Source organism: Coloeus monedula (assembly GCF_965178545.1).
Source record: "Coloeus monedula genome assembly, chromosome: 14".
NCBI lineage: Eukaryota > Metazoa > Chordata > Aves > Passeriformes > Corvidae > Coloeus > Coloeus monedula.
Genome location: NC_138794.1, coordinates 18,829,897 through 18,951,792, shown reverse-complemented (window position 1 = coordinate 18,951,792; position 121,896 = coordinate 18,829,897). Strand labels below are relative to the sequence as shown.

The window sequence follows — 121,896 nt, the reverse complement described above, 5'->3', positions numbered from 1 at the left end:
CTGGCTACGCCAGCCTATAGTGCTGCCTTCCCTCCTGACACTATCCTGCCTGCCCAGGAAAGCTTCTTGCAGCCTGGTTATCTGTCTCAGCCTCACCCAGGCCAGAAGAAGCCCTAAACACAGCCCTGTGCTCCTCAAAGTCCATGTGTAGCCAGGGATGGGGCCAACTCGTTTTCAGAGATCACAGCCTGTACAAAGCCCTAAATTCCCTCCTTCTTCTGTCCTACCCAATGCCCCCACGACAGCAAAGAGGACTGGTCACTGGTGGTATATTTATATATCGATACAAATAAAACCAAAACAACTCCCAAAAAAGTAACGACAACAAAAAGGTTTCTCTGAGAGCAAAATAGGAACATTTACAAATACTTCTGGCTCTGGCTTGGATCAAGTTAATGTTAAATACAAAAAAAAAAAAACAACAAAACAACACAAAAAAAACCCAAAAGAAAACAAAACAAAAACTCCCAAACCCATGCCCCCCTCCCCCAAGATTATAAAAAAATAAGAATATACACATTCAAAGAGCTTATTACAGTATAAAGTTGGGGAGGCCCAGGCAGTGGTGGGGGCTGGGGCCGGGGCAGAGGCTCGTTGCCTCTCCAGGGTTTGGAGTTTATTCTTGCTCAGCGCTTTCCCAGCCCATGACTCAACTCAGGGCTGGGCCTGCGGGTTCCCAGTGGCAGCCTGGGAAAGCCGGGCAACCTGGAGAGCCGGTCGGTCCCCATGTCCCCATCACCTCGTACCTAGTGACTCCCACAGCGGCACCCAAGGGGCAGGGGATGCCTGTGAGCTCAGCACCCCTCGGACAACACAATCCTCCAGATCCTCCCATGAGCAGAGCTGCTATCTCCATGGGGAAGATGAGACAAAGAAACAGGGAGGACACCATCAAGTATCCTTGTGCCTCCAGTGGGACGGGCACAGGAGGGGATACCGGGTCCCAGTGCTGCCCATGAGGAGAAATAAGGGGAAGGGGAAAGACAAGACAGAGCCAGGACCAAACTCACCGCTCCAGAGATCACAGCAGTGAGGTGGCAGGACAGCAGGGACCCTTGGGAGCTGCTAAAGGGGAGGTTGTATATATGTATCTATATAATAGCTGGGGGGTCACAGCGGGGGTATATTATATACACACATACATACAGACACACAGATGGAGCGTCAGGCGAGACCGAAGCATGTGCCTCCTCCTCAGCCCCAGAACTGGGAATATATTCCCTAGGACTTCGCAAAGCCCCTCTCTAGGTACATCTTAGGTGGTCCCAACAACAACAAAAAAAAAACCAAAAAACAAACAAAATCCCCCCCCCCCCCCCCAAAAATTCCAACAACTTGAAGAGAAGACAAACCACCTCCCCAACCAACCAAACCCAACCGAAACACGACGGGGAGGAGTGAGAGCCCCTTCCCGTGCCAGTGAGTGGCAGCCACCATTTGGGTTGAATAAGGCACAGTTCCATAGCAGTGCTGACAGCTGAGGTGCTCCGGCACCGCTGCTCCCATGGCTCTGCTGAGTCCTGGCAGGCACCAAGGCGGCTCAGGCAGCCCCCGAGAATGGGCAGGGGGGTCTGCAGGGAGGCAGCAGGTTTCAGTGCCCTGGCGAGCTCTTCTCCTGGGCGGCCCGGCTGTGGTTGGTGAGCAGCAGGCCCTCACGCTGGGCGTGCTCGAGGACGGCAGTGTAGCAGAAATAATACTGCTCGGGGGTCTGGATGCTGAAGGCGCGCTGGGTCCGCATGCGCAGCACCGTCTGGTAGATGTTCAGAGTGCCCACGTCCTGCAGCTGCGACAGGCAGATGTCCAGCGCGCAGAAGGTACCTAGGGACAACGATGGGGATGGCATTAGACAGCAAATGGCACCATCGCTGCTCCTTGTGAGAGCCGGAGTGGTGGTGCTCAGCCCCCCACCAATCTCCCACAGGCATCTGGGGACTTTTCCCAGGTCTGATAGTTGTGGGAAGTCCTGAGGACATGTGTCTCAGGTCAACCAGCTTGCAAACACACAGTGGGTCCCCGGGATGGAAATGCCCCAGAGAAGCTGGGCTTGTCACCCCACCACCCTAAAACCTCCCCCCTGCCCATTACCTGTCCTGCCAATGCCAGCGCTACAGTGCACCACGACTGGGGGTCCCCCAGGGTGACCCTTGAAGCGAGGTCCCAGGGCACTGACAGCCACCCTCTGCTGCTGCTTCACGGCCCCCAAAAAGTCAATAAGAGTGGCGGCAGAAGAGGGGACGCCATAATCTGGCCAGCTCAGGTACTGGAAGTGGGACACCAGCCGCCGCTCCCTGGTCTGGGAAAAGCAGAGGGGTTAGACCCTCTTTCGTCCTCTGACCCCTGGTGCCCCCATATCATTCCCCTACCAGGCAGCTGTGGCCACGCACCTCTGAGCTGTGGATCTCCAGGATGGTTTTCTTGTAATGGTTGAGGTTTTCTACACCCAGGTTGGTGATGGTGAGGGCCCCAAAGCACACCTGCAAATCCTTCTCCAGGGGCCAGTACTGGCCACACTTCCTCCTGCCTCCTTCCTCCAGCCTGGGAGCAGGACAAGGACAGGCAGGTAATGTCCTCCTTGCCCTGCCTGGGACATCTCCCATGCCACCCAGCCTTGGTCCTTTGGGGACCCCGCAGGGACCAAACAGTCTGTCCTTGACCCAATGTTCCCCCTCTGTGGGGCTCTGGCTGGCACCACTGCTGCAGGATCACTGCACCAAGCCCAAAAATGCTCACTTTGCACAGAAAAAGAGGGCTGTGTCCCTCCATGAGCGCTCACCGGGTTGTCATCACGATCACCAGGACGTTCTGCTCCCACACCATGCGCCAGAAGTCACCGTAGGTGTTTTCCAGAGGCCCTGTAGGGACAACCCAGACATCAGTCCAAAACCTCATGGATTTGGGCAACCCCTTTCCCAGCTGCATTCACCAGGCCCCCATCACCCCCACAGGGAACCTCAGCCCCTTCCTGTAGCGGCTGACCCTGGTGTGGATCCACGAACACCACCCAGAGTTGTCACTGCCTGCTGCCCCCAGCACCAAGTCCCTATGGCTCAGCGCTGATCCCGCCTCTCTGCTCATCCCTGGGCAGATGGGGAAAATCCAGAGCTGGGATAGGGGCAGGGAGAGGGCTGCTATCGTGGATGAAGATAGATTCCCTTGCTCTCTCCCAGGAAAAACTTCAGTCCACTAGCTGGAGACTGGGAAGGGAATAAATACACCCAGGGAGGAGTAAATACACCCTGAGAGAAGGGGGACCTGCTGGGCAGTGCCCTGCTCCCTATGCCAGTGGCTGACACTGGGCAGAGAGGTGGAACCCATGGGTGCATCAGGAGCAGAACAACCCCTTGTTGGCTCAGCCATACCCTGAGTGCCAATGTAAGCGTTCCTCTGCTTGTAGCCATCCATGAAGCTCGCGTTGATGTAGTCAGTCAGCTGCAGGGAGAAAAGCACGGATGAGGTAAGGCCTCCAGAACCCTGTGTCTGGGACAGCTGCGCCAGCTTTGCACAGGACTGTGAGTTTCCATCCTGGGCTGGCTCACCTCCGGGCGGCTGTACGGCTTCGCCAGCTTGACACGGGTTTGGTCCAGGCAGGGCACGTCCCCGTACCGGTTCTTGTCCTGGTTGTAGGGTGCCCTGGGAGGCAGAGCAGAGGGAAGCAGGGATGTATTCCAGGCAAGGCAAAGGCAGCACTCCTCCCTCTGTGCAAGCCTCTGGGGCCCGTAGCCTGGGCTCTGCTGCCATCACCTGGCCAAAGCCTCGGGAAGCAGAGCCCCGGCCAGGTCCCGCTCCCTGCTGTCCTCTGCAGCTCCTTTCTATCTCCAGAGGCTGCAGGACTCACTAAGGGGGCTCATGCCATCCCTAGGCCGGGGTTCTCTGTTGCTAACCCCAAGCACCACACCCTGAAGAGGCCGATGGACCACCATCCAGCAGCAGAAGCGTGGGGAGGGGGAGCACCCAGCTTTTTGGGGTGAGAGGGGCACCTGGCTCCCTCCCACTGACTCACAAAGAGCAGACGAAGGTGCCGGCCGGGCTCCTGCGCCGAATGTCTTCGTACTCCTCGTAGATGCCACGTTTCTGCTTGTGGCTGACGTGATCCAGCAGCTCCTGGAGGGTGACGGACTTGGGCCCGGGGACATGGACAGAGCCGTTATCTTTGGGGGCCGCCAGCGGCACCAGGATGAGCTCGTCCAGGGGGTCGGGGTGCCCGTTCTGCTGGGGCAGGAACCGGCAATTCCAGCTCAGGGGGTCCAGTTTGAGGGACCCTCCAAGGTACTCGGGGAGGCATTCCCGGGGCAGGTGTTCCTTCAGCTCTGACATCTTCACCATCTGCACCTGTGAGAGGAAGAGGAAAGGCAGGGGTGACTCCAAGAAGGCTGGAGAGGATTGGCTGGGGATGGGGACAGGGATGCCAAAGGTCTGGTGCTCAGCAGCTTCCAGCAGATGGGGCTGAACGGCACAAACTGCTTCCACCACCCTGTCCCAAAGGGAAAGCAGCCTCAGCCCTGCCCACCGAGGGTCCCGTGCCAGGAGGGTCCCCACTCACCCGCTCCCGCAGCTTCTCCTTCAGCAGCAGGCTGATGATGGAGTAGGGCACGCGGAACCACATGGGTGCTCCCACAATGAAAACCTTCTTGAGCCGAGCTGGGAAGGCACCCTGTGGGCATGAGGAGGGGGTCAGATCCACTCTGCTGTGGCAGGGGACATATCCCAGCAGAGGTGACAAGCAGCAAAGGGACCCCATGATGGCAATGCTCCATCTGAAGTGTGCCTTGCACGCTCACAGCTGTGCTTGTTTTTATGAGTCGATAATGAAACAAATTACTTCCTTGGAATTAGGTAGGCAGAGGGTTTGGCTCCGTGGGGGAGAGGTGAAGATGGGAACTGGGATTATGCAAAGAACACACCCAGGCCAGTATTTACTGTTACTGCTTTTTTTTCCGGAGAAGGGAGGAGGCACCAAATGCCAGCACGATTAAAAAATAATTTGCATCTGTTTTCCCAAAAGCACTGCCAGCAGCTGTGAGAGGAATCCAGCCTGGGGACAGCTGATCCCTCCCGCCCGCGCGACACCGCAGCCACAGCCAGGTCCAGCCTGGCAAGCTGCCAGCATCTTCCCGAGGTCCTGCAGGGCTGGAGCTGGTGCTCCTCGGCTGAGACGTGGTCAGTGTGGTCTGGGGTGAAAATTGATGCCAAAACCACAGAACTTTGGGTTCTTGGTGAGCAAGTGGCTCACACACTGTCCCCAGACACCAGTTAACCCCCAGGCACCACCTTGAGCAGATTGAGGATCTTCTTGCTGAGGTCCAGCTCGAAGTTGGTGTACTGTGACCCTGCCATGTCATAGATGAACACCAGCCCATTCCTTTGCGTCTCAAAGCTGAGAGGGAGAAAAGAACAATGTCAACCCCACAACATGCAACCACTTGGCTCATGCATCAGCAGCTCTGCCCCACACTGACTCCCAAAAATCCCTTCCCATGCTTCCAGAAGGACTCACAGACCCAAACCTTGCTTCTGCACTTCCCAGCTGCTCCACCACCTCTTCCTACAACCCTCATTTAAGCCTGACTTGAGCCTTAAGCCTGCCTCAGCAGCATCACCCGTGATGGGTAAGGTCAAAACCAGAAAGAACCCAGCAGGATAAATGGCAGGGGAATGTCCCGGGTTTATATTTTTGGCAGGGCTCACGTTACGTCTGGCTGATGGTGGGGCTGCCTCCTCCCCAGCCAAAGCCTGCAGGAATCTGGGGCTTTGCTAAACTGAACCCAGGGCGTGGACAGGGCAAAGCTGCAAAATGCCTGGTTCAGGGCTTGGGGATTTTGTTCCCCTGCTGAACAACCCCATAAGGAGGACAGGTTGATATTCAAAGCAGGGAATTTCAAGCCATGGGGACCAGTGACCTCCCTGGGAGGGAAGGGGCTCCCTGGGAGCCCTACAGTGTGAGACAGGGTACCTCTGCAGAGGCAGGCTCACCTCTCCACAGCTCGGTCCAGCAAGTAGAAGAGTGCCTGGAGCACCACATGCTGCACACTCTTGCTGGGGTGGTGCAGCTTGGCTGTGAACAGGGCGATGGAGGCTCCTGAGGGGTCCCGCACACTCTGCCGAGGGAACAGGGTCAGGCTCCCGCAGCACCCATGCGGAGCAGAGCTGGGATAAGCCACCCAGCTGGGATAAGCCACCCAGCTGGGATAACTCAGCGGGGAACACTCCACCTACCAGAATGGTGAACTTCCCGCTGAGTAGCTCTGAGCGCAGCGGCTCCTCATGCGGCTTCAGCTTCACAATTCCCTCCTTCAGCCGTGTCTCCTGCGGGCAGGGAGGGGAGTGACAGGGGGCACAGGCATGGCCCACCTCTGCTCCATGGGGCACCCAGCCATCCGAGGGCATCTCCCTCCATGGGATCATTTTCCAGCACCCCCCCCAGGTAACAGGTAGAGCAGCTTTGCAACACCAGGTTGGAAAAGGCATGCATGGATCTATATCCTTAATATATAGGGAAATGCTCTGTGGGCAGCACACACCAGCCAGGAGGGCACCCCATGAGCTGCTCCAGAGGACGGAAAAGGATTGGGATCAACGAGATCTCCATGGCAACCCGCCTTGGCTGAAAAAGGATTTTCCAGCTGGATAAAACTTGTAAGGGAGAGAGAAAAAGAAAAAAGAGCAGGGGGAGGGTGGTCCTAGGGAGCAGGGATCTCCCGCAGAGCAGGAAGCCCTTTGGCTGGGGGGTTCCGGCCCCCTCACTTACCCGGTAGGAGTGGAAGAGCTCAATGGCCCGCAGGACATCGAACTTGCGGGCCATGAGGAACTTGACAGCCACATTCCAGGAGAGCGGGGACACATTGTACTGGCCTGTCCACTTGTTGATCTCCTCCAGGAACTGCTTGGTTGCCTGTGGGAGAGATCAGGGGTGCGTGGTGAGACAGGGTGAGAGGAAGAGGAGGAGGAGGAGGACTGCCCGAGGAACATCCCTGGTCATTGTTGAAGCTACAGTCCTCAACAGACAAGGCAGCCTCTCGGGGTGAAGCAGGAAGCTCCACTACAAAAGGGGTAAGGGCAGCGGCAATGGAGACGGCAGAAATGCCACATGGGGAAGGGAGCAAGGGGTGGGAAAAACGGAAGCTGGGGGACACCTATGGAAGGGAATAGGGGAACAAAAGGAGAATTTTACAGGCAACAAACTACTATTCAGACACAGCATCCCCAGCACAGCCCCATCAGCTGGCAGCGGCCTCTGGGGGCTGCAGCTCCACCATGGAGCAGCGAACTTGGCTGTGGGAACACAGGCAATGAACATGGAGGCCTGATGCTTCGACCTGCTACAGCACACGGATCAGCTCGCCCAGTAACACCAGTTTCACACATACATGGAAGACCAGGAGGGTCTTCTGCTGCGGATTGATCCCCTGTCCCACACAGGAACCCCAAGAGAGACGGGGCAGCACAGCCCAGCCTTCCACCACATCCTGCTCAAAGGATGCAGGCAGGATGGAGGGAGACACCAGAATGCCTTGCTCCCACCCAGGCACACGGCAAAACGAAACAGCTTCCATCCTCCCTAGAGTGGAGGATGGCAATGCTGTCCGAGGAGGAGGAGGGACAGGGAATGCTGAAGGCTGGCTCTGGGAGCAGGGAGCACAGGCAGGCGGCGGTGTAGGATGTCAGGCAGCGGCACGAAGTTACTGGGAGCTATTCAGAGTTACTGGGAGCTACTGAGCCAGAAAAGCTTGTCGGTGTTAATGACTTCCGACAGGAGGAAGCGAAGGGCCGGGGTTTATCGGCAGTGCGAGGCTCGGCAGGGACATTGAGCCCCTCTCACGGGATGAGCCAAAGGAGCCCGGCTCATCCCAGGGGTCTCTTTCCCAGTGCACTGCAGCCAGGAGTTCTCTAACTTGGTCCCAGAGTCGCAGAAAGCAGCCAGATAAGCACCACAGGAAAATAAATGGAGCAATACAGGAACCGTCTTCAGCCTTAACACAGCACACATCCACACATATAGGAATATATCCTATCCATAAACATATCCTATCCAATATATCCTGGGCACACCTCCACTATGCCAGGGCATAACCCCGAGGTGCCCAAAATCCAGGGCTGCAGATGCAAACCCAAAATAACAGTGAAGATAATCCTTCCCCAGCACGTGCAGGATGGTCCACATATGGGAGTGAGCACCAGGCACAACTCCCACTGCCCTCAGACAGTGACCAGAGCCGACACCACAGCCTGAGATGGCAACGATACCCTAAGATGGGAAGGGCGTTCCCAGATGATGGGAAGAGGAGCCTAAAGGGCACGATGGCAATGAGGAGAGGATGAAACCTGTGGCTCAGGTCTCCTTCCTCAACATCTAACCCGTCACACTTCACACAATCCTATTTCCAGCATCCATCACGAGGGATGACTGGCTTTTTGCAAGGGGAAGGTGCACAAGAACAAGCACTGGCTTTGCAGGCAGCTCAGCCATGAATTCCAGCTTTCCCTGGGAACAAAACCAAATTCCAAACTTACCAGTGCCACCATTCAACAGCAGGGAGCCAGGTGTTACGGGGCTGAGCATCAATGCCAGCCATAGCTCTGCCCACTTCGTGCACTCCACCGGGTCTCATCATCATTATTCCTAGCCCCAATTCCACATGGATTTATACAGGTGTCAACCCCAGCGGAGCAGGGATTGCTCCACGTGCCGAAAACAAAGCCCATGACCCAGAGCTGCAGCAAGAAGCCCTGTTTCGGCAGCACTGTGAGTGAAATTGTCCGTGGCCAGGCATTTGGAACAATGCTGGTCTTTGGAGTGCTGGCGTCATCCACGTCCCCGCTCTGCTGGAGCAGGGTGGTGACAAATCCACCGCTGTCGGAATCCAGGGGTTCTTCCAGCCCTCCTCCCCCAGGCAGCAAACCTACCCTCCTTCTTCAGTGTGGGGAAGTGGGGGATAAATCTGAGAAAATTGCAGCTGGGCTGAAAACCCTCAAGGAAAATTGGTTTGGCTCCTCGGGGATAGGCGAGGGAGGGAACTGCAGAGAGCCAGCAGAAGAGATGTCCCAAGGCTGGCCTAAGAGGAGAAGGGTGAATTTTCTCCTGGCTTGCTGTCGGTAACGGGAGAGTGGAGGAAATCTTGATGGTCCCGACAAGCATGAAGGGGTGGCAGGAAGGGCATGTTCCAGCCCAAACCACCACTTACCCACAAAAAGAAGGAAACTTCCATTATTTTGGCTTCCAAACCACCAAGAGCAGCACCAAAGGCAGCCTTCTCCACACCAGGCTGATGACCCAAACCTGGAGCCATTACTGCAAACATCTCTTCACCTTCTCCGTCCAATATTCCCACACAAACCAAACATCTCAGATCTCCCTCCTGGGACGCTGCTCCCCCTGCAAACCAGCCTTCCCTGTCACTGCAGGCTCTCCAAAAACCCTCCTTCTGGAAGCTTTGCCTCCTCCATGACACAGGAAAAACGCAAATCTCAGGCACCTGTGGGGACAGAGGGCAAGAACACTCCCCATTCCTTGAGATTTTATCACCCCGGAGAGAGCAGTACTGCTCCCAGAAGGAAAAAAGCCCGGTAGCTCTGCATTTGCTGAGCAGCAGCACAGGCTGCAGGAGGGACTTTTCCATGGAGGTTTTGAGAACACGGCATCTCCGTCCCAATCCTCCCAAACCTCCCTGTAGAAACGAAGCATTTTCAAAGGAGAAAACCAACCAGCCAACCAACGGGAAAACCGACCATTTTGGAACGAAAACAGGACCTTTTGCCTTCGCACTGCCGTCCTCAGCGCCACCAAGGTGGCCAATGTGACAGCCCGAGGGGGCAGAGGGAGCCCGGCAGCTTGCCCAGTCCCGCTCCCAGCTCCACATCCCCATCCAGAGGGAAGCCCAGAGGCCGCGAGTGGGCAAGCCTGGGGAAGAGGACAAAGGAGGGGACAGGCAGGGATTGCTCCGGCCACCCGAGGCGCCCCGGCCGGCTCCTGGGCCCCGTTCCCCGAGCCCAGCGACATCCTCCCGCGGTGACGCAAGGCCGGCGGAGGAAGCCGGGACGTCACGGGAGGCCTGGGGCGTGGGAAGCGCGTGCACACGCATCCCCACGCATCATCCCCACGCCAGCCTGCCCACGGCAGGGAGGCCTGCCAGCAGGGACACGCTGCTCTGGGGACGGGGGACCCACGCCCCAGCACCCGCGGCACGGGCCTTGCGAGGGCTCCTGGGGAGCGGGAAGGCTGGGGCGGGTTCCGTGGATGGGGGTTGTAGGGTGGGTGCTGCGTGGGTTGGGAGGCTGCGGGTTTGGCGGCTGCAAGGATGGGGGGCTGCGTGGGTGGTTGGGGTGGGGGGGGCTTCCCATCGGGAGAACGGCCTCACTGGGAAGAGACAGCCTTGCAACTGGGGGTAGCCAAAAAACGTTGGGAAAGGAGCGGTGGGGGGAAGGAACCCCCGGGGTCCTGCCCAGCCCGAACCGGGGAAGGGGAGCCCGGCGGGACCTACCTGCTCCTCCTCGGCGCTGAGCTCCGCGGCCATGCTGCGCGCCGCGCCGCGCCGGGCCGGGCCGGGCCGAGCCGAGCCGAGCCGGGCCGGTCTAGGCGGAGAGCGTCCCGGCGGAGCCCATCCCCGGCGCTGCGGGCACCGGCCCCTCCCGGCGGCGAGGGCGGCTCCGCCCCGGGGGCCCCGCCGAAAGTGCCGAGAAAATTAAAATGTAAAAAAAAAAAATTACAAAAAATTAAATATCTATATATGTGTGTGCGCGTATGTCTGAGCCCCCCGGGAAGTTTGGCTCGGCCCGGGAGCGCCGCTCGGCTGGGCCGGGCCGAGCCGAGCTCCCGCCCCGCTCCGCTCTGCCCCGGCGGGGGCGGCGGCAGGAAGCGCCCGCAGCCCCCGGTCCCTCCTCCCGTCCCCTCCCCGCGGCTCGGCCGACCCCGCAGGGCGGGCGGGGGACAGGAAGCCCTCCCCGGCGGGGGGGCGAGCGGGGGGCAGCAGCCGGGATGGGGCCGGAGGGGCCCGGTCCCCCCCTCCCCGCTCCGCGCCGGCTCCCCCAGCTCCGGTTCCGGCCGCGGCAGGCGGGAGCACCGCCGCTAAAATGGTGGCAGCATCCTCCTCCCTTTGCTGGTGCTGGATAAAATTCCCGGCAGCAGCATCCTCCCTTGCTGTTACTGGATAAAATTCCCGGCACAGCATTCTCCCTTGCCGGTATTCCAGCCTCGCAGCCTTCCCCCCCACGAGCAGGAGTCCAGGATTTCCAGGCGTCTCTTTCCACTCCCGCCTCTACGATCCCTAAGTTGCATTTCCCAGCTGAGCGCAGGTGTCAGCGCCTCGATGGAGAGTCCCGAAGCTCCTCCGGGAAGGAGCGGGGATCCCGGGAAGCACAGCAGCGGTCGCTCTAAAAAGCCAGGCCCTGGGACAAGGGGACATTTTGTTCAGCCGAGGAGCACTGCGCTGGCAGCGTGCCGGGAGCCGGAGCCTGTGCACCTAACTGGGAGAAAATGGAAGTAGGGCAAAGGGAAGGGGCTGAGCCCCGGCTAGATGAGGGCTCCAGACTGGCTCTGTCCCCCGGCGCCCCAGGCCAAGTCTCCAGGTCGAGCTGCCCGCTCAGCTCTCCTGCCCCAGGCCAAATTTCAGCCCCCGGTGGGGTGACCCCTCCAGTGGAGCGGCTGCCTGTTCCAACTGGGAGTGGGATCACACCCAGCAAACAGAACAGTCACGGCATCAAACTGCGCTGGCCCCTGCGACTTCCGTTTGACACCCTCTCTCCAAACACAGCCTTTCGTTCCCAACAGGAATTGTAACGCAAATATTTATTTCTCCAGCCCAGCTCGTGCTTTTAAAAGGGAAACTATGAGGCATCATCTGGAGCCGGCGGGAAGCTGCCGTCGCTTCCTTCTTGCTCTCCTCTATCAGAGCACACAGCCCCTCTTTGCCTGTATTTCCTGTCCTTCTCTCGGCTGGAGGACCTTGGAAGGCTGCTGGAGGGCAGTAACCTGAGCTGCAGCTTTCTCTGCCCTCAGGGATGCACAAATCTTCCATCCAGATGCCCACCTCCGGGTTTAATTGCCTGATGGAAGGAAAACTCTGCTGACAGGAGGCTGGATGCAGTTTCCTGCTCAGCGCTCTCCCTGCAGTTGTTTGCCAACCAAGGAGGCTGAAGGTGGGAGCCTCTGAGGGATGGGGACGTTAAGGCAGTCCAGGTGCTCATCCTCTTTCCCTGGGCTAGCTGCTTCACATGTTAAAACAGTAAATTAAGCAGATGTTTCAAAGAGACAGCTCCGAACACTGCGGGGCCAGGGTGCCACTTCCCTCCCGGGGAAGGGGAGTGGAGGGCAGCTCCCTCCCACAGCCAGGCCAGTTCCTGCTGCCCGCTGGTATCATCCATAGCGGCTGCACAGCCAGATGGTCGCACACAGCCCACACGCCCGGCAGCCTTTTTCTGGGAAACCAGGGGGTGCAAGGCCTTTTTCTGGGAAAAACAGGGGGGTGCAAGGGCAGGATACAAGTGCACCCGCTATCTGCAGGTGGCCATCCCCACTCTCAGTATCTCCTCCAGGGGTATTTCCATAGAGAGCTGACAGGAGAGTCCCCAGTGCTGCCTTGAGCCTGATCTCCCTCCTCCTTTTCATCCCCCTCTGGAAACCAACCTGGGGACAGTGAGAACAATCATTTCATCCCCCTAAAACCAGGGAGGGGGAGCAGCCGGTGCTTAAAAAGTGGGATTGGGCTGGGATGAGAAAGGCAGGACAAGAGACTGAAGTACCTTGATGTGCAGAGAATTAAACCCACACAAGCGTTTCCTCTGCTCCAGTCAGCACTGGAACCAATTTTTCAATCCCTATTTGGGAGGCACAGCACGCATCCACCCTTAGGTAGCAGGAAGACGCTCAAGAATTTGTCTTTCTGAGAAACCTTTTATTTGGCACGATCAATGGTAGCGTTTTTCAGAGTGAAACCATTCCTTCCTCCCCCCACTGAGAAAAGCCTTGAGGAGAGAGAGGCTTCTGCTGCACTTGCGCCGCACAAAGCCCTGTTCCGAGGCAGGTCCTGCTGCAACGCAAGGAAATTTAGATTTTTCCAAAAACGTGTGGGTGTGGAAAGTCCAGCCTTTGGATTTACAGCAGCTCACTGCAAACTTTTTATTAGTAACAACTTTCATCGAAAAGGCCTCAGAGAACAGCTGGATCAAAGGCTGAGAAGCCCCGATTTCCAGGGCTGGGAAGGTGGGGCTGCTGCAAGGGTCACAAGCAGCAGCTGCACCTCAGAGGTCCAAGCACTGTTCCTATGCTGGAGTTTTGCCAAGACTCTAACAGAAGCAGGGTCAGGAGCTGAACTGTATCCCTGCACTATGGGGACAGATCATTTCCCAGCACATGACTGCTATAGCCAAGAACCAGACAATCCTGTTAAGGCTTCACAGAAGTCCTGGCAAAAAATATGTAATAGCAACAAATACAAAAAATCCAGCAGCACTTAGGGCAAGATATTCTACTGTCATGCCCTTTAAACAAAGCCATCCTATCATTATTACTCTGCCCCCTCTCAGGAGCACGATGCACAGAGGGAAGCAGGGAACCTTTTCCCTGCTCCCTGCCCAGCTGGCCTGTCCCAGCAGCTTAACTCTCCATCTGGCTCGCTGCTCCATCCCAGCCCTCCAGAGACTTTTCTGGCTGAGGGGTGGACAAGTGTTCCAGCTCATAGTGTCCGTTCCTCGTGGCCACTTCGCCGCTCGGGTGGCCCTTTTCCGCCGCCAGCTTTTTACTCCTCTTGCTCTCGATGATCTGCTGGAGCTGCCGCCCGGCGTAGTCCGGCTTGGCCGTGAGCACGGTGGTGGGCACAGTGAGCCCCAGGATTTCGGGGACCATGTAGGGCCGGAGCCAGCCCACCAGTGGGGTGCTGCCGGGGGTGTAGTGGGTTTGCTTGTGGTAGAAGAGCAGCCCATCAACCTGTGGGCAGGAGAGAGAATGAATGAAAGGGCAGAGCTGAAGCTCCTGTAGGTGAATGACCAGGCACCAGACAACGGCTCTGCTCTCTGTTTGCAGGCCAAAACCACCAGCTGGATCATTTTTCCTCAAGCAGTGCAATAAATAGCGGAAGGGAAAGAAGAAACCTGCAGAGCTCCTGAAAGATCAGCGACTCCCAGATGGCTTTAAATTGTCAAAGGCAAACAAGTCCAGCCCAGTGTCGGCACAGAACAGTGTCCTCTGGATGCTTTCATCCCATTCTGCAGAAAAGCCAGCGGGTTTCTGAATAAGGCAGCCCACTTTACTGGATTAGGGTTATTTTAAATAATACATTTGGAAAGTAATTAGTCCGAGTGTGTGACGCCAAGGAGCCCCGATTCCTAACAGCTCTTTCAGCTGGCTTATGCCAAAAAAATTCTTAATGTTTCTCAGGAGAGAACTTCTCCCAGCAATCAATGACAGTTAAGGGCACTCAGGACTTTAAAGGTTTAAGCCCTAACTCTTGTGCTACTATTTCCACACTCCACAGTGCTGCAGCTGGCTGACGTTTTCCCCACTTCCCCACTGTGCTCAGGGGTTCTCATCCCCCCCTTCTTCCCACGCCTCCCAGGGGTGTGCTCTGCGAGGTTGGATCCTGCTGTCAGGCTGACTAATGCTGGAGGTGGTGCTCCTCTTAGCTCAGCTTCACAAGCTCTTAAAAGGCCATTTGGCTACAAGGAAGAGTGGCTGAGTGGGCAGAAGAGAGGAGAACAAGAGCCCACCCCAGGATGAACTGCTCCCAGGCCCCTCCCTGATCCTACAGCCCCCAGGACAGACATCCTGGCTGAGCACAAAGCAGCATATATCCACTTCTGCTCCATGGATGCTAACCTCTGGCAGAGAGGGTAAAGCTTCTGGCACTATTCTGTCCATAATTTTCAGTCACTGCTAACATCTTGCAAAAGATCCCAGAAAAAGGGGGATTTCTGTGCTAGGAAAACATAAAACCAGAACAGTAAACATCATGATGAGCTTGTGCAACCCCTCTGGATATGTAAAGTTAAAAGCTTTTCCCTCACCCTGCCTCCTGGAAAGAACCAGATTCTGTAGTGCTCCAGTACATCCAGCCCATTCCTGTGGGTGCGTGGCACTTGATGAGCAACGGGGACTCTCCAGCACCCACAGGAATGTTTTGGTAAAGATCAGAGCCTGGAAAGGCCTTCCAGACCACTCCAAATATCTACCCCAAGCTAGAGAATTCAAAGGAGTTCAGCCTGGTGAAGTTAGGTCATGTTCTCCGTTCTCTGATTGAAGTGACTCCTATATTCCTTCCCGTTTATTTAATTTGTTGGCTGGGTCCCTACCCTGACTCACCACAGTGACAGTGGCCACATCAGAACAAGGACTGATGCTGTCCCTAAACGACTGAACCTGAGGAGAGACTGACCTGGCAGGATTTAACATTCCACAGCCACGCTTTCCAGATTTTAGGTGCTTAACAGTCCTCCCATTCCTTCCCATCGAGGTTTCTCAAAGGCTTTGGCTCCCCTGCCTTCGTGGAAAGCATGGTTTTACTCAGATCTGTGAGGACAGTAGCTCCCAAGATCCACTCCAAAACCCACCTGAAATTCAGAGCCAGTCAACTGATCCAAAGTCTACTGAACTCCAGGGAGTAAGATTCCACTGAATAGAGTGGATCAGGCCCTAGCTCTGAGGCTACAGATTAACTCTGAAGACCCAGATCTGAAAGCACTGACCCCCTCTGTGGCCACCACACACACACGAGATCCCTGTCAGGATCACCAGATGCTGGGTCCAGACCTAAAACCACCTGCTACCGTTCGTCCACAGTCAGGATGTATTTCACCTCCTGCAAAGTTTATTCTGTCCTGTGCCAGTGGTAGAAGGTGTTTTTGGGGATTTTTGGGCTCCCTCTTGTGACACACCACAGAGACGCACGGCTCCCTTCCTCCTGGTTCTTCCCGTGGTGTTTGGGCTGCCTTGAGCCAACTTGTATTTTGCTTCTTAGGGTCACACCCTGATATGACAGAGGGCCTGGGGGCAAATCACAGCTGGAGTCTGTTCAGCTCCATCTCCTGCTCCAGAGTTTCGAAACGGCCTCCTTTGTAACCCAGAAGTCTGCTGCTGTGACTGCAGAGGGCAAACACTCCTCAGCCTTTCCTCACGGGAGCAGATGCCTCGGGAAGGAATGAAAACTTTACTCAGGAAAGCCAGGAATGACTGTTTCTACGGAGGCACTCGGAGCACTTATTATTGAGCAAGCCAGCTGTAAAAAAGCTGGGAAGCCTCTTCAATCCGTGTTCAGAGAGGGTCTGGCAAGACCAGCGAGCGGTTGGGACTTTCCAACTTGTTCTGATGACTGTCCCGGCTTTTACGAGCAGAAGGCAAAGTCTGCCCTCACAGCCGAGTTAGTGCCCTTAACTTAAACCTACACCTATGTTAATGGCTAACTCGGGATGGGAGAGCACGAGAGACACCGTCACATCAACGTGGCTTTTGGCTTCGTGGGACAAGAAATCTCTGTGGAGGCTGTTCCTGACGTAGGGCTGAGACTGGGCGCTCCCAGGAACAGCTGCAGCCACTAGAGGAGCTTCTGGCTCACAGATGTTGTCACTGTCACTGGGTCGGAATGCCACTGCCTCCTCCATGCTCTTCCCTTGCTGTGACAAGCCAGCCAGGGCAGGCAAAAGCAGCCAGAGCTGATTCCATGAGGGCCTGCGACTCACTGCTCACAGCCACACGGAACTGAGCTTGGTGGCACATGGATTTGCCTGTCCTGCCCTTCCCCAAAGGTCAGAACAGCACAACAGCTGTGTCAGGGGAGGTTTAGAGTGGATATCAGGAAAAGGCTCTTCCCCCAGAGAGTGGCCAGGCACTGGAATAGGCTCCCCAGAGCAGTCGTCATAGCCCCAAGCTTGCCAGAGCTCAGGGAGCCTTTGGACAACACTCTCAGAATCCCAGGGTGGGATTCTTGAAGCTGTCCTGTGCAGGGCCAGGAGTTGGACTTTGATGCTACCAGCAGGTCCATCAGAATATTGTATGATTCTATGATTCTGCTTTTAAACCTGATGTAGCAAACGCAGGTGTCCTGTTCAGTCCTTTCTCTCACAGACAACTGCCCCCAGCTCCAGTACACCTCAGGCACCCATCATAAACACCCAACCCCCCCAGAAACCATTAGGATCTTACCACCACCCTTCTCCTTCCTCCCCACAAAACAGCCAGGTGCCTTGTCAGAAGCACCGACACCACGGAAACACACACAAGCCCACCCAGGGCAGTGGTCAGTACCAGTTTTGGCCCTGAAAAGGTCAGCTGTCCATCACACTGCTATGTGAGCCTGAGTTGTGCTGCTTCTGGAGGCAGCCTGAGTGTCCTCTCATCCCAAAAGGCTCTTTCAGACACTGCCAACTGCAGCAAGGGCAGCACAAACACAGGGAGTGCCATGGTTTAACTCTTGCTCGTTTGTGTGGTTGAATGAGGCTGTACCTGGTGACAAGGCAACGGATCAACCATGGGCAGAAAGGCATCCATCCCACACGCAGGAAACAGCAACTTGGCAAGCTTCCTGCAGCCTCAGGAGAGCAAATTCCCAAGGAGAGGGGATTCACTGGATCTCTCCCAGCACTGGCAGAGGTATGGCAGAGCTGTTGCTAAGGCTGGGGTCCAGGCCCCCACCTGTGTGTTCTCACCTCAAAGAGAAAGTCCGTAGCCAGCAGCTCACGCAGGCTGTCCGAGGAGCAGGGGAAGTTCTGCAGGCCCACAAATTTGTACTGAAAGAGTAAGAGAGGGTTAGAAGAGGCAACCATCTGGTCTACAGGAGAACAGGCTGCTGAATCCAGCACAGGTGTGTAGGCAGCTAAGAAGGAAGGATTCCTCCAGTGCAGGATCTGGCATAAGAGGGAAAGGGTGAGGAACAGCTCCCGCACACTCCTGACACCTTTTTTCCCAAGCACCTAAGACTGCAGGAAGGACTTTTCAGGAGACCTGACCCAGAGATGCTCTTCTAACCAAAATAGAAAATTATGACCTCCGGGCAGGATGCAAAGCAGACAGACGTCTGCTCCAGGCTGCTGGCTCAGCCAAGCCAATCTTTCCACCCAGGAAATGAAAGCTGAAACAACCCCCCCTTCATTAGGTAGTTATCTTCTGGATATTCCTGTTGGAGTCAGGACAGGATGTTCTCTGAACACAGACACCCTCATTGCAGTCAGCCCCATTTATCACTGAGATGCTCAGCTCACAGGAGCTGCTCTGCTTGGCCATGTCTGAGCAGACAAATCTCTCATGTCTGTGCCCAAAAATCACATTCCAAGCTGCTGTGGGTTCTAGGTCTGACCCCCATGCGCAAGTCTTCAAAGGAAGAGTTTTTATCCTGGCTCAGCAGGAACTCTGGGTGGCAATCCAGCATTCATGCCGACAACTTCAATGATCAGTTTAAACAGAGGGAAGGCTTAAAGCTTTACAAACCCACAAGACTGCAAGAATAAACCCCATTGTAGTCAGGCTGCCAACCAACGCTGCTCCTGAAGAAACCACACTGGTTTTCCATTCCATTACAAGGGAAAGCTAAAAACAGCATGGAAGTTAGCTGATACCCTGCAGTGTGATCTCCCTCAGCACTTTGGATGGGGGAAAAAACCCCCACTGAACTCATTTACAATATGCAGTGGTTCTATTTACATCCTGACCACGGCATCCCATTTCATCAGATGTACACTTTGAAGCCTGATCTGTGAGGGGAAAGAAAAAAAAAAGAAAAAAAGCTTCCGCTTGTGAAAGAAACTGCTGAAGCCTGCTGAACAGGAGTGCTTACCCCCCCAGCCTCCTCCTCAGTACAAAAGGACTTACCGGATTAATTCTGCTTTTCTCTCCCAGCCCTTCCTCCTCTTGGATTTTTGAGGAGAGCCAGAAGAATCTGAAGTCAGTCTGTGAAAGGAGGCAGAGTTAGTGAGCATTCACCACAAATCACCTGACAGCATCTGCTGAGTGTCTTTGTTCTGCTGCACTCACTGGGAGATTTACAGACTCGACTTCACCTGCAGCACCAGCACCCCAAACCCTGCTACTCCCCCCCAAAACACGTACACAGTTATCCAGCAGCCCTAAAGCTGTAAAGATGCTGGTGCTTAGGAGAAATATCCACCTTTTGCAGAGTGAGCTACATGCAGTGCTGGAGCAATGCAGCTCAGGGAACAACAGGGAAGGCAGGGACTCGGTACCTGGCAGTCATAAACAGGGTGTCCTCTCCAGCACATCACGTCCAGGATATAGTAGGTCTGCTTGGCCTCATTGTAGATGCAGTCCAGGATGCTGTACACTGCACACACAAACACAGGGAGGTCCACACCTGCTCCAAACACTGCCCAACCCAGCTGGCAAATGCCAGGTTACAGCTCTCTGACATCAATCCTGCCCTGATGTGAGACTGCAGCATGCAGAGGGATCCCCTTCTGCCAACAGAAACGGCAACCACAAAAAGCCTTGAGCTTGAGGAACCCCAAGAGGCTGCAAAGGGACCAGTCAGAGGCACAGCAAGCAAAGCCATGTTTCAGAAAATGGCATTTGCCAGACAATAAGCCTCTTTTTTCAGGGCAAAAAATATTAATTCCAAGAGGTATTAAGGAAGATGACACCATACAGAGGCCTCTGTTAGAGGACAGAGAGGATGTTGGGGTTTAAGAGTGTCAGTCAAGCAGGCAGCTTATTAAAAGATGTGGCAGGACAAGGAGCAATGGTTTTAAACTGGAAAAGGGCAATTTGAGATTATATGTTAGGAACTCTTTCCTGTGAGGGTGCTGAGGCCTGGCACAGGTTGCCCAGAGAAGCTGTGGCTGCCCCATCCCTGGAAGTGTCCAAGGCCAGGTTGGACAGGGTTTGGAGCAATCTGGTTTAGGGGAAGGTTCCCTAACAGTGGAACAAGATGAGCTTTAAGGTCTCTTCCAACCGAAACCATTTGGGGATTCTATGTGCTTGCCTAGCATAAAGGCATTTGATATTGTTTCCATCTAGTTATCTCCAGAGATACAGAAACAGGCCTGAAGCTGACCACCCCCAGCACAAAAAAGGGGCATAGCTGCAGGACTTGGGGGAGCTGGAGGAACAGCACTGGGCCTGCAGCACACATACTCCCAGGGAGAAGCAGGCAGCTCCCCTCTCTCTATCCCAAATGCCTCCTCACACCTTTGTCACTGGTTGAGTTGTGCCGGTTTCCCCCCGGCAGCAGGGACGGGAACCTGTTGACACAGAAGCCACTCTTGGTGTAAGCTGCTGTTGTGCCCTGTGAGGAGAAAAGGAGAGAAAAAAACACAGTCAAGCCAGTTTTATGTTGGCTGGGAATGAGCACAGGTCCTTTAGAACTTACCCTGGAGGCCACGACGAGAGCCCTTTTCCCGACGGGACACACCACCACAAGCCACTCCTGCTCCAGATCTGAGGGGACATCCACCAGCCACTCTGACAGCATCAGCTATGGAGCATCCAGGGACAAGAACCAGTCAGTAACAGCTCTCCTGAAGTTATGGACAACAAACAGCTCAAGGATAAAGCAAGGAGGTTTTGACTTTGCTTTGACAACTACACTGGGTGCTTTAGAGGCAGCTGGCACTGCTTGTCACCCCCAAAAGGGCTCCTTCCCTCCCTCTAATGAAGTCCAACCTGCCTAACACAGTCTTCCCCAAGTCCTTCTCTTGCTTCCCAGCTGCTGACTGAGCTTCATACCACAGCACAGGGCTCACAGCCCTTGATTGGGCACACCACACCTTGGCCCCCATTGCAGCACTTTATTTTTAAAAACATAGCAGGGCTTAGAGATCCCAAAATATTAGGAGTAAAGAGCCTGGACAAGTCGACCTCTTCAGAAGTTGCCTAAGTGGCTGTGTGTTATCTAGGACCGATACACACCGAGGCTGATAAAAGCCAGCCGAGTTTGCCCTTCCTTCCTTTCCAAACACAGGGAAAGACAGAAATCTTTAGCTGAATGCTGCCTATCAGGGTACTCATGCTGCTAGCTGAGCTGAAATCTCCCGAAGTGGGGAACACGGGGATGCCAGGTTGATGGCTGGAATCAGTGACCTTCGAGGTCCTTTCCAAAGTAAGTGATTCTACAGCACACAGGCATCCCATCTCCACCTGTTTTCCATTCGAACTCAGCATGCTTTGGAGGTGAACTAAACACAGTTTCTCTGTGAGCACTAAGCCGGGCAGGACACACTCCCCTCAGCCCCCAAATGGCCATCACCATGGCCTCAAACCACCCCACATCCCTGCCCCACACCTCGCCACGGGGACACAGATGGCTCCTCACCTGATTGGCGTAGCGCTTGGGCAGCTTTTTGCCAGCATCCACGTCCATCGCCTCTTCCTCCGCATCTTCCCCTTCTCTGTCCTCGTCCTCGCTCTCCACCCCTGCCCAGTCGTCCTCCGCCAGCCTCCTGGCATGGTTCACGTAGTCCAGCCGCCTCCTGGGGTCGAGGAAACAACCCGGTGGGGAAGCAGGTCACCCACGGCACCCCGCACACCCAGCCCGGGCCGCTCCCCACAGGCGCCCCGCGCTCCCTGGCCGGCGGCGCCCGCCCGCTGCCGCGCTCACTCTCTCTGGATGCGGAGGAGGCGCTGCCGGCGCTCGGCCTGCCCGGGGCCGCCGCGGGGCTTGTAGGCGGCCAGACGGGGATGCGGCGCGGCAGGGCTGCAAGGCCCCGCCAGCCCCACGCCCGCCGCCAGCGCCGCGCTCAGCTCCTCCATGGCAACCCCGCGGCCCGACGCGCTTCCGCCCGCGCCGCCGCGCAGCCCGCAGCGCCACCGCGCGGCGCGGAGGCCCCGCGCCCCCCCCGCAGCCCGCTCGTCCCGTGCCTCAGTTTCCCCCGCGCCCGGGCACCGGGACGGGGCGCTGCGCGCCGGGAGCGGGCACAGGCGAGGGGGGACATCCCGGCAGGGACGCGCGAGCAGCCGCAGCCCCCGCGGGCGGGGATTCGTGCCCCGGGGGCCGGCTGCCTGCAGAGGGCAGCGTGCGGCTGGCCGGGCCGGGCCGGGCCGCTCCCCGCCGCGAACCGGGCGGCGGAGCGGGGAGCGCGGCGCTGCCCTGCGTCACGGGAGGCTGGCGGCCGGCTCCGCCACCCCTTCGGCAACGGCACCGGCAGCGGCACCGGCACTGGCCCCGTCATATCCAGTGGCAACGGGACCAGCCCCGACACCGACACAGACACGGGCACCACCACCGGCACCGCCTCCGTCCTGCGTGAGATTTACGGATTTCAGGGAAAAACCAAACCCCACCAACCACCGGGAAAGTCGGCCCGGAAAGGAATTGCAAAATCCCGGGATCACCGGGAGGTTGGGCAGGGTTCGGGGTCGTTCTCGGCGCTCTCCCAGCGCCCACCGACGGGAAATTTAGAGTGTTTTATCCACAGGAGCCCCGAGAAAAATCGCTTTGGATTTATTTCCTCGTTGGCAGCCAGAGGTTTTCCTCCCGGAGAGTGAAACCTCAGGATCAGCTTCCCAGAGAGATAAACTCTGCGTGGACATGGCAGAGCCCGGCTCTTGGGCCGGCCGGGATTCGCATCCCGGAGGAGCCAGGGAAACGCCACTCGCTTGACTGGGAATCTTGTTTTTATCCAGGGAATGTCGTTTTTAAACGGGGAATGTTCTTTTTAACCGGGGCGCCGGGATTGGGGGGGGTCACTTGGACATAGGGACCTTGGCTTCACCTCGTAAGGGATTTCTTCTCCACCTTTTTTTTTTTTTTTATTTTGCTGGGAAACCGGCCAAGCCATTTCCCACAGCGCGTGGTGGTGATCCCGGAGCCGCGCGAGCCCGCGGTATTGCCGGGGGGGGTTGTTTTGGCTGGGGGGATTGCGTTCCGCTGGCTCCCCCCCTCTTCCCGAGCCGGGACCGGCCATGGCGTTGAAAGCCAGAGCGCTTTACAACTTCCAGAGCGAAAACAAAGAGGAGATCAGCATCCAGGAGAACGAGGAGCTCGTCATCTTCAGCGAGAACTCCCTGGACGGGTGGTTACAGGGCCAAAACAGCCGTGGGGAGACTGGCCTCTTCCCTGCTTCCTACGTCGAGATCCTCCGCTCCCGGTCGGGCTCCAACTACACGGACTATTCCAGCAGCCCGGTCGGCTCCCCTGGGCACGATTCCTCCTTGTACTCAGCATCCCCCAACCCCGGGATCTCCTACCAGGGCAGTTTTGAGGATGATGATGATGATGATTGGGATGACTGGGACGATGCGTGCACGGTGGTGGAGGAGCCCCGGGGCTCACCGGGCACCAACGGGCACCCTTCGCCCAGCCTGCAGTACCCGGCGGCCTATGGCCACCACCAGCACGCCGGTTACAGGCCCAAGCCAGTGCTGGAGAGGCAGGACAGCATGAGCTCCTCCAAGAGGGGCAGCGTGGTGGGGAGAAACCTCAACCGCTTCTCCTGCTTTGTCCGCTCCGGGGTGGAAGCCTTCATCCTGGGTGACGTGCCCCTGATGTCCAAGATTGCCGAGACCTACTGCATCGAGATGGGCTCCAGAGGCCCTCAGTGGAGGGCCAACCCCCACCCGTTCATCTGCTCCGTGGAGGACCCCACCAAGCAAACCAAGTTCAAGGGCATCAAGAGCTACATCTCCTACAAGCTGACCCCCAGCAACATCAACTCGCCCGTGTACCGGCGGTACAAGCACTTTGACTGGCTCTACAACCGCCTGCTGCACAAGTTCACGGTGATCTCGGTGCCCCACCTGCCCGAGAAGCAGGCCACTGGCCGCTTCGAGGAGGACTTCATCGAGAAGCGCAAGCGGCGGCTGATCCTCTGGATGGACCACATGACCAGCCACCCTGTCCTCTCCCAGTACGAGGGCTTCCAGCACTTCCTCTGCTGCCGCGACGAGAAGCAGTGGAAGCTGGGAAAACGCCGGGCGGAGAAGGACGAGATGGTGGGTGCCAGCTTCCTCCTCACCATCCAGATTCCCACAGAGCACCAGGACCTGCAGGATGTGGAGGACCGCGTGGATGCCTTCAAGGCCTTCAGCAAGAAGATGGATGACAGCGTCCTGCAGCTGACCAATGTGGCGTCGGAGCTGGTGCGCAAGCACGTGGGGGGCTTCCGGAAGGAGTTCCAGAAGCTGGGCAATGCCTTCCAAGCCATCAGCCACTCCTTCCACATGGACCCTCCCTACAGCTTGGATGCCCTCAACAACGCCATCTCCCACACAGGCAAGACATACGAGACTGTGGGGGAAATGTTCGCTGAGCAGCCCAAGAACGACCTGTTCCTCATGCTGGACACTCTCTCCTTGTACCAAGGGCTCCTCTCCAACTTCCCAGACATCATCCACCTGCAGAAAGGTAAGGAGGCATTCCTCACCCCAGGAATGGCCCCATGTGAGTGGGAGCGGTGTGGCAAGTGGGATGCGGATGCAGAGCAGAAATCCTCTGTTGGGCCATGAAGAGAATGGGGAATGAGGATGGGAATGAGGATGGGAGCCACTGCCTACGCCTCTTAGGGAGGCAGTGTGGTCCCCGCTGGCATAGCCCTCCAGTCACCCCAGCCTGGGAGAGTCTGCTAGGGCTGTTGAGTCCAGAGTCTGCCCCATAACTGCTGCTGATGCATCCCAAAGCACTGATGGGGGGGTCAGCACGGATGTCACTTCCCCCAGACCATGAGCAAGAGCCAGCACTGCTGCTGTTGGCTCTGGGGTGACCTGCCCGGCACCTCTTGTGCATCCCCACCCACTGCCACTTGTCCCTCCTCATCCTTCCTTCCTGCCAAGGCCGTGGGTGGGTGGCCAGCGGGGATGCCAGAGCTTGCTCCCCCAAGGCTGGGACATGGCTGGACATGGCCTTGGGTGGGTCAGAGGGGCTGAGGGGTCTGTGCAGGGCAGTGGATGGGGCGCACACTAAACCTTTGGGGACAATCAGGGTCACACTTTTCAGGAGTATGTCCTTGCACCTCCAAGCCCAGCAGAGGGGAGTTAGCAACCCCAGGGCATCAGAGCTCCCCATGTCCCATTCGTCCTGGTTCCCTGGGTTTGGTGGAATCAGAGGGGGTGAGAAGTGTCTGCTGTGCTCTCCCTAGGGCAGGCAGCAGGCAGCGAGGGCTCGGTGTCCCTTTGCACCCAGGCAGCCACCGGTATGGGAGTGGGGCCAAAGTCCACACACTCCTCCCAGCCCAGCTGCCTGCAGCAGGGAGGGGGCACCCACACCAGTGTCCCCAGAGTTTGGAGGACAGGTTTTACCCAGGGTGAAGCCAGGGCACTCTGTGTCCAAGCATCCAGAGATGTCTGTGCATCACTCCACATCCCTGGGGGAGGATGGGAAGGCAAAGGGGGCAGGGAGCATTCAATCCTGCCCGGGCAGCTTCCTTGCCTTTCCTCTGAGTGTTGTTTACCCATGGAGAGGGGCTGGATCCCGTCCGGAAGCAAGGCCGCGTGGGCAGAGCGGAAGGCAGGATTTGGCCTCCAAACTTTGCTTCTTCCTTCTCCTCCTGCTCCCCTCTGGGAGCAGGGATGGCACAGCAGGAGCTCTGTAACCCCGGGTCCGGTGCTCCCGGCAAGGGGCAGGGAGAAGGGACAAAAGCCCAGTGCGGGCCGGATTCTGTTTTTAGTTTTTTAGCCTCTGTGCTAATGAGGGGGAGGAATGCAGCGCTGGAGCCAGGCAGGATTCTTTCGAAACCGAGCTGTAAAAAAACATGGAAGGAGAGGGAAAAACTCGTGTCAGAGCATCAGCTGCCTCTGGGAGTGGGAGATGCTTTCCCAGCTGAGCTCCAGACAGCACCACATGCCCTTGTCACATCCTGGTTCACTGCTTCCTGGGCTGGGGTCTCCCAGGACTGCTCCTGACCCCCATTCATGGAATTGCATGGAATATTTCGAGGGCAGGCATGGCTGGAGTACTTGACTGTGCTAACACTGCCCCACATCAGTTTTGCCCCCCAAGCCTTGAGTCACAGCACTCCAGGAGCCCAGACCCCCAAAGCCAGCTATACATGAGGCCGACTGCCCTGGGATGGGATGGAAAAAGAGCTGAGTATGCCAGAGTCCAGAGGGAAAACACTCCTGGTCTTTGCCTGCCTGGAGGAGAGGAATGGGTTTGATGGACAGGGGGAGATGCAGGCAGATCCCTCCCTTACATGGGGCAGGTCTGTGCCTCTGCTTTGGGGCCCGGCCGGTGCCCTGGCATGGGGGGCAATGGGACCAAGCAGGGCTGCCCAGGGAAGGGGGTCCGAGGGTCGCACAGAACCTCTGACCCTGCTCCCTGCCTCGCCAGGCGCCTTCGCCAAGGTGAAGGAGAGCCAGCGGATGAGCGACGAGGGCAGGATGGACCAGGAAGAGGCGGACGGGATCCGCAAGCGCTGCCGCGTGGTGGGCTTCGCCCTGCAGGCCGAGATGAACCACTTCCACGAGCGGCGCGTGGCCGACTTCAAGAGGATGATGCAGTCCTACCTGAGGCAGCAGATCGTCTTCTACCAGCGCGTCAGCCAGCAGCTGGAGAAGACGCTGCGCATGTATGACAACCTCTAGCGCCTCCGCCCGCTCTGCCCGCAGCCCCCCAGGCCTCCTCTGGCTGGGACGGGCTGAGAATGGACGGGAACTCATCACGCTAGTGACCAAATGACTTTGGGCTTTCTTCCCCCTTCCCAGGCTGGCAGGGAAGGGCTCGCCCATGGGCTGGCCGTGCCACCTCTTTCTTTTCCCGGGGATTTCCCACCCTGCCACGGGTCTGGCGGGAGCGTGGGGGGTCACAAGAGGGACAGATGTGGAGGTAACGGCGCTGGGGTCACTGCCCAGTGATTTTTAGCTTTCTGAAAACCCACTCTCCTGGAGCAGGGGTGGGTGCATCCCAGCCCGCTGGGAGAAGAAGTCCAAGCAGTCGACATTTTGCACACTAAAAGCTTTTCTGATGGAGAAAAAAGAGAAGAAAAGAGATCTTTATTTGGAAGAGATTTTTTTGTTTGTTTGTCACGAGATATTTTCAATATTTTCCATTTTTCTGCAGCATTTTTACCAATCAGTTTTTAACTAGATGCACGGAGGCAAAGAGAAATCTCTTTCTCAAGTATGGCTGCTGACTGGGAAAGGGAGAAAAAAGGAAAAAAAGGGAAAAAAATAGCCCCACAGCCTTTTCAATAAAATCGTTGGTAGAAAAAACACCCACCTCCTTCCCAGAGATGTCTGTGGAAAACAGAGCTGCTCCAGGATCCCGGGAAAGGCTCTGCCTAAGCATCCCCTGGCTTCCAGCCAGCTTTGAACATCCCTGTGCCGTGGGGGGAATGACCCCAGGAGGGGTTCCCACAGCAACCACCCTCCTGCTCTCTAAACAGCCCTCCACGGGGCAAATCATGCCCCACTCTGCGCTGGCCGGGACAGTGTGCCGCTGCCTGGGAGACAGCAGGGCTGGCACGGGGACCTTGTTTTTGAAGGGAAATGGCTGGGATAAATCACAGCGAGGAAAGTTAGGGCCGCCTTGGCCTGGCTCCAAGGATAAAATTAGCCCCGGCATGCAGGCCAGCGGGGTATTGTTAAACTAACAGCGACGCTGGGAATGCTGTGGGCTGCGCTCCATCCTCCCGGAGCCCTCCCCAGCCCCAGCCTGCAGGGATGAGCACTCTGAGGTACAGCTTGGCATGCAGCCTCCATCCATGCAGGATGTGTTTCCTCCTGCATCCCACAGCCAGGGCAGGCCCCTTCACCATGGCCCCATCCCACCCTGGGTCCATCCCACACCAGTTCCATCCTAGCCCAGCCTCATCCCACCCTCACCGCATCCTGCCTTGGCTCCATCCTACCCCGTTCCCACCATGCTCTGGTAGCATCCCACCCCAATCCCATCCCACCCCAGTCCCATCCCAACCTCATTCTACCACAGCTCCATTCTAGCCTGGCCACATCCCACCCTGGCCCCTTTCCACTCTAGTCCCATCCTACCCAGGCTGCATCCTTACATGGCACCATCCCAATCCATTCCCATCCCACTCCCATCCCACTCTGGCCCCATCCTATCCCAACCCCACCCTACTGCAGCTCCATCCTACCTTGGCCACATTCTTCCTTGGCCCCGTCTCACCCTGGTCCCATCCTGCCCCAGCCCCAGCCCCATCCCACCCCAGCCTCATCCTAACCTGACCACATCCTTCCTTGGCACCATCTCACCCCATTCCCTCCTCAGGCCAGCCCCATCCCACCCTGACCCCATCCTTCCTTGGCACCATCTCACCCCATTCCCTCCTCAGGCCAGCCCCATCCCACCCTGACCCCATCCCAGATCAGCTGCCGTGGGATTGATGTCTAACCCTGTGCTAATCCTGCAGGAGTGACGGGTCTCTGGTCCCACTGGCCATGCTCTGGATGACCATGGTGGCCTTGGCCCCACATTGTCCCTTCCCCCAGCCCCGCTCCCTTGGGAGCACAATGGGCACCAGGATTGAGCCTGCCACCGCCGTCCCCGGGCAGGCAGCCAGCCTCTGGCACTGCAAGCAGCCGCCAGAGCTGAGCCAACATCCCAGCTCCCCTGGACCTGGCTGGGCAAGGGGATCCCCTGCCTGGGGTGCCCTGTGGCAGCTCGGTCCCTGGGATGTCCTGAAGACAGCGTGTGCAGCTGGAGCAGGGAGATGTCCCAGCGCCCCAGGAGTTCATCCTCTGCTCTGGTGTCCTGGCATGGGGACAGGGATGGGCTAGGGTCCTTCCCTGCTTCATGTGCCCCTTCAGAAGGCTGTGCCTCTGCTTCCCCAAATGTGGCCCTGTGCTCTCTGTGGTCCTTCAGCACTCACAAAGGTCTCCCTGCTCCACCATCCACACTTTCTGTACCCTCATGTCTGGACCACACTCCCAGGACACAGCAAATCCATTGGCTAGAACCTGTATCCCATTAGCATTCCTGCCTTTACCCTCTGCCACCTGGCAGCAGGCAGCTGGGCCTTCCCTGCCCACGGGTGGGCATTTCTGGTCTGCCTTGGCAAGATGGGGGGGCTGAGCATCCTGCTGCTGCCCCCCACACCTCTAACAGCATCCTGCAAATGTGCCAAGGTTTGGAGGCTAGAACCGGCTCTGAGCATTTCGGTGGCTGTCCCAGGGGGCAGGATGATGGTGGGGAGGAGTCAGGGGGGTACACATTCCTCCGCACGCCCCAGTAGTGTCTGTCACTGCCTTTGTTATCTGTGCAGGATGATGGTGGGGAGGGGTCTGGGGGTACACAGTCCTCCACATGCCCCAGTAGTGTCTGTCACTGCCTTTGCTATCTGTGACACAGGCTGTTCCCTGCTCCCACAAGAGAAAAAAATCAGGGCTGAGAGGAAACACCGGGAACATGGAGCAGATCTGTTTCCTCCTCCCACTTCCCAAGGCTGATCTGGCGTGGGAAAGCCAAGGTCGATGTGCTGTGTGAGTCCTGCCACTGACAGTAGGGTTGGGAGGTGGCAGTGGCAGTGGTGGCTGGAGCATCCTCCCTGGAGAGCACTGCAGCCAGCACCGGAGAGCCTGTGACTGCCTCCATTCCTGCGTCTGGCTTCCCGGAGCTCTTGTCTTGTTTCTTCTCTCTGGGCCTCCCTCCACCATGGGAAGAAAACCTGGCATCCTTGTTCTGAGCTCTGGGAGACCAGGGTTTGTGTGTGGGCCATCAGGCTGTAGGGACAAGCTGCATCCAACCCCTGTGCATGTATCCTGAGCCCAGCAAGATACTTCAGGGTGGGCAGGATCAGCTGGGGTTCTACGGGGAGCAGCCAAACAGCTGGAGGGTGAAGGATGGGAATGCTGGGACAAGCAGAGCTGCTGATCAGAGCCTTGTCAACCACATGGATACACCCCCCCAGTGCTCAATAATTCGGGATCAGCCACCAAAGGAGCGCAGTGACCCAACCCAGCTCCTCCCATGCAAGGGGGAGCGCAGGGTGCAGCTGCTGGCGGGGCGGCTGGGCAGGATGGGGCTTGCTGTGCACGCCACGCTGCCGGCACACGCTGGCAAGGCAGGGGGAGAGGCACAGCTGCCAACGGGGAGCAGGGAGCACTCCTGGGGGAGCGGGGAGAAGTCCTGCCTGCCCATTAGGGTCAGCAGCAACTCTGGGGATGGAGCCAAGTGGAGTTTCGCTGCCACCCCCACCATGTCAGGAGGTGGATGAGTGTGTACCCATGTAGAGGAGTGATTCCGGGCGGATGCAGGTGGGAGGACACAGGCATGGATCAGGGCAGAGGGAGACAGCTCAGCCTGCCAGCTCCAATCTTTTAATTGCTGTGCTTCTCAAATATTTCCGAAGCATGACCCTGAGTCGGCTCCTCCAGGCAAAGATACAAGCACCAGCTGGTTCCCTTGGCTGTGGCTATAAATGCTCCCTCCTGCTCCCAGCCCAGGGCAATAATGGGGGATCAGTGGTGTCTGTTTTAGGGCATAAGCTGGGAATCAGCTTTAATGGGGGTGCATCAGCCTTCCAGGTTCCCCCTGCTAGCCATAGCCAGTGTGATGCTCAGATCAGACCCTGTCTCGGCTCTCCATGCCAGCCCGGATTCCCTCTCTGCGGTCCCCGGGAAGGTGCTGAGCACGGGGAGATAGGTCCTGCACTGCCGGGGAGCTGTGTCTCTGGGTGTGTTGTTTGTGCAGGAGGGGTGGAGAGCCCAGGCCCTGGGATGTGGTTATCCCTCCGTCATTGTCTGTCTGCCTTGGAGTTGCTGGGTGTGGAAACAGAGGTCAGGCTCAATTTGTCTGAAATTTAAATCGCAGCTGGGCTGAGGAGCCATGGCAGGCATGGGGGATGCTTTCTGTGTCCAGGTCCTCACCACTCCATACTTTCCCTAGGACCCGGGAACCTCCTCTGGCCCTGCAGCGTAAATCCATGTGCTTTATCTCACGTGGGCAAGGTGGTGGGAGAGATGCCAGGTTCCCGAGGCCAGCACTATCCCTGGGTGGGTTTGTTTGAGGTGCTCCCAGGGTGACGCTCCAGCTCTTCCCCCGGGCTCCGTCCCTTCCTGCCGGGCTTGCTGCCAGCTGAGCCTGTTCTGCAGGCTGTGGGCATGACTGGCCTGAATCAGACAGGCACGTAGCAGGGTGGGAGGGCTCCCGGCATCCCGGGGCACTGGGCTTGGCTTGGAGCCGAGTGGGGGTACTGAGCCTCGTCACACTCTGCAGCTGTCAGCCTCGGGTCTAGCCCTGAGTTTTCCACACAGGACAGCTCATAGGGGGACCTGACCCCAGCTGCCTTGGTGCCCTCCTGCCCTCCCAGGAGACTGCTCCGCATCACCTGCCATCAGGCAGCATGACCCGTGCCCCCTGAGGGGACCCCGGGATGCTGCTCCTGGTGAAGTCCAGAGCATCTCCTGGGGCTGGTGAGAGCTGCCAGAGAGGTTTTGGGATTGGGACAGAGAAGCAGGAGCCTGGGACCATGCCTCCCCAAAACAGAGTGGGGCTGCCCGCCTGAGCTCAGGGGGTTCCTGTGCTCACTCCCAGAAGTGGGGACAGTGCTGTTCCAAGGTCCTGCAGCTGTTACGGTCCAGAGCAGTGGGGGATTCTGGAGGAATGTGATGCTTACGTGGGTCCCAGTCTCCTGTGCTGGCCTGAAGCCGGGCTGGGAATAAAGTCCCACGTTTGTTGAACGCCTGCTAAAGCTTGCCGGGGGAGTTTCAAAGCCAAAGGATCCAACCTGCCCTGGGTGGATTCTTTGTTTGCATTTGAATGGGTGCCTGGAAACTGGTTCATGTCACCGGAGCTGTGACAGCCTCCCCTCCTGCTCTGTGTCCATCCCTACCTGTGAGCCCCAGTGCCTCCAGCTCCTGATGAAACCTGATCTGAGACCACGCCGCTGGTGTTATTAACCCAGGAGAGGTGTTGGATCCAGCCCGTCACAGGTGGGATGGCTGTGGGGTTATGGTCCCCTTCCTTCTTCCCAAGACGCTCTCCGAGGACTCTGGGGACAGGCTGGGAGAGCTGGGGGTGTTCACCTGGAGAAGAGAAGGTTCTGGGGAAATCTTAGAACTCCTTCCAATGCCCAAAGGGGCTCCAGGAGAGCTGGAGAGGGACTTTGGACAAGGGCCTGGAGTGACAGGCCAGGGGGGGAATGGCTTCCCACTGCCAGAGGGCAGGATAGATGGGATATTGGGAAAAAACTCTTCCCTGTGAGGCTGGGGAGGCCCTGGCACAGGTTGCCCAGAGAAGCTGTGGCTGCCCCATCCCTGGCAGTGTCCAAGGCCAGGTTGAATGAGGCTTGGAGCAACCTGGGCTAGTGGAAGGTGTCCCTGCCCTTGGCAGGAGGGTGGAACAAGATGACCTTTAAGGTCCCTTCCAACCCAAACCATTCCATGACCTTCCCTGAACCTCTGCTAGCTTTATAGTCAGCTTGGCAGGGAGGGGTGCCAGGGAAGCCAAAGGGCCTGGCCAGGAAGCTTCTGAGCTTGCTTGGGCTGTGGTTTGTATTCCATGTCCAGGCAGGAGCCCACCTGGACCCTCAGCCCTTCCTCAGGTGGGTGGGTGGCAGTGGCAGCATTGAAGCTGCATCTGATCCTGCAAACCCTGAATAACCCAATCCTTCAGTTTTGAGGATTTAAACCCTGCCAGCAGAGCTTGGCCCCAGAGAGCCGCCGTCCGCGCTGCCGTTTTCCAGGTTACTGCCTGTCCTCCCCTGACCTCAGGAAGTGGATGTTTCCCAGCAGCGGGAATACAACCACAAGCCTTAAAAATAACCTGGTTCGCTTTCAGTGTTCCTTACAAAATAGGCCATGTTCCTTCTATTTAATCCCTGGGCACAAGGCGAGAATTACTGGGAAGGAAAACACAGCGATGCTTCCAAGGCGGCCTTCAGTGGATGGTGGTGGATGCAGTCCCCATCCCTCACTGGGGATATGTAATTAGTGAAGATAATAAATGTGTGTGCTTGAATGAGATGGGGGAGGTGCAGAGCTGTGATCTGGAGAGGGAGTCAATGGCAGAAGTTGTCCCAACCTTTTGGGAGCAGCACGGCCCTGGCAATCTCCCAGCTATGGCGTGGGCAGCACGGTCACCCTGACCCCATTTCACAGAGCAGAGAGGGTGTGATTTGCCTCTGAGCAGAAGGAAACCCTATTTTTCCCTCTAGATGAGGCAGGAGGAGGGTTTTGGAGGTGGGGAGCAGACATCCATCAGCCGCCCCTTTGGGCCAAGCAGGCTCAGAGGTGCCAGGTTTCCACTGTGCCCTGTCCTGTGGGGCTGGGGGACATGGGGTGCCTGCCTTCACCCTGATGGCTCTGGGTGCCCATAGGATGTGCCAGCACCAGCTGAAGCAGGGCAGGTGTGATTTGCTGCTCAGCAAAGTTTGGCACTGTAAACCCAGCCAGGAAATCTGCTGGCATGATCCAGGCAAACATCCCAGCTCTGCTGCAGCCTTGGAGTGGGACCACACAGGGTCCTTGTTTGGTGGATTTTATCTGGGGTGAGAGGGGTGCAAGTGGTCCCCCGTGGTGGCTGGAGGCTCATGTGAGCTTCCCATCAGATGTGTGTGAGCAGGATGTGCCCTGTGATGAGATTCCCAGCTGGAGCAGCGCAGGGTATTATTGTTGGGTCTCATCCTGAGCTCAGCGCTCAGTTTTTCCTCTGCCCTCCCTCAGACCGTTTCTATTTAAGTTTTTAGGACTCCAGGCTGGGGAAAATTTGAGCAAGAGCCCAGAATATGGTCCATTACCTCCAAATGTCGCTCAGCAGCTTAAAACAGGCCTGGCAAGGGAGACAGCATAGGAAAACAGTGATGCACCTCGGAAAAGGCACTTTATTCTGTTTACTTCTGCCATACTGGAGTATACAGTGGAAAACCACGCTGGCTCCGCTTCTCTGCTCTCCTCACCGGTTTCACACTGCCCAGGTGAGCTCCAGCCATCCCTCCCTGCCAAGGGCATCCTACCTGTTGTGCAACCCCCCCAGGGCTCGGTGCAATTGACTTCATGCAGCTCACGGCAAGTAGAGAAAGAGCGAGGCGGGTATTTTTCCAAGTGGGTGGGGACTCCTAAATTCCCCTGGCATTGGCCACAGAGTATTTTCCAAGCCTCTGCTCCAGTGTCTCAGCCTGCCTAGCCCTGGGGGATTTGGGCAGCTTCATCCCCAGCTTGACTCAGCACAAGCTGCTTCTCATCCTTCCTCTCTTACCAAGAGCTGTGAAAAGCACCCCTGTGGTGACGGTGCTGCCTTCAGAGGAGCCACCACTGGACCAGCCTGGGTGGCTCTGTGGGGACCAGCGTCATCAGGTCCCCCCCAGCACTGTGGCCTCCATCAGGTGGCCCAAATGAGCACCCAAAGTCAGCGATTCCCAGCGATGCTCAGGAATTTTGCCTGTCCCCAGTTGCTTATGCAGTGCCCCCCTCCCCTGCCCAAAGGAGATGCGGGGCTACAAGGTGGGCTGGAGTAGCAGCCCCTGTATCCCCAGGGACCTCCTGCATCTGTGGGATGCCAGCTCCCAGGGAGGAGAAGGAGAGCCAGGAGGAGGTGGCTGGTGGTGCTGCAGGAGGGGCTGGATGCCCAGGTGGTCTCGTGCCACCGCACCTGAGCCCTTCACACCCAGTACTGGTTGTTTTTCAGTGGGGGGTTGGAAGTCCGGCAGTACTGGAGGAGCTCGGGGTCTGGAGGTGCCCCAGAGCCCGTGCCCGGGGGCGGGGGGCCCGTGCCCTTGCCCTCCAGGGTGGTGACAGTCGTTAGGGGGATGCTGGGGTCTGTCCTCCGGAAGGTCTCGTGGTCTGGCACGGCCCCGTTCTTGGCCTTGGCGGCGGGAGCGCCCTGGACGTGGTGCTTCCCCGTCTTGTTGCGCTTGTGCAGGTAGAAGAGCAGGGGCAAGATGAGGGCCAGCAGGAGCAAAATGAGGCAAATGGGGATGATGATGCTGAACATGTTGGCCTCAATGAAGCTGAGGAAGGTGCCCCCTGCCCCAGGGCTGGGGCTAGTGGTGGCGCTGGGGGCCAGCCAGGCAGTGGGGGGCATACCCAGCTCGCTGGCATTGGGGCTGCTCCGTGCCGTGCCGTGGGGCACTGGGGGTGAGGCTGCCAGCGGGACCGTGAGCAGGGTGACACCATAGGATTTTGAGGCATTGTAGGGCTCAGTGCTGTACTCCAGGGATGCCAGTGCTGGTGGCACGCCGGCAGCCACCAACTCGAAGACAAAGCTGTCCCACTGCAGGGGTTGTTGGGTGTCCCCAGGATCCAGCACCTCCAGCCCCACCAGCCCTTGCTCCAGCTCGCTCTGGCTGAAGGTTTCGATCGGGGAGGGGTGTTGTCCTGGGTCCCTGGATACCCTCACAAGACGGCTGGCACGGGGCGCCCTGCGGACCTTGAAGACTGGGACGCTCTTGGTGTGGTTGGCCAGCTCACTGGCATCAAGGACACTGGTGTCCAGGAGGGCTGTGGTGCCTCGGGGCCACAGGCTGCCCAGCCGGATCTTCACCGCAGCACGGACAGTCACGTTCACCACCCCGGTCCTGTTTCCTGCCCGCGATATGGCGACGAACTGGAAGTCGTCCTCGGGCGACGTGAGGTCACTGAAGGTGAACGTCACCTCCCTGCGATCCAGCTGCTTCTGTGAGAAGCCCCGTGATGGCTTTTGGTTAACTTGCAGCTGTCCAAACCTGGGGTCCCTGGTGATCCTGTACAGGACATTACCTGCCCCTCGTGGTGCGGCACCAAGCAGGTTATGGTGCGACACGGGGGCCCTGTTCAGGTCTTGGGGCACCTCCAGCAGTGCCGGGCTGGCAGTGGTGCTCAGGGCAGGCAGCACCTCGATCTCCAGAGAGGTCTGGATGGGTGGGTGGTGGCCACTGGAGAGCCTCAGGGCTAAGGACCCTGGGGCACGGCTCCCAGTGGCAACAAACACCACACGGCCAGCATTGACATCTGCTTGGGTGAAGCGGCTGATGGGCTCCCGTGGGTTGTGTGCGCTGGCCAGGTGGCCAGCGAGGGGTCTCTGGAGGATGCTGTACACCATGTCCTGTGGGGACACCAGTGGGTCTGCCACGGCCAGGTACTCCTGTGACAAGGTGACCACGGAGCCTGGTGGGACCTGCAGCACTTCTTGCCGCTTCACCACCCGTGGTGATTTGGTGCTGCTGGTCACTGTTATGTTGAATGCTTCAGAGATGACCACCCCATCCTGTGGAGGACGGACAGACCGCTGTTCCCGGGGCTGGAGCCAAGCCTTAAAACTGAAATGGTCTTTGGAGATGCTGTCCCCACCATGGGCGTACACCAAACGCCTCGCTGCCAGGTCTGACTGCAGGAAAAATGGCCGTGACTGTTCCAGAGGCACATCGGCCACCAAGAGCTGCCCATGAGCTGGTGGCTCCGTCACCAGGAAGACAACATCATATCCAGCCCTCTCAGGGACCAGGATTTGGCTCAGGAGGTTGGAGGCATCCAACACCAAGGTGTCAATCTCAGCCTGCTGAGCCCTTGTGAGCTGCAGACCTGGCGAGAAAAGGGATAAGAATCAACTTGGGAAAGTTGGTGAGAGCTTGATGTGATGATGGAAGAAGGAATCAGATGCAGTTTTAGTTGTCTGATGTAATATATCAGCCATGGAAAACAACACAGTGGTGTCGTCTTCAGACCAACAAGCCCTCCTGAAAAGCTGTTTTGTCCCATGCTTCTCCGTTCTACACTTACCTGCATTTTTCCAAAGCTGAGTCAAGCGCTGGGGACACTTTTCCTCGAAGGAGATCAGGACAAGGAGGATGAAGGAATCTGAGATGGTCATGGGAGTGACCACACGGAAGCGGATGGCATCTTGGGCCAGCCAGAAGGGCTTGTCTGGCATCTCGTGCTGGTAGAAAATCAGCTTGCTGTCCACCTGAAAATTAAAAAGAAATCCTTGATCAGCTCCTATCTTGACTCTGAGATGGAGCAACCAAGCTCTAATTAGGTAAGAAATGGGGATTTTCACTAGCCATGGCACGGTAGTCACCATGGAGAGCTCATGGTGTTTCTTTACCAGGATGTGAAGTTGTGGCTCCCCCATCCCTGCAAGTGTCCAAGGCCAGGTTGGACAGGACTTGGAGCAGCCTGGTCTAGTGGAAGGTGTCCCTGTCCATGCAGGGGGGAACAAGGTGACCTTTAATGTCCCTTCCAACCCAAACCATTCTGTGACTCTGTGATGTTTCTCCCAGCAATTAGGGGAACTGAGGCTCAGAGGAAGGGTTGAGCTTGCTCAGCATCCTCCAAGGGTGAGGATAGCACAGAGGAGCTTCCAGGGAGGGTAAACATATGTGTTTCTGAGTGATGGAATAAAATAAGACCCTTGCTGGGCCCTGCAAAATTTGGCCCCACAGGAGAAGCGTTTTTTCAGAGCAGGGGTGAAAAAATCATGCTTGGCTCTTCCCTTCAGCAGGAGCCAGGCTGGCTGGCTCTGCAGCAGGGAGATGGCCTAGGGAAAGGGATTATAGCTCCCTCAAACTCCCCCAGTGCTAAATCCAAGGCTGGGGCAGCAGCTTTTAATCCCTCTAAGCAGCTGTTGGCAGAGCTGGGAAAATCACGGCACGGCTGGAGCCTTGCATTGCCTCCTGCCTGGGGTCAGGTGCCTGTGGTGGCAGTGGGGTCAGACTGGGACCCCCATGCTGTGGTGGGGGGCAATGAAGGGCTGTGCTTGGGGTTCTGAGGAGCTGGAGGAGTTGAAATCTCACCTGGGCTTGGGTGAAGTTCCTGATTTCCTCCCCCTGTGAGGTGGTCAGCCTGCCCAGGCGTGGGGCTTGCTCGATGCTGTAGTACAGAGTGGTGGAGCTGGTGGGGCTGTTGCTCACTGCCTGCAGGTTCTGGCTGGTGATGGGCTGCAGGGCACCTGGAAAACACATCCAGTATGGATTTCAACTGGTCACCTTGCCACCCACCTGCAGCCTCTGCCATGGGCATCTCAGTAGCGTTGGGCAAGGGTAGGAGATCCAAGGGGGCCCCATTGGAACTGGGAGAATGGGGAATGTGCTGGTACCCACCTGGGCAGACAGTGAGGCTCTGCTTCCTGGCCAGGCTGATGACGGGCTCTCTCTGGGCCCTGACGAGGAAGAAGTGCCCAGGAGAGAGGTTCTCGCCATCCCACAGATCAAAGGCGAAGCCGCCATCCAGGGGTCCTGTGGAAAGCACAAACCTGGGCATTTGTGGGGGACAGAGGAGATGCAGCTCCCCATTAACCTGTCAGGGTTTTGGCCCAGGGATGAGGTTAGCATCCCCTGTGGTGGCACAGTGTCCCCATCAGGCTGGGGTGGTGCAGGGGCCTGGGGCACCACAGTCCTGCCCTACCTTGGTGCACGAAGAGGATGAGGCCGTTGTCTATCTGGGCCTGAGTGAATCTCTGGACCTCAGCGTTGGGCGCTGACCTCAGCACAACCTTCCCGTTGGCTGGGGGCTGGATGGAATAGGTCACGTCTTCTGCTGGGGAGTCCTCGTCCTCGGCACTCAGGATGTGGGGGCTGAGAACAGCCGTGGCACCTTCCCGCAGCTGGGGGATAGGGAGAGGCTGTAATTCCCCTGGGATACCCCTGGCACCTCTCCCTTTTTCCTGTCCCAGCTCGGACCACTCTGCTGGGTGCCAGAGCACATCCCAGCCCAACAAGGGCGCCTTGTCTGCGTCCCGGGTGATGCCTCCATCATCTGGCCTCTTCCCAGCCCTGCATCACCACTGCCGTGTTTGCCAGCACGTGCCACACAGCTGGGTCTGTGCCTCTGCACTGCACGTGCTGGAGGGCAAGGGTGCCTCAGTTTCCCCAGTTCCTGGAAGTGGAAGAGGGCATGGTGCCCTGGGGCAGGGGCTGTGCCTTTGAGACCTTGCTTTGCAGGGGAAGGGGTTTTAGTGGGGTGCACAAGCTGCTGCTGGGTACACAATGACCACAAGCAGCCCTGTCTCTCCCTTACTGGGTGTTCCTCCTTGCTCCTGCTCCCGTCCCAGTTCCCATCCCACCGCCCCCTCACAAGGCCGCAGCAAGGCCCGCTGTCCCAGCAAACCCTCCAGGAATGACAAGTATGTGGCCGAGTTCAGAGACACTGTGGAACTTCCCAGGACCACTTCCTCCCATCCAGTGGTGCCTACCCTCCCCTGGGAACATTGTCCTTCCAAAGCCCTGGCATGTCCCATCTCCAGCTGGAGGCAATAATTTTCCCAGCTTGTAACCCTGTGCCGTATCTCGATCTTGGCAGACCATGGGGATGAATCTTGTGCTGCTGAACAGGTTCTGCCCACACAGCCCAGAGCTGCCCTTTGCCCTCCAGATAGCTTGAAATCATGGGGTGCATGAATGGAGCCGTGCCATGGCTCACGTGGGTTGGGGGGGTGGGAAGTGCTGCATCCCACAGCATCATGAGGCTGGGCTCTTGGAAATCTGCATCTTGGGAATCTGCAAGACAACACCCAGGCAGGCGCTGGAGGAGGTGCTCTGCTGGATGAGCTCTTTCCTGCTGTTTTCAGCTGGCCTAACCCAAAACATTGCTTGAGTGGGTGTGGGTGCTGACAGAGAACTTAAATCCCTCAGCAGTCCCCACGGGATGGCAGAGGCAGGCTGGAAAACACAGCTTTGGAGAGGCAGAGTGGGGGAAGTGCTGCTGGACACACAGCCGGGACAGGAGCTTCACTGTGCACACACACTGAGTTTTTTGGGTTGCTTCCTCCCCCCAGCACCCACAGCAGTTGGAACTGCAATCACACTGGGGGCTTGGAGCCAAAGAAAACTCCCTGTGGGCAAAGCAGGGGGAACAGGCAGCCCCAGGGCATCACTGTCCACTGGGAAGGGACAGTCAGAGTGGCTGGAGTAGCTTTGCTCCCTGCCCAGAGCCCGCGCTGCGGGAGCTGACCCACTTCTCCATGCTCCCCGTCCTCCCTGAATTATTAAAGCCTTCCGCCTGGCTCCTGCGCTCGCCTGCTCGGCTTATTGTGTTTGCTCAGCGTCCGTGTCGCCTCTGCTCTCGGGGAGAGCATGAGGGGAGGTGGCGGAACGGTGCCCGGAGCGTGGCCGTGTGCTCTGGGGCGGCAGTGGAAGCCTCTCTCTTGGTGGCATTCAGCCATCCTCCCTTCAAATCCAGCCCAAAAACTGCTGCTCCTTCCCAAGGGGCTCCATTTTGGGGTCTAGACCCATCCTGTTGTCTCCCAGCCCTGCAAGGACTCGGCATCCCTGGAAACCTTTGTGCAATCCCTCTCCTGGGCCTGGCCTGACCTTTAAACACTGAAGTCATCCCTCATCAGAGCACAAACACAGCAGGGCTGGGCCTCTCCCATCATTCCCGTTGGGGGAAGGAAGCCTTTCCCAGCCCCAGAGCTCCTCTGGGCAGCTGTAGTTACTCTTCCCAGGGTGCAAAGGCATTCCCATGGAAAGGCAGACAAATTGCTGCCTCAGAGTTTATTTTTAGGAGGTTTTTCTGTATTCTCACCCTTATTCTTAGCATGATGGCTGGGAGGGAGGGAAGGCCATGCTTATGCTGGGTGTCTGGAGTGGGGAAAAGGGGCTGGCATGGGCCCAGCATCTGAGGGGTTAACTTCTCCCTGAATTTTGGCCCAGGTAAGGTAGATCTACGAAATTTGCTGGGAAGCTTCCTGGCCTGGAGGGGGAAAACTGGGGCAGGCACAGAGCTGGGGCTGAGGGTCCCTCCCAAACTTTTCTGGTATCCTTCAAAATGGCTGTCTCTGGGGCTAGGCAGGGCAGCCCCTTCCCCTTGGGCATCTTCTCCAGAGCCCAGACTCCCAGAGCCCTTGCCAAGGCAACTGTGTGATGATCCTCATGGAGCTGGTTGCTTTCCAGCTGCTAGCCTGGGAAATCCTGGGATAGTGAAAGTAGGTGCAGGGAGGTGGCGGGGATGACTCTGCTTCCGTGTTTTCCAGTAAATTCTTTGCTGGAATTTTGCATTAGTGACCCCAAATGGGACAGGGAGGTGTTGGAAGCAGAAGGTGGGAGTTCGGCAGCAGGTGAGACCTCTTCCCTTCTGCCGTTTTCTGGGATGGATGTAAAGAGAGGTGTGAAAGCTGCCCAGATGATTGAGTAATTCCAGCCTGTGTTGGTGAAACGTGGGCAGGATGCTCTTGGAGCTGCCAGGGATTATCCCGCGAGCAGGGGCTGCGGAGGCGCTGCTGCCGCCGTGGCAGCGCTCGCCGCGCTGGGACCGCGGGGCGATGCTCCCACCTCGCGGCCGATCCCCGCATCAGCGGCGGGGCGGGACGGGCTGGGGGGCGAGGACAGCTCGCTCTCCGCCTCCTCCACAGCCTCGCCCCGTCGGGAAAACCTTCCTCCTTTCCCCATTCCCCATGGCCCGCCTCTGGGCGGCAGCCCGGCTCCGCCGAGCCCCAGCTCCCCGAGGCGAGTTAGCAGGAGGGCAAGGGGGTCCCCACGCTGGGCTGGCCGCCCCTCCCCGTGGCGTCCCACCCTTACCTGCAAACCGGCGTTGACCTTCAGCCGCGGCCCCTTGGTGCTGCGGGGCAAGATGGTGATGAAGAGGGTCCCGGGCTGGCTCTGTCGGGATACCTCGGAGGCGTTGGCCAGGATGGTGAAACTGTCGGTGAGGGATCGGGGGCCGTCCTGCCTGTACTGGATCTGCTGGCTCTCCACCTGCGGGGCAAGGGCCAGGTGATCCTCCATGGAGGACACAGGCCGCCAGCCCCTCTGGGGAGGGGACCCTGAGCCACCCTGGGAGGATGATGGCAACCCACCACTACCTCAGGGGCAACCCTGCGGGGTGTATCCACAGGACGGGAGTGGGATCTCTGGAAAGCAGATCTGGAGCCCAGCAGGGGTGCTCTGCCTGCATCCCCACCCTGTATCCCCACGAGCTGCAGAGCAAACCCATCACCCCAAATGCTTCCATCCCTTCTGACGGGGAGAAGACTCCTGCAGCCCTCCCCGACCTCCGAATGTGGCTGGGGGCTGGAGACCCCCCCGGGCTCTCCCCAAACCCTCGGGAAAGCAGCATGGTGGGCAGGTGGGTGCCCGTGGGTGTTATACCTCGCTCCAGGTGAAGCTGTGCAGCCCACCCTGCTCGGGCCGCTGGCTGCTCAGGAGGGTGCCGAACCGGGGGGGCTCGAGCACCCTGAACTCCATGCCGAGAGCCGGGTAGTAGGCGTTGGAAATGCGGAGAATGCCCGAGGAGAGGGTAGCAGAGCCACCTCCTGGCACCGTGATGTTGTGGACATCCAAGGGTACAGTGATGGGGAGCACAACCAGGCTGACCACCACCCCCTCCAGAGGGTCTGCACTGCGGGCTGTGATGTCCAGGACAAACTGGTCATGCTCCTCGTTGGGCTTGGAGTGGAGGTAGAGGACTCTGCCACTGTTGATGTCCTCCTGGGTGAAGGACTGGATGGGGTCCAGGCTGGGCTGCTCGTTCACATCCTGGCTGTGCTGAAGCATTGCCAGGAAGCCGGAGGCTGGGGGGCTGCTCACCAGGTAGACTATGTCTTGGGAAGGGATCTCTTCGTGGGTCACCTGGGAGTGTGGGGGAAACGAGGCATGAGTGGGAGGGCTGGTAACTGAGGCTGGGCTGCCCCACAGCCCACCTGCTGTGCAATCAATCCCTCAAAGCTTTGCTGCGGGATGAACTGCAAGAAACACCTTACTGAGGCCATGCCTGAAGCCCTCTGTGCCCTGCGCAAAGCCTGACAAGAACACCAGGCCTTGGCTCTGAGCAGGTGGGAGCAAAATGGAGTCCCATGGGTGGCCATTCTGGTTCCGTGGCCAGGGAAGTCATGCAGGCATGAGGAATGACTGGAGAAGGGGATACTCACCAGTAAGTCCTCCTCCTTGATCCCAGCCGCTTCCCCCTGGAAAACATAGATCTCCTTGTGGTTGACTATGCTCAAGGGGCTGGGATGGGTGTCCAAGAACACACTGATGGCCAGTGTGTCCTCCACTGCCACCTCATTTGCTTCTACAGTGAACTGGAGCTCATCCCGAGTGTTCCTGCTCCCGTTGTGGTGGTAGGAGATCTCTCCTGCCAGCAGGTCCCTCTGGGAGAAGGCCATGACCGGCTGCTCCCCTCTCATGACGGTCCCCCACCTTGGGGGGGTGGTTATCAGGAACCGTATCTCTTCATCTGACCTGATGTCCATGTTGGTCTCCAGGCTGAGGACAGAGGAGTCAATGCTCCCTCGGGTGCCCTGGTGGATGACCAGACCGGTGTTGTTGACTATTTTGATGTAGGGGTCTGATGCCTGCACTTCCAGGAGGGCTGTGGTTTGGTGGAGGCCATCTGAGACCTGTAGCTGGATCCAGCCCCGGTCAGCCCCAGAATGGACAAAGAGGATCTTCTTCTTCCTCAAGTCATCCTGTGTGAATCGATAGACCTGGTGGCTTCTGTCATCGACAGACACAATGCTGCCAAATAAGATGTCCTTCCTGGCCAGCACCAGCTGCGCATCGGAGAAGCCGGAGTCCTTGTCAGTGAAGGCAATGTCGTCAGTGGTCAGCAGGTGCTGACCATTGCGCACCACGTTGAAGACTCTGTTCACTGCCCGGACAGGGCTGTGGTCATTGACGGGTTGGATGGAGACCCTGAAAACGCCCCTCACCTCCTCGGCCTCAGGCTCGGCGCTGCCCTCACCCTGCCTGATGGCTACGAAGGGGATGTCATCCTCCAGTGTCTCGGAGTCATCGTGCTGGTACAGCAACCGGCGCTGGAGGATGTCGTCATTGGTGAACTCCGTGATCTCCTCTCTGGAGGCCCAGCCATGGGATGCAGCCCAGGCCAGCCTCCCATGTGCTGGCCCCTCAATCACCTCGTAGACATAGTCCATGCTGTTCACACTCTGCACAAACAAGTGATCCTTGGAGATGACGGCCTGTCCACCTTCTGGCACGGTCAGGAGCACGTTGGTCAATGTTGGTGCATCAGGGTCCCCACCAATGCTGATTCTGTAGGTATAGACGGGTGAGTGCTGCTCACCAGCGTGGACGCGGAACTGGAAGAAGTCCTCAGCTTGCTGGGAGTTCCTGATGGTCACGCTGTAGCTCAGGCGGTTTCCCTGCAGGTCCTCTTCGGTAAATCCAAAGCCTTCAGTCAGCCTGTTGCCAAGCAGCTCCAGGTTTCCCTTTTTGGGAGCCTGGATGATCATGTAGTGGAAGGGAACTGGGGCAGAATTTGGATCTTCCAACATTGCCTCCAGCTCCTTGCTGGTGATATTTCTGTGCCGCTTATTCTTCATCTGGAGGGGAGCCATGGTCCTCATCTTAATGGTGGCTCTTTTAATCCTTATGAGGAAGGTGTTGTTTGGCAAGAGCTTCTGCCCCACTTGGACTTTGAATCTCACCTCCTCCACGCTATCTTCCAGCCGGTGCTCTGCGTCTGTGCTAAAATACTGGATGCGCCCTTGCTCCAGGTCTTGTTGGTGGAAGGACTCGACTTTTTTCCATTCCCCTCCCATGCTCCCTTGCTTCTGGACCTCACCATACTTCAGGGGCTCCGTGAGGACATACAGGATGGAGACCCGTTGTTCCACAGCGTTTGTCTCAACTGACAGGTTGGCTGTGGTGATGCGTGCGGCCCCTCCTTGGGAGAGGGAGAGGCCGGTGTTATTGAGCAGCCGGATGTCAGGATCAATGGCGAGGATCCTCAGGGTGGCAATGGGGCTCGGGACTGTGCCATCACTCACCTGCAAGGTGAGCTGTAAGTTTGTCCCACCCTGGTGCACATAGACTACGCTCCCAGCTTCCAGGTCTCTGCAGGAGAACTCCTCAATGGGCACTCCAGGGTGGAAGTCTAACTCCACATAACCCTCCTCCATCTGCTGACCATGCAGCTGGAATTCAAGGCCATCGCAGGATGAATCATCATCCAGGACCTGCAGGATGTCGGTGGTCAGGTGTTTCCGTGTGTGCTTCAGGATTGTCATGTGGTTCCCATGGGGGAAGATCACCTGTGGGGCATCGTTGACGGGGTTGATCATGATGGGCAGCAGGTACACCTGCCCCTGCCGCAGGCACTCTGGGACCCCTTGCTGGGTGGTCACTGTCACCTCCAGCATCAGCTGGTCCATGGGCCCCTCGGAGCCATCGTGGATGTATTTGACTTTGCGATTCACAATGTCTAACAAGGTGAACTTCCTTCTGCTCCTGGACCCGGGAATGTCCAGCTCCAGCTGGCCATGCCTGGGGTCATTAGTGATGCTGAAGAGGATTTGGGACTGACGGATGTTGGCCAGGCTCAAATCTACCGTTGGTTGGGCGTGTTTCCACTCCAGGTAGGCCATGCCCCCTTCAGAGACAATGAGGGGACTGACGTGCAGCAGCCTGCTGATGTTGGCAAAGGCGGGTGGGAAGCTGCTGTCAGGCTGGCACGGTTCCACCACCAGGCCTGGTGCTCCCGAAAAGACATTCGGAGGTGGAGAGGTGGATGCCTCATCCTGCTCATACACCTCCTCATAGTCCCAGTAGTGGTCCTGCTTCCCACAGCCTGCTGTGATGTCCTTTGTGATGACGGCGTCCTGCAGGCTCCTCCTCTGCAGGTTTATCCGCAGGTCCTCCAAGCAGCCAACAAACGAGTGGTTGGTCATGGTCCACAATGAGATGAAAGAAAGATGATGTTCCCTCAGCCTTTGCAAAGCTTTGTCATCCATACCACCAATGAAGAGGTTTCCCTGAAGGTCCAGGTAGTTGTTGATGCCCCGGTTGGATGTGGATGAAGCATAGTAATCTATTAGTATCTCAAACTTGTGGATGTCCGTGTGGACTTTGACGTAGTGCTGCTGCTCGTCGCTGATGAAGACATTGTTGTGCAGGACGATGACGCCGTTCCCCTTCTCCACAAACCCTCGCAGGCGCCCATTGGAGATCTCCAGGTAGAAGAAGTCATTCTCCAGCCCTGCGTGGTAGATGAGGGGTGCCTGGGTGATGCTCGTCATTATCACAAACTCGATGGTCGCTTCCTGCCTCGCATCCCACGTGGGGAAAGCAATGTAGGAGTGTGGCCCTGGGAACCCGAATGGGTCATCAGGCTCTGCAGAGAACTGCGTGCTGCACCCATCCTGGACGTGGTGGAAGGTCTTGGAGCTGCCATCAGCAGACAGACGGGAGAGAACATCCAGGCCATTGAATGTCACCAAGTGAAGGCAACCCCTGAAGGGAGGGCTGGCCTCAGCAAGATATGGCAGGTCCAGGCTGCCTGTCCCACCAGCATAGAGGCCATGCTGGATGTCCAGCTCCCTTTCTGGCCCTGCGATGTCTGCGGAGCTGTTGAAGAGGCCGTCGATGGTCAGCGTCATCCTGCCATCTTCCACCAGCAGCTCCACATTGTGCACTGCCAGGTTATTGAGCTGCAGCCCTGCTGGGGACTGCAAGGTCACCTCCTCCGAGCCCAACTGCAGCCTGGCCTGCAGGGAAAGACACAAAGTCCTCAGCTCGAGTGAAACCTCTCCATCTTCCAGAAATACCTGCTGAACATGGACCCACACACAGGTGCTCTCAAGGGTTTTGGTCCCTCAGTTCATTCCTCCACCTCTGGATGTGCTCCTCCTTCATCCTCCCCATGGACCTGCCCTCTTTGTCCTGCTCTCTGAATTTCTCTCCTTTTTCACTCATTCTCAGCAAACCCCAGTCTCAGGGCTGGGGTCCTCCATCTCCCGGTCCCACAGCTGGGCTTTTCCTCTCCCCTCACAGAGCAGCCCTGCCAGATGCTGGCTCCTCCTTCCCTGCGCTGTCTTGCCCACTGCCCTCCATCCTTGCAACCTGGGCTGCTTCCAGCCCTTTCCCTGGGAACTGGCAGGGGAAATAGCAGGCTTTGCTCCTCATGGGCAGCAGCCTGGAGCCTGTCTAAGTAGAGGGTTAGCTGGTGGGACACATGGTCTGCATTAGGGACACCTCTGGCCAGCAGCTCGCTTGCTCTTCTGCTTTGGTTTAATGTGGTTGGTAGCCCAGCCCAGACTGCAAGAGAGGCAGGATATGTGCCTCGGATGCTCCCTGCTCTTTTCCTTCATGGTGGATGCCAGCACCATAACCACAACAGGGATTTTATTCCTCTGTCTTGATTGCTTCCCATGTTCCAGCCGGGACAAGGGAGATCCCTTCTTTCCCTGGATCCCCTTGTCTCATCTCCTCACACCTGAGGGTGCTGTGCACCGTGTCTGACCACGCAATGTACACGGGGTGCCAGTGTCTGGGTGTCCCCATGACCACCCCCAGCATCACCCAGGCAGTGGGTGGGGAGCTTCCCCAGATGGAGCCTGTTTCTCTGTATTTAACCAAATCTTCCAAGACTGTGTCCACTCTCCTCTTGTACTCTTGGCTTTCCCTGTCAGGGGTCCTGGCAGCTGGGTATCCTTACACTGGATGAAGCCATGACACAGAGACCCCAGCGCAGGGAGAGGATCGGGGTGCCGGGATGCTGACCTGCAGGCGGCCAGCTTGCAGCTGGAGCAGGAGGTGGTCGGGCTGGCCGGCAGCCAGGAAGAGCAGCCCATTCCCCTGGCTGGTGAACAGCTGCAGGTGAAGCCGCACCGTGCGCGAGGCATCTGCCAGCGGCATCTCCACGAAGCTGTCACCAAAGAAAGAGGCTGGGGAGAAAAGGGAGAAAGGTCAGGCAGGGAAGGACACCTCCTGTGAGCCCCATATGGGTGGTTGCTGTGATTATGGAGCCTCTCAAGCCCATCAGCCCTTCCCTTGTTTGCCATCTGACAGGTTGCTGAAGCCCAGCAGCCTAAAAAGACCCTTGGGGGAGTCTGTTCTGCTGATTTTCCTAGAGGTATCCTAGAAGGGTTTGGGTCAGAAGGAACCTTAAAGCTCATCTAGTCCAAGCTCCCTGCTACAGTCAGGGACATTTTCCACTAGATCAGGTCACTCCAAGCCCTGTCCAACCTGGCCTTGAACACTTCCAGGGATGGGGCAGCCACAGTTTCTCTGGACAACCTGTGCCAGGGCCTCCCCACCTTCTGATTAAAGAAATTGTATTTCTCCTCAGTGCTGGGGGAATAAACCTGAGTGCCAGTGATCCATATGTGGATGTGAGAGCGTATGGAAACCTCGGCTCAAAGTGGGTGCCTGGAGATGCAGCTGGAACATGTTCAACACTCAGTAGACATCAGCCCTGGAGGACTCAGCTCAGTGGCATGTGGTCATGAAATGACAGACTGTATGAACAGGGCAGCGGTGGGAGAGGACAGGATTAAGAGTACAGGGAGCAGTGAGGCTTAATTTTAGAGCACTTTTAGTTTTTAGCTGACTCAATGCATGCATGTGCATCTCACACGTTAAATGTGTGTGGCTGGGGCGTGCAGCCATCCATCCTGCTTGGCTCCAGCTCAGCCTGTGGCAAAACTCTGTGCTTAAGCATAAACACTCCAGCCCTGTAAGCTGGAAATGTCTGAGGAGGATATGTCAGGGATGGGGGAAAATGGACATTTTCAGTCCATGTGTAGTCACAGGCTCTGCTGGAGTTTATATGTGTGAAGTTTTCCTGTTATGCTTTACTAGAGCACTTATCAGATCCACCCAGTTGCCAACCTACACTTGGGTTTGGGGTCCCAGATCTGTCTTGCTGAGGTGCCATGGGCAAACAAGCATAGGAATTTGGCTTTCAGGGTCCCAGCCCCTGATCTCTTTTGGAGGAGGCAGGGGTGGACATTGGATGATGGGGTGAAACCAATCTTCTGCACAGCGAGGTCTGGGTATAAACACCCACATCTGCTCTTACAACTGCTTCCCTGGTTGCATTTTCCTCTTGCCCAAATTTCTGTGGGGATGACCAGGATGGGAACGGGCAATGCGGGCTTTGTTCACAGGGTGGTGCAGCAAGTGAAAACCCAACCCAGCAAGACAGCCAGAGTCACTGAGGCATTTGGAAGGGGACCATCTGTGGAAGTGATGGCAAAGGTTGGCCTGGGAGGGACAGAGTTGGAGCACTCTGTTTTAGCTTTTCACATTTTCTTCAGAGCTGAGCCCTGCAGTGCCCTGCATGGGGAATGCTCTTCTGAGCCCTTTGGGAATGGGGAGACCTCCTCCTCCAGGACACCACAAAAAATCATTTCCTGCCACTGGCAGCAGAAAAAAACGCCTCAGTTTTCCCCTGCGGTCTGGGAGGATGACGTGGGTGTTGCAAGGACCATCACCCCACCCGTTCTGGACAGGGAGGAAATGGCACCATGGAAATATCTGGCCTCTGCTGTAACAGCAAGCCCTTTGCCCAGCCCAGGGCAAGGCTGTCAGGGTGCCTGCTCATTCCCTGGCCTTTGTGCCTGCTGCTGGCATGGGGCACTTTGGCTTCCTTGTCCTCTTCAGCCCAGCCGGTGACTCAGAGGAGCTGTGGTGTTCTTTGCAGGGCTCTGTCCTTCCCTGACCTGCTCCCTCCTTCCCATGGTCCCAGCAAAACCAGCCTTGCCCAGTGGCCAAAGGTGGTGGGTGCTGGGGCTCTCAGCACCGCTTTGTCCTGGGGCTTGGTGAGCAGGAGTGACGTGGCACAGTGGAAAAGGGAGTTTTCCTGTCCCTCCTTGCACAACCACAGGCACACGTGTGTGCACATGTGGTTCCTGGAGACATCCACGTACGTTATGTGCTGGCTTCAGTCGAGGTTCCCTGTGCGTGCTCCATGCTCCAGCTCCCACTGGGATTTTGCTACATTTTAGTGGCTTCCCCTAATTCAAAAAATGTGTTTTTCAGATGGGTACTGAGCGGCTGCTCTCACAGGGAGGGAAAGCTTGGCTGGGCTGGACCCACCAGCAGCTCCCATGCCAGCCCAGGGGCTGGGCAGTGTCTCACTGTGGGTGCTGGGGATGATGGTTTGGGGCTGCTCCAGCAAGACCAGCTTGTTTTCCAGTGTGCCAAGGGGCACCAGCGCCTGCAGCCAGCACATTTTGTCCTGCCTTCAATCTCCCAGAGCTGCCAGAAATGTTTTCCTTCTTCTCTCATAAAATACTACTAATAAAAAGCTCCCATAGGTGCAGATGCCTAGGGGAGTGGTGCTGTTTGTTGGGGAGGAGGAAGAACCCTTGCCCAGATTCAGGAGGTGCTGGGATTTTTCTCCAGCAACAAAGCAATGTGAGTTACTGCTGTTTGTCTTCCCAAATTGCTGCTTTATTTCAGGGCCACTCTCCTCCTCCGTCATCAGCCCAGCCAGGATGTGAATGCCACTCTGCCTGTGACATTTCACTTTTGCAAGGGACCTGCAGCTTCTCTTCCTTGCCCTCTACTTTGGAAAAGACACAGAAAACATGGATTCTTTTTTTTTGTTGTTTTTTTCAAATGCATTTTGCTCTGGAGGAGCCTCCAAAGGACAGGAGGTCCTGGTCCATCCTTTGGAGCAAGCAGGGACTTCCAGGCACCCATTCCCATCTGTGGGCAGGTTCAGGTGAGCATCCTGGGATCACCCCATGAGGATGAGTTCCCATGCCCCAAAAGCACTTATCTCAAGTGATTTAAGGATGTCATGATCATACCGTAGGGGTGTTGTGCCCCTCATCTCTGGATGCAGATGCCTGAGGTGGCCCCTCCTCTCCTGCCACAGGGAGCAAAGGTCCCCATGTCCTGGCCATGGCTTGGAGTGGACACCCCGGATGTCCCACTCGCCCCCGGATAAAAACGACTGACATTCCCAGCTTGCTGCATCCCACAGGAAATCACCATCCGTGCCTTGCCAAGCTGATTGAAAGGCGTTGACGAGGCGAGAGGAGCCTTCGTCACAGTTTCCAAGCAGCCAGCCAGCAGCCAGCAGATTATAGACTGCAGTGTCACTTGGGTTTGGGGTTTTTTTTTTGCATTGAAAAAAACAAGGAGATGAGCCAAACACTCTAAGGAAGGGTCTGGGAGCAAGGCCCCGGGTGTGCTCAGCTGCTCCTGGGGCCGGCAAACAAGCAAGGGCTCTGTGCGAGCCGGCACTGCCCCGGCACCCGCCCCAGCCGCCGGCCACGCGCCGGCTCCGGAACGCCTTGGCCCTCTTCCCCTGCTCGTCCAGCTGAAAACACGGCTGGTTTGGCCTCTCCAGTTGCTGATTTTTGGTGTTCAGAAATTTTACAGGCTGGGAGAGCAAAGCGTGGGGGGATCTCCATCCACTCAGGGGGCTCTGGACTGGGGCCTCTCGGAGTGCTTGGGGCTCAGGAAGGCCATTTTGGGTTCTCCTCTGTGTTTTAACATACATCTCAGCACAAAAACTTCTCCCACCTCCTTCCCAGCACGTAGGAGGATGAAGGAGCCAACTCCAGGCCCAGACAAAGGGAAGCACTCGGAAAGCTCAGCTCAGAGAGAACTGGCACTGGACACGAAGGGTTTTCGGAGCAGGGAGACGTCTTCTGGGTGTGTGGGAGGGCATGTGGGCTGGTGGGTGGATGCTGCCCTGCCCGAAGGCTCCTACCCCAGCGTGGGGCGTCCGCAGCCCTACCGCAGGACAGCCAGCTGCATTTTGGGTGTACAGGAGGAGGTGCATCGGCGTGTCTGGCGTACAACCGCATCCCTGAGAGGCTGCAGGGTCTCCCGTTGCTCTGGCCACAGGAGGATGCTGAGGCTGAGGAGGAAGGAGCGGCGCAAACCCTGCCTGGGGATAAGGGTGTGGAGCCGGGGAGGGGCTGGGTGCTCAACAAGGCTCCATTCAGCCTGCGGTGAGGCAGGTGGGGGCCAGGGCCGGTGGCCGGCTGTGTTTGCAGGGAGGGGACTGGAATTCATTAAAGCAGCTCTTTAATGACCGGAGCGGGTGCCAGGAGAGCCCCGTGCAGACACACGCGCCCCCCTGAAAGACTCCCTGTGTTTGCCGTCGCTTCCCACCCCGGCCGCACCGGTTTTCCAACGGTGGAAAAACAGCCGGGGAGTGAAAGCTCCTTGTTGCCCGAACAGCCCCGGGCTTGTGCGGCCACGGGTGCAGCCCAGCCCGCCGGCTGCCCTCCTTCCTGCCCGCCTCCCTGTGCCAACAAGCGGCCCCTGTGCCGGCGCTGTGCCTGGTGCTGGGATGCTGCTGGGCCGCCCCAAGGGCAGCCTGCTGCATTCCTTCTCCGCAGCCTCAGGAGTTGGTTTTGAGGCCCTCTGAGTTGTTTGTCGTTGGCTTTTTTTATTTAAATAACTTTTAAGGTAGTGAGGTCACCCGTTGCCAGCCCCATTGTGCTGCACCCACCCGCTGTGCAAACGCCGAAGGGCTGGGGGATGTGAACACTGGAGGGATTCAGGGGGATGTGAATGTGGGAGGGGTCCAGGGGATAAAAATACTGGAGGGATTCAGGGGAATGCCAGCACCAGAGGAGCTGGGGCAATGTGAACATCAGAGGGGTTCAGGGGGATGCAAACACTGGAGGGGCTCGGGGGCAGCTGCCCAGCCCTGGAGATGCTGCTCAGCAGCTTGATCCCCTCCTGCTCCCCCCGAAGCGTGTGCATAAGGCTCCCGTCCCACTCCTAGCACAGGCAGGGTGGGCAGGACCAGCCTCCTGCCAGCGCCGTGGGTGGTCCCGGGGCTCAGGCTTCCTCGTCCCCAGCCTGGCTCTGTGATGCCCAATGGGACCTGCAGCCCCCCGGAGCTGGGGCTGGGCTGGGCCCCTGTCCCCACACGGGGTGGAGGGGCCACGGGAGGAAGGGATCCAATGGGCTTTTGGAGAAAGGCTTCATTATGTTCCACATTCCCTTCGTTTTACGGTGTGGTTTTATTTATGGCTGGGGAAGGAAATGAGCAGCTTGCAAGGAGGTTAAGGCAAACACAGTGGCCCTCAGCTTTGGCTGGGGTTTTGCTGGGAGGGCGGGATGCCGGGGGGACAAATGGGGGGTGGCTGCCTTCAGATATGCACTGAGACCTGAGCTGAGCACCCATTTGGGTCTCCACAGCAAAGAAATCCCAGTGCAATGGAGATGAGCTGGGTTTAGTCCACAGCAAAGGCATTCAAACCCAGTGGGGACCTTGGGATCACACCACAGTCCCCTTGTGCCTGCCCCAGGAAAGCTTCGGGTTCTGTCTCCAGATTTATGGGATGGGGTGTCATGGGCACAGATCCATCCCTGCTGTGATAGCTCCTGGCACAGAGGAGGACTTCTTCTTTTTATCCCCACTCCCAGTGATTCCAGTGACTGCTGCTCCCACATCCTGAGCCAGGGCTGTGCGTGCTTTTCCAACCCCGGTAATGGGAATGACTGTTCTGGTTCTCGCCTCCCACCCTCCATCTGGCCCTCCCTCACGGCAGGGCTCCCGGGGGCTGGCGCTTTCCAGGAGTGATGGCCAGCAGACATTGCTGGAAAGCAGCACCCAAGAAACCACCAGAAAAGCCGTGTCTGGTCACCTTCACTGGGCTGTCGACCACCAGAAGTGCCATCACCCTTGTTTTGGGCGTGGGAGGAGAGTCCTAGCTAGGGGTGCTTTGCTTCGCCCCCATCCCATCCCGGTGGCCTCTGGCTGCACCAGGCTGCTTTGAACCCCTCCTCCTGTGTTTATTCATTCAGTTCCTCTCCCCCGTTCCCCAGCCAGCTGCTCTCCGCTCGCCTTCCCCAGTCTCCTGCCTGACAGCTTTGGGGAAAAACAGCCTTTTTACAGCCCACGGACTCTGGGGTCAGGGGAAAACACGAAAACATGCCCCCTGCTAATTCTGTGCTGCCTAGGAGGGGGCTGGTTGTACCCCTCCCGTGTCCTGCCAGCCCCCAACCCCCTGCCCAGCGCCTGTGCCTGCTCCTGCCTGCCTTCCCCGTCCTAACGGAGCAGCATTAGGAGCTGTGATAGCTGGAGGCCATAAAGCAGGGTCCAGGAAGCTTGGCTGGAGCTCCAGAGCTCCATCACTTATCCAGCATGGTTTTACGATGATTCAAGCACAGCCCTAAAGCTGATGGTATTTCCTGAGCTCTCCTGCTCGGCCAGATGCAGAGCCATGGAGGGGAGGGCAAGGAGCTGGGAGCCAGCCTGAAACCCCCCACAAGGGTGCTTTTGGGAAGAGCTGGGGAGATGCACCCCCAAAGCCTGGCACGAGCAGGAGCAGGGATGAAGAGCTTTTAACGATGTGTGGTTTAATGGCTCCGGAGGGACTTAGGGAATTAGCCCGAGCTGGAAGCAGTGTTTGGAGTGTTTGCCCTGGGAAGTGAAGCAGGGGGAGAAAGTGGGAGGATTTGGGGAAGCGGGAGGCTCAATGAAGCTTTTGTGCTGTCCCCTGCAGCGTGACTCAGGCTCACTCAGGCTCCCGCTGCCAGGAGAAGTTGGCCTGGAAATATTGTATCAGCCCCAGAGGACGTGGTTTCCAAACCATTCTAAGTCGGGTTTTGTTCTATTTTGCCTTTCTTTCTTTCTCTCCCAAGCCCTCTTCCCCTGTCTCACAGGCTGGCAGGTTTTCCAGCTCCACCCTGCACATCCTGGCACCCGCTCCCACCGTGTTCCCTTCCCCAGCTGCTCCCCAGCCAGTGAGGGAAAGCTTGCAGAACTGCAGAAGGGCATTTGGTGGCATACGAGGGGACAAGCCCAGCCAGCCCCGTGCTGGAGGAGCCGGAGTCTGGGTTATTGGGGAGTGGGGCACCTGGGTGCACATCCCACCTGCACATCCCTGAATCCCATCCCTGCCTGCCCAGCAGAGCCAGTGCCTGTTCCTAAGCTCCTTCCCAGACCCAGCGAGGGGAAGGAGCTGGTGGGGGGAGTGGAGGAGCCAGGCCAGGGGATGCTCACAGACATGCCTGGAATGGCTTGATGTTACCGGAGAGATCCTCGCCTGGTGTCAACAAACAGCCCGGCAGCCGCCGCTGGAGAGGGGCCGTCTCCAGCCGCCCGGGCTCTGATGTTTCCCAGGCTCGCTGGTGTCAAGTGGCTCCTGCCGTGCCAGGATGGGGGCCGTAATCAGCCAAAATTGTGGGGGAAGAATGAGCACAAGCGGGAGTGTTGAAACCTTGCCAGAAGCTACCTGCTTGCCTTAGTTGCAGCATCCAGTGCTCAGGGATGGGGAAATGTTTTAACAGAGATGTTAAAACGCGCAACTGTGGTGTAAAATGTGTAAATTGGGGTGATTCAGCTGTAGTTGTGCCCGTAAGGCAGCACCCACAGCACCCCACAGGGCACCAAGGATGAGCTTTTGGTGATGCTGCCCGCTGTGAGGGGCAAAGAAAAGTGTCTCCGCGGACAGAGATGGAGGTTCGCAGTGTGGATGGGGGAAAGAGAGGATATTTTTTGCTCCTCTGGGGCTGACATGCTAAACTGTGTGCAAAGAAAATTAGTATTTTCTTATTTCCCCCTCTTTCTAGAGCTGAAAGCTCTGCTCTCCTCTCTCCTCTTCCCCCATCCTTCCGAAGCTCCCCCTCCCTGCCCTGCCTCCCCCTCCCCACTCCTGTTATGCCCTGACTTTTCCATCCATGAGAAACACCCGCCGGGGTGATGTTTATAGAGAAAATAAATGCCTGCTCTATTTGTAGCGCGGGGGGGACGCATGGCTGGCGGGGGGGCTGTGGGGGTGTGGAAGCGGGTGCTCACATCCCCTCCCAGGGCTGCAGGGCTTTCTCAGACACATCTACCTCGGGCCAAGACTTCCCTCTCTTCTCCCAAGCTCCCAGAGGAAATGACCCTGGTGGGCTCAGAAATTTCTGTGGGATGGGATGCTGAAAACCTTGAAGCCCTTCTGAAGCCCATCCGGAGGCTGAGAACGGGAATGGGAAATTCCTGCTGCCCGCCCCTCTTTCTGCCCGTGCTGCACCAAGCGAGGGTTTATGAGATGGTAGAGGGTGGGCAGCACCCATTAACGTGGCTGGGGATGGCACCACAAGCAGTTGGTGACTCCAAACCCTCCCTCCCTCGCCTGCCTGCAGCAAAGAGGAAAAACAACGTCCAGAAAGCCAAGATTTGGGCAAAAGTAGCAGCGGGGATTCACAGACAGGGCCGCCCCGAGCTGACTCACAGCTCACAGCGGCTGCCTCCCCAGCCAGTGAGTCACGGTGATGGGTGAATGTTGCTTTTCTGTCTCCGTGTCTCACGTGATGGGCCCGGCCGCCTCACATCCATGCTGCTTGCCCCTTGACTTTCTCCACTCCCAGCAATTTTTGGCAGTACCCACCCTTCTCCGGGATGCTTTCCGTCTGCCACCGGCCGTCTTCTGTCCGGCTGTCAGGCAGCCAAGCACAGCCCTCGGGCACAGGGCAGCTCCCAGAGGTATAGCCCGGAGCCACGCGGAATGGGCGACACACCCCGGGGAAGAAGGACGGAAAATGGGAATTTATCACGCTCTTGGATCCACAGCTCAGGGCATAAACATCTCCCACCCCGCCCTGATGCCAGCTGAGAGGCCTTGTTTGGTCTGTCCTGAGGATAAACGACTGGTAATGGGTGACAAATCAGGCGGCATCGTCCCTATCCTGGGGCTGGGAAGAGCTACAGCAGTCTTGCTCCTCTGGATTTTAGCCTGGCTTTGCAGAGTCCGGTGCTGCCCTGACGCTCAGCTCTGCTTTGCGAAGCAAGGGCTTTGTGAAAGGTTCTCTGACTTTATAGAATGTATTTAGAATACACTTTATAGAATATATTCATATTCTATCAATATAACAGAATAAAAATTATCCTCATATTACAATATCTAGCAATATTCTGCTATATTGGTCAATATAACATAAAAACTCGACCTCCCTTTTTCTGCTCTGTTTGCCTCAGAGAAGGTCTGAGGGGTGTCCCATCCCTGTGCAGCATGGCAATGTCCAACCAAGCACAGGGCACGATGGAGACAGCTCAGGGAAGGGCTGGTTTGGGAACGAGGGAGCTCTGATGGACACCTTCCTTTCTCTGTGTTTCCAGGGGGCTTGAAGATACGGTGTGGTGAAGGGGCTGAAGGCAAACAAGGCTTGGGATACCCAGGCGAGAGCTGGGAAGTGCACAGGAGTTTCTAGGAGTCTCCCAGCTGGGGGTGATGCTAATGCTCGGGAAGCTGGCTTCCCAAAAAGGAGACAAGCCGAGCCCAGCACCTGGAAAGAGCCATGGGAGCAGCCCCGGGGAGCCGAGGCTGGGCTGGGCCAACGCCTGCTGCGAACAGTCTGTGCTTTGAGCTTTATTTAGGCACGCAGACTCCCGCCTCCCAGGCCCTGTTCCTGTCCAGCCTTCAACCTGACGTGAGCTTCTCGGGGTGAGCTTAACCCTGTCCTGCAATCTTGCAGGAATGTACTTATTATATATTTGCCCGCAGCCCTCTGTTGCTAAATATAAGAGTGAGACAAGAATATTCCTCCCCGATTCCCACGATACCAGTTTGCGTTCTCCCCCCTTTTCAGCATTTTTCCTGTTCTTTCCCATCAGCTGGAAACTTTTCCAGCTGCTTTGAGCTATGACCCTAAAACATGTGGCGCGATCATAAAAAAGAAAGTTTGAATAAATCAGTCAGATTTCCAAAAGTGGAGGAAAGGAAGAGCCGAGGTGGCTCCATGGAGCTGAGAAACCTGGAGAAGGCAGAAGGGATCCTGGATGGATACCCTAGGGCAGACACTGCTCCCTATTCATGAGCAGATATCCTGGACAAGCCAGTATCCCACTCCCCTCCCCAGGACCCCATCACTGCTTCTGGGGTCCACCTAAGCTTTGGAGGGTGTCACATTTTTGGTACCCACTTGCTGAAATCTTGGGGTAAACGCTGCTCACGGGGAGTCTACACATCCAATTCTCTCTTCTCCCCTCATTCCAAACCTCCAGTAAGAGGGATTTTGGGGGAGGGGGAGCCCAGCCTGTGGGTGACCTCACTGGGAGCCGGAGGGGAGCAAGGCTGTTGAAAAACAGTTTACTAAAGCTTCACACTCTGATGTCAAGAGGCCAACTTTTATGAGTGTTTTTTCTTTTTGGTATAATCCTGTATTTGATGAAGTGCATGATGACTCTTCCCATGCTGGGCTGGGCAGGAAGCCCCAGGTTCCTGAACCTGAGCTTGGAGGGAACACAAAACACGGGCTTCACCCCCACAAACCTCAGCCCCGTGCTCGGCATGATGCTTGTGGCTCTCCCTGATGGAGACACAGGGATGTCCCACGGTGGGGCAGCCCATGGGAACACCTGGAATGAGTGCTGCTGGTCTCAGCGGGGATGTTCTCAACTACAGGGAGCTGGTGGGAAGCTGCTGCCCAGACCCAGGGTCACAGCTGGCACATCTGTTTCACCCCAATGCAGAAACGGTCCCCAGTATTGGAAAAGGGGTGTAAAGCCCCTTTTCTTCCCCAGCCCCATGTGTTGATGGCAGGGAGATGCCCATTGATCCCCAGAGTTGTGTTACAGCCGTGGGGGCAGGTGTCAGTGAAAGACATGGGCTCTTTTTGGGGGTTTCTCCAGCCCATTCACCATGAAAGAGTTTGGGACTGCCAGGGCAGCCCTCAGACCCATCCTGGACACGGCGCAAGCAACAGATCCATGTGGGGAAATCCCATCCCGGGATGGAAAGGTCAGGGCTGGGAGGAAGGAGACCACTCTGTTCATTAACAAAAGGGATTTTTTTCCACTCAGCTTGCCAGGCACCCTCCTATTTTGGTGCATGACAAAAAATAGAAAGAACAAGGCCTAAGGTAATGAAAGGAGCATGTCCCAGAGGCCAACTGCTCTCTGGGAGGGAACAGGGACAACAAGGGAGCAACAGCAGCCCTGCAAGTGCTGAGGGCCACAAGGCTGGGCTCTGGGATCATCCTCCTCCTTGCACTGACAAGGCGGGGATGCAGAAGATGGTTGGGATGCAAAAGACTGGGGGTTTTCGGAACTGCTGGGAGCAAGCTCCTGCCTCACTGCTGGTCAGGGTTCTGGTCCCCAGGGGGAAGTTTGGGGAAGGGAAACTGCTCAGTTAATGATATGAGCCTGCTGGGTCTCAGACCATGGCAGCTCTGAGCATCATGGAGCAGGGGAGGGAGCAGGGAGGGAACAGGGCTGTGGGACGGCTGTCAGGATGCTGAAGCTGGACACACGTCCATGCCAAGAGCTGGGTGGGCAAACTTGGCTGCTTCATGGGGAAAACTGGGTATAAATCCCCCTCTTCTGTCCCACAGTAACTGCTTTGCCCAGCTCTGACCCTATGCAGCAGCCAGCCTTGTGGCACCATGGGGAGGACCCTCAGCCCCAGCTGGTCCCCGGAGCCCTGTCACCCCAGGGATGGTCCCACACCCCTCTGGGGCTGTGCTGGTGAGAGAGGTCAGCCCCTCACCCCTCGCCCCAGGCCACCCCGGTGCCCAGGACAGCCGGACGGAGCAGCCCCGGGAGGTGCCACACACCCTGCAAACGCTCCGGCTCCCTCCTTGCCGCCGAGCCCCCGCTCCTGGGATGAAGAGGGGCTGCCCTCGCAGACGCTCCCGTGGCAAGGCCAAACATGGGCAGGGAGGGCTGGCGTGCTCCCTCCCCATGGCGCCGGGCTTGGCGGGGCAGCGACGGTGCCTTTCTCCCGACGGCTGCCCCTGGCGCCGACCAAAGCCCCGCGGCTGCTTCGAGCCCCGTCCCACACAGCGGCGCATCCGCGTGTGCCCCTGCGGAAAGCGCTCAGCAAGGCACCCACCGCCCTGCGAGCCACGCTGGGCGAGCCGCCCCTCGCCCACCCGCGGTTTCCCCAACACCCTGCCCCCAAACTGGCAGCACCGTGCCCCTGCCAGCTCGGCGACAGGCCCCCCGCACCCCGGGCAGGGACAGCCTGCACCCATCGGTCACCCATGTGCACAGCGCTCCCCGCTGGTTCCCCAGCTCTCCCAGGAGCCGGATCCCGCAGGATTTCCCACCCTTCACTCTCGGGCGGGCTGGGGGCACGGGACTCACCTCCGGCCGGGGGTCCCGCGCTGAGGGGCTGGGGGTGGCCGGCCAGCAGCAGCAGCAGCAGCAGCACCGTGGCGATGCCACCTCGGGCACCCATCGTGTCCCCCGGGGCTGGAGCAGCGGCGAGGGCTCCGGGACGGCACAACCTCGGCCGGCGCCTGCTCCCAGGCGAGGGCTCCCGCTACTACTATATTTAATAAAGCGGAGCGAGGGAGGGACCTGTAACCTCTCCCGCCTGTCAGAAAGAAGAAATTCGCTCAGATTACAAACCAAGTTTTCCCTCTTAAAGGGCTAGAGGCCCTCGCCACCCACACCCGCTCCTGAAAGCAGCCTTGTTCCCGCCGGGCGAGGAGAGGGAGGAGCGGGGAAAGAGCCCGACGTGGGGTGCGAGGGGCGGCTCCGGAGGCACCGCCTGCTTCGGGCTAAGCGGGATGTCACAGAATCCCAGAATATTCTGAGCTGGAAGCGACCCACAAGGATCATCGAATCCAACTGTTAAGTGAATGGCCCATGCAGGGATCAAAGCTTGGTGTTACTAGCACCATGCTCGAACCAATGGAGCTAATCTCCATAGATCCCTTGGCACCAGGCACTTTTGGGGGAGCAAAGCCAGTTACTGGTGTCCCCACAGACCCAGATCAGGGACTCGGTCCCAAAGCTGCTGTCACCCACCCCCAGCTGTATTCCTGAAGTGGCCGGGCAAACCTCACACCTCTCTTACCTGGCAATCAGGATGACCTTCGGCCCTCAGGGTTCACAGCACTCCAACTGTGTTAGCACAACACTGGGAAAAGTGCTTTCCAGTTTCTCCTCCTGGTGCAAAGCTGACTCAGGACAAGGTCACAACTCTTTGGAGACACAGCATCCCACCCAGCCTGCCTCCCCTCTCCTTGCTCGTGTCCCATCTTTCCAACCCTCTCCACAGGTGCTCCCATCCTGCTCCTTGGCTCTTGTGCAGCACACCCCTCCTTCCTCATGGATGTCTGGATTTCAGGCCCTCTTCCCCCTTGACATGTTTTGCTGATGGATTACATGTGGCTTGTTTCCTGCTGGGGTAATTCTAACCCCTCTAGGGCCCTCGGCGTGACTTTGCCATCTTTGGCAGCAATTGCAACACCTTCCAGCGTACAGTCATCTGCAAACATAATTAATTTGTTGTTTACTTTTGTTTTCAAATCATTAATAAAGACATTAAATAAACCTGGGATGCGCTGTTTTTTCAGTAACTTTTTCTGGGTAGTTGCCAGGGGCTCGGTAAGTTCATTAGCTAATTCTGTTTAGTCTGGGGGTTGCATATTAGCCAGGCTGGCTGATTTGCACAGATTCAATTTTGCAAAGTATTCCCTTTCCTGCTCTTTATCTTAGGGTCTGCTGAGGGCTTTGGGAGGTTTTTCTCTCTATCTGTCCTCAGCAGTCCCTTCTCCTTGCCCCTTTTAAGGGCTGATGGAGGAAGAGTGAGTTACAGGGATTTGGCCTTCAGGGTGGAGTTTGATCTCTACTGTCCCCATCACGTCATGGGCAACAGGTGGCTGAACACATCCATTCCTCTTCCACCTGCCAGAACCACCTCCAACTCACCAGGACAATCCCCAAACCACCAGGACCACCTCCCACCCACCAACACACATCCCTGGCTTTACTTCAGGCTCTCTATCCTCAGGTTTGCTTTGTTCACTGGGCCACTGGGAATGAACCACCCTTTGCCAGGGGAACATCAGCCTTGGATGAGGGCAGCAAGTACTGCTTGAGCAAGGAAATGGTTCCAAGCAACCTGAGTATCCTCCACCTCAAGGATGCTCAGGGTCCACTCCACAGGCAGGAGGCTGGCGGGAAAACATCCAAGACAAACCTGTGCACAGCAAGGACAGAGGAAAACTTCCACTGCTTTTTCAATTATTCTTATATTTCCTCCCTCCAACACGGAAATCACAACCTCTGCTTGAAACTTCCTGTGTTATACAGAGGAACATCCCCACCAAGTCCTGCCGCAGGCAGCTTCGGCCGCCCCCCTCGCCGGAGCCCCGAGCACAGCCCTGTGCCCCACATCTGGCCAGCACATTTCCCATCCCTCAGCCAGGCCCCGGCGGCAGCGGGGGATTTGTTTTTCCCTTTCCCAGCCAACATCTGGCTGAGCAGCAGAGGGGCAGAGCCAGCGTGGAGCGATGTCTTCACTCTCCGGGCAGGGCTGGCAGCCTCGCTCTGCACGAGGGACCCTTGTTCTTCCCCTGCAAGGCAGCTTCAACCACGGGGAGCCAATGCCAGTGCCAGCTCCACTTTCCGGCAGTGGGGAGCTGCCTTTGCCCTTAGGTGAGTGCCCACTCCGGGGAGCTGGAGGCCTGGGGAGACTTTTAGGAGGGGAAAAAATAAGAAAAATTAAATTCTTTCCTTCCCCCGCAGTCCTGGGGCCAGTGTTTGAGGCAGCCACGGTTCCCATCCCTTGTGGTGCAGGGCTGGTCCCCTCCTCCTCTCGGTGCTGGCTGACCCGCTGGCCTCCGGACGCACTTATTTATCCGATCCCAGCTTTATTTAGGATGTGTTTCCAGGGTAGGCGGTACAGAGGGAGGTGTGGAGGGCTGCTGAGGGGGTCCACAGCTGCAGCAGCCCTCCACCCAGAGCCCTGCCTGCAGGACACCCTGCTCATGTGGGCACCTCTCAGTCACCCCGCCTGTCATGGGAACCCCGCTTTATCCCCTGCATCTAAGCGCTGTGCGAGCTGGCCAAGCCGGGAGCCCTTTCCAAGGGAGAGCCCTTTCCCTGGACAGGCATGCGGCCTGTTTGCTTGGCATGGGCAAAGCCGCCCCTGGCAACTATTCCCCTGGAATGCCAACATTCACCTGCAGGGAAGAGGCTCCCTGTGCGCCCTTCAATAGGCAAAACTCAGCTCCTCTACTTGCCTTTCCCCTCCAAAACTACACCCTGCACCCTGGCTGGGCCTTGTGCCAGATCCAGGCTCTTCCCTGCCACCCACCACTGGCACAGGAGGGGGTCGGCCGCTCACGGAGCGAGGATGGGGGTCCCAATGGCTGTGAGGGGCTGCAGCTGGGGAAGCAAGTCTGTCTGAGGGAGGAGAGCGGTAAGCGTGCTTGGAGCACACCGCGAGCGCCTGGAAGGAATATCCCATCCGGCGCTGGCAGGAGACAGCACATTCATGAATGCTGCTGGGATTTAGCTTCTCAGCATCTGCCTTCCCATGTGCTGGAGGGATTACAAAAGGAAACGAAGCAAAGCCTTTGGATCTGACCTGGCTGAAGCAGTGTCCTGGCCAGAGGTAGCGGATGGATCTGGCCTGAGGTGGCGGCTCTGTAGCCTTGGCCATGCACCCATTCCCCCAGGAGCAGAGTGTTTCCCTCTGCGTGCTCGGGGCAAAAGCAGTGTGAACCTTGTGTCTGTGGTTTGAAACAGCTGGGCAGATGTGCTGGGCTCAGCCAGGGGAGTAGAGGGGGATGTCACAGGGTTTGCTTGGTGCTTCTGACATGCCTGCCTTGTCTTGGGGATAAACTCAAGGAGGAAGAGGATGCTGCAGGGTGTTGGGGGTGCTGTGGGCAGCTGGGGTTGCTGCAGGAAAGTTGGGAACGCTGCCTGCCTCTGCACTAGATGGGAGAAGCACAGTCTGAAGCTTGTTTGATGTCTGCAACCACCAATAAACCAGACTTTGTACCTGTGGTGCTGTTAATTCAAGGAGACAAACAGTTGGGTGCTAATTGTCCTGACAAGCTGCACCTGGGCTCTCACCACACCCTCCAACACTGCCCACCACCCCGGCTGCCTTTAAATTCAGGTGCCTTCAGCTTTTGTTCCTTCTCACTAGAGCTGTGCTGCGATCCTGGGCAGCTGCTGGGCTTGGATAGATGGTCTGCACCCCTTACCCAGTTTGGGGGATTCCCTTGCTCTCAGAGGACCAGGATGGGGATGAGGATGTGTCCCCAGCATGGTGAGCAAACCTCTCCTCTCTGTTGACTTGGTGTGCTACTTTACAGTGTTCCCACCTGGGTACCTCACATGCAGCCTCTGTACAGGGATGGGGTTTTAAGTCCCCAAAAAGTCATGTGCTGGGGCTTTGGAGCTGTGCTAGACCATGGGACAACCCCTCTGGACCAGCCCCACAGCTCTGCTGCTGCTCCCCCAGACCCTGTGCAAGGGGTTTGATGTGAGATGGACTTTATTTACACCTGTGGGGGATTTGGAGGGCTGTGGCTGTACTTCCCTGTGACTAATACCTTTTGCTCTTCCTCGAGCACAGAACACATCACTCTCCAGCATTAGTTTTCAAAAGGAAATCAATACAGCCCATTTATTTTTAGCTTGGATTTAGGATGCTTTGGAAGAGGATCTGAGCTGTGGAGGCAGCAGGCTCACCATCTTCTCCAGGGCTTGTCAGACAGAGGAACGAGCTTTTAACACTAGGTAGATATTGACTGATGTATTTTCAAGGAACTAATTCCCCACTGTGTGAGTGGGGAATTCTCTGAGGGCATGGGAAGGTCTTGGAGCACATGGGAGAGCAGTGGTGAGCTGTGCTGGCTGCTCAGACTGATTTTGGCTATCCAGTGAGGTCTTGGGATCTAGCTGGACTGTGGCAGGTCTGGGCTTGGTCTTGGGGACCTTGTGATAGTAGAATTGTAGAGGGGTTTGGGTTGGAAGGGACTTTAAAGGTCATCCAGTTCCTGCCATGGGTAGAGACACATTCCACTACCCCAGGTTGCTCCAAGCCCCGTCCAACCTGACTGAACATTTCCGTGGGGCAGCCACAGCTTCTCTGAACAGCCTGTGCCAGGGCCTCACCGCCCTCACAGGGAGGAATTTCTCCCCGATATCCAATCTAACCCTGCCCTGTCAGTGTGAAGCCATTCCCCCTTGTCCTGTCACTCCATGCCACAAGCATAGTGTCTGCCTGAAGAAACGCTCTTCCTTCCCCAGCCAGAGCTAAAGCCCACTTAAACCAGCCTGAGGCTGTGCAGGCTCTGGGTAGCCTGAGTTGGCAGAGCACTGGGCACAGGGTGGGAGGTGAGGAAGATGCAGGCGGTGCAGGAGGAGGTCTGGGGCGGCCCTGCTCGGCTGGATGCGACAGCGAGCGTGTGCTTGGGATGCCTCGGTCTCACAGGGAATGTGATCGTGGGCACCCTCCTGCAGCAGGCAGGGTTCGGGAGCCGCTGGCAGCGGCCACAGCCCAGGAGATGGCACCAGTGCTCTGCGCTTGCCCGGCCAGGGACGGGAGGAAGGGAGGGATGGATGGATGCTCTGGGGGAATTGGGATGAGCAGGGGCCATGCAGGCCTCACTGCCAGCTCGGGCCCTTGTCAGTCCCAGGTCTAAGCAGGTGGGAACACGCTGGGGACTGATCCCCCTGCTTCTGGTCTGGCACTTGTGCTGATTTGGGGAGGGGGCCTTACCTTGCTGCTATTTGGCCGCTTGTTGTTCATCTCTGCTGTCACTAAACCAGCCTGGGAAGGTGTGCAGGTGCAGAGACCTGCCTTCCCAAACATGCATTTGCAGGCTGCCAGGAGGACACACCAGAACAGCAGCAGCTCGAAACCCTGACCCTGCAAAGCCCTGGCTGCTGCTTCACCTGCTGCTCACCCTACAGCTTCTCAGAGAAAGATGAAGGTGTGTTCTTTACCTGGGAAGGTGGTGGTTTCTCCAGATGCACTGACCTGGCCAGGGAAGATGCTCATACTCCATCTCCCATACACCTCTCCATCCCCAGCCAAGCTCATGGTGTCTGAAGCCCCCAAAGCTCTTATTCATCCCCATCTAATGTGTGGATTAAGCAGAGAAAGATGCAATGACCCACCCCCCCCACCCTTCACATTGCTCCAGCTTCCTGTGCTGTGGTTTCCCTCCCAGCCAGGTTTAACCGTGGGATTTCTCTCCCGGCAGAGGAGCCCATCTGTCTTGGAGCAGATTAGAAAGATGTCACTTTGCCAGCACAGCCATTTATCACGGCGGCTAGGGAAATTAGCAGGGCCCAAGCAGGGAGGAGGGAAATTGGGCTTGTCCTGGAGCTCTAAGTAGGGGTTGTGGGAAATTCTAGCCAGACTATTTCTAGCTTGGCATTAGTTTGTCCTGAGAAGAAAACCAGTGCCTTGGATTTCCACCTTCAGGTCCTGATGTGGCAGAGAGCACAAAATTCTATCAAAATTTACAGGGCAGAATAGCTGGGATCTCTCAAGCATTGGGGTTTTATGCAAAGGCTAATATCCTCCTTCCAGTTGTTAACTCCAGGAGCCAGGGTATAAACAAAGACATAATAACAACAAGGGTGGGACAGAACATACCACCCTGTTGTGGTTTGCAGGGTTACCTGCACCTCTCCCTGGGAGCAGCCCAGGGGACCGCAGTGGGACAAGGGGCCTCAGTCACTATTTGCCAGCTGGAAACATGACAAAACTCAGGAAAGGGAATAAAAAATTTAAAAAAAAAGCTATTTTGTAGCCACAGTGCTGCAAACAAACGAAGAGTAAAATGCAAATTAAAACAGATAAAAATTCCTTGGCAGTGTCTCCTTTAAGCGTCATATATTTTTATCTTGCTCTGGCTTTATTTGCTGGAAAGAGAAACATAAAGAGAGAAACATTCAATTAAACCTGCTTGTCAGCTGGAGGCCCCAAGCTGTGTCACCGGGGGCTGGAAGAGGGGGCTTTGCCAGGGGTCTCCTCTGCACCCTCCCCATCAGGGAGAGCTTGGGGTGGCTGGGACCATCTCTTGCCTGTCTGCTCGCCCACCACTGTCACAACCAGCTTGTGGCACAGGGTTGTACTTGCAAGGCAGTACTAATCACCATAGTAACAAGGGCCTTATTTCTGGCAGGATTTGTCCTCCTGGCTGCGTGGCAAAGTGGGGCTGTCTCCTCCATGGGGCGAGGCTGGCTGTCCTCCAGGGCACACTTGTGTATCTGCCCTCTTGGTGACACCAGCCTCACCTTGCCCATCGCCTGCTGGCTTCTTTCCTGGCTTCTCTCTGTGCCCTTTCCTCCTCTTCCCCACAGTGCCCCAGAGCACCTGGACTGGTGCTAGAAGGACCCAAGCCCTGCACTAAGGAGGCACATAAATCCAGGGGTCAAAGCTGGGACTTTTGGGGTAGCAACTGCCTCTTCAGTTGCATGTGGGGACTCTCTGGTGTCCTCACACCACTAACACAAGAGGGAGATGCTTACAGGATGGTTTCTGCTTGGATCACCAGCTTTTTCTTCTGGAGGGTGAAATGTTGGAGTTTGCCTGAGCTGTATCAATCCACAAAGGTGCACAGCAGTTTCTAGATGGCAGGGATGAGGGCCAGCTGTGAAGCCCAGCATGTGACATTTTCCTGTGAACACACTATCTGTGGAAAGAGTCAGAGAGAAGGTCCTGGGGATAAGTTTCTCCCCAAAGCAGGCAGGGCTTCTGTGACCATCCCCTGCCCCACCAGGCAGAGCTGATTCCCAGTAAAAACTGGTCATGTGGAGGATCCAGGTCATGTGCTGGTGGGAAGGAACTAGCTGCTGGCTTTTTTCTGTGAAGGCACAAGGCAGTGGAGAAGATGCTTCCAGAAATAATGCCCTTGTGTGTACTTAGGCTTGCCTTGGTGGGAAGGGAATCTTCTGGCCTGGGTAGAAGGTGCTGGTTAGCAGTGGTGTGACAGGAGCAGCTGTGATGTGGATACCTGTCTCCTCATAACTAGAGTGAGACCAATGCCTTATTTCCTTGCATGAATTCATCAGTTGGCAATGACTTTCTGTCTCTATTGACCCTGGGCTAGAGCTGAGCCAGCGACATGGAGAGAAAAGAGTCTATTTATCCATGAAAAATACTCCTGAGGTATCTTGAGCCTCTTCAAGCTTCAAATACTGTTGGAACCATGGATGTGCTGTGCATGGGGAGGCGCTGGTAGGACTGGAGCGCCCAGTAAGGGTGCATGGAGCCTCGCTGAAACCTCAGGTGATACTCATGAGATGTGGGAGAGCTGCTCTCTGGGCAGACAAAAAATGTCAGGGAGAGTGGCAGCTCAGCAGCCCAGGGCAGGCTTGCCTCCTGCCAGGATCCTGCAGCCCACCAGCAGCTTCATTGAGCCCTTGGAGAACTGTCATCCACTGACATGGCACAAATAGAGCTGTTTCACCAAAAAAAACCCCCAGACAAAACAGCTTCTGTTGTGTTTCCACTTGATGTGCTCTTGGTGAACCTCCTGGCTGTGAGCACTTGGGTGTGCCTGGGTAACATTGCAGATGGAGAGAGGGAAGTAGAAATGATAGAAACAGGACAAGAGCCAGGAAAAACTGACTAGTTGGAGAAGGAAATGGGGCAGAAATGTTTAAGGTGAGAGAAGAGCCCCCATCCCTGAGGCATGGGTTTGCTTCAGCCCTTCCATCACCTCCTCAGCCTCTCCAGTCAATGCCCCTCTTCCCCCCTACTCCTACATCCTCTGCATCTCTCCAGCTGACCCCATGCATGTTCCCACCCTCTCTTACCCCCATCAGAACCCCCAGTTAAGGAGCTGTACCCACTTCCACAAAATCATGCATCCCTCTCCTTACTCTGTCTCCTTAAATGGATGAAAATTCCCCATTGTAACTGACTTTGCTCATTCCACATACTCTCAGGGAGGCACATCAAATTTAATTCCTGTGCAGGTAATCATTATTTTTATTTTCTAGCTTGTTAGAAGGGCCAGGTACATCCCAGAAGACTTTCCTGTGAAAGCCAAGGCTGCCAGGATGTGTGTGAAGAAAGGATCAAGAACTCTTCATCTGGAGGAAGATGATCCCCAGACAACCCAGACCCTGGGGGAATTAACCACAAGAAGAAGAACTCAAGTTGGAGGAGGAAGAGTAAGGCAGGAGGAATAAAGGGTGAGCCAGCTGTAAAGAAAGGAGGAGAGAGCATGGAGGCTGTGGGGATGGATTTTTGGAGTAGCTTTTGGTTGTATTTGTTGGAAACTGCTCCTTTGTCAAAGAGAAAGAGTGTGTGGGGAAGGTCAGGCTCGATAAATCTCCCCAGTTTGAAAGCAGGCATTCAGAAGCACTCCGGAATGTCCATTCCTGTGATTTGTAAGCATCCAAAACAGGGAAGAGTTGGTTCAAAAGACTTTTTGCCTAGGAAATGTGAGTTTGCAGTGCAACATCTAAAGACAAAAAATGAAGCAAACCCTGATGACTGAATCCAGTCAGGATTTCTGGTGGGGGTGGGTTTGGCTCCCGTTCTTTCCTTGCAGCACTTCCTGGCTGTCTCTGTGTCTTTGCAGTGAGGACAACAGCCCTTTTGGGTGACAAAGACCTTTCCTATCATTTCTAGCAAGCAAGTGTCTGAAATCCAGTCCAGAACCCTGAAAAGGGAATTCAGGAAACTGGAAATTCAATCCTACTGAAAACTCAGTCTTGCCCAAGTTGTGGTTTTGGGAGTGCTGTCACTGACTCCCACCCCTGATTTTCCAGCGTGGCTCCGGCCCTGGGATGTAGGGAACATCCTCAGCCTGGCACTGACACAGGGTAAGTCACTGAATTTGGGCGATCTTTAAATATTCTGTGCTAGAGTGATTTGTGAATGTTGTGTGGTTAATTGGGACTAATGGAAATTAAATGAGAATGGTAGAGAAGCCTGAGAGGACTAAACTGCATTGGGAATAGGCTGCAAGGGGGGAAGTGTTACCTGGAAAGTGCCTGGGGAGGTGGCTGCTGGCAGGGGATGGAGTTGGGGATGGATGGTGAGCGGAGCTGGGGGATGATGTGAGAGAGGATCTGCCTGCCAAAGACACCCTGCAAAAGCTCTGGGGGCAGGATGCAGGAGCAGAGCTGCCTGCAGCCCCACACCACCTTCTCCCAGTGCCTGTCTTCCCACAGGGGCTCGGCTCACCTCCAACTCTGGCTTGTGGGGTTTTGTGTTTGTGTTTTTTTCATCTGGAAAAGTCTCGTGGGGGCAGCTGTTGAGAGGCAAAGAAGCTGAATTGGATTTTTGTGCCTGCACGAAGTAGGCTCTGGTTACATAGTCCAAGAGAATAGGATCCTAAATTGGATTTCGCTGCTCACTTGGAATGGGCTCCAGTTGTGTGGGATTATTGGGGATTTAAAGCTAATATATAGGAAATGATAATGAAACCATCACCCAGCCAAGAAGCTGGGGAGCTGCTACATTCACAAATGAGGAGGAATCTCCCAATTAACACCTGAGCCATGAACAGAGCATTGCTTGGGATGCTGGAGTGTAAATCAAAATTTACAGGATCACAGGTGGTTATTATCTCCTCCTCTGATGTGAAACAAAGGCACGTGTGCCAGCATGGCCAGCTCCATCCCACTCATTTCCTTTCCATGCCTTTCCCAGCCAGGCAGGCCCTCATGGGGGCTTGAGGGTTTTGCAGATCTATGGATGGGTCCTGCCATGGACCCCTCCATGGATCTGCAAAATCCCTGTGTTCTCTAGTAAATAGATTTTTTTTTTTTCCAAGAGTGAAATCTGGGATGTTTTACTGGCTTTGCCTCCTGCTGACATTTAATGACTGATTTGTTTCCCCTCTTCTGCCTCACCCTTGTTTTGGCCCCAGAAATGTTAAGGCTAATTGGGAGTTTCGTTTCTCCTCTTGTTTTAGCGCGCCCACCAGAGCACTGGGACATCGGGTGGAATGTACCAGCATTACCTGGTGCTGGTGTGGGCAGCCTCTGCCCCAGGGGCTGGGGACAGTTCTGTTTGGGGAGTGCTCCCACAAGACGCTTAGCCAGAGACCATGGCTGAGAGCTGGGCCCTGATCTGATCCAACAGCTCTTTTTATGAAGAGATAATCCAAGTGGAGCTGTGGGAACCCATTTGGCAAAAAGGGGGGTCTGGTCAACAGGTGGGATCTGGGGGTGAGAGGTTGTGAGGCTCCCTGGGTCCCCGCAGAGGGATCCTGCTCTGGGGAACCAGGGCCCTGGCCCATGCTGGGGGCTCCTGGTGGGGTGGGGAGCAGGGCTGGGTGCCAGCAGATGGCACTCTGGAATGTGCCACTCAGCCTCCTGCTCTGCTCCCAAATGGCTTCCCTGGCTTCTCTGAGCTGGGGCTGGCTGCCCTTCAGCCCTGCCCTCCATCCCCCTCACTGCCTGCAGCCCCTGTGCCCCACATCTGCTCCTCATCCAGGTACTTTCCAGCCTGTGTTTTGCTCTTCCGGGGTTGCTGGGTGTGAGGAAGGAGGCCAGAGGGGGCTGCCCAGAGACTCCAGCCCCAGGTTTTGGGGCTTGGGTTGGAAAGGGGAGCATCACGGGGAGGAGGGCTGGGAGCAGAATCATGCAGAGGCAGTTTATTTTCTGTCCCTTGGGTGGTAGGCTCTCACCTCTGCCTCAAATTACAAGTCATGTCACATCTTGGGAGGCTTGAAATTGTGTTTCTCAGCAATGTTCCCAAAGAGATTAGAAGCACCGAGATGGCTGAAATACCCTCTGAGCCTGGAGCAGAACAAGCCACTGAACAAGAAGTGGGATGGGGAAAGAGCTGCAGCATCCTCACCAGGGTGGAGGGGAGGGCTGGGGGCAGCTCTGCCCTGGCCCCTCCCCAAATCCCTCCTGGCTGAAGATAGGTTTTTCAGTGCTGGTTCATCCTGGTGCTCATGGGACGTGGTAAGAGCTGGGGTAGCCACCTACCCTCTGGCACAGGATGGAGAGGCCCAACCACCATCCCAAATAGTTCATGGTGTCTTTTAACCCATTGAGCACAAGGTGCTGCTCCCCAAATTTATAGACGGAAAGTGAGGAGCTGTGATTTATGGGAATTAAGAAGGGCCAAGCAGTCAGTAAGCAGCTGGCCCTGAGCATGGAAGGGATTGGTTTCCAGGGCTGAGAGGAGAAGGCAGAGATTCAACACTTCCTGATATGGGGCAGAAGCTGCCTGTCTTTCTAAAGCTTGGCTGCTTATTCCTACAGTTGCCCAGCTCCAATTCTTCACATCGTTTTTTTTGGCTGCTGGAACCCCTGCAGAGCAGAGAGCTGAGTTGGCTGTGGCTCTGCATCTTGGTCCTCACTTGTCCCCTCCCTTCCATCCTTATCTCCATTCCTGGGACTGTGCAGAGCAGTCTGAGATGTCACCAAAGCAAATTGGTCCCAAGGTGCTGCTTTGAGGGCCTGGCTGACAGAGTGATTTGTGATCAGCCGGCTGAACCGACACATCACGCAGCAATTAGAGACCTCCTGGAATGGGAGACATCCAGCCAGGCAGGGATGGAGCTGGGTACAAATATTGGAGGAGCCGTTAAAGATGCAAACTTGTTATCTCCCAGGCAATCCAGAGCCTCTCACAAGGATATTAGTGCCAGAGCAGCCCACAGGGATGATGGATGCATCCATAGGCACGGGTCCTGTGTTATGCAGTGGATGGGAAGACGAGCTTGATGACAGACGTGTCTGCAAACGTGGCCATCATCCCAATTACAGCCTGGGAAGAGCTGCAGGGTGTGAGGAATGGGTGAAAAGGGGTGTCAACAGAGTGGGACAAACTGGGGCGTGCTGCGAGGAAAGGTCCTCGAGTGTTGGAAACCAGAGAACCGGTGAAGGATTGAAGGAGGAGCTTGAGTGGTTGGGTTTATTTGGTGAAGATCTGCCTCCCACTGGGATTCACTGCTCCTGACGTCACTGGCTAATTATGCTACCCTGTTCCCCATGACCTGTGAGACTCAGCTAAAGCCTTGCCTCTGAGGTCAGCAAAGCTAATTGAACTGAATGTCCAGCGAGAGCAGTTACGTGGCTCTTTTCACAGTGGGCTTTTTCCACGTGTCTGGAAAAATGCAAGCTGAAAGGGAATTGCCCTCTCCTGTCAGCCTGGTGGGACCTGCTGCTCCAGTCTTGGATGAGCTGTGCTTGGGGAAGGTGGTCCTTCAGCACATGTGGAGGAAGAGCTGCAGGGCAGTGGGATCCTGGGAGGTCTTTAAATTTTCCTGCTCTGGTGAGAGACCCCCCAAACCTGTTTTTATCTGGTTGTGCCGCTTTCTCTCTGCAATTACAATGTGCTCAGTGTGCAGAGTGAAATTAATACAGAGCCACACTTACCCTGGGAATATTTGAGCAAGTTTTCAAATGAATATTCATTGGAATTTTCATGCTCTTACGTCTTGCTTGGCCCATCATGGCTGTAACTGGGCAGCTGGGTCAGCGCTTTCCGGGGCACTGCTTGCCATGTCAGAAATGCTGGAAATGTCCCAAAAGACTGCATCCTCCTCTGATTTTCTCTGTAGCCTTTGAAGTTGTGGGTATGATGTGAAACCTGCTGTTGACATATGTACTGTGAGAAAAGAGGAGCTGTGCCTGGGGTGCAGCTCCTGTCTCCCATCCCAGTGGTGCTGGTTGGCTGGAGGAGAGGGAGTTTGCAGCCCTGAGAGGGAAGGTGTCCAACATCCAGGAGCCAGCTCAGAGCTGCAGGATACATGTGGACTCTGCAATTGTAATAAAAGTATCTGAGCTGACCTGTGGCCAGCTCCATAGAGATCTCTCTGTGCTGCAGCTAAATGAGCTGGTAGCAGATTTGGGCAAGACTAAAATTAAACCAGGTCAGGTACAGGCAGTATTGTGGAGCCAGGAGCCAGAGTTTCAAAGCACGCTCGCTCTGAGAGAGGGAGAGCAGGAAAAAACCTTCCTGCCTATGCAGAGGACATTTCCAGAGCTCTAATCCTTTGATTATAACAGATCTTAGGAGAAACTGTGCTACTCCTTGAAGATGGGAAGGGAAAAAACCCATAACTATTCTGAACTGATGGAAGTGGAGCTGCTAATCAGACGAGAATAATGATCTATTTATTGGATGTGAGACATTTAATAATGAAATACCAACTGTCTCCCCTAATTCCTGTGACTAATGGAGAAGGACATAGTAAAAAGTGCTGGAAGACAGACTGAGGTGGGGCAGTGGGAGTTTAGACAAGGACAAAGAGAAAACATGAACTAAGGACTGCCAGCAGCTTCAGGAGGGAATGGGAGTTTCTGGGCTGTATTTCAGGAGAGGGGAATGAAAATACACCCACGGATGCACCCATCAACCAGCCAGGGGAGCTGGGGCTGCTGGAGAGGAGCCTCTGCTCATGCAGAGGCTGCAGCAGCTCAGAGTGCTGGTGGAGTGATCCTGTCTTGGACTCTGGGTGGTGAGTATGGCATGTGGGAATGGCTTGGATGGCTCGGGGGCTGTGCTTGGCAAGGCCCCTGAGCCACCAGACAGAGGAGGTGTGACAAGTGGATTGTGCTCCATTCCTGGAGCTGCACGTGCCTCCCCCAGTGCAGTAGCAGAGCCTGTAGCTAGGTGCCACTCAGCACCAAGGCGTCATTATTTTTTATGAACTAAGAGAACATTCCCTAATGCGCCTTGGAACATTATCGTAAATAATTAAATCTGAACTGCAGTTGTCACAGTAAATGAACAAAAGATTGTTCCGCTCCCCATGTGCAAAGTACAAATCACAGACTTTTAGTCTCCCTCAATTTTTACTGCCAGTTTAAGGAAAATGGCAAAGAACTGATATAAAGTTTCCAGGTTGGGAGAGAATCCAAAATCCCTCCTAAAAAGCCAGCATTTGGGCAGATCTAATCTGTTTTTCTCTCTGCAAGGGCTGAGGAGACTGGGAAGCTCGTTTTGATGGCTCAGATCATAGAATTTCAGAATGACTTGGGTTGGAAGGGACTTTAAAGATCACCCAGTTCCAGCCCACCCTGCAGGGACACCTTCCACTAGACCAGGGTGCTCAGGTTTCCTGAGATTTGCAAGTCCTACCTTAAAAGTAAAGCTCAAATCCCTCTCTAGCTGAGGAAACGCTTCTATGTGTGCTTAAGTTAAAAGGATGTAACAGGGCACAATTAGGGGGCCATTTATGTAACAAGGGTTTAGTTTAGCTCTTGGGCCATCCCCCCTGGTCTGCTCCTAAATCAGCTGCTAGAGCCAAGCAAAAAACAAAGCTCCCAAGAGGTGGGATCCAGGCCTGGCGTGGCTGGACTGAGGGAGAACAAAATACAGCCTGTGTCTGGAAAGATGGCTCCTGTATATCACAGGGACCCCTGCAGCCACCCAGGCTGTGCTTTGGAGAGCATCTCCTGCCCCCTTCCCTTGATTTAAGGCTGTCGATGTTGAGGACACAACGATTTGATGATGGATCCTGCTGCCTGTGAGACCTATCTGAGGTACGTCTCACCTCCCTAAATCTTCCTGTACGGGGCTTAATTCAGTGCAAAATGACACTGCAAGTGTCAACAAGGCTGGGTGCTGGCTTAGATGGGATCCCCAGGCTGTGGCCACTGTGCCCAGCACACACCACTAGCCTCCAGTAAGGGAGAGCGAGTGGCAGAATAATCACCTTCCTCTGCTCCATTCCAGGTTTATGATGCAAAACGTTTTAAAAGGGCGAATAATTAAGTGCTGCTCATAAAAAGGGCTGCTTGGCACTGCTGCCAGACTCCTCTGGCTCTAAGATCCGTGATCCAGATGGGGCTGTTCTGAGCTGAGACCTGTCCTCTGCCAGGCACTGGGCTCAGGGGGACTGAGGCGGGGGCCGAGGGGGGACTGAACACCCCAGTTTTATCTGACAAGGAGGACAGAAACTTTCCATTTGCTGAACAGGCCCCCATAGCTGAATCCATTCACAGGCTGTCCGGTGCAGGGGGTGTTTCTCTTGGCAAGATCCAGCAGTGGTAAATAATCCAGAATTTGTGCTTGATGGATGTTCACTCCACGCCAGCCTGTCTCCTGAGAGTTATATAATTCCCTTTCTTGCAGCTCAGCTGTAAATCCAGAGTGATTCATGGCAGGTCCCTCCACCAAAAGCATTTACAGCCCTGCCACCCTTGGGCAGGAAAGGACAGGGCAGAGGGCACGGGGTGGCCTGTGCTGCCCTGGGGGAATGCTGTTTGCCCAGATACACTGGGTCTCCATGGGCTGAATCCCTTGAGCTGGGTCGCTCTGAGTGGCATCAGGTGTCCGATGAGGATGGGACAGTCTGCTCCTCTCCCTCTGGCTGACAGCAGCCTCTCTTTCCTGGCATTGTGGTGTGGGTGAACCAACCTCTGTGGCTCTGGAAGGGCCCCATCAGCTCTGAAAGTCCCAGAGAGCAGGGGGAAGCCAAATTACGGATGGGTTTTTGGAAGGAACCATTCTGCTGTGTAAGCTCCTGCCTGGCCTTAAGCCTGACTGAGGTGGTGGAGGCCTGTGGGATTTATGGTCAGGCTGGGCCCTGCCCACTCCCAGTACTGCTGGAGGGGGCTGTGGCACCCCAGGGATTGGGGAATGAAGAAGCAGCTCTGCAAATATTCCTGTTGCAATGTTTTCAGTGCTCAGCGGTGATATCCTGTCTGCAATATTAGCAAATGTAACGGAGTATATCCCTACTCCCTCCCTTAAATCAGATGGACCCCGTGGTGGAGTGGAGGGAGCTGAAAAATTCCCCAGGCAGTTACAAAGGCAGGGAAATTTAATTAATTCTTATCTCCGACAGAGGCAGCAAGCAGCAGGCAGGAAAAAGGAGCTTTTTGGCCTCTTTTCCATGCTGAGGAGCTGGAGAGTAAGGGAGGCTGCTGGACTCTGCCCAGCATAGGGGCTCCCCATTCCCATCCTGATGCCTGAGCATGGGAATCTGCTGGGAGGAAAGGAAACAGAAGCCTGCCAGCCTGCTGCTCATAGGTTTGATCCATCAAAATCCAGGCACATAACCACGTCAAAACTCTGGGACATATAAATAGCTATTTCCAGGTACTGGAAGTATGTCTAAATAAAACCAGCTTGGCTCAACTGCTCATTGAAGACAATAAACACCTGTAAATTTGAGGTGGCTGTGACGCACTGCTAGCGCACCCATTCCTACTTGGAAAAATATTTTTGAGTGGTATTTATCTCTGGTGGTTGGCTCTGGGGTTGGGAAGTCACGGCAGGGCTGGATGGTGCAGTGAGGGGCAGAGGGGGAAGCTAGGGTGCTTGGAGCAGCTCTCCCCTTGCAGGACACCACCCCTGACCCTGACCCTGACTCTGCTCAAAACCTCACGCTCCAGGCTGCTTTGAAGCTTTTGGACCAGCTGCAGAAAGTGACCCTTTCAGTGGATCTCCATCCCACCATCAGACATGTGCCCCCTTTTCCCCAGAACCACCCACGCCCTGCTCCATGCTCCTGGCTTCCCCCTCTGCCCCTCACTGCACCATCCAGCCCTGCCGTGACTTCCCAACCCCAGAGCCAACCACCAGAGATAAATACCACTCAAAAATATTTTTCCAAGTAGGAATGGGTGTGCTAGCAGTGCGCCACAGCCACCTCACCTGCCCCTGGGAAATCCCTTTACCTGGGGGCAGAGGTTAGGGATGGTGGGACCAAGGACAAACCCCAGTCATGGTGAGGCTGTGGTGCTGTGCTCTGGGCAGGAGAAGAAGGTCCCTGCCCTATGTAGGGTGTTCAAACTCCAACTTCACCAATGCTGATCATTTCTTCAGTTTTTAATGTTCCTGTCCTCCCAAGAAGCTTCGTTTTCTTTTTTCTCTTCTCTTCCTCCCTGTCACTGGCCATTGCATTTTCATCTTATTCTGCCGATAGTTCATTTTCATTTGACACATTAATCTATGCTTCTTTCTGTAAAGATAACTCATCCCTGCGTGATGGCAGGAGTGCATAACCAGCACCATGCCAGGAATATTTTACTCCCTTTGAAAAGACGATGGAATAACAAGTAACCAGAGTTGAGCTGGTATCACCCATCCATTTTAAGAAGCCAGAGGTCCCTGCAAGAGACCTGGTGTAAGAGCTTTGCAGGTGGGTGAGATTTGGAACAGGAGCTGGGAGTCACGATGCCAAGGTGGGGCTGGATGCTGGGGTCCCCCCTTCCCTAGGCACACTGGAGCGTTGGGCTGGTGGCACTAGGTTCATTTATTTGCTGCTGTTAATCAGGGTTGTGGCTGGCTGGCAGCTTTAATGCTGTTTATATAAGGAACGGTAGCAGTGTACAAGAGCAATTATTCCCGCCAACGTGCCTGGGGCGGGAACTGTGCTGATCTGCCACCCCATCCCCAACAGCAGGGGCATGGGAGGTACCACACAGGGTGACAAATGTCACCGAGAGGAAGATTTGACAGCAAAAGCTGCCCAGCTTCCCCTGCACCCATCTGCCAAAACCACACAGCTCCGGGGATGCTCACGGTGCTGTTCCCTTAAATGCTTAAAAGGACTCCATCTGGTTTTAATTATTCAAATGAGCTGACAGGGTAATCAATATAAATGGTTAAATGTGGCCAGGACTAGTGTCAGCTCTGCTGCAGCACCCATAAAAGCTCTGGTGAGGGGGTTTAGCTGCTGGAGGGGTGCTGGGGTTCCCCTCGTCTGTGGGGATGGGTGACATCGCAGCCTAGGCTGGGGGTCACAAGGGAGGGTGTGTGCCCTCAGCCACCCTGTCAGATGCAGGATTTAAAGCCATAACCTGCGGTACTTCTGGCTCTGGCTGCTTTTTTATTGCTAATATACTGCTAATTGCACTCTGCTGTGTGGTGATACTAATAAAGAGAGATTTAGAAAGCAGGAGGCTGGAGAGAGTAAATCAAGGGCACGGCACAGCCTCAGCTCTCTGCATCACAATTACCCACAGCTCCCGGGCACCGGGAAAGGGTGAGGGACCCCACCACCAGGACCTGCATCTGGGGTCCCCAGAGCACCCTGAGATGCTGGTGGGTGACACATCCTGGGGTGGGAACTGCAACTCCTCCTTGGTGTTGGAGGACTTGTGCTCTCCCTCCATGGCAACAAAGTTTCTCCTGACCCCTTTCTCCTCTTGGAGCTGTGGCCGTGCTGCTTTTTTGTTGTGTTGCCATGGAAATGCTGCCTGCATCCATCCCTGGTCCTGCCTGTCTCCATCCTGCCGTGGTCCTGGCTGCGTCCCGTCTGTATCCCACCCTGGTCCTGCCTGTTTCTACCCTTGGTCCTCCGTGCCTCCCTCCCTGGTCCTTCAGCCGGTGAGTGCCACCAGGCTCCTTCCTCAGGGCTTCAAGGGGGTTCTCCTATCTCTGCGAACACCGGACAAAACATTATTAGAGATGGAAAGAGAGAGAGGGAGGAGGGGGGCACCTGCGGGTTATTCAATCTGTCTCTGCCGGTCCCTTGCTGCAGCTGCCGTGCCCGTGCCTCGGTGCAGGTGAGATTCATCAAGCCAGCCCCCGCCTCCGAGCGGGGTCGTGCAGAGACAGCCACTGAAACGCGAACAGCTGAAATTGATGAGCGTGGCAGGAGGGGAACGATGGCAAAAGCTGAGGGGGGACAGTGACATCCCCGTCACCACCGCCAGCCACCCATGGGCTTTCCAGGCTTGTCCAGCCCCAGGTGACGGCAGAGCTGAAGTTAGGCTGTTCCTGCTCCCTCTGTTCCCAAACCCTCATTTTTGCCTTGCGTTATGGCATGGAAATGTTTGACTTTACAGCCTTAGTTTATATTGCCGGGAAGTAACTTAACCGTGCTCTCTAAGTGTTGAAGCTGCATTTCTTTTTGATGATTTCAAAGATTTATTAAGTTCTCCCAGGGAGAAAGAAGGAACGGAAAAAAAAAAAAAAACCAACCACGCCAGCAAATAAGATTCAGTGGTAAGCCCAGCGAATAAACCCAAAATATATGTGCAGTGTTTAGAGATTTCACTGGAGCATTCACTTGCTGCCAGCTCCTGTCTACAACAGGATGTAGATGTTCAGTATTATCCTTGGCTATAGAAGCTTTGATGCCTGGGGATGCTGTTTTCAGGGTTCCCCTTTTATTTTGGGGGGTCAGGTGCAGGAGCTGAGCAGGGTATAATTGAAGGTTTGCTGTTTGCTAACAGCTGGAACACCAGGAAGTGTTCATCCAAACCACTCAGCTGAAATTAAAACATAGTAAGTGCTTCCTGAGCTGGAATCTGGAGAGGTTCCTGGGCAGTCTGGGAACATGAGAGATGGGTCCAGTTCACCGCACAAGTTAGTTGCAATTAATTAATGAACTGGTTCTATTAATTTACTCCAAAATCCAATCACTGGGGGATGAGGTCACAGCTGGCAGAGACGTACCAGCAGGTTGCAGAGTTTTCTGCAAAATAAATTAGCAGCATTTAATTTCAAGAATCCAAGGGGAAAAAAAAATGTGTTAAGAAATGATGGAGGCCTGGAAATCAGCTGGGGCTGCAGCCAGGAGAGTCATGGCTAGCTGCGAGGTGGGTGGGACACAGAGCCAGGCTTCTATCCAAGGGTATTTATGTACCTGCTCCATCAACGTGCTGCTCCCAGGACTGAGCCATGTGCCTTCAGAGGAGAAATTCCTGGGGGAAGCCAGTCTAAATTACTGTCTCCCCCAAACAGATGTGATTTTGAAGCAATTTTCTGAAGTATGGGATTATTACAGGTAAGTTATATATTGATTTTGAAGGCTTTCAGGTGGGCAGAAACATTATTGCCTTATCACAGAAAAGCTGAAGGGTTGGGGTGGGGCTTTTTTGAGGGAAGAAGAGGGAAATGCACCATAATAAGGCAGAAGTGAGATACAGGAAGGCAGTGATAGGTCTGAGATCTCCAAAAGAGCTCTAGCTACTGAATTATCCTCAGTGAGAGGTGAAAAGCAGTGAATTGTGGTTCTCAAGGTCCCACAGGTGTTTCCCTTCCTCCCTTTTCCCCTGCACCCAGCATCCTTCCAGCCCGGAGAGGCGGCTGCTTATCAGGGGGAGTGCTGAGATAAATCCCCGTTAATCTCTGCTCGCTGTACGTGAAGGGCAATGGCTCTGCATGTTATTTTCTCACCTGTATGGTGAGCTGATGGAAAATCAAGTCACATTCCTCTTCCAGTCCCTGCTCTGACAGAGGCCAAGATGCCATGTTTGGGTGTGGGATGCTGCAGGCAGCGGTGGGAAGATGTACTAGTGTAATTATCCACAACATACCAGCAATCCACCTGCCCTGGGAACTGCAAAAATTGCAGCATTCCTCAATAAAAACTACCCATTGATGGGACCTGAGCTGCCCAGATCCTCCCCAGTGCTGCTGGAAGGAGGATTCCTAACATCTAACCTGTCCCTTCCTCTCCTCCTCACACTGGATGCAGGGAACAGGTTTCTGTCTCCCACTTTGCAGCCATCACCACCTGTATTTGCAGACTCAGTTTTGCCCTTGACAGGCTCTTCTCTGGGTTAAGCAACTCAAATTCATTCAACCTTCTGTGTTTCCCAGATCTTCTGGACTGACTTCATTGAATTCATTAGTGGGTTCTTAGGCCAGGAGGAGGGAAGGTCCTGTCTGAGCCCCAGGCTCATCACTGCAGGTGAATATTCTTCCCCTGCCCTGATGCCTTGAGGCCTTTTGGGAAGGTAAAGGAGATATTTTAAGCAGTTTCGGGGGCTTTTTTTGCCCTTATCTCTTTTGCAGAAGGCTGGCAGCACCACTTGCAACTGAGGAATCAGCTCTCAGCATCTTTATCTAAGCACGTCAATTTGGCTTTTCCTGATCTCAATCCTGCAGGAGCACCTCACTGCTTCTCCCTCCATGTATATATTTAGGTATTTTCCCATATCCAATTAATCCAGCCCCTGCCTCGATCCATCCTGCCTTTCATCCTCCTGCAATAAAGCATCTTTTGTTAGCGGCGCGCTGCCGGCCGCGTTCCTCCATCAGGCTTGTGTAAAATGTCCCCAGCCCCTGCGAGACAGGGATGTTCATTACCCTCTTCTGCAAACCTTGGTGCTGGGGAGGGCAAGGGAAGAGGTTTGTTATATTCTGAGCCCGAGCCTCCTAGATGAGAGGCAGCCAGAGGGATGAAGAGCTCAAGCATTGCTATGGTTTGTCAGAAAAAGTTGGGGCTGTAACCCCAGGAATTGATGGATCTTGCCAGAGCATCATACCAGGGCTTTTTTTAGCACTGGACACTGTATGTGGCTGCATCTCAGTTTGGCCACCCAACGTGGGCCTGAGAGAATCTGAGCTGAACCTTTTTCCCCCCTCTTTTCCCCATCAAAAACCCTCTGAGGTAATGGATTTTTTTCCCACTGATGACATGTTTTATTTCTGTTCTCTCCCCTTCTTTCCCCAGGGATAATGAATCCAGCCTGGCTGGAGTGTTCAGGTGCCTTCAGGGAGGGAGGTGATTCTGTAGGGTTCTTCCTGTACCTGATGGGGCTGAGGGTGTCCTGTCAGTGGGATATCAATCCCAGGGGCTTAGGGAGATGGCACTTGGAAATACAGTTCTTTCCGGGCTACTCTTGCCAGCAGCACAGAGGTATTTTTTGGGAAAGATGCAACTGGGATTGCAATCACCAAGCTGGGCATCACCTTAACTCTGCCCCATTTGAGATGTGTTGTACAGAGCAGGGACATTGCAGGACATTTGGAGATGGGATAGCTTCTCCAAAGCCCTGAAGGATGCAACTCTTCTCCTTGCCCCTTTCCCAGCAGAGGCTTGTGAGCAGGTCATTGTAATCCCTCTCCTTTCCCTCCTGATGGATGCTGTGCTGTTCCAAGTTTGGCGTCAGTGGGTCTGTCAGAAAAATTAATTTTTTAATTAAAAACATTTTTTTTGGTGATGCTTTAATGTCTGGATCTGGAGTAATTATTAGTAGCTCCAGGGAGACTGTGCTTTAGAAAAATTGTTGGTGCTACTGCAAAGGAATTTATCTGATTAACGTCAGCCTTCACACGTGGCTGTTGGGGGGGATGGATGAGGGTGGGAGTCCTGCTGCTCTCAAGCAAACTGATTAATCATGGAAAATGAGGCAGGGTTCTGCAGGTGCTGATTTTCCACCTCAGAGGTGGGCTGGGAGCATCAGTGTGGAGCTCCCTTGCCATCCCCTACCCCGCACACAGGTCCTGGGGTGTGGCTTGAATGACTGGAGAGAGGTGAGCGAAGGGTTTATCCCTTGCTGGAATAAAGAGGAAGAAAAACAGCAAAAGAGAGCATAAGCAAAACCTTGGGTATTTTTGCCCCTGTCCTGGGTGGGAATGGAGGGGCTGCTGCCACCGCAGGGCTGGGGGTGCTCAATGATGTCCCCATCCAGCCCCTGCCCTGCTGTGGCCACTTGCACCAGGGACTAGACTTCTCCATGGCCAAATCCTTCTCCCAGCCAAAGATTCCCTGAAGGAACCAGCTTTCCCTCCAGCTTTTTCTTCCTAACTCCTTATTAGAGCTTTATTCCTGTGTAAGCATTTAGATTCCTCCCAAAACTTCTGGTTCTGGAGGTTTTTTGCTGGTTTAATCCCTGTAGCCCTGGCTGTGCTGGCTGATCCAGCTTTGGATTCTCTTGGCTGGGGGAGATTAACTGGGGAAAGTGGTGTGAAGGCACCTGATTGCTCATTCATCCCTCTTCTGCAAGCACCTCCTGGTGATAGGGCCCCCAGGATGGCGGGAGGGAAAGATGGCAGAAGGGATGGAGGGGATGGGTGGATGGAAGAACAGGAGGGAGGGAGGTAGGCATGCAGCAGGAGGTCCTGGGCTGTCCAGAAGCAGAAGGGCCCAACCCCTGCACTGCTCAGGACCCTCTTCCCCTTGTAGAACCCGTTTACCCAATTTCATCATAACATTACCAGCTGCTTCCCTAGTGGGTTCTGCAGGCTCCGGGCAGATCCTACCCTTTGTGCCCAATTAACAGGCTCCAGTACCCTGGAGAGTGGGAGGCAATACAAATATTTTCCATGTGGTAATAGGACTTTTTTTTTAATTTCTTTTTTTTTTTTAGTTTTTTGGCTGTGGTGCTGTCATTATAATATTGATTTGACATCCAGGTGTCAGAAACAGCTGGATGGCAGAAAAAATGGCAACTTTAATTCATTTTGCAGGCAGGGGAGTGGGGGAAGAGTTTCCTCGAGGCTTTTCCTCCCCCCACCACCTTCCCTCTGCGATGCTCCATGTTCCACCCTGACAGGAACATTTATAAACTGCCACTGTGGGGAGTATTATTAACAGCTCGATTCCTTAAAGATGCAATTAATTATTCACCTGCTTCCAAATCAGTTTAAGCAGCTTCTAAGCTGCAGTGTAAATAAAACCTTCCCAACTTGCCTCTCCTCTTTTGCACATGTATTCCTGGTATTCATAAAGCTGAGCTATTTAAATTGAGCCAAACTAGCAGTTATTGTAAATTACTGCACCTCCATTGGCTTCCCGGGCTCTCCGCTGAGTTACGCCAGCCAGGATTTTAACTCATCCTTGTGGGGATGGCAACTGTCGCTATTTTCTCATTTGCCATATTTTTTAGGCTATTTTTACCTTGTTGCTTAAATCCCTCCTGTTTTGTCGTGCCTGTCCCCCCTTAGCCCAATCTCCCTTTTACCTGTGTGCTATTCAATAAATCATCGCCTAAATGATCCCCTGACTTGAGCATCAGCTACAACGCCTTGGTGCAGGGTTTATTTATATTTTTTTCTTCCCTCTTTGGAAAGATGTTGATTAGGTCTCAGCTGACTGCTGCTTTCAAAGGAGGAAATGCCGACTGCCCTCCAGGGGGGTCTGCAAGAAAAAGGCTCATTTATTGTGGCTAAGTTTCTGGGCTGAAATTTAGGTTTGGCAAATGGTAGGTATTTGGGGAGAAAACATTTTAAAAAGAGGTTTGAACTTTTTTTCTCTAAGGGAAAGCTGAGACCTGCAATGGATTTTAATGGGAGTGGATGGGGCAGAGCTCCTGAAATACCTTGTCATTACCACCTAGAAATGTTGAGCACACAGGGCTGAAGGGACAAGGGAGTGAACAGGAATGCCTGGAGGATGCTCACCTCCATAAATAGACCGAAAAGAAAAAAAAATTAAAAATAATATTAAATGGATAATAATCCCATTTCCTGTTGCAGGGTCTGTCTCCAGCATGAACACAGCAGCTGACTCCTGTGTTTCAAAGAGGCCAGGCCAAGTCTTTGCATAGATTGGCCGTTAACAATGCAGTTAATAATGATAATGGCACAAACGTCCTGTGCCTGTGTGAGCTACACTTAGGAAAATCTGACAGTACCAGGTAATCACCATGTTTCACATTGTCAATGCGATCAATCATGTGGAGAGCCCATTCATCAATCAGCTGTGCCTGGGGCTTAGCAGGCAAGGGGGGAGTACAGGCAGCTCTCAGTGCCTCAAAACACAACTCCTGCGGGAAAAAGTGGTGGTGCCCGGGGATTAGAGTGGGGGGGGAGGTGTCAAAGTCCTGGTGGGCTCCAAATCCAGCTGGGTACCAGGCAAAACCTGTGCTCACCTCTCCTCAAGGGTGCTCCCCCTCTGTGGTGGCTGGGGCTGTCGGGGCTCCTCTGCCAGAGACAGATTGTTTGTTGCTGTTTCTCCATCTGGCTGGAATCACGTCTGTCTTCCACTGTGTTATTTGTTGCCCGATTGCCACCTGTAAGCCATCCTTTCTCCTTGGCTTCCTGGCAAGGAGATGTCCTCAGCTGCATGGCCTCATCACTGCCCCCAGGTCCCTCTACCCCACGTGGGATCCCAGTCCACCAGCGCTGGAAATCCTGCCCCAAGGGACTCTCTGCTCTGAAAAACAGGACCTTGCATCAAAAATCCTCCCTAAACCTGTAGTCCTGGCTCCTGGCAGAAAGGAGCCAGCAGGCAGGGAACGGGCAGCTGTCCTGTGGCAGCTTCGCTCCAGCAAGGGAGGTGATGGAGAGCCTGTCCTCACCCGTGAAGAGGCCAGGGTTGGACCCTGCCTCAGGGCAGTCAGCCAAGCACAGCCTTGCAGAAGGGACACGGATAGGCTGTCAACAGCATGTCATGGGCGGTTTGAGGTCTGCAAATCCTACTGGACAGTCCTTTATGGTTGGTGTGTTGATAAGGGAGAGACATGGGTACTCTCAACACCAACCCTTGTGGGACAGGGACACCCTGGATCTGGGTGGTTCTGGAGTGGGCAGTCCCCACCCTGTGCATCCTCCCTGCTGACTTATGGGTGAGCACACTGGGAGCTGGGAAAGGGCTCCAGGTGCTACCAGCTCGGAGCTGCCGTGTCTGGCAAGGCTGTCAGTCCCGGTCTGCATGAATCAGACAGCTGAAGGCACGGGGACATGGAGGGGACACATGTGACATGCCTGTCACTCCTCTGGCCTTTCTATCCAGCACCAAAGCATCCTGCTGCTGCCAGCTCTGCCTGCATGGCTCTGCTGGTCTCCAGCCTCTGTGCTAGATGGGGATGCAGTCTGGGGATCCCCTTGGCCAAGGAGGCTTCAGGCTCACTGCCAGAGTAGGATTTTGGGCAGAGGATCATAGCCCTTATTCTGCATCTTAGGGAGAAGGGAGCAAACTGTCCTACCCATCTCCCCATTATGCCAGGTAAGTAGAAGTGGTAAACCCACCACAGGCATTGGTGATGCCACCCGCAGACAGCCAAGAGGGTGTCCTGAAGGACTTGGCACTCAATTTGAGCTCTATTACCTGCATGGAACCCTTGCTTGTACAGCACTTTTATAATTCCTGGAGCAAATACTGTTGCAGAACACAGCCCGTGAGCCCAGGCTCAGCACTGTGCTCTCCAGAGGTTGACCTGAACTTTCTCAGAACTCCTAAACCTTCCTTGCAGTGCTGTGGCCAGCACCCTCATCTTCCTCAGTGTTGTACCCAGCTACCTCAGTACCTCTACCTCTGCTCTGATTGCCCAGCAGGTAACAGCATCTCTCTCCTCACAGCTGCACTAGGAAGGGATGCAGGGCTGATAGTGGGGCAGAGTGAATGCCAGGAGCCCCCCATTTGGCTCTCCCCTCCCGTCTCCCAACCTTGCGTGGTCCATTCCCATCTTTTTCCTGGCAGCAGCCCTTTCTTCCTTCCCTCTTCTTTTCCCCACTTCTGGGAGGCTGCTTGATTGCCTGGCTCCCTTCATTAGCATGATACCTCCTGGAAAATTGGTAAACAGAGGTGTATGAATGAGGTGTTGATTGCAATCAGCGGGGGAGAAGGGGGACTGAGAGCGCTGGAGAGGCCAACGATGCTTCTCAATCACCCGGTGGTCCGGGTCGGCTGCTGGAGAGGATCCGCTCCCCGGCACGACCCATGCGGGGCAGCCAACCCACGCACCTCGTGCTCGGGAACGGATCCTCTCCAGCAGCCACCTGAGCATCCCTCTGCAGGAGGGTGCTGCGCGCTCACACTCCCGCCCTTCCCTCTTGGGAGTGTAGGGTGTGGTCTGGGAGAGCCCATGCTCACTGCCGGGATGGGTGCGCCGAGGAGGGGCTGGGCGCCAGGACACGCTGGCCCGTGGGCTGCGTTGCTGGGCGAGGGCAGGGCGCAGCAGGGAAGAGCTTAAAGCGATAATCCCATCACCCATCCTGGAGGCGTCTGATTCACCCTGGCCCTGGGCTGCTGCCAACAGCTCACCCACAAGTGTCTGTCATTAAGCATCTATTTAGGCGTGCAGAAGTTGCCTAATTTTTCAAGCGTGCTGCAAACCCCCAATGTGCTTGAAGTCAGTTGTTGCTGAAAGTACCTGCTATCTCCAAAAATGAGTCATGGGGCACGTGCATCTGATGCTCAGCAGAAATATGTGGGTCAAGGGCCAGCCTGCGTGTGAAATGGACATTTCTCTATTAGCAAAGGGGATGTCAGTGTGTATCAGAACCCTCCTGGGTGTTGGGGAGCGATCCCCTGACCAACACCAAGGCAGACTGCAGCCCTGCATCGCTGGAAAAACTCCCAGAATGATGGGAACCCCGTGGGAAAGTGCCTTTCCCTGTGGAGCATCCTATTGCCACCCAGGCCATCTCTGCTCCATGTCCCCAGCCCTGCTGCTCCCCAAAGGTGGCCTTTGCTCACGGGAGCCAAACTATTGTAAAGCCCTGCCTAGAAAAGACAGCCAAAATAGGATGCCCGAGGATTATTCCCCAGCCATCCTCAGCAGGAAACATGACCACCGAGGATAAAGGCAGGAATTAGAGGAGGACACCTGAAGACAGGGGCTCAGGCTGGGAGAAGGATTCCTGCAGAAAGAGGTAAAACACTGGCAGTGGTTTTTACTCCCCTGCATCTATTATTTGACCTTATAAAACTCTATTTGTGGAGGTGGTTGTTATTTTTTGTTAAAACTTTTAATCTAAAATCCCATTAGGCTCAGCAGTGTGTTCATTTGTGAGCAGAAGCAAAACAGTTTGGTGTTTGCTCATTCCTGTATCTTCCTCACTTCAAACAGATGTAATAAAGTATTTTTTCTTTCCTTCTTGTTTTCCTTTGTGGTTTAGCTTTCTTTAGGAGCCTTTGAGGCAGTTCAGCCTGGTTTTCCCCATTCTCCGCACCGCACGTCTCTTCTAGTTCTGCTGCTTTCAGGTCTGTTGAAATCAAATAAATTCACAGGATGTCCTCTGAAGCAGGGACTTTTCTTTGCCTGGCTCTTCTGCCAGTGGGGTTAAACCAGCCCATCCAGACTAAATTGTCTGACCTTAGGATAAAACAGCATGAAAAGATGCATCCAGGGTGTATTTTTGTGTGGGTGCCTGTCTCTGCCAGGCAGCAGCGGCCTGTGGAGGGGACAGCCTGGTCCCCACACCCATGGAGGCATCACAGTGGCCCTTTGCAGTGATTTTTTTTTTCCACCCCCGTTTCTCTGTCATCTTTATTTCAGGAATTGCTTTAAAACCAGGCTTTGAATAATTCACTGGGAGCATACGGCAGTCCACCCTGATTGCTTCGTCACAGCTTCCCTTGACTTCAATAATTCACTTTCCCACCAGGAGCTGATGTGCTTTCCTTGTACATGGGTTTGCTGCTGAGCACACGCAGCTCCCAGAGCAAAGCTGGTCACGAGGAGGCGTAAAAGGGGATTTAAGGCCAAATGCCTTTAAGAAGTGCTACATTTCAGGCAAGGCAGAGGGTTTGCCAGGCAGCTTCTCCAGCTGTGGGAAACACCAGGTTCCCGTGGGAGCAGGGGCTGTTGGTCATGCAGCCCCTTCCTTGATGTGAAGGCTGGGGGCTGCACCTCCAGTGGGCAGTACCCACTCCTCAAGAGCATCCCAGACCCCCCCAACCAGGGATGTCCCCCAGCCCTATGGCTCCAGCTATTTGAGAGCTGCATCACACCTCAGTCTTCTTATGAGGCATCTAGGCTTGTATTTTCCCCCAGAAAACCAAGCCAAAAAAGGGGGCAATTAGTTGGCAATGACCTGGAACAGCAAGTTAAGAGTGGAAATGGGAACAAGTCATGGGGATTCAGCAGCTTCTGCACCCAGGTCCTGCTTATTTGGGTAAATTAGGGTTTAAGTTAAAGGAAGCACAAAGGCTCCCATTGCAGTATAATGATGGGAGAAGGTAACAGGAAGGGTGATGTAGGTGAGACAAACAGCACCACTCACTCCTTACTGCAAAGAACAACCCTTTACTGATCAGTAACTAAGAACAGGTACCGAGATAAGCTCACGAACCCCAACAGCAAGGCAGAGTTGAGGCAGCGCACAGGCAATGCCAGACACACCCCCTCCACTGCTGATGGGCAGAGGATGACGTGCTGAGCCCCAAACCAGTCTTTATAGCCAGTCCTTTAAGTCCAGTGCTCCGTTTTGGACCCTTCATGCTATTGGCTCGTTCCTCCTGCTGTCATTGGTCCATTTCAACGATGCCTTTTTCACCAATCATTTTCCGAGGTTCTCCACCGATTGTTCCAACAGATGAGAGTGATGTCACCAAGAACGTGGATTGGACATAGCACGAACCAATCTAGAAAACTTCCCCTTTCCCCATGATGTTAACTTTGCCACCTGATGGTTACATGCAGGTATTGCACCCGGTGCACTGCTCGCAGCTTGATAGAACAAGATAATTAACCCAGAAAACATCAACTAACCCAGCTCCCAGCATTAACATATTTACCAACTTAATTAATTAATTATAGAAAACCCAAACTTATTTATAACAGAAGGTGTGATATACATGGGGAGTAAATATAAAATACATAATGTACAAGTGTCTTGGTTTGAAAGACAGGTGTCTGCCAAGGAAGGTGGGAACCTCCCTTGGAATGAAGACTATGACCCCCTTCCCTCCGAATTATTATAACTTTGAAATTAAGGGGCTTTCAGGCAAAGCTATGTGAAAAGCAGGAACAGTTCTGTACTAGTGTGTGTGCGTGTAACCAGGCAAACCAAGAGCACCCACGGCAGCACCAAGGAACGAGAGCAGCGGGCACAGGGAAGTCCCTGCCGCCCTTTGGGCCCTTTCCCTTCGCTGCAGTTCCGCTCGCAGCCGGCGGGGGCGCTGGTGGCTCCCGGCCGGGCGGGAGGCTTCCCGCGCCTGCAGGGGGCGCTGTGGCGCGACTTCACCACCCTCACGCCCTGATGGCGGCCGGGCTGGATGGCGAAGACGCGCTGCAGCAGGAACCCTGGAGCAGCACCGGAACCGCAGGGCGGGCTCACCCGGGGCAGCAAGCAAGAGGCAGCAGAAACCCGGCAGCTGTGGCAGGAGCCGCGGGGAGTCCCGGCAGGCAGGGGGTGCGTGGCCAAAGTGTAGCAAAAAGCCCGGAGCAGTGGCAGAGAAACAGCGGGGCTGGGCAGCGGCAGCCCAGCTCCCGAACACGGCCAGGAGAGGCTCCCCTGGAGGGGAAAAGGGCCCGGGGTTTCCCCTGAGGCACCTGAGCAGATGGTGAAAGGGTCCTCCCCAGTGAGGCAGGGTGTTAATAAGGCTCCAGCACAACAGCCGCTCCCACAAGCAGAGCTTCATTCATGGTAGGAGAGGGCAGTGGGAGAAGGAGCCTTGCACTGGTGGTAAATTCTCCCCACAGCGACCGCAGCCTGCTTCCCCTCCGATGCCGAGAGAGCAAGAGAGCGAGGAGCTGCGTCCAGCCCCCTTTCCCCGGCCCAAATCTCACTGCCCCTCCAAGAGAAACCCCTCAGGTAAGAGAGTAGCCAGCCGCATCCTTCCCGTGGCAACTTCTTTTGTCTCTCCTAAGTATCGGTCGTTATGGTTTCTTAGCGACAGATGGGACAAAATTCCATGAGAGAAAGAAACAAAAGGAAAAATCCTAAACCCCAACAACAAGCTCTATGCAGTAGTGTTTCTGCGGTGGGTCTCTTTTCCTGCCATCTCGGGAGCAAGGCTGGCGAGTGATGTGCAGGCAGGAGCCATGGCTGTGAATAACCAGCAAATTCCTGGGAGGAAAGCTGTGTACCTGATGCTGCAGATGCTGTGGGATGTGTGTTTGCAGTGATGCAGGCTGAGGTAGGTCATGGTAAAGATGCTCTGGTGCCTGTGTAAGAGTGCGGCATGGAGGAAAGAGCTTACACTGGTGCTAAGTGCAGTGGATTTAATTTCCTCGCAGTAGCACTTCGATATTACAAAGCGCTCCAGAAAAATCAGAGAGGGCCTGGAGCGAAATGCAGCCGAGTCAATTGAAGTTAACTTCCCTGGGCACGGGGCCAGGCCCCTCTTTAAAGGCTATTTTTCCAGAAAGGCAGCAAAAATGTATTTTGGGTCGCTTTTGATCCAGCTGCCTTGAGCCTGCTTGAGTGAACTGTGTGCAGAAAGAACCCTGAAAGCTTGGGCTTGCAGGAAGGGGTGCAGACTGAGAGGAGCTGGCCTTATATCCCATCTGGATCCCTTGAAGGAGCCCCATGAGAGCTATAGGGGCACTATAAGGACCCCCAGCCCTGCCCTCTTCCAGCATCACTGAGGAAGGCTGGAGGAAGGTGAGGGATGCCTTGCAGGCCACAGGGCACAGAGAATGGTTTGTCATCAGGCAAGGCAAAGCTCCCTCCATGCCCAATGCTGACTTGGGGCACATGGGTCCCCAGCACCAAGAGACACCTCTGTCTGGGAAGGGAGGCAGCAGGAGAGCTGAGATTTAGGGACAGAGTGTCTGGACAGATGTGTTGCAGGTTGGGGCTGAGCTGAATTTGTCCTCGGGTTGCTTGGGGGGTTTGATGCTCCACGTCCGTGGGGGCCTGATGAGACAGAGCATCCCCTAGCTCGACTTGCAGTTTCTCTTCCTTAAGGCTGTGCTTCCCACACCGTGGTGTGGAGCATGAGGGGTTTCCACAGCTTTTCTCCCCCTCCTCACTCCCCCACGTCTGCTGCTGCCGCCGCTCCCAATAGCTGCTGCCTCTCTAATTGCATTATAGCCAATGGGGGGAAAGAAACATTGCTTTGGCTTCAAACAAACGACGTCCTAACCCAGCTCATTAGCCACCTGACTGGCTCCCCAACCTCCCGTGACACTCCCGTATTTGTCACGCTGTTTTAGCGCCACTAACGAGCACAACAGCGGCCGGCGGCTTCCCCAGCACTGGACCTGGCTTCTGGCAACGAGCTTGTGCCCAGCACCCCAAGGGGATGCTCTGCCTCTGCCGTGTTCATCCTTCTCTTTGCCGTCATCCTTTTTATCCACAGGCACTTCTTCTGGCCTACTTGCATTCAGTTCATTTTCCTTTTGTTAAATAAAACCTGACTCCAGGCCTTATTTGGCAAATAGAGCTGGGAGAAGCTGGGCTTGCTCTTTCTTCTTCTGACAAGCCTTTCAGAATGGGGGAGATGAGATGGAAAGAGAGACAGATGAATAAGATGCAAAAGCAGTGAAGAAAAATAAACAGGAGATAAAGGGGGTGCGGGAGAGAGAGAAAAACAAGGCAGATCTATAGCTGGGATGGGAAGCAGAGGGAAGGCAAGAGGGGACCTGCTAAACCCCAACCAGCCCAGCTCCTGTGCATGAAGCAAGGGACCAGGAGGTCCCTCACTCTGGTGTGATATGTCCATCCCCAGCTCCTCCTGGCCATGCTCATATGGGGAATTTGGGGAGGGGTACCTGCTGTGGTAGAGAAATGTCCATGTTTCCATCCAGGAGCTCTTCTCCAGTATCCCCTAACAATTTCCCCCTGAGGTGCAGGCCGCTCATGGAAGCAGATGAGCGCTTTAGCCTGACTCTGTCTCCAGCTGTCAAATGCTGTAAATATCTGGGAGGCGGTTAAAGCTGGGAAAACATGGAGATGCTTTAAACACAGCCCAGAGCCAACCCCACCGCTGGTAGGACTCATAAATATCCCTTCTGTGTTCCCTGCTCTGTCAGGAGGCAGCAATAACAGGGAACAAAAGCCAAAGCCCTCATGGGGTGGCTTCAGCATCTCTGATGCCTCCTTACCCCTTCCAGGGCATGTTGAATAGCAGTGAGGGGTAAAACTCAGTTGGCTGGTGGGAGATGGTGGCACGGGGGTGTCCTCTGGGCATGAGATGGTGAGGCTGGGAGCCAGTACAAGCAGCTCAGCATGGAAGTCATTGTTTTTTCCTATTATTTCCCCATTTTCAGCTGGCTGAGTAGCACTGAACATCTGCCTTAAGGCAAGTCACCTGGCCCAGCTCTTGAAATCACCAGCTTCATTGGCAGCAAATGAAACCCTTAGCTGAAGAGAGAAATTGAAGACTTAAAACTATCTGTGCAGGAAACAGGTGAGAGTGAATGCTGTTAAACAGGGCAAGAGACAGGAAGCAGGTATTTGCCAGCACAAAGCAAACCCTGGGCATCGCTGGAGTAGCCAGGGAAATGTCTCTCCTTTACCAACAGGCCACATCACCCCATCAGCCCTAGAAGAACAGGGGACCCGCAGGGCAGCAGGACCCACTCTCGGGGAAGGTGGAAGCCTCATCTGGAGGCAGAACCGGCAACATAGCTCTGCCCCAGTTGTGATTTTTATAATAAGCTGAATTCTCAGCTGGACCCAGCAGAAAATCAATAGTGGGACTTGAGAAAGCAGTCAAAATCCATGGAGCTAAATTGGCCACCCTGCAGGCAGCAGGGCCTTCTCGGGCATTGTGATGTGCAGCCACACTGAAAGGGGAAAAATAGGACAATTTCAAAAATCCTTTGAAATAATTGCCTAAGATTATTGAATTCTCTTGAAATACCAGGGCAAGATGCAGAAGTGCTTTTTAAAAAGTTGGCAGTGGGAGCTGGAGGAGCGAGGGAAGCCACCTTCCTGTTGCCAAAGGCATCTGGGGACGGTTGAGGTGGGTTTTTCCTTTTCCCAATTAGATCCAAAGAGTGCCTGCCACTCCACCTGTGGAGCCTTATCTGTAGAGCAGCACATCGGCTTTAGCAGAAAGCCTTTCTTTCTCCAAAGTCCCTTTAATTCCATCCTTTTAGATCTGCCTTTTCAAGCGCAGCCCCAGCGCCTTCCATCTGCCCTTACAATAGAGACGGTGTCCTGAATCGTTCTATTTTTGGCAGCTTTGCCTTCCGCTCCTTGTTGGCAGGGAAGCAGGGAGAAGACATCCCCCTCTCCACAGCCTCTGAGGATGCTGTTGGATTTGGGGATGGCTATTTTGGTCCTCAGCGCCCTTGCCAGTGGTGGATGCAAGACAGACAGACACTGTTGGGCAGCATCCCGAGGCTGTGTGAGCCTGTCCATGCATTACTCACAGCACATGGCTCTTGCTGGTTTATAGCCAGATGCCTATAGGGACACCTGGCTATGCCATGTGCATCCTGTATCCCACCCCCACATCCACCCCATGGTAGCCCAGAGCTGGGCTGGCCTTTGAACACTCCCCATTTGGGGATGGGAAAGGCGTGGGAAGCCTCGACCAGGGTTTTCCATGTCTATCAACCTCTTCCAAGCTATAGGAAGAAAGACAGGGCAGGAAAGTGTGGAAAAATATAAAGAAACAATTTTCCTCTGACATTTTTCTTTTCTTTTTCAATGTGAGTCTTTACAGGAGGAGGTCTTTAAAATTAATAATGTTCTTTCTTTTTCTCTCTCTATTCCCGAGACTCCTGGTTTAAATTAATGAAATGTCAAATACTATTAAGTTCCGATGATGTGTTTGTGATAATGAAGGGACTGATTTTCAGCCAGTTTACAACTCTGATCTGTTCTCTCACCCCCCTTCTCTTTTTTGGCTCTGATTAAAACTCCCTTTATTAGATTTGCTCTTTCATGGGCTCCCTCTGATTTCTAACCTTTGTGGTCCAAGGCTGGGGAAAGCCTTTTCATTGAGCAGATTTGAAGGCTTTTTAGCATTCTGGTATTTTCCTGCCATGTCTGCTCAGGAGCTGGTGGGTACTCCCAGGGATATCACCTGGGGTGCTGCAGGGCACATCAGGACTGGACCCTGCCACTGGGATGTGGCTTTCAAGGCAGCAGGGATGCCCACCTGGGTTTTCCCTTATGGTGACTTTACTGGGACACTGTAAAAAGGAAAAAAAAACCTCGATGGCCCCAGACTGCCTTGGGGAAGGCCAGACAGGGATCTCCAGAGAAAGCCTTCCCATGTGCCTAAACAGCCTGACTAGGAATTGAGGCAGTCCTTGCTTCACTTGCTTCATTGCCAAGGTCATATGGTGAGGGTCGTACAGCTGGCAGCGTGTCTAGAGGAATGAATTAGGGAAGGACAAATGATGGACTAACAGCTAGATGGGCCCATCCTCTAATGGATGGCCAACAAGGTGGCAAGGTGCTTTTGCTGAGGGCTTCATTAGTCACCTGTCTGGCTGTGCTCCCTAGCAAACTGGAAGAGCTTAAAGGGTTAATCTGTAATTTAGGACTCAACACCAAAGATACAGTTGTTGGGAAGAGAAGAAATCCCTGTCGAAGGCTTTGGGAAATAATTTGCCTTGGCACTTTCTTATAAGAGCGAATTGATTTTTGCTGGGCTGTGTCAGGCTGAATTATGAATGGGGGAAAGTAGGGCTGGTGTTCCTGGAGCTGAAGGTGTGATAATTAGAGGCACATGCGGAGGCGGCTTGGGGACTGCCTCCTTCCAGGATTTCCCACATGAATCCAGGACTCAAGAGCCCTCAGAGTCCTTGGAGAGATAGGTTTGCTTCAGCCTGCACACAGAGATTGCCCTCATGTTCCTGCCCCCCAAACTGGACCAGGAGAAGCCTTTTCTGGGCCATCCGGGACCATATCCTCTCACTGTCCAGGCAGTAAAGCAGCAGATCCTGCTTGCTGGAGGGTGAAACAAAGCACTCCTCCTGGGACGGGGTGGGAGTGTGCAAGGGGTGATCCTGTCACCCTGCCCTCAGCCCTGCCCACTGCAGTGCTGCTGGGAAGGAACCGTGTCCCCAAGCCCTGTTTGTGCCCTTAAAAACTCCTGTGTCACTGGCTGCATCCACCTCCATCAGTCAGCGCTGAGCCTGCTGCCCCCCAAGCGTGTTATCGTGGCCTGCTCAGATGCTGCTTTCCAAGGCAAAGGTGTACAATTCCTGCAGGCTGCTGGGAATTGTAGTGCAGTAAAGCCAGCAGGCAGGAGTGGGGACGAAGCCAGGCTCCCAGCTGGCTGCTAGCCTGGCCCATGCTGCTCCCCTCGGCAGAGCCAGCACCAGACCTTGCCCCCGGTACACAGAGACCCCAGGAAACCTGCACCTGCCTCCGACACCAGCCACCTCTCCAGAGCTCCGAGCATCCTGCCATGCAGCTTGGCTTTTGTTTGCCAGCTCAAGAGGAGGCACTGGGAAGAGAATGAGGTCTGGGCTTTTTCTTTTTTCCCCTTGCCCTTTTATTTATTGTCCTCTATTACAAACCAGCTCCAGCTCATCAGTAAGACCTGGGAACAGCAATTCCTGAATAAGAGAGACGTTGTAGAAAAGCCTTGCCTGATCGCAGCCACTTCCCAAACAAAGGGGCTCAGACTATTCACTTCCTTCTCTGCCCCCTTTCCCAGAAAATCCACCCCAAAGAACAGCTTGTTCAATAAGCTGTCTGCTTCGTAATCAGCCTAACCCAGTAATAAGCACCGGGCTCATCCAGCTCGGCACAGTGTCCCCCGGTTCCTGGGAGGATGGAAATGCCCTGCTCCCCAGGGAAACAGGCAAGCACAGAAAGGAGGCGGCTCTCACACGGCACATCCAGCACTCTGGGAGGGGGAGAAGGGGGGGACCTATCTCTGTTGCCTCCTCGAGCCGTGGTTTAGCCCTCCCCAGGTAATTGTGCATGGAAATGGATTCCCATTTCTCTGCTCAATCGTCCTGTTTGCTGTCACAGCCGAGCGTTTTGCATGTGCAATTACCCGTTCCTGCACATCCCTGTGGGCACGCTCAGGTGTTGCCTGCCAGCCTCGGGCGGCCGCCGTGCAGCCACGTTGCGCTGCGTTTGGGCTGTGATAGCAGTCAAGCAGAAGCCATTTTCCATATGAAGCTGCAGGACCTATGGGATAAATAAATGGGTTGGAAAGCCAGGCTGTGTAATGAGTTAATTTAAAACCTGCCTTCCCTTCTTGTGTATTAATTTACTTGGCATTATGTTTAATCTTTCACTTACTGGGTTGCATTGGTTTCTTTCTCTCCTTCCCCCTGTGGCAGATCCCTGGGATGCTCTGCCTTTGGCTGGAACAGACAGAAGCTAAGCCAGGGCTGAAGAGTGGGGACCAGGCCTGGGCCAAGAGGAGCTGCTGTGTCCAACAGGAGCTCAGAGTGCCACCTTGAAGGCTTCTGTTCTTGTGGATACCCAACAGGTGTGGACAAATTCCCTGCAATGGAGGGGAGACCGCTGCTGGGTATCCCTGGTGTCATTCCCAGGGTGCTAATTCCTTTAACCAACTGGGAGGGTGGCACAGGGAATTAAATCAGCTGTAATAAGGACAACTGGAGCTGACAAGGCAGCAGGAAGTGGAAGCAGAGGACTGAGTGGAGGAGCTGAAATTTGGCTGGGGATGATCCTGCCTGAGCATCCATCACGCTGTTCCCATCCTCCTGGCAGCAGCCACAAAGCCTCGGGTATGAGTGGATGGCACTTCACATGAGAACCTCTCTGAAGGGCACAGGAGGCCAGTGAAATGAATAAAAGGCTGCTGCAGCCAGGGGAAGCAGGGAAGAGCTGACAGCAGCAGCAGCTCTGCGGTGAGAATGAACAAGTGAACACTGGTCCTGGGCTTTGTGTCACTCCGTAATGAGGCTGTGATGCTGCCCTGCACCCTTGACTGGTCTGGATCCCCACCGGATTGCTCACATGTCCAGTTGAAGAGAAACTTGAGGGTGGATATTGCAGGCAGGGAGAAGTGGAGAGGGAGGGAGCAGCAGGCAGGGCTTGGCAGGGTTCACCAGCAACCCAGGGATGCTGCAGCAGTGAGTGCCAGAAAGTGTGGCAGGCACGTCCGATGGCATCAGGATGCCTCAGCAGGAGTATCCCTGGCCATTCCCATCACCTGTCTCTGCGGGGAATTAGCTTAAACTGTCTTTTAGAAGGATGGACGGACCATCTGAAAGAAAAAGGGACTATTGTGGAGCTTATTTAAGACAGGCTGACCAGAGAAACTGTCCCTGAGGACTTGCCAGAGAGAGGAAGACGGGTGCAAGGTCCTGGGGCTGCATCCTGCCCAGAGAGAGCATGGGGTCAGAGGCAGGAGGTTTGATCTATGCCTGCTGCCTCTTCCGTGCTGGGGGAGCATGGGGAGCATCACAGCAGCTGCTACTGGGAACATCCCCTTCCCTCCCCTCTTGCTAACGAACGTAGGTGAAACTTGCTGTGCCATGACTTTAATCAGCAAAGAAAACTGCTAAGCCTTTTTTTTTTCCCTTTCCCCACCTGCTGAATTCAGCACCGAATGCGAATTAGGCAGCGTTTGGGCTTGGCTGCGCGCCCGCTTCCCGTGCTAATGCAGGGAACCAGACTCTCCCGCACCCCGAGCCTCCCAGGCTAATCCGAGGTACACCTGGATCAGCCTCTGGCATTTCACACTGTGCACATAACCCCCGGAGTTTAAGGGCTGCTTGCTGCCGGCTCAGACCGTGTGGCTCCTCCGAGCAGCCGCCGCCAAGCTCAGCCCATGTGGGGGAGCAGGACTGGCCCTCAGTACCCGTGGGTGGCTAGGCAGGGTGACTCCAGCAGGGACATGGCTCACCAACCTTGGGAGCCAAGTACAGCTCTGGGCAGCGTGTGGTGCTGGCCAGTGTGCGCAGCAGCAACAGGCTGCCTGCCCCAGGAAGGGATGCAGGAGTCAGCGTCCCGGAGCTCTGCATGTGTGTGGGGTCTGGGAGCTGTACCCCCGGGCTCACACCTACGGGTCCACAAGCATGGCAGGAGTAATTTGTGGCTCCATTAGCACTGGGAGTCGGCATAGGAGCCCTGCAGTGTGTCCATTTGATAAGAAGCAAGTTCCACTGAATAATGAGCAGTAATTGGATTTCAGGGTTAACCAGCTTGCAGCAAAAATAGAAAAGAACAGAAAGCCATTGGATATTTCTGTTCTGGCTCATCAGACACTGGAAGTTTATCTCTGCTGAGAATAGCACAGGAGAGGTAAAGTTATTAGTGACCATCAGAGCATGGTGATACCATCTCCCTCTTGCGTTTAGTGGGACAAGTCTGTGCGTCCTCTGTGAGTTTCATTTAAGGCTATGGAAGTTTATAACCCCCTGCGGGAGAGCTCCACACGTGCACCAATGCAGTGTGGCAGAGAGGGGAGAAACCAGCTCTTAGTGTGCAGGAGCACCTGGCCTCTCTGCTGCCAGCCTCAGGCAGAAGGCAATGTCTCCTGCCCGAGTGTCACCTCATCCAGGTGACAGTCTGGTGGGGGGAAGGCCAGCAGATGTGCAGCACCACCATGCCTGGAGCTGCAGTTGCCTGCTTCGAGGTGGCACCAGTGTAGGTGGAGTGGGCACTGGTGCCTGTGCCAGGCACTGGGAGGCACACATAGCCATGGTGGCCCATCGTCCAGCGAGATGAATTCATGCTGGGAGTGGTGCAGAGAAGGGCTATTAGCATAGGGCGGAATGGAGAGCCTGTCTTGTAAGATGAAGCTGAAAGCCCTTGGCTTGTTTAGCCCAGCAAAGAAAGGCAAAACAGGAATATGATTACTCTCCATAAATATATCAAGCAAGTAAACACCAGGTACAGAAAGGAACCATTTAAGCTAAAAGACTGTGCTGGCACAAGAACAAATAGGCTTAAACTGGCTAATGTAGGCTGGAAATTAGGAGACAGTTTTTAACCATGGGAAGCAGAGGAGGAAAAATACCTCATTGATTTTCCAGATGGAGCTGGACCAGCATGTGAAGAGAGCAGAAAGCCAGCTGCCTGCATCTGCAGGGGTCTGGGGTGAGAGCCAGCAGGGTCCTGCCATGCCAGGCTCCTTCCAGGATGGCCGGGTGCACAGTGCACAGCCAGCAGCTTCAGAAGTCCCAGTTTCCGAAGGCAGGGAGCACTGTTCCTGCAGGCAGGGCCTGCTGACACCAGTCTCTGTCTGTTCAGGAGCTGGCAGGCACCTGGTGCTTGGGACAGTCCCCAGAGTGCTTGGGGTGGAAGGGGTAATCAACCAGAGGCAGCCAGTGGCATCTACCAGCTTGAAAGGTGCCACAGGACCAAAACCTTCACTGATTGGAGCAGGGCAGCTCAGAGCACCTGGATTAGGGCTGGGAACCTGCTGCCATCACTGCTTGGTCTGCATTTGCACTGGGAATGGCACACAGCTGGGCCACCAACTCCAGATTTTACCTCCTGCATGAAATTATTCTCAATTCCCTGTATATTCTAGGGCCTTCCTAAAGGATGGGTGAAGAATCTGCTGATGAGGACTCTAATCAGTTTTGAGAGCAGGTAATTTCTCAGCTAGAGATCATCTCCAAACAGGAAATCAGATTCAGGAGATATCTGCTTTATGCAGCACATCATGGTGGACTCAAGCAAAGCTTGTGGTAATAAGCAGAGCTGGAATAAGAAGATCATTACTAACATTCTGCATTAATTACTTCACAATCCTCCTACCAGGTGTGCTTTCCTATCTCACTTATCTCTCGTGTTAATGAACAGGAATAATTCTAGACCCAATCCTGGCACTGGGGCAGGTTTTTTTGGTGATGTTTCTCCTTTCTGAAACCGGAGGAAAGATGTTCCCTGCCTTCATTGTGCGTTTAGAGTCTGGCAGCGTGCCTGAGATTGTAGTAAGACACAAAAGCATCTGATGGAAGCGGCCACTGGATGGAGCCTTAAAGGTCATAACAATTCGCGGCTCTGGTACAGATGGTGTTCACTGATGAAAAACACCAAGCGGGAAAGCAGTGAGCATCAGGGCTGCGGGATGCTGCAGAGCCCAAACCCAGCCCCCTGATCCCAGCTCCAGACACCTGAGCCAGCTGCCAGCACCTCTGCCTGCTCCTGCCCCCGGGTCCTGCCCTCGCTGTGGCGGCTGTAGATTGCTTGCGGCAGGGATGCACTCACACCCCGGGATGCTTTAAAACACCTCACCAAACACGTTGCTTCATTCCGGCAAGATAAACAGAGATAAAGTGACTGTGTGACGAGAATTCCAGTTTTGATTAAAACCCACAGACCTGCAAGCCTCGGCTCCCGCTTGAATGAGGATGAGGATAATATTGGCAGGAGAAAATGAAAACATCTGATGATACCTGAAGCAGAAGTGTGGCAGGGTGTCAGCTTTGGGAAAGGGGTTCCCAGCTTTCTCCTGGACAGGGTCTGGTGTGCCGAGTCCTTGGCGGCTCCGCTCCCTGCAGCCCTGGGAAGGGGTAAGGCAAACTCAGCCAGTGGGATAAGGATTTTCTGGATGAGTGGATGAACGCACTCACTAAAAGGGGCTCTACAGGGGGGACGAGGGCCATCACTAGGTCCAGCTGTTGGGACTCATCCTCATGGCACACCCAGCAGCCCAGGGGGTGATGGAGAACTAGAGGGGTGCGGTGCATCTTGGAGGGGATGTCAAACAGCGCTCCTTCTGTGCAGGCGCTCTCCCTTTAAAGCGATCCCGGGGCCGAGAGCGGGGAGGAGGCGGGGGCGGACGGGGGGCGCGGCGCCTCGGTTCGGCGGCGGCTGCTGCGGGAGGTGGCCGGCGCCGCGGCGGCGAGCGGAGCTCGGCAGTAGCCGCCAGCCCCGGGGTATGCGGGTGAGCGGGAGAGGAACGCGGAGGAAGGCGGAGAGCGGCGGGGAGCGGGGCGAGGGAGCCCGGCCGAGCCCTCCCGAGCGGCGGAGGATGCGCCGAGCCCCGGGGAGTCGAGCCCAGCTGCAGCGCGGCGCGTCCCGCCCGGCCGCCGCCCCAGCCCGCGCAGGTAACGGCGGCGGAGGGGATCGGGGGCACCGGGATGGGGTTTTGTGGGGGGAGAATATCCATTCCCCCCGGAGGCAGGAGGGACACCCATGGTCCCTGGGGACCTGCGGCTCTGCAGCGCATCACTCGGCAAGTGGGACTTGATCCCCTCGCAGCGGGGCTGAGATGAGGGAAGGGTGCCCCCCCAGAGTGAAGGGCTCCCCCGGCGCGAAGAGCTCCCTGGGGCAGGCAGAGATGGGGTCGCCGTGCTCTGGGCCCCCCCAATGCCCCGAGGGGCTGGAGGCCCAGCTCGGAGCGACGGCAGATGCTCAGTGCCAACCTCAAAACCGCCCCGATCGAAGCTCGGCTTTGAGGTTGGATGCATCCAGCAACCTCAGGCAGCTGGCGCAGGAGATAGGCAAAGCGTGGCGTGGGGTGACAGGTTCCCATCTTGCCACCTGCTCCCCGAAACCGGCCGACTTTGGGCTGATGCTGTGGGGAACCTGGCCCCCAGAGCTGCCGGTGGGAGCAATGGGAGCCAGTCCTTGCTCAGACTAGAGCTAGAGGAGATGACAAGGGTGCCTAGAACATCACAGCTGGGTCCGTAGGGACTGTTGGCTCCATGACGGATGATACCCCAGCTTTAGCAACAACAGGGGTTCAGTTTGATCCCAGACACTTTGTTTGCAGCTCTCTGTTCATCAGAGGATCTGCCCAGCTAGGGAAGCTGCCAGTGTGCTTCTTACATCTTCCTCCCCTGCTAAATTAGGGCAAATTGCCAAGCTGGCCCCCTGCTCCCTTGCCCATGTCTCTATTGAGAAACTGAGTCTCATCTTATGTTCCTCGACTTGTACAGGAGCAACCCACCACAGCAGCGACCTGAGGGCCCCAGGGCTCTCCTTTTATCTGCTGCACTAACGGAGGAGAGAGAGGTTTAATTATCCTCAAGTGTCAGTTCAAGATAGATCTGCTGGGACACAGCTCTTGGCAGGTGCAAAATAACAGGACGTTTTCATGCATGGGAGGCTGAGCTGGGAACAGTTCAGTTGTTTAATTGGAAGGGTTCATATCAGGGTACAGAAAATGGGACGGTGCAGGCTCCAGCAGTGATCCCGGTGCTGCAGCCGTGGGAAGGGAAGATGGATGCCAAAGGCTAAGAACTTTCTCTGATGCATTGTTTTGTGGGCTTGGAGCACAGCAGGTGCTCTGGGCTGGTAGCACAACCTCAAGTCCATGCCGTCCTCTGAGGCGCTGATGTGTTTTTCAGCCTCATTTTGGTTTCTCAGCTTTTCAGTTGGTTCCCATGAGAATCCTTTCAGGGCCACTGGGAGATATGCCCTGTTTTATGGGGCATCCGAGAGCTGAGAGTGAGTGAATTACTCCAGAAGCGGGGCACTCTGGAGCTGTCTTCTAGGCATGGGAAGTGGGATGGCCTCAGGGCTTATGGAACAGCTTTTCCTCCCTCCTCCTGCCAAAATCCCTGAAATGGTTTACAGGAGAGCTCAAGCTTTTGAAGAGTTTCAGTTCCCCAGATCCATGGGGAAAAGCCCCTTCTCTCACCAAACAGCTGTGGCATGGGACCTTGACTCCCAGGGGGATGTCTCCACCCTGTCTGGGATGCAGTGCTGGACGCATGGAGCATCTGTCTCCTCATCTCCTGTCCAATCCACACCGTGGTTGTTGGCCCCTGGCGCCGGATTTGGATCAGAAAGCAGAACCTCCTCCAGCTGTGGCATCCCACAATAGCCATATTTCCACCACAAAATGAGACTTCTCTGTGTCCAGACCCTGTAATCATCCTAGTCTGGGACACTCCAGCACGAGGAAGAAGGATGTCCTATTTTATTTTATTTTATTGTTCATCCAGATATGCTGAGCTCTTCTCTGTGCTCATTCCCAGGGGACCATGGGACAGATGTTGTAAAGAAACAGTGCCCCCATCTCTTCTGGCTCCTTGGATGGGACGTGATATCCTGCTTTTCTGGTGAAGTCATGGTGTTGTGCTATTGTAGTTATGTTCTTTTTTTTTAGGGTCCAAGATAATGACTTAGCTGTACTTCATTTCAGTGCTGGGTGTAACAAGCCAGCCCTCATGCAGTTCCTACCAGCACAGACAGCAGTTGGTGTTAGATGTCTGGGGTTGGTCCTGTCTCATCTATAGCAATCAAATTCTAGCCTCCCCTTGCTAATTGTTGGTGTCTTTTTCTGACGCTGTGAGAGGACATTCAGTAAACACGGTGAGTTTTGTAGTTGTGCTGAGATGGTGTTTTCAGGAAGACACAATTATTAAATGTCATTTTGGCATCATCCCCTTCCCACTTGTGCTTGGTGAATGCTGCCATTTGCTTGTAGCCATGCTCCAGTCCTGCCAGAGTCACATCCCTCCTTTGCAAATCTGCATTAGTGAAATTTGTAGGTTGTTGCGTGGGTGAAAACCTTGTGGATACTCCTGGTGCTGTGACCTGTGTGGTGCTGGTCCTGATGCAGAAGTACTGGGTATCTGGCTAGGGGTGGCTCGAGGGAGGGCAGCTCTGAGAGGAGGCTTTCTGTCCTTTGTCATAGTTAACTGTGCTTGAGTCTCTGACAAAGGCATTTTGGAGGTAAGATTGAGGAGCAGAAGCTCCTCCTCACTTCTCCTTGGAGGTCAAGCATCTGGGAGATGGGCTGGACTAAGTAAGAGCAGAACACTCACTCATTTCAACTGCAACAATCTTTTGGTGCCACCTGTGACAGGAATATATTTAGACTTGATATATATCACCCATCTTGACTTTGGGCTTTGGATCAAGGTGTAAGAGCTTTTGATGCTTGCACACACAATAAGGGGAAAAAAAATTAAAACCACAATCCTCAAAATGTTTGCAAATCCAAGAGCTTATCCTCACCCTGGGTAGGCAAAACTAACCAAAGGTAGGATCAGTAAATCACAGAATCAGCCACTTTCATCATCAAACATGAGGGCTAGGACACAGCTAGCACGGAGCAGCATAACCACACAGTCCTTGGGAGGATGCTTGGGATCTGGCACCATGAGTTTTTCCTTTAATACCTTTACAACGAGCAGCTTGGCAATCAGCAGGGATCCCAGCTATACGTGGATGGGGTTGGGCTTCAGATGGGTGTGACGAAGAAACAAAGGCTGCTTGTGGTACCAAGGGCACTTGCTGAATGAATGTCTTGCGAGGGGCAGTGGCTGATTCAGGACCAAATGGGCTGAGCTAGTGCAAGCCCCCCACCTTTGTCAAAGGAGTCTGATAACTTCAACCAATAACTGAAGTGCTGAGAAGGGAGAACACCCACACTTTTAGCCCAGGGAGGAGATTGTCTCCCTGCAAAGCTGAGAACATCCTATCTGGGGATCAGCACATCAATGCCAACAATAATAACATTAAAGGGGCTGGTTGTACAGCATCCCATCACTTTAGCCACTCTCCTGTATCCACTTGCCACCAAAGCCCCTCTCCAGTGAGGCCAGTCCCTGCTGCTGGTGAGCAGGGGCCATCCTCTCTCTGTACTTGGTGTGGTGGGGAGGTGGAGTGGAGTTGTATGGCAAGGTATGAAGGGATCTGGCTGTCTTGGCACATCGGAATCAGTGGTGAAGCTGACTGTGTGGGGTGTGTATAGCAGCACTGGGGAGAAGATGGGCTGGCATCTGGCCTTCAGATCTGTCCTTCAGATCTGTCCTTCTGCCACGCTGAAAGCAAACTCAGAGCCAGAAGTAGGGCAGATGGCATCTCCCTCACTGGCGCTTGTGTTGAGCCAGGCCGGTGTGTGCTCCATGGGCAGCAGTGAGCCCAGGTTGCCCCAGGGCAAAGTGCCAGTGGACCAGGACAGCACATCTCTTGGTAAAGTCAGCAGGGACCCAGAAACGAAGCCCACAGGGAGCACTGCAAGGCTGAAGGTTTTTTTCCCAGCATGTTTGGACCTGGGACGTCAGCTGGAGCAACAGCATCACCCAAGTACCCCAGTGGTGTCAGAGTCTGGGCTCAGGCCAGTCCATCTGGAGTTTCATGGCATTATCTCTTAAATGCCTTTAACTTCAATAGGATGGCCTGACTAATTGGATTGTGCTCTGTAATTAAGTAGCTGGGTGCACCGTATGGAAAGCAGCATCAGTGGGAAGAGAGGGGGGAATCTGCTGGCGAGAGCTGTTAAGCTTCAAATGTCCATTTCTCATTAAACCAGCCTCGTGCAGCGTTAGTCCTTAGGCACAAGGGGTTAGTCCCAGGATCCTGGCCGTTTTCCACAAGAGGAAGTGTTGTTTTCCTGCCTGACCCTTCCCCCAGTGCCTGCGTCCTGAGAGCCCCAACCAACCTGGCCTTGGGGACCAGAGGGAAGAGCTTGTTCAGGCTGGGATGTTTTGGGGCTGGTGAGGGAATGCCCCCTCCTGACAGGGTGACAGACCCTGCAAGGACTGTAGGATGGCTCCAGGAGTTAGGGGCTGCTGGGCATGGCTGGCGGAAGTCCCATTGCTTTTCCCTCCTGCACCGGAGCCCATGGGCTTCTCCCCACTCCCCTCCTGCTCCCAAACCTGCCATGCCTCTGCTCAGCTTCTTTGTCTACTTTTAGCATCCATTTGTGCCTTTAAACAGACAGCATCCCCCTTAGGGTGGTTTTTTTCCTTTGTGTTTACTGTGGGGATTAATCAGGACCTGCAGCTTGAGGGAAACCTGCAACAGCTCCTCGTTTATTGTTTGATTTGGGAAATGCTGCTGGGCTGGGCTCATGTTTCAGGTCCGTGCTGTTTTTTAAGGGGTGCACTTAGGGAGTGTTGTGGGAAGAGGGGGTGTTCCTGTCTGCCGTGGGCAGGGGTCTCTCCTGGGTATGGCATCCTTTGGGCCTGGGGTCACTCCCTCCCTCACTGGGTCCTGTATGGGTGGAGGAGAGAGAGCTCCTCTTGGGTGCCTCCCCTGTGAGGTGAGATCTGTTTCCTGCTCAGATGCCCCCACCAATCCATCCTACACCCATGGGTCTGTCTGCAGTTCCCAGGTTCCTGCAGCACCCATTTGGAATGTGGTGAGCTGGGATGTTTGCTGCTAACAGGCACCTCTGTGCTCTTGTAAAATTTCAAGCTGGCTTGTGATGGGGAAACTGAACTTTGCCCATAACTGCCTGCTCAAAATGGTCCCTTCACCTGTGTTTGGGGGTCTGGGATGGGCTCTCCCCGTCTTCGATGCTGCAAGGAGGTGGGCGTGGAGGAGGGCAGTGTAAAACCCCAGAGGGTTGCTGTTGCCACCAGGCTGGAGAAGAGTTGTAATGCCCTCTGCTCCAATGGCTGATAAATCTTGGAGGAAAAAAACAAAGAAAAACCAACAAAAAAAGTCATGTGCCTGCTCGGCTTAACCCACAAAGGAAAACCACGTCATTTAAAAAAGAAAAGCTGTTAAAAATAGGATTTTTTTAGCAGAAAATGCCACTCAGAGGAGTCCAATGAGCTCCATTTCAAGAGCTAGGAAACAAAATGCTCCAGGGGCTGTGAAAGGAAGTCTTTCGTTTTCCAACTCCCTGACTGTCAGGTGTGGCTCCTCAAGCTTGTTGTTTTCCATCTGGCTGTGCCAGATCCAGCCAGGCTGTGGTGGTCACTGGCTGCTCCCGGTTGCTGCTGCTCGCTGGAAGTGGGGAATTCACCATCTTGGGAAGGGGAGAAGCTGTGAGTCAGACTTGTGTTACACCTTGCCTTGGGTTTCCCACTCACCAAGAGGGCCAAAGGGGAGGTGGTGAGCCCCTTCTTTATTTACTTAATTTTTAATTGGCGAAGGAGCCCTCTCATTTGCTTCGGTTTGACTAATGAGACGTGCCTTGCTTTGACAGCGTGTCACAAGCAATAAATTTCTCAGGAGCTTCTGGGCTGCATGGATGCCCTCACGCTCTTGCCTGGCTCACCCTCCTCCGCATCACCCTGTGCTGCTGCCCCAGCCTGGCCCTTGAGCATCATCCTAGCAAAGGAAAGGAGGGTTGGGATGAAGAGGTCTGGGTGTGAAATTGGCGGTCTCTTTAGGCTAGCCTCGAGACTGGGGATTTGGGGGTTTCCCATATTGTTTGTCTGGGCTGGAAATCGGAAAGTAGAAATCGCCAAGGACCCAGACAAGCTGTTTAGCAGCCGTGATCTCTGTTGTGTTTTCCCAAAGATCTCAGCTGTGCCTCAGGGTGTGAGCACTGTGCCAGGCTCCAGCTAATCTCACCAGGGGCTTGGGCTGGCTGGCACTGAACCAGCATGCCAGTGAAGATCCTATGGAAGACTTTCATTCCCATAAAAAATGCATTTTTTTACTGGAAGGTTTTGCAGGAGCATGTCTCCTTTGGTGAGGAAAGAAGGGGATGGTCTCCAATAGGAAAATTTAGATGGATCCATGATTTTCAAGGTATTTCCCATGGGGCTTTAGCAAAAGGGCCCTGGTTGCTGCAGGGGGTGCAGAGATGAAATTCTCCTTCCTTGCCATCCTGCTGTGGTCAGGGTGTGGGGTGCAATCCTGCTGGGATCCTTGCTCTGGAGCATCCTTGTGTGCATTAGGAGCATATAGTATAGGTGTTGTGTCATACAGGTGTTATGTGATGCTGATACAGGTGAGGAGAAGGATTATGGGTGAGCTGAGGGCTGCTACCCTGGGGCAGAGATGCTCAGCCACATCTGACCAGAGCAGAAGGGGTTGGATGCTGCTTTGTTTGAGGGCATGGACACCTTGGTGCCGTTTGTCACCTCTTGCTGGGTGACACTAACCTTCACTCTCCTGGAGTTGTTAAGGGACTGCTTGAGGTTTCAAATCACTGACAGGAAGCACCAACTATTAGCACTTCTTCTCTTTGTATTCGTGATGGATTCTCTTTAGGCATTGCTCTTAGTGGCTCTCCACTGTTAGCTTTTGTTTTCTCCTCAATAGCTTGTCTAATAAACGCCATTATCTTGGGCACAAATCTACTTCATGTCTCAATTCCACTTGGTGAGAGTTGGTAATAACAGCTGAACAACATCCTTTGAAAAGGGACTCTGTCACCAGCAGCCCTGGATGCCACTTCTCCGCTTCCCACACTTGTCCCCAGAGCAGATAAAGACAAGGGGAAGGCGCGTGGCCAGAAAGCAAAAGGGACATCGTCCTGATAAATTGGATGTCTGAGCAGTGCTGGCAGCAGTCAGTGCAGCAGCTCCAGGGATCAGGGCAGCTTGGGCCCTGCCACCTTGGTCATTAGAGGAGATGTGCTTATGGCCTGGGATCCTTCCTAATTACAGCAGATTAGAGGGAAAGGATGGTGGTGGAAGGTGACGGCTTGCAGGGAAGATCAGGAGTATTTTTTACAACTTGAAGGAGCTTCTTATCTGTGGCCAAATCAAGCTGTTGCCTCCCAGTCTTAATCTGGTCCTCAAAAGGCTTTAACTGGTAGCTGCTGGGTGCTTACTGGGTTTTGGGTCAGCCTGCAGGTCTGTGAGGGGAAGTATTAAGGCAGCTCCATGTTTTGGCTGAGGGGAGCACATTCCCAAGGGTGTTTAAGCCCATGGAGACCTGACCCTGATGTCACTGGAGTGACTTTTGTTACTGACCCTACTGCATGAGCAGATAAAGTGGAAGGCGAGCAGTGTTTTGATTAGAACAAACTATTTATTTCTACTGGACCAGGCTGCACTCAGCTGCTGTGTTTCCAGAGCTTCCCAAGGAGGATTTCCCATGTGCGGGGTGGGGAAGGGGGACCACCAGTGGGAGCAAACTGCCCCACCTCCTCTCAATTGTCCCATTGCTGGGATGTTTGGCTGCTTCCAGTATCTGTCCCCTCCCTGAGCTATAAATACTTTATCCTCTCAGTGCCTACTGCGTCAAATATTTTTTTTTTAAATGGCATTTTCTTTTTCTATTTTTTTCTGACTTGGTTTTTGTATTTCAAAACACACTCGCCACGCGCGTAGCGCTCAGACATGCTCTCGGCTTCCCCCCAAATGTAATTGCTTTAAAACTGCAGATAGTTGGCGAAAGCAATTTTCTCTCCATTACGGAAGACTCCAGCTCCTCTCATCCTTCATGCAAGTCACTCTCCCCCAGCCCTGCCTTCTCTCTGCTGCTGTGCAATGCTCAGCACCGGGCTTGTGGTACCTCTGCTTTCTAGAATAATGCTCTCGCTTTCCCAGGCTCGAGTTGTGCATGGTGGGGACCTCTCTGGAGGGGATAAGTGGCTTCTACCACAGCTTCTGCTGAGCAAGAGTGATGCTTGCTGGTAGCAAAGCCCTTCTCTTGGCCACGCCAGTCTCCCTGGCAGGATGGGTACCTGTGCCAGGCACGTGTTCACCGTGGTTTTGCAGCTCCACCGTGCACACGTTTAACATGCTCTTTCTGTCTGCAGGACGTGTTGGGCTTTCAAAGACATTAATGATGGAAAATAAATTGGAATCTGAGAGAAATAATCTGTAGACATTCTCTATAGGCCTTGCCTTGCCTTCCTCAGCCATGTTGAAGGCTGTGGCTGGAGGGGAATATAAATGAGGAGGAGTCCCGGGTCTCTCTGATCTGTTGTGATGCCTTGTGCTCAGTGGATCTCGCTGCAGGGAGCCTGTCTGCTCACTGGTGCTGATAACCCAAAAGGGGCTGGAGAGGGTAGAAGCCATGAGGGGTTGCTGGACTTTCCTGGGGGGCTTGGGTCCTGAGTTAAATGAGATTGAGGCACACCAGGTCTTCTGAGGGTCTGTGCTCTGCTTGAGGGGTTTTAGTGTCACTCTGGCATGGGGCAGCAGTTGTCTTTGGTTCGGCACCAACCTGTCCTGGGGAGCCAGGCCCTTGTGTCAGCTGCCCACACTGCAGATGGAGTTAGGTTACAGGTAAATGAACCTGAACACACTCATGCACACTATGGCTGCAGTGCTGCCTGCCCTGTGCTCAGACCCCATAAGGTGCTGATCTCCTGCTTGGAGGGGAAGAACTGATCCCCCCAGGACCACCACCCACATCAGGGCTCGTGCTGGTCATCACCCCTGATATGTCCCTACTGAGGCTGGCAGCATCTCCAGAAGCACCCAGAAATGTCTGGGCACCCACACAGCAGGAGAGGATGCAGTGGCTTTGTCAAAGCTTTTGGTCCCTGGAGGAGAGCCAATGTGCCATAAAATCTGCTCATTTCTCCTGCCCTGCTCCTGCAAAGTGAGCATGGAGCTGGCATGGACCAGGGGTCCACAGGGAGCCATAGCTCACACCGGCCTCTGGCGAGAGGCTGTTAAAGCACCACTGCCTATCTTAGCCAGCCCCTGGGCTGCTCTTGGACATGAACCAGCCTTGTAATGAGAGCTTTCTCTGTGTCTGTTTGTTTTCTGAGCATCAGCTTAATGTCTGGAAAATCCTGGTGTAGCGGAGCCTGGAGCACTTCAAAGACGCTGCAGGAGAGGAGGGGGCTCTGTAGGGACTCTGCCTATGCCGAGTGTGGAGAGAAACCTGGCTGGCCACCACAGCCAGCTTTCCATTTCCAAGGGATTTGGCTTGGTGTGTTGAGGGAGGCATTGAGCTTTGCTCCCACAGCACAGATCCATCGCGGTCAGAGCCTGGCATGGTATATACCACGTCCTCCCAGCCTTGGATATTTGAAGATGCCTAGATGAAGAGCTGAGGGTTTGGGTGGGGAGGACTCATGGGTCTGAAACCTGCTGTAATTGTCACATTAGCATGTTGAGTGCTGCTCGTGCATCCCTCTCTTAGGGGATGATGCTGGTGGCTTCCACTTCTCACTGGGATGGAGTCAAGGCCATCTGGCTGCTCCAAGGTGCTCCATAGCTCCCCAAAGTGGCACTTCTTGCAGTGGTATCCTCCCAGTCACGTAGTTCTGTGTTGTCTTAATGGTGTCAAGCTCTGAATGAGCTTGGGCAATTTGCTTTATAAAGCAATGCACTAAATATGTCAACACTCAGTGCATGTTTTTAATATAATATTTCAGATTGTTTTGAAAGAAGCCAAGATCCTGCTTTCCCTCTTCATTAGGAATGTTTTATGTGAAAGAGATGAACAATAGAGAGAGTTTGCCAGAGAGAAAGCTTTCCCAAGTATTTGTTGCTGCTGAGAAATCAGCTGCTTTTTACAAAAAAACCCTCAATGCATAACTATCAGGGCAATTAAGCAGCTTGTAAGCTGCCAAGGAAGGTTGTAGAATTGGGTTTCCTGGTGATATTGGAGGCCAGGCTTGACCGTAGCCATTGGGTGTGCTTTAGGCACAGTAAATCCCAGTTTCCAAAGGGGAAATTGACTAAATGACCCACCAGTAGCTCCTGGCCTCCTGGGAGTTTCAGACAGACAGTCTGAGCTGTGCTGCATGAGCAATTCCAGGCTGATGGAGTGAGTGGGTTTGTGAATCTCATGCTGTTTCAACCCAGAATCGATAGCTTTGGCTTTTAACTCAGTTCCCGGCAGGACCAGGGGTGGGTTCTGTCCTGGTCTCCAGCTGGGAGACTTGGTCTCCTGCCATGGAAAGGGTAAGACCTTCTGCCTGCCTGGTTGCAAAGTTCTGTTCTGGCTGGCGCTACTCAAAAGAAAAGAAACCCAAAAAATCCCACTGCAGTACTTTCATCAGGGAAACTGAGTTCATGTCTGTCCTCCAAAGAGTTTTTATTTCATCACAAGTTAGAGGAAACTTTGAGGGAACTGAAAACTTCCTTCTTCAATGAGGACAGACCTGGAGAGATGATGGGAGGAAGCCGTCAAAGCCCCTGCCAGCCCTAGCTCTCTTTCCATCAGGCCTCCTCAGTAAGAGGTGTTCTGAGATGACTTCCTCATGAAAGGGAGGGCAGTCAAGAGCCTGGAGCCTTCCCATCATGGAAAAGCCTGTCTGAAAGGCAGGGAGCCCCAGCCTCATTAGCTGGGGTGGTTGGCACTGGGGTAGTGGACCCTGGAGAGGGATTTGAGTGAAGAGGGCAATCCTACAGCCAGAATCAGCCCAGGAGAAATGCTCCAGAGGGGAGACTGCAGATGTTGGCACGACAGCTGGCTATGCCGGGATGTGGGCTGCGGTGGGATGCGCTGACCCAGGGCAGGGCAGGGCAGGAGGGAACTGACTGGGTGGCTCTGAGGTGAGAACCTGGCACTTTGTGTGTGTGCTCACTGCAAGATGCTGCGGGGTCAGAGGAGAGGGTCCCTGGGGATGCTGCTGCCCTGCTGCACCCACGACAAGCAGGATCTGTTTTTTCTTCACCTCCTGGTAATCCTGTACTCAAATATTCTTGCTGCAGATCTGGTTTTTATCTTTCTTTTTTTTTTTTTTTTTTTTTTTTTTTTTTACCACTCCTAAATGGTGAGTTTAAGCCTATTCTTTTGTTTTCTGTGAAAGGAGCAGTAAATCCTTTATCCTGCCTGGCTATTTCTGTGTGCGTATTTTCTCATTGTGCTCTAGCTTGTCAGCTGTGTCAAAGCCCGGAAACCTTGGCCTCTGTTGGACTTGAGACTTGGATTTCTCTGAATTTAACAACACAGGCTCCCTTGGACTAACATTTCTTTTTTTCTCCCCTTGGTGTCTTTTTTTTTTTTTTTTTTAAATACCTGGTTAAAAAAATCCCTGACAACAGGGAGTGAGCAGAGTGGTTGTTGGATTCATTCCCAGCACATCCTGCCAGTGCTGGCAAGGAATCACAGCCGGCATGTCCTTCTGTCCCCCCGTGCCTCTGGGGTACCAGGGCTGCCCAGGGAAGGGGAACCCCCCTGGGGAGGGAGCTTTCCGGAGATTAGCTTGGGATTGGCGGGTGCCTAATGCTCAGGCAGTGGATGTGATGAGCACAAAGGCAGGATTTCGGCGGGATTAGCTGGGGGAGAGGCGGACGGATGGCTGCCTCTGCGCCGGGGCTGTGTGCCAGCTCCGGCTGCTGTGCCCACTCCTAGGAGCAAGTGTGGGGTGTCTCCCTGGGGGGATCTGATGGAGTGACAGCCAGTCAGCCATCCCCAAGGCTGGAGAGAGGAAGAATGGGCTGTGGCACTGGTGACTGCAGGAGGGACCAAGGATGGTGGCAAGTGAATGCAGCCTGCTCCGTGGCTCGACTGGTGGCAGCAGCCTCAGGAAGCTGCCAAGGGTGGCTGTAGAATTGGCTTTGCTGGAGATGTTGGAGGCCAGGCTTGAGCACTAGACATGCTTTAGGCACAGTAAATCCCAGTTCCCAAAGGGAGAATGGACTAAATGACACACCAGTAGCCCCTGGCCTCCTGGAAGTTTCAGAAATATGGTATGAGCTGTGCTGGCATGAGCAATTCCAGGCTGGAAGAGTGAGGGGGGTTGTGAATCTTGTACTGTTTCAACCCAGAATTGATGGCTTTGGCTTTTTACTCAGTTCCCAGCAGGACCAGGGGTGGGTTCTGTTCTGGTCTCCAGCTGGGAGCCCAGCAGCCAATGACCCACATTCCCTGGGGTCAGCTCCACCAGCTGTGCTGGTGCTCCATGAATGCCATGGCAGCTCACCACGCCAGGCAGCATGGGTGTTTGTGCGAGAACAAAAGAATAAACTATGGAAACTGTGATTAATTAGTGCAGCTAATTAGCAGTGTGCTTGGCCTAGGCTGGAACTTGGTAAGGTGCCAAAATCAGAGAAGCCAGAGGAGAAACTGATTGGAACTGCTTTGGGGAAGGGGAGAGGATGATTCCCAGCACCGCTTTGCAACTTGCCACACAGAGAGGTCGGACTGGGGTCATCGTTGCCCTTACACCCTGCAGGGGCTGCTGTTGCCATCCCCTGCAGCATCCTCCCATTCCCTGGTGGTGCCTGCGCTGAGAGATCACTTCCCTAGTCACAGTCAGCATCAGGAGCTGGGTGTTACACCAGTGCTGCAGGTGTTAATTAATGAGCCCTCGTTAGGGTCGGTGGGGTTGCCTTCTCCGTGGAATAGGATCCTGCTTGTTCGCCTTCCCCTACACCGTACAGCCGCCTTTTTCTTTGCTCTCCATTTGCAAATTAGCGCAAGGACCACGATCAGCAAACAAATTTGCAGCGAGCTCATGGCGGGCTTGGAGATTTGGAAGAATCCTTGGCAAATATTTGCCAGCCTCCACTGCAAACCTTGTGGATACTTTTCATGACAGAGAGCTCCTGAGCTTAGCTGGTAACTTGGGGTAGGACGGCAGCCCTCCGGTAGGGGATGGCTGCTAAAAAGACCCGAGCTAAGAGGTATTTTTTAACTTGCTTCCACCCCTCCTGTCACCTGCCCTCCCGCTGTGCAGTGTGGAGATAGGCGGAGATGGGATACACTTGGCCACCATGTTCGATGGTGCGTGTGGGTGTCAGGGCCAGCCCGCGGCCGCCGGGCACTGGGACACTGGGGCACCGCGCCCGCAGGTCAGCGTGGGCTGCGGGACGAGGGGGAACGGGCGAGCACCCCCACACCCACTTTTCCCCTCCGCGGGGCGCGGGGTGGGCGTGGGAAGGGCCCCCGGGGGTCCCTGCAGGGAGGGCGCGGGGCCGCGGTGGCCTTTGCTGTTGCCGGTGGATGGGTCGGTGGGAGGCGGCGGGGTGGGTTTGGCTCCCGCGACCCGAAGTTTGGGCCTGGCTGCCAATGGGCCTGCCAAAGTTTGGGCCTGGCTGCCGATGGGCCTGCCGAAGTTTGGGCCTGGCTGCTGATGGGCCTGCCGAAGTTTGGGCCTGGCTGCTGATGGGCCTCCTGGCGCTGCGGGGGATGGCGGGGCCTGCGGGCTCGGGCTCGGGCGGCGGTGCCGGGGCAGGGGGGCTCTGCTCCGTTGTGCCCGACCCTCACCCCGCCGTTCATCTCCATCGTGGCGGAGTGGGGGTTATTGTATTGTATTTTCAGTAACACCGTCATTTGGGTGCTGTAATAGTGCTTTTAATAATTTTTAAGGGTCTGTTTTAATTAGGGCGCTTGGACTAGATGATCTCCAGAGGTCCCTTTCAACCCTATCAATTCTGTGGCTGCAGCTGTAGCAGGATCACATCATTGCCATTAAAAGGTGGCTGTGTCTAAATGCAGTTTGCTCAGTGAGGTCTGAAGCACTGCCCTTTGGAGTAACTGGGAGATGCGGCCCCTTTTGTGGATAGGACAGTCTATTTTTCAAGGTGCCATCACTGTACTATTAATTTGTTAAACACTGACTGCTCAAAACTATTTGAGACGCAAAAAGAGGATGTGAGTTCTGCCTTGGGGACCTCACCACTAAATAAATGTATTAAATCAAAGTCTTGCTGGAGAGGAGAGTGCTGCATGTGAAGGTAAAGCTGGTTAGAGGATGGGTGGATGTGGATGTACCACCTCCATCAGCAAAGGGTCTTGCTTCCCTTTCAGTTTTGAATTCAGGAGGAGTGATCACAGATCAGCAGGTCAAGGACCTGCTTTCTCTTAGCATTTCTGAGGTGCCAGTGGAATCCCTTGACTTGTGAGCAATGGACAGAGCTCCCCTGGCCTTGTGAGACCCCCAGCTGGGCCTATTGAGCTGGGGGGTCCTTCTCTTACATGTTCATGGTTGTGTGCATCAGCGTGGGCCAGGGGCTGCTTGCCCAGGTGAGCTTGTACCTTCTCTTCCTCCCCACTAGTGATGCTGGAAGCATATAACACCCTCTGGAAACTGCTCCCAAGAATCACCCTGTGCCTAGCAGGAGCCCCTCAGGGGGTGCTGGACCTCTTCAGGTATCCACATCTACTTAACGTCCAGATCTAAGCAGATCCCACTGGTTTCCTCTCCTCGATGATGGGGAGGAGGGGAAATAAGACCAATACAGAAAAATACTAATATATTAAGTTCTTTACCTTCCTAACTTTCAGGTCAACCTTTCTGTGGGGTTGGGTTTGCTTGGTGTGTGCTTGCAGCCACGTGTTTCCAGACTGACATCTTCTGTGCCTTCCCACCCACAGCCCCCTGTGCCCGGGAGCCATGAGCCGCCCTCAGCGCCCGCAGAGCCACCAGAGCAGCCCCCTGGCCGCAGCCCCCCAGCACTCTTAGGCTTCCCTGCCCCCCTGGAAGGTGCTCATCGCTGGCGAGGAGAACCGGCTGTGCCCGCACCCAGCCTCCCGCACCCCTGCCAAGGTAAGGATGTCCGTGAAAAGCAAAGGCAACCCAATTTCACTTGGCAAATTCAAGCGAAATCAGGTTGTTTCTTGTGTTGTTGCATCTCCTACCTACTCGTCTCCCTCTCATCTTGCTGGGGGGAAAAGTGCTGGCTTGGGGGTGAGAACTTCTCTTGCAATTAAAAGGTGATTTTGAAGGCAGGGTAGCTGCTGGTGAAACCTGTTGCTTGCAGACTGTATTCCATTGGAATTTGCTCATAGTTTTAGAAACTACTCTGCTGCTGCAAGGAGCCAGGCTTGGATGGGACTGGTGCTTTGTGACTGCCTCTGCTTCCCTGATGTACTTCCGAGGATAATTGTCTATAATTTGCCTCTTAACGATGCTCTGGAGACTTCCCAAGCACAAGCCGCCTTTTCTCCCAACTGTAAAAGGCCTTTGGGATATTGGAGGCTTCCTGTGATGGGAGAGTAAGGGGTGGCTGGGGGAGAGCATTTGGGAAGGGGCCAAGTCCCTGTCCTCGGGAAACACTCTAGTCTTCTCCTTGCACTTGGCAGTAGGGTTTTTTTAAGGTTAAAAAAGTAGAGCTCAGCTTGTGGGGAGTGAGCAGAGGCTGAGGTGGTGTGGCCCAGCTGCCCTCCTGATGGGTGCAAAATCAGTATTCATGGCTGAGGAGTGGAAATTGAGGTTAGAAACCAAAAACCTGATTTCTGGGGTGGGTTTGGAGTTTGAAATTTTTGGGGCCTCTTGTTATCAAGCTTCTCCATGCAAACAGAGATGTCAGCATGTGTGTGCAGTAGCATATGAGAAGAGCAGCTTCTCCCTGTGTGATCCCCAGGGCAGGGGAGGTGGGGCCTGGAGAAAGATGAGGATGCCACCAGCCTGTCACAGGTTGGACATGGGCATGAGACTCCTGTTTTGAGAGGTCTGTGAGAAGGTCACGGTAGACTCAGAGAGCTAAAAAGACGAGTCAGAGCTGTGATCTGGCTTGTCCTGGTTGTCTTTGGGAGCTCCCTACCTGGAGCTGGGATCAGCTGGGATGCTCCAGCTGGTAAGCAGGGGCCAGTTAGCACTGGGAAGACTGACATCCTCAGGCTGTAAATATCCAGCCAGCTCTAATCCTCCCAGTAGCTCCATCACTGCTGTTTTCCTAAGAGTTATTTGACTCTTTGTGTTGCACTTCTCAGACAAATGGCTTTTAAATAAAACCTCTGCTAACTCGTTAGGCCTCCTGTCCAGGTCACTTCCTGCATGGGTGATTTATAGGGCTGCTTTTAACATTTTATTAACTTTAAATCGCTGGGGCCAGTCAATCAGAGTGTATCCCATTAGCTGTGGTGAGTGGCTGCCCGGGGCATCAGGCTCTCCTGCTGCCTCCGTCGCTTCTGGAGAGGCCGCAATGCTCCGAGACCAACCATGGTGAGAGATGGGAAAGAACAGGAGGAGAATTTAGATAAGGAGGAATAGATCTGGGATGGATAAGTGAATGCATAAGGGTTAAGGAGATAATGGGGCTTGTGATCATATCTGGGAAGGTGGCTTATCTCCTGCTGTTGGTACGTGATTTCTCGGCTGCATCTCCCGCAGCGTGTGCTGAACCGTGTGGTGATGGGAGAGGAGTGTCAGGGCTTGGTAAGGAGGTGGCTGTTCCAGACTGATCCTGGCAAGGCATAACAGCTGGAGCATCCCTGGGTAGGATGTGCCTATATTAAACCCCTCCTGTGACAGTGCCAGAGACAGAGCCTTCCTCGTTGCTTAGTGCATCTTAGTCCCTTTAGCTCCTGGCATCCCATCTGATCCAGTGGGCTGCCTTGAGCCCAGTTCCCTGCCACCTGAAACTCTCCTCTGCATCTTCTTCCCTCTTGGAGCAGAGCAGAGCCAAGCCCTGCAGCCCTGGTGCTATGGTGAGTGGGGCTGAGCAAGCAGAGACCACTCCAGCTGGGAAATCCAAAGGAGATGGAGATTGTAAGTGATGTAAGGCTGCAGCAGCAGCTTTGATTATCTCTGGTTTAGTTGCTCTTCTCCCCACCATGCCCTGTCTTTGTTCCACCCGTGCTCAGAGATGTTATTCAGTGGAGCTTTCCAGCTCTTGGTAACAGGGAGAAAAAAAACCTGAACTCCTGCACAACCAGAGCTAATGAGCTCTCTCTGGAAATAAAAGCATCCTAAGGACAGCCTTGTGATACAGAACATCCCATTCTCTGTGGCTGCTCCGGCCACTGCCTCCGAGCGATGGCCCAGCACGGGGCTGTTGGGAGCCGAGCAGAGCTGTCACCTCCCATCCTTCCCCCCAGCCATCACTCATGCGAGGCATGGAGAAAGCTGAGCCATGGTTTTCTCCTCTGGCAGAGCTCTGCTGTGGGGACAGGGATTTGAGAACATTTGTCCAACACTGTGAGGCAGAGCCCATCACCTTGTACGTGATTGCAGGACAGGGTAAGGAGGGGTCACATGTCGCCACAGGTCAGGACCAGCTCTTACTGGCTTGGAAAGGGATTTGGGGAACACCCTGGCTCCCATCCCTGGCTGGAATGGAGAGGTGTAAGAAGGTGGGCTCACTGCAGCCCCATGTGTCTGAGGGAAGGCAGACCTGCAGTCTCTGATGGCTGTCGGGGTTGTCAGGCATCTGGCCGGGTTTTGTCTTGCAGCAAAGCTGGCATCTGAAAGCCATCACTTCTGATGTGCCCATGATTTGCTGAAACCTGTGTCTCCTTTGTCATTTTTCTGTCTCTGTCTCAAATCCCAGAGCAAAGACAGAGAACTTGCTTGCAGAGACAAACAGGTTTTTTTTCCCTCCACCTTTAAATATTTATTCTGAGCTCTCGAGATACACTCGCTGTGATCTTGGGGGCCTGCCTGTGTGCTGGCAGCGTCTCCTGCCAGGCAGAGAGGGGCTGGCTGCCCTTCCCTCTGGAGAGCACAGGCAGTGCCTACTCCCCCTCCTGCTGCCCTGTACTGGGTCCTAGACAAGTGACACGAGGTGTTCACCTCTTCCTGCACATGTGCTCCCATGGGAACAAACCCAGGACCCACAAAATGCTGTCCGAAGAAGGTGTGGGGGTTGTGAGCTGCCTTTTTGGGGCTGAGACAGAGGTAAAAGCAGCCTGGTCCATCTGGCGTGCTCTGTTGCTGGGGTGGCACATCCCAAATGGCACCCACCCCTCTGTCCCCTCCCTGACTTCCCCTGTCCCTATGAACACACAGAGCTGCCACTGGAGGCTTTCCTTTTCCTCCCTGCAGCTTGTCCAGGGCTCTCAAGGTCGTGCAGGTAACTGGAGCAACGCTGCCAGCCTTGGCTTTGCAGCCTGAGCTGCGATGCTGTGTTTGGCTGTGGCTGTGGGCCTTCCTCTCTCCTTTTCTCCACTCTTGGTCTACTTCTCCAAGCCGTCCTGCTGCTGCTGCTTGGGTACACAGATTGCAGGAAGAGCAGCCCCATGCCACAGGGATGCATGTGCCTGGCCTGCCAATGAGGAGCGAGGTTGGTGCTGGTGGCTCAGCCTGGGATGTGCCAGAGCAGAGCCACACTGCAGGCACTGTCCCATGGTTCCCTTCAAAACAGGAGATGCAATCCCATCTGGCTGCAACTGCCACCTTCCAAGCATTTTTCCTGGATGCTGGCTCTCCTGCAGAGCTGTCTCACCTCTGCCCCTGCCATGGGGTTGTCTGGACCCAAGAGAGAGGGGATTTTGCATCTTCTCCTAGCAGCTGGAGTATGGTGATGTTACACTCCTAGGAGAAAAGCCAGGAGCTGGTTTCTCAGCAGCTCTGCAAGGGGTGAGAGGATGTCTGCCTTTCCAGGTGAGCACACAAATTGCTACCTCTGCCTCCAGCTGCTGCAGGCCAGGCATCCTGCTCAGCAGCTGGCACTCGTCAACACAGAGGCTTGTCCCCAGCTGCCCCTGGCAGTGCCAGCCATGGGCTCCCTGGGACCTGTATGGGTGTGGGCACCGATGCAGAAAGAAAATCCTTTGCAGGGGACTAGGAGTGGATGGCAGGTGCAGCTCTGCCAGGAGATGCCTTGAAACCGGCATGTAGCCAAAGGCAAGAGGAGGCAGAGGAGACAATAGCTGATGTAGTGGGAATTTTTTTTTTTTTTTTTTTTTTTTTGAGGAGAAATAAATTAAAGCCAGCTGACTGGTACAGTGCTAGCACTGGAAAACTGAGCTTCAGGAAGCTGCAAAGTGATGAGACTGGGACAATGGTGGTGGTTTCCTGGGCTGCTTTTCCCACCCCTGCTTGCCTTCTGCCTGCACCCACCATGGGCTGGCTGCAGCACCAGCCCTCTCAACTCTTGCTGAATGTCTGAACAGAATGGCCTCATTAGCAGGGAAAGTTTCCCCAAGATAAGTTACTGCTGCTGTAAGAAGTGCAATTATCTCTCTTTTCTGTTCTCGCAACCATGGGCATTGAAGTTTCCTGCTCTTACACTGTGTCATGGCTGAGCTCTTGTGCACAGGAGGGTGCCGCCAGGAGAAAGACATTATAACAAGGACATTTTTTGGAAAGAAAAAGAGATTTTTTCATTATGGATTTGTTACCACTTGGTTGTCTCTCTGGGTCAGAGCTGCTGTAGCCATGCAGAGCGATGTCAGCCCCTGCCTCCCCTTCCTGGCACCTACCTGTGCGTGGCTTGGTTGGGTTGGTGGCAGAGAGTGTTTTTTATGGAAGGCAAAGGACCTGTGTGCTCTGTGTGTCAGCTCCTACCCTGCCTGTGCCCCTGCCTCCTCCTGGTGTCACCCCTTGCCCAGGGCTGCAACACCCCAGGGCTCCTCAGCTCCAGCAGGATTATTCCCTGAGCAACTGAGCATTGGAAATGCTCCTCAGCTCCAGCGGGATTATTCACTGAGCAACACCTTTGCAGGAACAGCCAGTGCCAGAAGTGTATCTTAGGAGTGAAAATCTGCAGTCTGACACTTGTAGGAAATATTCCTTCAAGATTCAAGCTTTTTCAGTCATTGGTCATTTGACCTAACAAAACTGTGTCACTCCGCGAGCCATGGGGAAGGTTCCCAGAGCACATGCAGAAGATGTTGGCAGCTGGATGTTGTAACAACGTAGTAGTGAGTGGTTGGGATAAGTCATATTTCATAAAATCAGCCAGGAAAAAGATTGGTGATTAATTCTTTTCAATAAACAGTGGTGAGCAGTGTGGCTTGGTTTGAGCCAGACTGACTTGTACAGTGATTCATGGATTTTTCCACAGGAAAAACCACCTTTATGGTGATAGCTGGTATGTGGGGTGCCTGCTTGCCTTCATGAGTAATTCCCCCCAGCTCTGAAAGCACCAGGGTGTGGAAAAACGATGAACTTCTCTGCAGGAGCTGAGAGGGAGGAAGGGTGTGCGTGGTTCCACTGCTGTAGCCAATGACTGCGTCCCTTCAAAGAGCATCAGAGGACGTGGGAGAGTGGGAATTTCACTGCCAGAAATGCAGAAGGAGGAGAATCTTTTGGAAAAACGAGTGGAGCTGAAATGTCTGTGTGTGCTGTTCTGGGCTGGCCACATGAGGTCAGTTGGGACTGGCTAATGGTCCTCTCTGCACCATGCTGCCCCCCCCCTCTGGCAAACCAAACACCTGAGCAGAAGAATGTCCCAGCATCCCATCCCTAGTTAAATTGGTTTTCCTTTCTTTGCAGCCCCTCATGCTGGAAGCTGGCCACCCTCCGTGGTCTGTCGTGCGGCTGGGATTCGCGCCTCTGGGGCGGGAG

General features: G+C 55.0%; 3 protein-coding genes across 4 annotated transcripts; 1 reads left to right on the top strand and 2 right to left on the bottom strand.

Moving 5' to 3' along the window:
• Positions 1-312: 312 nt before the first annotated feature.
• Positions 313-21,684, bottom strand: LOC309578416 (tyrosine-protein phosphatase non-receptor type 9-like). Of its 2 annotated transcripts, XM_082291040.1 has the most exons (19): positions 21,525-21,684; positions 21,240-21,396; positions 20,298-20,402; positions 20,117-20,213; positions 19,156-19,253; positions 18,785-18,862; positions 17,626-17,706; positions 6,746-6,889; positions 6,214-6,303; positions 5,971-6,095; positions 5,269-5,374; positions 4,541-4,651; positions 4,001-4,329; positions 3,537-3,630; positions 3,360-3,429; positions 2,774-2,852; positions 2,385-2,535; positions 2,086-2,293; positions 313-1,818 (listed from the first exon to the last, which is right to left on the bottom strand). In XM_082291040.1, exons 1-19 carry the CDS (start codon positions 21,674-21,676, stop codon positions 1,592-1,594), a joined length of 2,502 nt encoding a protein of 833 aa, XP_082147166.1. In that variant the 5' UTR covers positions 21,677-21,684; the 3' UTR covers positions 313-1,591. The 2 variants fall into 2 exon arrangements, with proteins under 2 accessions (XP_082147166.1, XP_082147167.1); XM_082291041.1 differs by lacking the exons at positions 17,626-17,706; positions 18,785-18,862; positions 19,156-19,253; ... (2 more) ...; positions 21,240-21,396; positions 21,525-21,684 and adding an exon at positions 10,476-11,534.
• A 378-nt stretch (positions 21,685-22,062) lies between these two features.
• SNX33 (sorting nexin 33) lies at positions 22,063-27,072 on the top strand. Its single transcript, XM_082290479.1, has 2 exons — positions 22,063-24,269; positions 26,190-27,072. Exons 1-2 carry the CDS (start codon positions 22,829-22,831, stop codon positions 26,441-26,443), a joined length of 1,695 nt encoding a protein of 564 aa, XP_082146605.1. The 5' UTR covers positions 22,063-22,828; the 3' UTR covers positions 26,444-27,072.
• Positions 27,073-33,709: 6,637 nt separating this feature from the next.
• Positions 33,710-59,608, bottom strand: CSPG4 (chondroitin sulfate proteoglycan 4). Its single transcript, XM_082291046.1, has 10 exons — positions 59,462-59,608; positions 47,188-47,351; positions 42,594-46,172; positions 41,815-42,294; positions 41,245-41,421; positions 38,135-38,333; positions 37,831-37,965; positions 37,525-37,679; positions 36,512-36,695; positions 33,710-36,313 (listed from the first exon to the last, which is right to left on the bottom strand). The coding sequence occupies exons 1-10, from the start codon at positions 59,553-59,555 to the stop codon at positions 34,416-34,418; spliced, it is 7,065 nt and encodes a 2,354-aa protein (XP_082147172.1). The 5' UTR covers positions 59,556-59,608; the 3' UTR covers positions 33,710-34,415.
• Positions 59,609-121,896: the final 62,288 nt, after the last annotated feature.

Excerpts from the sequence above, each read along its gene's own strand:
- LOC309578416 (XM_082291040.1), bottom strand. The coding sequence starts at position 21,676 with ATGGAGGAGCTGAGCGCGGCGCTGGCGGCGGGCGTGGGGCTGGCGGGG. Across the intron at positions 19,254-20,116 it reads CAACTCAACCAGTGACAAAG|TGTACAGCATCCTGGACTGC; the intron begins GTGTGAGGAGGC and ends TTGTGTGTGCAG. Across the intron at positions 18,863-19,155 it reads ACCCTGTTTATGACTGCCAG|ACTGACTTCAGATTCTTCTG; the intron begins GTACCGAGTCCC and ends CTCCTTTCACAG.
- SNX33 (XM_082290479.1), top strand. The coding sequence starts at position 22,829 with ATGGCGTTGAAAGCCAGAGCGCTTTACAACTTCCAGAGCGAAAACAAA. Across the intron at positions 24,270-26,189 it reads CATCATCCACCTGCAGAAAG|GCGCCTTCGCCAAGGTGAAG; the intron begins GTAAGGAGGCAT and ends CTGCCTCGCCAG.
- CSPG4 (XM_082291046.1), bottom strand. The coding sequence starts at position 59,555 with ATGGGTGCCCGAGGTGGCATCGCCACGGTGCTGCTGCTGCTGCTGCTG. Across the intron at positions 36,696-37,524 it reads GGAACTTCACCCAAGCCCAG|GTGGACAGCAAGCTGATTTT; the intron begins GTGAGATTTCAA and ends TTTAATTTTCAG. Across the intron at positions 36,314-36,511 it reads TCAGCTTTGGAAAAATGCAG|GTCTGCAGCTCACAAGGGCT; the intron begins GTAAGTGTAGAA and ends TTTTCTCGCCAG.